This window comes from Apostichopus japonicus, chromosome 1 (assembly GCF_037975245.1).
Source record: "Apostichopus japonicus isolate 1M-3 chromosome 1, ASM3797524v1, whole genome shotgun sequence".
In the NCBI taxonomy this organism is placed as follows: Eukaryota; Metazoa; Echinodermata; class Holothuroidea; order Aspidochirotida; family Stichopodidae; genus Apostichopus; species Apostichopus japonicus.
The window spans coordinates 18,065,369-18,179,854 of NC_092561.1; the positions used below are offsets into that span (position 1 = coordinate 18,065,369).

General features: G+C 34.3%; 8 protein-coding genes and 1 long non-coding RNA gene across 17 annotated transcripts; 3 read left to right on the forward strand and 6 right to left on the reverse strand.

Moving 5' to 3' along the window:
• The first annotated feature begins 29,228 nt into the window (after window positions 1–29,228).
• Window positions 29,229–40,123, forward strand: LOC139965865 (acetylcholine receptor subunit beta-like). Of its 3 annotated transcripts, XM_071968653.1 has the most exons (9): window positions 29,229–29,474; window positions 30,102–31,910; window positions 32,760–32,908; window positions 33,438–33,482; window positions 34,772–34,881; window positions 35,828–35,944; window positions 37,543–38,287; window positions 38,819–38,875; window positions 39,388–39,507. In XM_071968653.1, exons 2-8 carry the CDS (start codon window positions 31,871–31,873, stop codon window positions 38,834–38,836), a joined length of 1,224 nt encoding a protein of 407 aa, XP_071824754.1. In that variant the 5' UTR covers window positions 29,229–29,474; window positions 30,102–31,870; the 3' UTR covers window positions 38,837–38,875; window positions 39,388–39,507. The 3 variants fall into 3 exon arrangements, with proteins under 3 accessions (XP_071824754.1, XP_071824735.1, XP_071824818.1); XM_071968634.1 differs by lacking the exon at window positions 38,819–38,875 and having other exon boundaries at window positions 39,388–40,123; XM_071968717.1 differs by lacking the exon at window positions 38,819–38,875 and having other exon boundaries at window positions 32,773–32,908; window positions 39,388–40,123.
• A 338-nt stretch (window positions 40,124–40,461) lies between these two features.
• Window positions 40,462–48,452, forward strand: LOC139966101 (neuronal acetylcholine receptor subunit beta-2-like). 2 transcript variants are annotated; one of them, XM_071968840.1, is made up of 7 exons: window positions 40,462–40,739; window positions 41,789–41,946; window positions 42,090–42,134; window positions 42,504–42,613; window positions 43,601–43,717; window positions 45,037–45,808; window positions 47,050–48,452. In XM_071968840.1, the coding sequence occupies exons 1-7, from the start codon at window positions 40,661–40,663 to the stop codon at window positions 47,179–47,181; spliced, it is 1,413 nt and encodes a 470-aa protein (XP_071824941.1). In that variant the 5' UTR covers window positions 40,462–40,660; the 3' UTR covers window positions 47,182–48,452. The 2 variants fall into 2 exon arrangements, with proteins under 2 accessions (XP_071824941.1, XP_071825023.1); XM_071968922.1 differs by having other exon boundaries at window positions 41,792–41,946.
• Window positions 48,453–53,053: 4,601 nt separating this feature from the next.
• On the reverse strand, window positions 53,054–59,473 carry LOC139966207 (acetylcholine receptor subunit delta-like). Its single transcript, XM_071969050.1, has 7 exons — window positions 59,149–59,473; window positions 58,305–58,462; window positions 57,893–57,937; window positions 57,323–57,432; window positions 56,913–57,029; window positions 55,495–56,238; window positions 53,054–54,497 (listed from the first exon to the last, which is right to left on the reverse strand). The coding sequence occupies exons 1-6, from the start codon at window positions 59,207–59,209 to the stop codon at window positions 56,073–56,075; spliced, it is 657 nt and encodes a 218-aa protein (XP_071825151.1). The 5' UTR covers window positions 59,210–59,473; the 3' UTR covers window positions 53,054–54,497; window positions 55,495–56,072.
• LOC139972095 (acetylcholine receptor subunit beta-type acr-2-like) lies at window positions 54,336–56,073 on the reverse strand. The gene is made up of 2 exons (XM_071979028.1): window positions 55,495–56,073; window positions 54,336–54,497 (listed from the first exon to the last, which is right to left on the reverse strand). Exons 1-2 carry the CDS (start codon window positions 56,071–56,073, stop codon window positions 54,336–54,338), a joined length of 741 nt encoding a protein of 246 aa, XP_071835129.1.
• A 2,608-nt stretch (window positions 59,474–62,081) lies between the features above and the next one.
• Window positions 62,082–68,234, reverse strand: LOC139966274 (acetylcholine receptor subunit delta-like). Of its 2 annotated transcripts, XM_071969160.1 has the most exons (7): window positions 68,081–68,234; window positions 67,069–67,226; window positions 66,646–66,690; window positions 66,228–66,337; window positions 65,305–65,421; window positions 64,125–64,854; window positions 62,082–63,579 (listed from the first exon to the last, which is right to left on the reverse strand). In XM_071969160.1, exons 1-7 carry the CDS (start codon window positions 68,139–68,141, stop codon window positions 63,424–63,426), a joined length of 1,377 nt encoding a protein of 458 aa, XP_071825261.1. In that variant the 5' UTR covers window positions 68,142–68,234; the 3' UTR covers window positions 62,082–63,423. The 2 variants fall into 2 exon arrangements, with proteins under 2 accessions (XP_071825261.1, XP_071825346.1); XM_071969245.1 differs by lacking the exon at window positions 67,069–67,226 and having other exon boundaries at window positions 68,081–68,212.
• Window positions 68,235–73,688: 5,454 nt separating this feature from the next.
• LOC139969708 (neuronal acetylcholine receptor subunit alpha-10-like) lies at window positions 73,689–82,132 on the reverse strand. The gene is made up of 7 exons (XM_071974890.1): window positions 81,665–82,132; window positions 80,743–80,897; window positions 80,365–80,409; window positions 78,491–78,600; window positions 78,044–78,160; window positions 76,264–77,005; window positions 73,689–75,164 (listed from the first exon to the last, which is right to left on the reverse strand). The coding sequence occupies exons 1-7, from the start codon at window positions 81,714–81,716 to the stop codon at window positions 75,015–75,017; spliced, it is 1,371 nt and encodes a 456-aa protein (XP_071830991.1). The 5' UTR covers window positions 81,717–82,132; the 3' UTR covers window positions 73,689–75,014.
• On the forward strand, window positions 78,885–96,517 carry LOC139969713 (uncharacterized). The gene is made up of 2 exons (XR_011793790.1): window positions 78,885–79,021; window positions 92,549–96,517. It is a non-coding gene; the product is annotated as an uncharacterized lncRNA (long non-coding RNA).
• Window positions 82,795–91,973, reverse strand: LOC139969705 (acetylcholine receptor subunit alpha-like 1). Of its 2 annotated transcripts, XM_071974874.1 has the most exons (7): window positions 91,520–91,973; window positions 91,190–91,335; window positions 90,087–90,131; window positions 88,986–89,095; window positions 88,285–88,401; window positions 87,271–87,991; window positions 82,795–85,921 (listed from the first exon to the last, which is right to left on the reverse strand). In XM_071974874.1, exons 1-7 carry the CDS (start codon window positions 91,599–91,601, stop codon window positions 85,739–85,741), a joined length of 1,404 nt encoding a protein of 467 aa, XP_071830975.1. In that variant the 5' UTR covers window positions 91,602–91,973; the 3' UTR covers window positions 82,795–85,738. The 2 variants fall into 2 exon arrangements, with proteins under 2 accessions (XP_071830975.1, XP_071830963.1); XM_071974862.1 differs by having other exon boundaries at window positions 91,190–91,565.
• LOC139969681 (uncharacterized) lies at window positions 95,016–113,806 on the reverse strand. 4 transcript variants are annotated; one of them, XM_071974824.1, is made up of 10 exons: window positions 107,047–108,454; window positions 104,605–104,946; window positions 103,930–104,058; window positions 102,449–102,559; window positions 102,154–102,270; window positions 101,552–101,662; window positions 100,952–101,059; window positions 99,741–99,854; window positions 99,142–99,387; window positions 95,016–98,628 (listed from the first exon to the last, which is right to left on the reverse strand). In XM_071974824.1, exons 1-10 carry the CDS (start codon window positions 107,141–107,143, stop codon window positions 98,312–98,314), a joined length of 1,692 nt encoding a protein of 563 aa, XP_071830925.1. In that variant the 5' UTR covers window positions 107,144–108,454; the 3' UTR covers window positions 95,016–98,311. The 4 variants fall into 4 exon arrangements, with proteins under 4 accessions (XP_071830925.1, XP_071830934.1, XP_071830951.1 ...); XM_071974842.1 differs by lacking the exons at window positions 95,016–98,628; window positions 99,142–99,387; window positions 99,741–99,854; ... (3 more) ...; window positions 102,449–102,559; window positions 103,930–104,058 and adding exons at window positions 109,874–110,125; window positions 110,991–111,104; window positions 111,372–111,479; ... (3 more) ...; window positions 112,979–113,320; window positions 113,565–113,806 and having other exon boundaries at window positions 104,807–104,946; window positions 107,047–108,785; XM_071974833.1 differs by lacking the exon at window positions 102,154–102,270.
• Between the last annotated feature and the right edge of the window lie 680 nt (window positions 113,807–114,486).

The following is a 114,486-nucleotide window of genomic DNA, read 5'->3' on the forward strand; positions in this document are numbered from 1 at the left end:
ATGTTCTTTGTACATCGTAAAGGAACTTTTGTGTATTTTGCCTTTTATAAATTGTATTTTTCTAATATAAAAAACTGCCATTTTGAAATGACTTGGTATTTCAAAACGTATTTTGCGATTCATCAATATTTATTTGTAAAATGCTTACATTCATTGAACGGGTTAATCCAGTTAATTCTTACGCAATTGGAAGAAAATAATCCAGAAAAGGACTGGACTAGAATTTATTCTTTTACTCGTAAAATTGCCTTAATATATCGTGTCTTGTGTGCTCCAGTATAGGATGACAGGCAACGGATATAAACGACACTGATATTACGTTTATTAAAATATCACACACGCAGCTTCATTCCCATGCCTCTGTGTCCTTGAATGCAGTCGCAATATTTGTAGTACTATTATTTTGTAAGTTTGTGAATGTGAGTAAGTCTGATAACTAGAACATGAGCTATTTCACACACTTCAATGCTTTTTGCGTATTGTCACTTTAAAATAGTTAATGTCCCAGTGAGCAATTTTGCTTTGCAAAGGCAGTAAAGAAGATAAAAATTTGGTTCGTGCCTTTTCGTCACATTCAGCTGGTGTATACCAATACAGTTGAAAGTGTGTTGTATGTTTATTCTACCTTTGTAAAATGGTAAATGCCACAATACGTCAGCCGCTTTTAAATGGTATTAAAAGGGTCATACATATCCCGTAATGGCACCAAATGACACAGGGAATGCACACTTATTGTGAAACTTATATCATGGCAGCTTCCATTCCCACGGTGACTAATATCTTGAACAGTCCATGCATTAATAACTTTGTTGAACTGTGCTTTATATTCATATTGACACTATTAGTGATACTAAATGTTTGATCAACAGAAAGCAAACATCTGAAATTTACTCACTGGGGTACAGCAATTTGAATTTTTTGGAACTGGTGATCCAAGCAAGGGATTTTGGTTTAAAGTTAACTGGTTATTAATCAATCGGAAAACTTGAAGACAAAAAGCGAACACAATAGTGGGGCACTGGAGTAAATAAGGTTATTTAGTAGTCTTTCAAACTGTGTCAACAACTAAGTAACGTGTCGTATACTCTATATTAAGTTTACAACAATGTACATATGTCTGTTTATACCATCAAATTTGTTATAAGGTATAGATTGACCGTTGCTTACATTGATTGACTGACTGACACGTGTCAACGGTCACTCAAAAAGATAATTGGCAGATCTGTTTCACACATTGTTTAAATCTAACATAATCTAAACCAGCAAACTTTCAAACTGACATATTCAGGAGGCAGCAACTTAAATATGAACTTGTACGCGAGTGTCCCGGATGTAGTAATATAGTAATCCCAATTGCAACCGGATTCTCTACAAAAATTGTATGCGTGTATGTTGAGTATCATGAGTCGAGCTCACAACATATAACAAGGATGTCATACTTGCTTAACGAAAGTGTACCATGTAAACTGACAATTTTTAACAAATAAAATCGAGAAGATCACTGCTACATTTTTTCTATGTAAATAAGTAATTGTGGCTGTCAAATCCTAAACTAACATCGTGGTTTTAAGCAGAGATTTGTTGATCGGAGAATATAAAATATATAATGATTAAGTTATTAACTTTGTTATTCATATCAGCATCGTGGTTAGGTCACGGTTACGTCATCAATAATTTCAGACAATATATTTTCACATACGATCTCTTTAATAGTGAAGTCTTCATGAACTGTTCAGGGGAACTGAATCGCAGACAAGCCTCTATCACATCTTACTACTTCTCTTCTAAGCTAGTTAACTTCTAACCTGAGTCTGTATGCAAGGTAATGCCAACCGAATAGTACCGACCATATATTTTGTCGTGGTTGACACCATAGGTTTATTCAGTACGCTGATGACTATAGGCGATTACTGCTGAAATTATATTAGCTAACTTGTAACCGAACTGTACAGGCCTCAAAACACCAACATAAAAACATTCATACCTGTTCAAGAACATAGTTAATATAAATTAATATCTTCATTTTATTTAAAATGTATGTCAGACTCTGGTTCTTCCAAACTCAGTGACATGTTGACCTAGTGGTAAGAATAGACATTTTTAAGGTTCTTCTACGTTAGAATATGTGTAATGTGATAAATATAGATAAAGATTCAGAATGAGGCATGAACTCAAAGAGATATTACTTGTTGTCTTGAAAGTGTTTCAACATTACCTTCAAGTTTTGACAAGAAAGAAAAATGTAAGAAGAAGTTTTTTCCTCTACCTTTTTAGTTAAAGGAAGTTGAAGTACAATGTGTACAGTTATCAAGATCTACACTAGACTGACTATTTAAATTTATATGATAAAGAAAAACAAAACAAAACAATTAATCACAAAAGGCGACCATTTGCTTTCGAACGAAATATGCCCTAGTAACTGAAGCAAACAGTATATATATTACAATCAACTACACGTGTTTGCATAAGAGCTGCTCTCTTTTGTTCGAATTTAACACAAAGGTTCCTAATATCAAACTTGTCAAGAGTCAAGAATAAATATCCATTTGCGTACCGATAGCATTTCACTATATAGGGAAATTTGTTCAAGTATGTCTATCGCACGACAGAGGTTTAAGGTTACAAATATGGACACGTATTCGTTGTACATACCAACAAAAATAGTACGTGAACGTTAAGCTTTAGTGCATGTTCAACGTGCGTCCTTTATTTATTCAGTTTGAGTCAGATTTGTTTTATATGGAACGCGAAAAGAGCAACAATCTTTAACAATGTCCTGCGAAAAGGGCAAACCTCGTTAACGTCCTGATTTGAGCCCAAGCCCCAAGTCCCAAGAGAGAGAACGTTAAAAGGGGCTGGTATATATTCCATGAGTACCAATTAAAGTTCCAGGAATTCCGTTATTCGTCAATTTTAACACTTAGTTAAACATAAAGACCTGATGAACTTGATTCATTGACTTCATTGGCTGTATTGAATGCAATGCAGTCTGCCGTTAATGTATAGGAAAGCTTGAAGAAAGGAAGCAAGCGAAATATTGGCGCACTGGAGTAAATGATGTGATTAAGTAGTCTTACGAAACTGTGTCTGTCAACGACTAAGCAGAGTTACATTTGTAATAACTTATGATTTGTAAATGTATTTTGGCTAGTATAGCACGAGAACACTGGCGGTCGTATTACGGTTAAGAAAATGTTTCTGGCAAAAGCAGCGTTATTTACTCTACAACAATGGTAACAACCTGAAATCTTTGTCAAAAGCTATAGTGAAAAATGATGTGAAAACATGGTCAAATTTCTATTTGTTGACAATTGGGACCAATTTTGTATTAAGAATGTTCATATTAACACAATGTTGACCTGTTGATAGCTTTACAAATTATTCGATCAGATAAGTCATGTATCATATTGTTCTCTTTGTATATATGGTTTAGGTCAATATTATGAACATTCTTGACGATTAAGTATGTTTCATGCTGGTCTTTATCGAAGAAAATAAACGTGAATAAGGATTTCTTTGTAAAATAACAAGTTACAAAATCATTTGTTTATTCCATCCACCATTTATTAAGTCTTCATATAACCAAGTTTGAAAATAATTACGCATTGCAAAAGTATTATATATATATATAAATTCGCTAAGATGTGAATACACTTTATATTACTGTTTGAAGGAGAATCAGAACAGCTTTTTTTACTTAAAGATATACAACGACTGGGGACGAGTTTCATATAACACATTTCTAATAGGCTTGATGCCTACTTGATTTTTTGTACATAACATATGTTAAGCATCGTCAACCATTTCATAAGTAGATTAAACGCTAAACTGAGGTAAAATAGCAACATGTTGGAGACTTAAATATTGTACAAAGTTTAATACACAATTAGGTAATCGTAACTCAAAGAAGAACACGAAAATACTTTAACCGAGCTTCGCTTTTACTTAATCAATAATAATGCCAATATAATATAAAACAGTACAAAACTAAAAATTTACATTTGAAAGGCATCGTTTAAAATGAAAAAGGCGAGCTATAAGACTACGTTAATACTCCCTAGGTGGCCTTGCTAACCACAACCACAAATACATTCCGTCAAAGCGCCTGTTATTAAGCGTGAGTGATATTAAATATTATGACATTTTCATTCCATATGCTCAACATTGACTTCTAAGTTTTCGAAGTTCTTACTGGAGGAGCCAATCGTCTTAGTAATTTCCATGCAAACATAAATTGCGAATAGAATGTTTAGATGAAGCCAAACGTTGTGAGTACTTTTAACTTTCAACGCTAATTGAATCTTCCAAACCCCTGCGTTCTAAAAGTTAGGATTGCGATACGCCGCATCAACAGGAATTTCCCATCGGTATTTCGATTATCTGTTCTGGTATTGAGCCGTGTTTGTAATCTCATAATCGATCACTTCCCCTTTTGCCATCGTGTCATCTGTCATCTCATATAAATCCAAATCATTCCGACCAGTCTCAGCTTTTTTCGCTTTGCTAGGTGGTGGACGAGGGCATCCCTTTGTATCTTTTACTTTTACCTTCCTTAAAAGTCGGCAGTATTTTGCAATTAAAATTACGAAAGCTGTGAGAAGAGCTAAGATAAAACATGTCAATGATATCAACACTATGAGGAAAACAGAGCTTCCTTGCTGATATTTGTCTTTAGCTAAAATTTCATGTGAATTGTAGAATGATACGTTGATGTCAACTGACAATGAACTCGTAGGAAATAAAGGTGTGCATTTGAAGATTCCTTCCGATGAAAAATTATTTATGATCAATTCATCTGTCTTCGTAGTCGTCGCGAACTGAATATCCCATCCGCTTATGGGAGATGGAGGTGGATTGCTTGGAGTGAAAGCCCAATCATAGAACTCAACTGGGGGATCAGCTTTGGCGAATGGACAACGCAGAGATAATTGTTTTCCTGAAATTGCCTGGATGTTTAATGTGGCATTCGGATCAAGCTTAGGAGGGCAGGTAAAGTTCTGAGGGAATAGTGACATGAGAGTATGTTCCGTGAAGATATCAGGGGTTTTGCATCTAGGAGCAAACGTTGCTTGAATGGCTTGTCTTATGGAAGAATTGGTTTCAGCTATCCACCTTAGATTACAATCACAAGCTATTGGGTTATCGTTCAAGTATATTCTTACACTGATGTTTGATTTTAAAAGAGCCAGTTCCTCTGTATACTCCATAGTTGTGATATTGTTGTTGTCAAAGTGAAGGAAATAGTGCAGTGAGGAACTCTCTAGCAAGTGACTGAAGCCTGTACTTGAAAGAGAACCAATATAATTATCTCTCAAATAGAGGGTAAATGTCCCACTGACATGCAAGTCAAATGCACCGGATGGTATGTAACTGATCTCATTGTTTTGCAAAGAAATAGTTAGCCTGTCGATTATATTGTGGACGATAATAGAACCTCTTGCTATATTCTTGATTCGATTGTTGTTGAGATATAAAGAGAAGGTACCCAATTCCTCTCCACCGCTTTCCGTTACAAAGAATCCTGACGGAAGCTCTTGTAGTGCATTATAGCCTAAGTGTACTGTCACTCTATAGCACTGGTTGGTTCTATATGTTCCTGATGAAGCAGTAATTGCATTATTGCGAAAGTCATTGTAACAATATTGATATTGAGCTGTTGAATTTGCAAAAAAGTCCCAGTTAATGACCTCAATTTTATTGTAGGAGAAGTCGATCGTACGTGGAGGATCAGTGCATGACAGTGCTGAGGTTAAATTGAGGTTCTGGCAGTTAAGGTAGGAACCGGAACAGCTACAAGGACCGTCACATAACTCACACTCTTGTGAGACAGTCTGCCTGAGATAAATCAGCAGTATCACGATGATTATGGCTTTCATTTTGAAAACGTTTTAAAAGTCCCGACAAATTTGCTGTTGAAAGGGGCTGGAATGTAATCTTCAGCACCAATTTAAGTTCCAGAAATCGTCAAATTTAACTTTTAATCCAGAAGAAGGTTTCCCTTAACATAACAACGCGATGAAATTGTTGAATCCGAAAAATTCCTTTGACTTCATTGGCTGTAGTTAATGAAGCCAATTTAATTGACGAAGTGCGAAATAATCCCACTGTCCATATAAAAGTCTAAACGGAATAACTGAGATAAATTCTTTGAAAAGGTATAAACACAATCATAATATTAGCATATAAACCTTTGTGTAGAAGTCCTTGTGTTGGCAGCATATCATATCAAACGCGTTTGTGGAATGAACTGTTCGACTTCCAGATTGTTATTTTAGTCTTAAATGATTTTCTTTAGCTTTTTTGCTTCAAGTCGTCATTTAAACTACGTCAAAAATGACAAAGACACTTTAGATCGTGCAAAAGGAGGTGAATTTCTAGCACGGTCTTCTCGTAGTCTATCCAAGCTTGCCACTTATCACAAGGTCATAGTTGAACAGAAATGCAATGATGCGTTACATTGAGATACTTTGGTTTGTCACCAAGCAAGATCAACAATATTATATAAGCATATGTTGCTGACATTTCTGCTGGGGCCCATCCACAATAAGCTAACATTAAATGACTCGAAAACACAAATCATTCATTTTCAATCTAAATTCTGCAATGTCGATGTGGCTTTTCCTTCTATGGATATATTGAATTGTACAATTCAATCATCTCTAGCCGCTAAACGTCTCGGTGTTATTCTCGATGAGAAGTTTCAAATTTATGCACATATCAGAAATTTATGTCGCAAGGCCTCTTTTAGAATATACAAAATTGGTAGAATCCGCAATTATTTGGACCAGTCATCACCCGAACGCTTAAATCATGTTTTTGTTTCTTCCCATCTTGACTGAAAGAACTTTCCTCCTTACGGTTTACCAATTCCCTACTCTAACCCTTCAACGTATTCAAAACTCTGCGGCCAGAAAACATCACATACATATCACCTCCTATCCTACGTCAATTACACTGGTTAAGTGTTCAAACACGCATTCAATTAAAATTCTCCTTATAACTTACCAAACGTATTGCGGTCTTAATCCGAAACATATCTCTGATCTCTGATCTAAGTTTACCAATATAAACTTACGCCCATCAAATAAACTTCTTCTAAAATCAGGACTTCTTTGTAAATCATCTTTTTACGGCGACAGGGCTTTACAACCGTAGCTCCAAAACCTTGGTTTTCTTTCAATAAACGCAACATACCCTCAATACCTACATTCAAATATAAACTCAAAACTTATTTATTTCATTACATTTTCGGTCTTATGTATTTGTGTGTATTTGTTCTTTGTACATCGTTTAGGAACTTTTGTGTATTTTGCCTTTTATAAATTGTATTTTTCTAATATAAACAAGGGCCATTTTGAAATGACTTGGTATTTCAAAACGTATTTTGCGATACATCAATATTTATTTTAAAAATGCTTATATTCATTGAACGAGTTAATACAGTTAATTCTTACGCAATTCGAAGAAAATAATCCAGAAAAGGACTGGACTAGAAGTTATTCTTTTACTCGTAAAATTGCCTTAATATATCCGGTGTTGTGTGCTCCAGTATAGGATGGCAGGCAACGGATATAAACGACACTGATAATACTTTTATTAAAATATCACACACGCAGCCACATGTCCATGCCTATGTGCCCTTGAATGCAGTCGCGATATTTATATTACTATTATTTTGTAAGTTTATAAATGTGATTAATTCTGAATTCTAGACCATGAGCTACTTCACATACTTCAATGTTCTGCTGTGTTGCGTTGAAATGGATGTGAGTGTCAGCTTTAGAAATCTATTACAATAACCTGTTCTTAAACTCTAACGTTCCAATCATTACTGGAATGAGTAGAAAGACATATTAAGTAGTTTGCGTATTGTCATTTTAGAATAGTTAGTGTCCCAGTGAGCAATATTGCTTTGCAAAGGCAGTAAAAGAAGATTAAAATGTGCTGGTGCCTTTTCGTCACATTCAGTGGGTAAATCGATACAGTTGAAAGTATGTTGTATGTTTATTCTACCTTTGTAAAATGATAAATGCCACAATACGTCAGCTGCCATTAAATGGGATTAAAAGTGCCATTTTTATCTCGCAAAGACACCAAATGACACAGGGAATGCACAATTGTTGTAAAACTTATATCATGGCAGCTTCCAATGCCAGAACGCTGATTAATATCTTGAACAGTTCATGCATTAAAAACTTTGTTGAACTGTGCTTTATATTCATATTGACACTTTTCGTGATACTGAATATTTGAACAACAGAAAGCAAACATCTTAAATTTACTCACTTGGGTACAGAAATTTGAATTGTTCTAAAACTGGTGGTTCATATTGACACTTTTCGTGATACTGAATGTTTGAACAACAGAAAGCAAACACCTTAAATTTACTCACTAGGGTACAGAAATTTGAACTGTTCTGAAACTGGTGATCTAGACAAGGGGTTTATGTTTAAAGTTAACTGGTTATTAATCTATAGGGACACTTATATAAACGACATATTGAGGCACTGGAGTATATGAAGTGATTTAGTAGTCTTTCAAAGCTGTGTCAACAACTAAGCAACGTGTTTTATACTTTATGTTAAGTTTACAACAATGACATCTGTCTGTTGTTACCCTCAGATATGTTATTAGGTAGAGATTAAACGTTGCTTACATTGCTTGACTGACTGACACGTGTCAACGGTCACTCAAAAAGATAATTGGCAGATCTGTTTCACACATTGTTTAAATCTAACATGATCTAAACCAAAATAAAATAAAACTGTTAGCAAACTGCTTATCCACTAGAGAGCCTGTGTAATAGAGTCTAAACCAGTAAACTTCAAACTGACATATTTAGGAGGCATCAACTCAAATATGAACTTCCACACGAGTGGTCCGGATAAAGTAATATAGTAATACCAATTGCAACCGGATTCTCTACAGAAATTGCATATATGTTGAGTTTCATGAGTCGAGCTCACAACTTATAACAAGAATGTCATACTTGCTTGACGAAAGTGTGTAGTGGAAACTGACAATTTTAAACAAACAAAATCGAGAAGGTTAATGCTACATTTTTTTCTATGTAAATTATGGATTGTGGCTGTCAAAACCCTAAACTAACATCGTGGTTTAAGTAGAGATTTGTTGATCGGAGAATAGAAAATATATAATGATTAAGTTATTAACTTTGTTATTCATATCAGCATCGTGGTTAGGTCACGGTTACGTCATCAATAATTTCAGACAATATATTTTCACATACGATCTCGTTAATAGTGAAGTCTTCATGAACTGTTCAGGGGAATTGAATCGCAGACAAGCCTCTATCACATCTTACTACTTCTCTTCTAAGCTAGTTAACTTCTAACCTGAGTCTGTATGCAAGGTAATGCCAACCGAATAGTACCGACCATATATTTTGTCGTGGTGACGCTATAGGTTTATTCTGTACGCTGATGACTATAGGCGATTACTGCTGAAATTATATTAGCTTGTAACCGAACTGTAACCGACTAAAAACACCAACATAAAAACATTCATACCTGTCCAAGAACATAGTTAATATAAATTAATATCTTCATTTTATTTAAAATGTATGTCAGACTGTAGTTCTTCCAAACTCAGTGACATGTTGACCTAGTGGTAAGAATAGACATTTTGAAGGTTCTTCTACGTTAGAATAAGTGTAATGTGATAAATATAGATAAAGATTCAAAATGAGGCATGAACTCAAAGAGATATTACTTGTTGTCTTGAAAGTGTCTCAACATTACCTTCAAGTTTTGACAAGAAAGAAAAATGTAAGAAGAAGTTTTTTCCTCTACCTTTTTCCTGATACTGAGTTGAGTTAAAGAAGCAAGTTAGAGGAAGTTAAAGTACAATGTGTACAGTTATCAAGATCTTCAATAGACTGACTATTTAAATTTATATGATAAAGAAAAACAAAACAATAAATCACAAAAGGCGACCATTTGCTTTCGAACGAAATATGACCTAGAGACAAGAGCAATCAAGAAAAACATACTTAACTTCGGTTGCCAACAGAAGCAAACAGTATATATATTACAACCAACTACGCGTGTTTGCATAAGAGCTGCTCTCTTTTGTTCGAATTTAACACAAAGGTTCCTAATATCAAACTTGCCAAGAGTCAAGAATAAATATCCATTTGCGTACCGATAGCATTTCACTATATAAGGAAACTTGTTCAAGTATGTCTTTCGCACGACAGAGGTTTACGATTACAAATATTGACACGTATTCGTTGTACATATCAACAAAAATAGTACGTGAACGTTAAGCTTTAGTGCTGTTCAACGTGCGTCCTTTATTTATTCAAATTGAGTCAGATTTGTTTTATATGGAACGCGAAAAAGCAAAAGCCTTTAACAATGTCCTGCGAAAAGGGCAAACTTCGTTAACGTCCTGATTTGGGCCCAAGTCCCAAGAAAGAGAACGTTAAATGGGGCTGGAAAATATTCCATGAGTACCAATTTATGTTCCAGGAAATCCGTTATTCGTCAAATTTAACACTTAATTAAACATAAAGACCTGATTAAACTTTATTAATTGACTTCATTGGCTGTTTTGAACGCAATGCAGTCTGCCGTAGTTTGCATGTGCGACGTACCCCACTGTCTTTATCAGAGTCTAAAGGGAATAACTGGGATAAATGCTTCGGTATAGATACAAACCATAATATTAGCATAGATGTCCTTGTATTGGCAGCATATCATGTAAATGTTTAAATAAGTCAACTGATATTGTTAACTAAACGGTATACATTGTGTCAAAAATATAGCACCATTGCAGAAGGCATTACCCACATATTGTGTAAGTTGCACCAAGGCAGCTTCAAATGCCATAACAGTTGTTAGTACCTTCATCAGTCTATACGTTGAAAACTGTGTTGAACTGACTTACACTTGCATATTTACACTCCCTATGATCCTGATAGTTGCAAAAGCAGAAATTAAACATATTATATTGAAGCACTGAGGTTAAGAAAGGTGCATGAGTCCTGGAAACTGGTGATCTAAACAAGATATATGGGCTTATACTAAACAGTTTATCAATGTATAGGAAGCTTGAACAAAGTAAGCAAGCAACATATATACTGGAGTAAATGATGCAGTTTAGAAGTCTTTCGAAAGAGAAATGACTAAGCAGAGTTTGTAATAACATATGATATGTAAATGTATTTTGGCTAGTCAAGCACGAGAACACCGGCGGTCGTACCACGGTTAAGAAAATGTTTCTGGCAAAAGCAGCGTAATAAACACTACTATAATGGCAACAACCTGATATCTGTGTCAAATCTAGAGGTAAAAGTTATGTGAAAACATAGTCAGATTTCTATGTGTTGACAATTGGGACCAATTTTGTCTTGAGAATGTTTCATATAAACACAATATTAACCCTGTTGATAGCTTTTGCAAATATTCGATCAGATAAGTCATGTGTCATATTGTTCCCTTTGTATTTATCGTTTATGTCAACATTGTGAACATTATTGACGTTTAAGATTGTTTTATGTTGGTCTTCATGGAAGAAAATAAACGTGTAGGAGGCACTATTCTGAGGAATTTACTGTCAAATAACAAATTACAAAAACATTTTGTATTTTCCCATCCACCGTTTATTAAGTCTCCATATAATCAAGTTTGAAAATGTTTACATATTGCAGAAATAATATACATTTAAATTCGCTAAGATGTGAATACAAGTTATATTACCATTTAAAGGAGCATTAGAATACCTTATAAAATTTACTTCTTTTTACTTATATGTGGCTATTCAATAATAAAAGCAACAGATATATCTTTTAATAATGTTGCAATGAAGATATGCAACCACTGGGAACGAGTTCCATATAACACATTTCTAATAGGCTTGATGCCTACTTGTTTTTTGTACATAGCATTTGCTAAGCATCGTCAACCATTGCATAAGTAGATTTAACGCAAAACTGAGGTAAAATAGCAAAATGCTGGAGATTTAAATATTGTACAAAGTTTAATACACAACTTGGTAATCGTAACTCAAAGAAGAACACGAAAATACTTTAACCGAGCTTCGCTCTTACTTAATCAATAATAATACCAATATAATATAGAACAGTACAATACTAAAAATGTACATTTGCAAGGCATCTTTTAAAATGAAGTAGGCGAGCTATAAAACTACGTTAATACTACCTAGGTGGCCTTGCAAACCACAACCACAAATAAATTCCATCAACGCGCCTGTTATTAAGCGTGAGTAATACTAAAGTCAGATATTATGACATTTTCATTCCATATGCTCAACATTGACTTCTAAGTTTTCGAAGTTCTTACTGGAGGAACTGATCGTCTTAGTCATTTCCATGCTAACATAAATTGCGAATAGAATGTTTAGATGGAGCCAAACGTTGTCAGTACTATTAACTTTCAACGCTATTTGAATCTTCTAAACACCTGCGTTCTAAAAGTTGGGATTGTCATACGCCGCATCAACAGGAATTTCCCCTCGGTATTTCGATGATCTGTTCTGGTATTGAGCCGTGTTTTTAATCTCATAATCGATCTCTCCCCCTTTTGCCATCGTGTCATCTGTCATCTCATATAAATCTATATCATTCCGACCAGTCTTAGCTTTTTTCGCTTTGCTAGGTGGTGGACGAGGGCATTCCTTTGTATCTTTTACTTTTACCTTCCTTAAAAGTCGGCAGTATTTTGCAATAACAATTACTAAAGCTGTGAGAAGAGCTAAGATAAAACATGTCAATGATATCAACACTATAAGGAAAACAGAGCTTTCTTGCTGATATTTTTCTTCAGTTGAAGTTTCGTGTGAATTGTCGAATGATACGTTGATGTCAACTGACACTGAACTCTTAGGAAAGAGAGGTGTGCATTTGAAGATTCCATCCAATGAAAAATTATTTATGATCAATTGATCTGTTTTCGTAGTCGTCGCGAACTGAATATCCCATCCGCTTATGGGACATGGAGGTGGATTGCTTGGAGTGAAAACCCAATCAAAAAACTCTACTTGGGGATCAGCTTTGATGAATGGACAACGCAGAGATAATTGTTTTCCTGAAATTGCCTGGATGTTTAATGTGGCATTCGAATCAAGCTTAGGAGGGCAGGTAAAGTTCTGAGGAAATAGTGACAGCAGATACTGTTCCTTGAAGATATCAGGGGTATTGCATCTAGGAGCAAACGTCAGTTCAGATGCTTGAATGGCTTGTCTTATGGAAGAATTTGTTTCAGCTATCCACCTTAAATTACAATCACAAACTATTGGGTTATTGTTAATGTATATTTTTACAGTTTTATTTGATTTTAAAAGAGCCAGTTCCTCTGTATACTCCATAGTTGTGATATTGTTGTGTTCAATGTCAAGATTCTTCAGTGAGGAAATCTCTAGCAAGTGTGTGAAGCCTATACTTGAAAGAGACAAGATGTAATTATAGCTTAGAACGAGAGTAAAGCTTCGACTGACACGGAAGTCAAATGAACCGGATGGTATGTAACTGATCTCATTGTATTTAAAATCAATATATAGCCAGTCGATTCTATTGCGGACGATAATAGAACCTCTTGCTATATTCCTGATTCGATTGTTGTCGACATAGAAATAAAAATCACTCAATTCCTCTCCGCCGCTGTCCGTTACAAAGAATCCTGAAGAAAGCTCTTGTAGTGCATTATAGCCTAAGTGTACTGTCACCCTATAGCACTGGTTGGTTCTATAGGTTCCTGTTAAAGCATTAATTGCATTAAAACGAAAGTCATTGTAACAATATTGATTTTGAGCTGTCGAATTTGCAAAAAGTTCCCAGTTAATGATCTCAAGTTTGTTGTCGGAAAAGTTTATCGACTTTGGAGGATCAGTGCATGATAGTGCTGAGGTTAGATTGAGGTTGTTGCAGTAAAGGTTGGAACCGTAACAGCGGCAAGGACCGTCACATAACTCACACTCTAGTGAGACAGTCTGCCTGAGATATATCAGCAGTATCACGATGGTTATGGCTTTCATTTTGAAAACGTATTAAAAGTCCCGACAAATTTGCTGTTGAAAGGGGCTGGTATGTAAATCTTCAGCACCAATTTAAGTTCCAGAAAACGATAATCGTCAAATTTAACTTTTAATCCAGAAGAAGGTTCCCCTTAACATAACAACACGATGAAATTGTTGAATTCGAAAAATTTCTTTGACTTCATTGGCTGTAGTAAATGCAGCCAATTTAATTGAAGAAGTGCGAAATAATCCCACTGTCCATATAAAAGTCTAAACGGAATAACTGAGATAAATGCTTTGAAAAGGTATAAAAACATTCATAATATTAGCATATAAGCCATTGTGTAGAAGCCCTTGCGTTGGCAGCATATCATATCAAACGCGTTTGTGGAATGAACTGTTCGACTTCCAGATTGTTGCTTTAGTCTTAAGTGATTTTCTTTAGCGTTGTTGCTTCAAGTTGTAATTTAAACTACGTCAAATATGACAAAGACACTTTAGATCGTGCAAAAGGAGGTGAATTTCTAGCACGGTCATCTCGTAGTCTATCCAAGCTTGCCACTTATCACAAGGTCATAGTTGAACAGAAATGCAATGATGCGTAACATTGAGATACTTCCTTCTTTGGTTTGGTTTGTCACCAAGCAAGATCAACAATATAATTTAAGCATATGTTGCTGACATTTCTGCCGGGGCCCATCCTCAATAAGCTAACATTAAATGACTGGAAAACACAAATCATTCATTTTCGATCTAAATTCTGCAATGTCGATGTGGCTTTTCCTTCTATGAATATATTTAAATTGTACAATTTAATCATCTCTAGCCGCTAAACGTCTCGGTTTTATTCTCGATGAGAAGTTTCAACTTTATGCACATATCAGAAATATATGACGCAAGACCTCTTTTAGAATATGCAAAATTGCTAGAATCCGCTAATAATTGAAACAGCTATCAACTGAACGCTTGAAATATGCTTTTGTTTCTTCCCATCTTGACTGAAAAAACCCTCTTCTTTATAATTAACCCAATTTCCAACTCCAACCCCTCTAACGTGTTTATAACTCTGCGGCCAGGGAGACGTCACATACATATTCACTCCTATCTTACGTCAATTACACTGTTTAGGTGTTCAAACACGCATTCATTAAAAAATTCTCCTTATAACTTGCAAAACGTATTGAGGTCTTGCTCCAAAATATATCTCTGATCTCTGATCTAATTCTACCAACGTAAACCTACGCCCATCAAATAAACTTCTTCTCAAATCAGGACCTCTATGTAAATCATCTTTGCATGGCGACAGCGCCTTAAAACCGTAGCTCCAAAACCGTGGTTTTCTTTTAATAATCGCAACATACCCTCAATATCTACATTCAAATAAAAACTCAAAATTTATTTATTTAATTACATTTTCGGTCTTGAGTATTTGTTCATATGTTCTTTGTACATCGTTTATGAACTTTTGTGTATATTGCCTTTTATAAAGTGTATTTTTCTTATACAAACAAGGGCCATTTTGAAATGACTTGGTATTCCAAACCGTATTTTGCGATTCATGAATATTTATTTTTAAAATGCTGATATTCATTGAACGAGTTAATTCAGTTAATTCTTTCGCAATTGGGGAAAAAATAATTCAGAACAGGATTGGACTAGAATTTATTCTTTTACATTAAAAATTGCCAAATATATCCTGTGTTGTGTGCTCCAGTATAGGATGGCAGGTAACGGATATAAACGACACTGATATTACGTGTCTTAAAATATTACATACGCAGTTACATTCCCATGCCTATGTGCCCTTGAATGCAGTCGCATTTTTTTTGTAAGTTTATGAATGTGATTAATTCTGATTTCTAGACCATGAACTACTTCACATACTTCAATGATTTGCTGTGTTGAGTTGAAATGAATATGAGATTCAGCATAAGAAATCTATCACAAAAACCTTTTTTAAACTTTAACGTTCCCATTATTACTGGAATGAGTAGAAAGACATATTAAGTACTTTGCGTATTGTCATTTTAGAAAAGTTAATGTCCCAGTGAGCAATATTGCTTTGCAAAGGCAGTAAAAAATGATTAATATGTGGTTTGTGCCTTTTCGTCACATTCAACGGACCGGTACAGTTGAAAGTGTGTTGTATGTTTTTTCTACCTTTGTAAAATGATAATTGCCACAATACATCAGCTGCTATTAAATGGTATTAAAAGTGCCATACATATCCCGCAAAGGAACCAAATTACACAGGGAATGCACAATTGTTGTGAAACTTATATCATGGCAGCTTCCATTGCCAGAACGGTGATTAATATCTTGAACAGTTCATGCATTAAAACCTTTTTGAATTGTGATTTATATTCATATTGACACTATTAGTGATACTGAATGTTTGATCAAAAGAGAGCAAACATCTGAAATTTACTCACTGGGGTACAGAAAATTGAATTGTTGGAACTAGTGATCCAGACAAGGGGTTTTATGTTTAAAGTTAACTGGTTATTATTCTATAGGTAAACTTAAAGAAAAAAAGCGAACGACATATTGAGGCACTGGAGTATATGAAGTGATTTAGTAGTCTTTCAAAACTGTGTCAACAACTGTCAACAACGTGTCTTATACTTTATGTTAAGTTTACAACAATGACATCTGTCTATTGTTACCCTCAGATATGTCATTGGGTAGAGATTGAACGTTGCCCACATTGATTGACTGACTGACACGTGTCAACAGTCACTCAAAATGATAATTTGCAGATCTGTTTCACACATTGTTTAAATCCAACATAATTTCAGCCAGCAAACTTTCAAACTGACATATTCATGGGGCAGCAACTCAAATATGAACTTCCACACGAGTGTCCCGGATGAAGTAATCTAGTTATCCTAATTGCAACCGGATGCTCTACAGAAATTAAATGCATATATGTTGAGTATCATGAGTCGAGCTCACAAATTATAACAAGAATGTCATACTTGCTTGAGAAAAGTGTACCGTGAAAACTGACAAATTTAAACAAATAAAATCGAGAAGATGAATGCTACATTTTTAATTCTTTTTCTATGTAAATAATGCAACTTATTGTGATTGTGGCTATCAAATCCTACACTAACATCTGGATTTTAACAGAGATTTGTTGATCGGAGAACAGAAAGTATGTAATGATTAAGTTATTAACTTTGTTACCCATATCAGCATCGCGGTTAGGTCACGGTTACGTCATCAATAATTTCAGGCAATATATTTTCACATTCGATCTCTTTAATCTTGAAGTCTTCATGAACTGTTCATGGGAATTGAATCAAAATCAAGCCCCTACCACATCTTACTACTTCTCGTTTTAAGCTAGTTTACTTCTGACCTAAGTCTGTATGCAAGACAATGCCAACCGAATAGTACCGACGATATATTGTGTCGTGATTGACACTATAGGTTCATTCAGTACGCTGATAACTATCTGCGATTACTGTTGCAATTATATTAGCTATCTTGAAACCGAACTGTACAGGCCTCAAAAAATCAACATAAAAACATTCATACCTGTTCAAGGACATAGTGAATACAAATTACTATCTTTAGGTAAATTAAAATGTATGTCAGACTCTGGTTCTTCCAAACTTAGTCACATTTTTGACCTAGTGGTAAGAAGTCGTCAAAGTTTTTACCAAGAATTATCCTTTTCAGAGACGACTTAACTTGTTTAAGCGATATTAAACGTGAAAAGTGATTAAATTATGGAGTGAATTCTCTAACAGTCAGGTAGAAACAACATTTGTTTTGCTAAAAAAACGAGCAAAATGTACCCGTTTACTTCTGCCACCAGGACACTCTGTTAGACTGTTTTATATCCAACTTCTCTTTTGTTGTAGTACTTCTGAAATAAAATATCGCCTTGATTACAATATTTAAATGACATTTTTTAGCCACGATTGCCAGTAACGTTCCATCGTATTATTAATAGGTTAACGTTTCCATTCTATTATAGTTACGCTTTCAGTTGGAATCGCTCTTCGATCTTGGTTCATAGACATTTTAAAGGTTCTTCTACGTTAGAATAAGTGTAAAGTGATAATTATAGATAAAGATTTGAATGGGACATGATCTCAAAGAGATATTACTTGTTGTCTTGAAAGTGTCTCAACATTACCTCCAAGTTTTGACAAGAAACAAAAATGTAAGAAGAAGTATTTTCCTCTACCTTTTTCCTAATACTGAGTTAAGTAAAGGAAGCAAGGTGAAGGAAGTTAAAGTACACTATGTACAGTAATCCTAATCTACAATAGACTGACTATTTTAATTTACATGATAAAGACAAACAAGACAAAACAATTAATCACAAAAAGGCGTTAATTTGCTTTCGAACGAAAAATGATCTAGTGACAAGAGCAATCAAGCATAACATACTAGACAGTGTTGACTCCGGTTGCCAACTGAAGCTAAACAGTATATGTATTACAATCAACTACACTTGTTTGCATTACAGCTGCCCTCTTTTGTTTGAATTTAACACCAAGGCTCCTGATATCAAACTTCTTTTTTTGCACAAGTGTCAAGAATAAATATCCATTTGCGTACCGATAGCATTTCACTATATAAGGAAACTTGTTCAAGCATGTCTATCGCACGACAGAGGTTTAAGGTTACAAATATGAACACGTATTCGTTGTGTATACCACCAACAATAGTACGTGAACTTTAAGCTATAATGCATTTTAAACGTGCGTCCTATATGTATTCAATTTGAGCCAGATTTGAGTCAGATTTGTTGTATATGGAACGCGAAAAGGGCAAAACTCGTTAACAACGTCCTGCGAAAAGGGCAAACTTCGTTAACGTTCTGATTTGAGCCCAAGAATGAGACCGTTTAAATGGCTGCTATATATTCCTTGAGTACCAATTTAGGTTTCAGGAAATCCGTTTGTCAAATTTAACACTTAATTAAACATAAAGATCTGATGAACTTGATTCCTTGACTTCACTTGGCTGTATTGAATGTAATGCAGTCTGCCGTAGTTTGCCTGTGCGACGTATCCCGCTGTCTTTATTATAGTCTAAAGGGAATAACTGGGATAAATGCTAAGGTATAGATACAAACCATAATATTTGCGTAGATGTCCTTGTATTGGCAGCATATCATATAAATGTTTAAATAAGTCAACTGATATTGTTAAGTAAACGGTATAAAAAGGGTTATAAATATCCCACCATTGCAGACGGGATTACCCACATATTGTGTATGTTGCGCCAATACAGCTTCAATTGCCATAACAGTTGTTGGTACCTCCAACAGTCGATACATTGAAAACTGTTTTGAACTGACTTATACTTGCATATTTACACTCCTTGTGATCCTGATAGTTTCAAAAGCAGAAATTAAACATATTATATTCAATCACTGAGGTAAAGAAAGGTGCATGCGTCCTGGAAACTGGTAATCCACACAAGGTATATGGGCTGATACTGAACTGTTTATTAATGTTTAAGAAGCTTGAAAAAAGGAAGCAAGCGACATATTAGCGCACTGGAGTAAATGATGTGATTTATTAGTCTTTCGAAACTGTGTCTGTCAACGACTAAGCAGAGTTACATTTGTAATAACTTATGATATGTAAATGTATTTTGGCTAGTATAGCACGAGAACACCGGCGGTCGTATTACGGTTAAGAAAATGTTTCTGGCAAAAACAGCGTTATTAACTCTACAACAATGGTAACAACCTGAAATCTTTGTCAAAAGCTATAGTGGAAAATGATGTGAAAACATGGTCAAATTTCTATTTCTCGACAATTTGGACCAATTTTGTCTTGAGAATGTTAATATTAACACAATATTGACCTGTTGATAGCTTTTCAAATTATTCGATCAGATAAGTCATGTATCAAATTGTTCTCTTTGTATATATCGTTTATGTTAATATTGTGAACATTATTGACGTTTAAGTTTGTTTTATGTTGGTCTTCATTGAAGAAAATAAACGTGTAGAAAGCACTATTCTGAGCAATTTACTGTCAAATAACAAATTAAAAAATCATTTGTTTATTCCGTTCCACCATTTATTAAGTCTCCGTATAATCAAATTTCAAAATAGTTACAAAATGCAGAAATTTTATATTTTTTTAGTTGCCAATATGTGAATATAAGTTTTAATAACTGAAGAAGTAAAATAGCTTATAAAATTTCCTTTTTTTCAGTTATATGTGGTTATTTAATAATAAAAGCAACAGATAATTCGTTTAATTATATTACAATGAAGATATACAACGTCTGGGAACGAGTTTCATATAACACATTTATAATAGGCTTGATGCCTACTTGTTTTTTGTACATAACATTTGTTAAGCAATGTCAACCATTGCATAAGTAGATTAAACGCAAAACTGAGGTAAAATAGCAAAATGTTGGAGATTCAAATATTGTACAAATTTTAATACACAACTTGGTATTCGTAACTCTAAGAAGAACACAAAAATATTTTAACCGAGCTTCACTGTTACTTAATCAATAATAATACCAATATAATATAGAACAGTACAAGACTAGAAATATACATTTGCAAGGCATCTTTTAAAATGAAGTAGGCGAGCTAAAAACTACATTAACACTCCCTAGGTTGCCTTGCTAACCACAACCACAAATACATTCCGTCAAAGCGCCTCTTATTAAGCGTGTGTAATATTAGATATTATGACCTTTTCATTCCATATGCTCAACATTGACTTCTAAGTTTTGACGTTGTGAGTACTATTTACGTTCAACGCTAGTTGAATCTTCTAGACCCCTGCGTTGTAAAAGTTGGGATTGCGATACGCCGCATCAACAGGAATTTCCCCTCGGTATTTCGATGATCTGTTCTGGTATTGAGCCGTGTTTGTAATCTCATAATCGATCACTCCCCCTTTTGCCATCGTGTCATCTGTCATCTCATATAAATCCATATCATTCCGACCAGTCTCTGCCTTTTTCGCTTTGCTAGGTGGTGGACGAGGGCATCCCTTTGTATTTTTGACTTTTACCTTCCTTAAAAGTCGGCAGTAATTTGCAATAACAATTACTAAAGCTGTGAGAAGAGCTAAGATAAAACATGTCAATGATATCAACACTATGAGGAAAACAGAGCTTTCTTGCTGATATTTTTCATCAATTGAAGTTTCATGTGAATTGTCGAATGATACGTTGATGTCAACTGACACTGAACTCTTAGGAAAGAGAGGTGTGCATTTGAAGATTCCATCCGATGAAAAATTATTTACGATCAACTCATCTGTTTTCGTAGTCGTCGCAAACTGTGGATCCCATCCGCTTATGGGAGATGGAGGTGGATTGCTTGGAGTGAAAACCCAATCATAGAACTCAACTGGGGGATCAGCTTTGTCGAATGGACAACGAAGAGATAATTGTTTTCCTGAAATTGCCTGGATGTTCAATGTGGCATTCGGATCAAGCATAGGAGGGCAGGTAAAGTTCTGAGGAAATAGTGACAGCAGATAACGTTCCTTGAAGATATCAGGGGTTTTGCATATAGGAGCATACCTCTGCCCAGTTGCTTGAATGGCTTGTCTTATGGAAGAGTTTGTTTCAGCTATCCACCTTAGATTACAGTCACAAACTATTGGGTTATCGTTCATGTATATTCTTACAGTTAAGTTTGATTTTGAAAGAGTCAGTTCCTCTTTATACTCCATAGTTGTGATATTGTTGTTGTCAAAGTAAAGATAATAGAGCGGTGAGGAAATATCTAGCAAGTGACTGAATCCTGTACTTGAAAGAGACACGATGTAATTATATCCGAGATCGAGAGAAAATCTTTGACTGGCATGCAAGTCAAATGCACCGGATGGTATGTAACTGATCTCATTGTATTGCAAATTAATATATAGATATTTGATTATATTGTGGACGATAATAGAACCTCTTGCTATATCCCTGATTCGATTGTTGTTGAAATAGAAATAGAAATAACTCAATTCCTCTCCGCCGCTGTCCGTTACAAAGAATCCTGACGGAAGCTCTTGTAGTACATTATATTCTAAGCGTACTGTCACTCTATAGCACTGGTTGGATCTATAGGTTCCTGTTGAAGCAGTAATTGCATTATTACGAAAGTCATTGTAACAATATTGATTTTGAGCTGTCGAATTTGCAAAAAGGTCCCAGTTAATGACCTCAAGTTTGTTGTCGGAAAAGTCTATCCACTTTGGGGGATCAGTGCATGACAGTGCTGAGGTTAAGTTGAGGTTGTCGCAGTAAAGGTTGGAACCGGAACAGCGACAAGGACCGTCGCATAATTCACACTCTTGTGAGACAGTCTGCCTGAGATATATCAACAGTATCACGATGATTATGGCTTTCATTTTGAAAACGTTTCAAAAGTCCCCAAAAAAAGCAGTTGAAATGGGTTGGTATGTATTTTTCAGCGCCAAGTTAGGTTCCAGGAAAACGTTTATGGTCAAACTTACTTTTAATCCAGAAGAAGGTTCCCCTTAACATAACAACGCGAAGAATTTGTTGAATCCGATAAATTCTTGTGACTTCTTTGGCTGTAGTTAATGCAATTCAATTGACATAGTTTGCAAAATATTCCACCTGTCTCTATAGAAGTCCAAAAAGAATAACTGAGATAAATGCTTTGAACAGGCATCAAGTCGTCATTTAAACTATGTCAAATATGACAGAGACACTTAAGATCGTGCGAAAGGATGTACAGGTTTTGTAAACATATTTGAATTTCTAGCACGGCCTTTCTACACCTCCACACCTTCATGGAAATATGCACATTAAAGTGCCTCTACAGGAACGCACAATACTTAGTTGAACTGACTCCTGACAATGAATGGCTTGTGCACAATAAAATCAAACGATGAAAGCTGTAACTAGTATACAACAACAAAATTATTGTCAAATTCTGAAGGGCGAAGTTTGCCTTAGACTGGTTACTATATAGTTACACCTAGTTGCATTTAAACAACACCCTTTGTGTTCATTGAAAACTATACATGCAAGAATGCTTCCAGACTTTGATATGGGCTATTAGCCAAGCATATCACAATAAATTTAGAAACCACAATTGACTATTTTAGCATGAAAATCTCTGTAATGGAATTGTTGCTAACAAAGTACTTGCGTTGATTGTTATGACTTTTTTGGTTTTCAAACAAATTCAATCATCTGTGCAAAGGATTGGAATTTGGGTTCTTTCGAGAAGTAGTTGTGGTTTTTGAAAAGAAAGAAAGATATTCATTCCAAAAATGGTTATGTTTTTTATAGGCCTAGCTGTGAGTGGGTGTACTTTGGTTGTGTTTACCCCATTAAGTAGGAGGAAGCAACTTAAAGGTTTTGTGTCCCTGCCTAAAAGTAAGGCCGCTCACTAAGGCCGAAAGACATGGCCCGCGAAGCATAACGTTACGGTACTCACCTACAAGGCTAAATTAATACATTGTCGTATTACTTGCGTACGGCTCTCGTGCAAGGCGCTCCATTTTAAAACTCCCAAGTGTTTGGAAATCTATAACAAATATAATAGTCCCTGGGCATATATTCAGTAACTTTAGTGCACACTATGTGCGAAGTACCACGTCAGGCAACTCCAGTAGTTTTTGTTTCGCTATGAGAGAACCTACAGCTCCCAACAAGTTGAGCAACGAAACAGTTTTTGGTACAACAAAGGCATGCTTCATTTTGCCTTATATTAAACTACAACTCATGCAATCAAGTTGAAGTTTCCACACAATAAGTTGCAAGGCTATTGATACCATGAACATGTTATGCATGTAGAGGTCAATTGAGGTCACTGGAACCATTGCAGTAACCATAAGGTCTCACTACCATACACTTCCTCCTCTAAAAGTGTTGTTTTTTACTGATTTATCATCGCAAAGATTGGTCACTTACTCTCCGCCAAGTGTGGAATCATATCTCAAAGCCAATCATTGCTGAAGTCTTCAACTTTTTATTAGAGGAATTTTCTCAGTTAAATTAAAGTGCTTGTTTCTTCGAAATTTCAAAACAAAAAAGCGTATGCCAGTCCTAAAATGAAGGGAAAAATATTGCCCAAATAAGGACAGTGGAGATCTAAAAAGAATATATTCCTTATACAATTTCTTTGCAATGAGTTTATTCAAAGGACTTTGCAAATATACATTTTGATGGATAACATTTCAGTGGGAAGTACAAGGACGGTAACACATATAAAGGTTACGAATAGCAACAGTCCGATGCTATTGAAAGGGTTGCTTTCCCATCAGAGGAAAGTTTCAACTTTATAATGGAAAAAAATGACAACAAAATTTGAGAGTTGCAGGCCCAAGACATACTCATCCTCAGATGTTTTATTATAGTCCCAGACTGTTTAGATTCTCTTTTGCGTGCAAAGACCGAATGAATTAGAATATGGACAGTTTGCACATATCGAAAAAACAAAATAAGTTTGCTGTTATATTCAAGACATAACGGAATAATGTTTATATGAACGGCCCGTCTAAATTAGCTTTCCGAAAATCAAGAGTCGTATGGATCTAAACGGAATGCTACAACTTCACGATAACTTGAGTAGTTCTAAAAAAAAGAAGATTTATTTAGGTAACCGATGAAGACAACAAATACTGTATTAACCTATTTTTGTATTGTATTGTACAAATATTCCAATGTAATGACGTTGTAGAGTAAAAGCCATAAAAAAGAGAGACGATATTCACGTATGTGCATATTATATTGGTTGGTTCTGTAAAAACGCAGTTGGACTAACAAGAAGCGAAAATTTTCTGTAGAACTTACTGCATGTGTGTTACTTTTTTGAAATCGATACTTGTCTCACCTTCTAATTAAAAATATTGAGTCGGATAGAATCGATTCCGAATGAACGGAAACCAATCTTGTTTCCTAACAAATAAATGGATACCTGACAAGCATACAATTATGGTGCTAGTGTGGTGGAAAATAATTAAATACATGTATGTCGCAATGTCACTTTACTTGAAGAACATTCCCCAAGAGAGGTGTAGAATTTATTTGATGTGGTGGACGCCTGTCCTGCTCCGAAGTTTGTTCGTTGGAAACTCGTTTCTCGTTCATGTGCATGTAAGAGTCAACATTTACAGATGGAACTGTATATCATTTTGTTGTTTACCTTCATACCAGGTGAGTAGTTATATTCTACCGTAATTATATTATATTTGATGAAGTCAAGTCGAATATTATCAATAGTCGAATAGTATCAATATCCAGTAGGATAGGGACATGTTTGGCATTTTTTTAATAAGTTATACAGAGACACAAATAGTAATAGTCCAAGTAACACAAAAAAGAAAAGCAAAACAGAAGAAAGAAATGATAAAAAAAACTGTTACAGATGAGAAGTAGAATTACAAAGAATTATACTCCGTTCTTTAATACATTGCTTTCAAATCTTATTAAGAACACAATAATGGTGAGTGTGTATTGTTTGAAGGCATTAAAGAGGCACAGCGGAAAAAAATGTTTTATATGTAGGCAGAAATTTCGGAGGCCAATGGCCAGTGACTATGATTTGAGTGGCAAACCGAAAATTCTCCTCAAAACGATCCGGAAGAGTAAACTCTTCGGGTGTTATGACAGAAAATATCAGTAGTTTGAATGTTCTGCCATAAAAAAAAAGCCACTTTATGACTAGTACTTTGTCATTTTTTCAACAAGTAGGACTTTCTAATTCAATTTACTTTATTCCACAACAAAAGGACAACTCGTGTTTTATATCTTAAACACATTTTCTTATATTACAGCTATTTCAGGGAGAAATCCAATCAATGCAGAGGGGAGAATTCGTAGATATTTATTAGATCAACCAGGATTTTCTTCTCATGACAGACCAGTGCTTAGTTCTAACGATACAGTGCAGGTCCAATTGGACGTTAGGTTGTATGCATTGTGTGATGTTGTAAGTTGATCTTGATGTCAGTGCGTATGTTTCTGTATACTTTTTTTCTGATTTGCATGATCGTGATGGTTATAAATGTTGCTCAAAGCTTTCAAATTGATATCCATTGGTTTTCATATTATGGTTTCATATTTTCGTTTTATATGGTTTCATATTTTGGATATTTTGTACGGCTATCGTATTATGCCTATAATGGTCTTTCTAAAATGTTCACCGTCGACACATAATCATCCAGAATTTGAACTATATGAATTAAGGTACCTTTCAGTTTCTTATATGGCACATTCAATTGAGGTGTGTAGTACTTTGTAGACAAGAACGTTTTAGTTCACGTGTATCTATGTTTTCCGGTATAGAAGCAGCTATTACAAACATGGTACATTGTATAGGCTGTATCGGCGCTTGTCATCATTTGAAATTTTCGAAGTGAGCAGTTTCTAGATTTGCCATGACATTTAAGATACACAATATATATATGATATATAAAACAAGCGACTTAATTGAGTAAATATTCATCTGGTTAATATGCTGTGCACTCAAACTTGAATATACCGTTGGTAAATAGTATTAGATCTGACGAACACAACATCAATGCTTCTCTGACGAACACAACATCAATGCTTCTTATAAAACAACTGAAAGCTACAGTTGTTCGTATTATAACATCTTTTAAACTGATTAAGTTTATAAATCAAACAAATATGAAAGTCAATAAGAAATTCCTACGGAAATTTGTTATTAAATATTCCAGAGTATCGGATTCTAACGTAAAGTAACAGAGTTTCCTCAAGTACATGAAAGGTGAACAAATCTAGTCGCTACCCCCCCCCCCTTCTCTCTTTCAACAAGATTAACAAAATAGGAAATTAGCAACTATTTAGCAAGGCAGCGGTACATTAGTTTGATGTTTAGTATGTCGTGTGAAATAAATAGTACTATTGTTGCATTTCATTTCGCAGAATGAGAAAGATCAAGTTATCAGCGTGGCTGTGTGGACGGACTTGGTAAGACAGGAAATGTTATTTTTTTTTACTACGTACTACTTTGCTTATTCAGTTGTGCCAGTCATACTCCATTCTATCAAATATATTCGTCTCTTGAGATGTTTCATGCACTTACATACTATACACACATTTAGATATATTTATTTGTTCTGTTTCAGACGTGGAGAGACCAGCGACTGGTTTGGGATCACAATAGTTTTGAGGGCGTTACGTACATTCATGTGCCTTTTGAAGAAATATGGACACCGAGAATAGTTTTGTCAAATTCGTTAGTCTTAAAATTCCGTTCTATCAATTGTACTAATTAAGATGAATTTTGACTTGTGATTATGATCATCGACACAAGTCTAAGTTTTGCGGCAAACATATGAGGGTGGGGTTGAATAGCATGAGAACTAAATGAAGAGGATAAACACACGCATACAGTAGTAAACTATGAAATTACGTTATTGAAATCAAGCCTATCATCCTGAAACTAAAAAAAAAATTCCTAAGGTATGTAGAAAGAATCAATGCAGTGAATACACACACTCCACACACACACACATAAAAAATAAAAGAAAACAACGTAAACTAAGAGGAAAATAAGTTAAATAACCCAAACCAAAAATTGAAAACAAAAGAAGACCAAATTTGTAACACACACTGGTCTTTACAGTACTAGTAACACATCATCGATAATAATATGCGCTGAGCTGTATGTTTAAGACAAACCACGAGAGTACATGTCCAGCAATGAGAATGATCACTGTCAATTACATGTTAGAAACGCATCGGGTATATTTTACATGTCTTTTTTAAGACGTAACATAGAAATATAAGTTAAAATAATTCTATTAACTTTCTATGATATACATAATTCTATCTACTCTGATACAGACTGAGTTTGGGGTCTCTCGAGTTGGTGTCACCAGGCCGTGGTTTCATAACGCTGACATCAGATGGTATAGTCTCTCTCTCCGCGCCATTCATTCAATCAACTAAATGTCAAATGAAGTAAGTGTTTTTTTTTTGTAATAGATACGAACTATAAATTAGACTACAAAAATTTAAGTCTTTAAACTGAACAGTTGAGAACAAACTTTATTTTTCGGTATTAACGAAAATTAAATGATTAAACTTCGGCAATGCATGTTTAACAACCACAAGGAGAGTCGCGTTTAATAAAGAACAGACATAAATCTTTGGCAGCAAAATTGTACTAGTAGGTAAAATGTCGGTATATGCTAATTTGCTGGTTTTATACAGTTATTACGTGTGTAAAGATATGTTTCATCAATCATATAAACGCTAGCGGAGTTTGTTTTTGTCTTAATGGAGAGATCAGAGAGTGTTTAAGTCACCACAATGGGTGTGTAAACTCCTTAATAAAGAAAACATAACAAGGCATGTACAAATTCAACAGTTTCGTATAACTTTATGCCACACTGATTCGTTAATATTATGGCACTCGTGTGATTGTAATTTATCTAGCCGTGACTGAGTATCCCAGTGAAGGTTATTTCAAACGAAACACAAACTCGTTACTAACGCCAATACAGTTAATCTACAAGTTTTAAATGATCTATAATATATATTTATCTCGAAAATTCAAAGTGCCCTACTCATTTATTTTTCAAGTAATTAGCCGCATTTTTACATGAATTAAAAAGTTCTCCCTGCAAAATAATTTTCTATTGGAAGACGCTTTCTAATCTGCACTGTCTGATATCATTGTTGTTTGAACGGCCTGCATGGGATAAACATTATAGTATGCATACTAGTCTTCATATTAAAATAAATATTTCTCTTTGTCGTATCTTCACTTGCAGCGTCCGCTACTTCCCTTACGATACTCAACGTTGTCGTTTCCATTATGTACCCTTTGAAGATCAATCCAGGCTGAATTTTAGTATGTCGAGAAATGAACCTTATAAAGATTTTGTGAGCACTGAATGGGAGCTTGTGGAAATAACAAAGTACGAAATCGTCATTGGGAACGTGTCAGGAAGTTATTACCCATATGGTATTTTTGAAGTTGTTATCAGACGAGATCCTCATTATTACATAACTGCCCTAGTCATCCCGTCTACATTTCTCTGCCTCTTGTCCTTTGTGGTATTTTTGGCTCCTCCTGATAGCGGCGAGAGGGTATCTTTGGGTGTATCTATGGTTCTTGGCCTCACAGTATTCCAGCTGCTAGTGTCCGATACACTCCCAACAGCAAGCAAACAACCACCTATTCTCAATGGGTACCTTTCAAGTACATTCTTTCTTGCCTCATGGTCGTGCCATTCTCTTTGTTTAACGTCAACATTGCACACGGAGATATCAAACTAACAAATATATTGAAATATCCAGTAATACGTAGAATGCTGCTGGAAGTTCTACCGAGTCTTTTCTTTGTACCAAACTACCTGGACAGGATTAATGTTAGAATGACGCATCAAAAGAAACCACAGGAAGATAAAATAGATGAAGGAATTATGACGAAAGCACCTGTTGTTAAGACGTCCCTTTCGGGGAAAGTTGAACCGGAAGACAAATTCTACGTAGGCGAGAAACTAACCATGTCGGAGAAGGTATGTGTATCGTTCGTCTGTAAATGTACAAGAAATTTACGTAATGGTTATATTGTTGAACAATGAATAAGATATCTCTGATATCTCGAGACTTTGTCCTCTCTTTTACAAGTTAACATTCAACAACATCTCTATCAGCGATTGAAAGGGTAAAATACACTGTTAATTTATTTGGAAAGAAATTTATCAACTGTTTCAGGACAAATATACCGCTAAATTCCGCCTTAAGTGTACTTTTCAGCAATCATCTTTGATAAGAGCAAGTTTAACAAATTTAAAGCAATAATGATGATGATGATGATGATGATGATGATGATGATGATGATGATGATGATGATGATGATGATGATGATGATGATGATGATGATGATGATGATGATGATGATGATGATGATGATGATGATGATGATGATGATGATGATGATGATGATGATGATGATAATGATAATGATGATGGTGATTAATTTTCACGACGCTTAAACGACCACAAATGCGGGAGAAACCCACAAAGACTTACGCTTTACAACTTACGCTGTAATTGTCTGAGCGTAAAATAATTTCTTCGTTTGAATGTGGGTTTCTGCCTAATCGTTTACGATCGTTTATTTTGATTGATTTCCTATGCAGGTAAAACTTGCATCTCGCACACTTGGTTTGGTAATGGACAGGATTTTCCTGCTCTGCTTTTTAATCGCTTTTGGTGTTGTACTTGTTGTCACATTGGCAGAGTTCGCATCACTGTATGGAGATGACTAATCTATGTGTATAACTTGTTATTGAACTTATTTGATTTTGATGTTGTACTTGATAAAAAAAAAATGGAATTTTGGTGTTCGCCCCGGAACAACACAAATTATTAACAGTTTTTTTTAAAGTAAGTAAAGTCTCCAACAATGTGTTTAATGGAAAAGCAGAACAGATGACATCAAAGACATAATTTTGGAGACAAAATTGTGAATATAATCTCACATTGAAATGAAGTTGAAGAATGTATTCCTGGGCGATATAGCGTACATCCAAAGTTGCTAATGTAGTAGGTAAAAGCCTTTGGAGTTACTATTGGAAGTATTTTCAAGATTGATGATAATATTGCACCACGGCAGTGCATTGTAGTGATGTGGGATACAACGGTCTCGTTTCTTCAGGAAAATTAATTCACGTTATATTTTCATTGTTCTTTACTTATACAATTGATGAATCCTACAAGGAAGTGAAGTCATGTTTGTATTGTAATAAACTCCTTTAATCATAGTTTACCAACACACAATAACTTCCTTCCACACAATTGAATATTTTAAATGTAATATAATTATTTTTAAATTTTACTTTTACTGGTTGAAAACGGAACAAATGAGCAAAAGTCATTCGCGTTGTTTACATACAAGATGTTTTTTCTAAATGAATTCACCGAGATAGATTGAACAACATGCTATATGGTGTATCTCAGTACAGGGGAAAGGAATTGGACTTAAATACTTAGTTGTACAAGCTAATGGCATTGCACAGCAATCTGAAGTAATACATTTAGCAACACATTAAATATTTTATTGATGCAACTTGAGGGCAGTACAAGTAACGCGAGTCATTATTTTATTGTGATCAACTGTTCTAACCACAATTTAACTACATCAACAATATTTTCCCTTGACAAAATCGCTTTGAACAAGAGTTATAAAAGTTATAATTCTACTGTAAAAGAAACAAACTAAATCACTTGGTGTGTGTTAGTTAACCATTAGGTCACATGTTATTGAAGAATCGGCTTATTGATCATAACTTGAATAAACTATGATCTTTATATCTCAGCACAGGAAGCTATCACCCCATGATTTGTCCTTTTTTTGCTTCTAGCAATCAGAGTCCATTTAAACGTCGGCTATTGTAAATTAATAATCTAAACTACTAAAAGCCCATCAATATATCAGTCAAAATAACCACTGTACGCTATTTTCATAACAATTCACACGAACAAGTTTTTAAAGGTTGGGTTTTTTTAATAAAGTAGCGGATTTAATGGATAGAGAAGTGGTGTTTCAAAAGACAAGAGGGATTTTAAGGAGCAAAAAAATAAGTTAAACAATTGTTATTAACGAGAGAGCCGATCGATATCTGAAAATGGTTAAGCAACCATTTAATTATCTGGTTGGCTACATGATATGTTTACCACAGGAAATTACCACCCAACTGTGTTTGCTTATTTTAAGTGAGAAGGTCCCTATTGGAATTATGTTTCCCATTTAGTAGCAATATATAATTCGTCCGCCAAACTTAGATTTCAGTTTATTCTAACAGAAGAGAACAGTTTGTGAAAGAGTCATCTTTTCAAATTACCTTCATTTACTGGTGACATCTACCGCTTGTCGACTTCCATTTGTTTTTAACTTCATCTGTGGGCTATGAAGTTGTACGTTATCTTACTCATTATCGCCGCACCTCGTGAGTTTATTACATATATTCATATATTCACAGATATAATACGAGGCAGTTAACACATTAAAGAAATTAAAATGGAAGCCCAGGGCGGGAACGACTGACAAGGAACAAAGTCTTGGCAGTTATTTTCCTGCTTTTTAAATCAGTCATTACTTTTAGAATACTTGTATTTATTTAGTAACTAACTAGTTTTTTGAACTGAGATAGAATGGTGTTCCTGTTAAGAAAAAGCATTGTTTATATTTATGAGGGTCATTCTTAATGCCACCAAGCATTTGTAAACCTTCCAAACGAATCAAAATATTGGGTTTGGTTGGTATCATCATCTCTGAAAATGTTATTATCGGGTGATTGCACTTCTTGGATATCATTAACAATTGGTTACATTTTAGAAAGAATAGTCTTGTCTTTGAAATGAAAAAAAAAACAATTGTTTATATTACAATACAATATTAATTGCTGAATCGTTACAATTTGCAAAACTTATGTATCTCAGTTATATCTGTTGCTGTGAGAATTTATTACAGTTTTAAATATGTTAGAAAGGTATTTCATCGTTGAAATTCATAATTTTACACATCTTTCCGCATTTTATGATATATATTAGATATATATATATGTATATATGTATATATATATATATATATATTATATATAAATATGTATATATATTAGATATATATGTATATATATATATATTAATATATATATATATAAATATATATATATAAATATATATATATATATATAAATATATATATATATATATATATATATATATATATATATATATGTATGTATTTGATGCGTAATTGTCACAAATGTTATTGCTTAAAATCTTACACCTAAAAGAAGCTTTTTCTAGAAAAAATGCAGAGGGAAGGATTCGAGAACATGTCTTTAACCAGCCGGGATATTCTCCCAGAGAAAGACCAGTCCTAAATGCCAGCGATCCTGTCGATGTAAAATTAGAGGTGCTAATTTACGCCATGGTAGATTTGGTGAGTAATCAAAACAATATTTAAACTTAAAAAAAAAAACTGTTTATGTCTTCACTTTATTTCTCTTTTTCCAGGTGTACAAATATTAAGACATGAATGAGTTATAATAAATAATGTTATGCTTTACCTCTATGCTGACTGATTGAAATGCTAGATTTATTTGAAAAATAAGCTAGTTATCAATAATTTATAAAGTATAATATAATATGTCAATTAATTGGAAATCAAATTACAGGTTTTATTTTGTAAATCATTTGTTGCAAACCATTGAAATTCAAAATAATAAATGGTAGATGTTTATTATTTTTTTACCAAACATTTATGAAATATTTGAAAATCAGTTATTTTTTATATGTGATAGCGTTTTTTTCAATTGCTTTTTAAATTTTAACAGTTTAAAAATACTTTTATGAATTTAATTATTTAAAATCATTTGAAATCCAGGTATAAATAGTAACGCTGTTATTTTTCGTTTTTATTACTTTTGTGAAATTCAGTTTATGGTGTTATTACATTGTTTTACTTACAGAACGAAAAGGATCAGACGGTAACCACAGCCTCCTGGATAACGTTGGTAAAGTTTTGTCACATGCTAATTACAATAAAAATTAATTATAAAAAAGTACATACTAAAATTAATTACGATACTACGTCACGCTTCCTATAAAATGAAAAACTAATCTACAAACCGTTTCAAGGAACTCGACGTAAGGCCTTGGTATAGATTTACCAGTCTTTGATTGATATCTCATCAGAACCTTTAACTTCCGGTAATTACAGACATTTACCGTGAATCGATCACAAATAACGAAGTACTTCATCAACTTAGCATCTCAATAAGTTAGACTTTCCACAGTCCTTGATAAACATAATAGTCGAGCTTTATCAGGAATGAAATTTCATAAAATACGTTAGTCTAATTATAAGTCTGACATGTACGTGCAAAATGAATACGAATTGTTTTGTATTGTATAATATGATCCATTGAACACACTTAGCGCTTTAATTCGGCCTATAATAATTCCTTAAATGGAAGGTTTTAATGTCAAGTGCATACGACTGTGCATATGTGCAAATTTAATTCATTTAATGAATATTAAATTTATTTCCATTTAATCAAAATATGTTTACTTATCTTGAAATTAATATCTAAGCAGAAAGGAAAAACATAGTAATGATATTGTGTTTACTTAATTTATTTCTTTTTTTCTTTTTTTTTTCTTTAAAGGACAATAATATAGTCGGCAGGTTTTGGTGATCGAAAAATTCGATTCATTTCATGAAAGTTAATTTTAATTAAATGATCATAATGAAAGTTGAATTAACAGCTGATAAAGAGAGACTATTACTGTCATTTAATTCACTCTGAAGTACTGTAGCCTTTTGTCACCCGTATTTGTTTTTTAAGAACGAGGAAATATTTCAAAGTGCCAAATGGATATTTAATTTTCAATTGTTACACGCATGCAAATGGTTACGATAAATTCATTTTTCTTCTAATGTTGGGAGAAGCAGACCATTAAAATGATGTGACAGTATCTCTAAAAACATTTTAATAATAAACGCACACTGGTAGTAAGGTACAGAATGCCTAAATGTATATACAAAATGAAAGTAAGCTATCATAATAATTCATTTTTAGAAAAGAAAAAACAAACATGCAGCAATTTCTTTTATTCGTAAAAGGAGTTGTGTATACGCCTTGTAATAGATACACATTAAAAAAGTAATAAGTGTCAACCAAGAACATTTACCTGCAGCTGTCCAGTATGCCATTTTCAATTTTTTATTTAAGGGGAGGAGGCTGTAAGATTCAGACTATTCCCCCCTGCGTACAATCATGTATTTATCTCATGTCTATAGACTTGGCGAGACGAACGACTAACTTGGGATCCCAATGAATTCGAAGGCTCTGACAACGTTGTTGTATACTTCGATGAAATTTGGACACCATCTATAGTTCTCACACATGCGTAAGTAACTCAAACAAATATGTATTTTAAAGACATTTACAGAAATGAATGAAATCATTGTGAGGTTACTAGTGGGATTACTAGTTACTAGTCAATTTCTAAGTTTGGAATTTCGAATTTGATTTTAGAGATTAGCACAAGAAACTCGAAGAAGTATATGATCGTTAATACCTCAGTTGACTCGCTGACATGTGGAATAAATTGCCCTACAATCATTTGTTTCTACCGATGGCGTAGAAAATCAATTCACATCATAATAAGGATAAAGCATTTGAGCGACATAGGCGTAGGAGGTGGTCTGCTGGGGGGGGGGGGGGGGGGCTACAGCCCCCAACCAAGATTTTTGGTGAAAATTCGGGCAATATGCTGAGAATTTTTTGGTCACCTACTGAAAGAAGACAAATTTGCAGTGTGTTTTCAATTTTTTGTGTGAAAATTCGGCCAATATGCTGAGAATTTTTCGGGCACCTACTGAAAGAAGAGTAATTTGCAATGTGTTTTTCAATAGTTAAACTGATATTGTTATTATCGTTATTATTGTAACGACTTCCCCAATAATTAAAACCAATATGGAAGGGTAATAACACGGAAAATATAACCAAAATTCTTCGCGCGCTCCGCGCGCGTTCAACATCTTATTGTGCATATCATATAGTATTCATCGGTTAGTGGCACGTGATGCAATAACCGATGAATGCCTATATGATATGCACATTAACTTGTTGAACGCGCGCGGAGCGCGCGAAAAATTTGGTTAAATTTTTCGGGCAAGTCGTTACAGCCCCCCCCCCCCCCCAAATCAAATTAGGCTCCTACGCCTATGATGAGCGATCTCATCACAAGGAAAATGGTTTTTGTTCTATGTTGACATAAAGATAACTTTCAGTGGAAAATTATATAATTTGACGCCTCGTATTGAAAATGTTACTTTTCATTTAATTCACAGTATGGTATTGGACGGAATGCAGGTAGTCGCGGCGGACAGGGGTACCATCAAATTGTATTACGATGGTTCAGTGGATTTAGGAGGTCCTTATGTTCAAACTACACAATGCCAAATGATGTAAGAAATATATCTATTTATGAACTCGGTGATTTAAATTGGTCATCATGTACATGTGGTATGACTCTGCGGGTTGTTCACCCTCACTTAGTTCCATTACTGACTTGTTTTTAACTGAATATGACATATAGATAGCAAATAATGGCTTAATATTGATGTGCACATAATTATTTATCTTTGAAAGCTAACCTTTTGCCCTTAAGGCAAACAAAACATTTAAGAGCATATAAGAACAAATGCAGCAATGGCTCTTGTTCATGCTATGGACCATCGTTCAAAGAGTGCATATTGACGGTATTGATGGTAATATCATATCAATAAAACAGTGTAATAATAAAGAGATAATCAGCCTTCGTTAATCATATTATAATCATTTGCTCATCAACTTCTTGTCAACTGTTACCGCCAAGTATTTTAATCATTTGACGGTAGAAGGGACGTAAGATAAGTAAACATGTTAGTACAATGGTAAGAACAAGTACTTAAACAATAGGTTTTATTTTTGACTAGCACCGCGTACTCCATTCCGTTTGGTCTGCTAACTGCTCTTGTTTACAGAATTATAATAAGTTTAAAAATGTCGAGTCGTTCAATTGTATAGTCACAGCCTCGCCTTACCTGTACAACAGAGACTCTTTCCCCCCACCCGATACTCATACCCGAAAGCTGGTGCAGCAACTACAGTTTATGTCCCACAACCGTGCTTCAGTTATAACAATGTTGTTTTCGTAACACGGTAAGGTGGCACTGTAAAAACTGATAACTTGTTCCCATGTTAGACAAAGAACCGCGTGACTGCACAAGAAGTCTATGAATATGATAATGCCTACGGGAGGAAGTAAAGGATGTACGTTATCGCTTGATTTCATGCCAAACCCCTCTTTAAATTTCGCCAATTTGTCATGCCGAGAATGAAGAGACTGAGACAAAACAAATAGATACTACTTCATTTTAGAATCGCGTATTAAAGAACTCACTCTAAATGGTTGGTACAGCAACTACTGTCCATGTCCCACAACCATGCATCGGTAGTTACTGCTTTGTGTTCATAACACGATAACATGCGTTACAGGACATTTACAGTATACTTACTGTACCAGCTTGAGTATCGGCTACCTTTTCTTGTAAACCACGGGCGTTACTGACACAACCTAGGTTGAAACTTGTTCAAAAATTGACCTAACCCTAACCCACCTTACAAAGACGGGCAAGAGAAGTACATTGTCATGATTGTATGGTTCTGTACTTCAAAATAACAAATTTCTTAAGACTGTCAAAATCTAACGCACAGTGGGGCTTTCATTGGGTTAATTGGTAAAAACCTTTAACATGCTAATTAACGAAGCAAAGTTAACAGCTGCAGCCAATATTGGAAACAATGGACACCATGTACAAAATATAACTTGTATTCACTCCGCTATTTCAAGATGGCAATAATGCTTAAATTTAAACATACTTGAATAATGCAAAACGTTTGGATGTAAAAATCACTAATCTACAGTTTGTTTTTCCAATTTAGTTACATAAAACTGATAAAACTTGTATTAAATTTTGCTTCCCGATCTACTACACATTTTATCTTTGTCTTTTGATTTCAGAATCTACTATTTTCCTTTCGATACTCAGACATGTTTATTAAGTTTCAGCCCTGAGAATCAGTCTACAAAAGATATGAATTTTACAGCGACTACGTCACCTCAGCCGTCAAATATTGTGAGCAACCAATGGGAGCTTTTATCATTTAGCGCGGCCAATTATCAAGTTGATGTGGAATCTCATGAAACTTTGCAAACTTATCAAGGTGCTGTCTTCTTCTTCACTTTGAAACGAGATCCAAACTATTACATCACAACAATCGTGATTCCATCTACCTTACTGTGTCTGATGTCGTTTGCGACGTTTTTAGCACCGCCTGACAGCGGTGAAAGGATCGGACTTGGTGTATCAATGGTCCTAGGTCTCACTGTGTTTCAACTACTGGTCACCAATATACTACCAACTGCGAGCAAAAACGGTCCACTTATTTCTTCATATCTTACAAATACCTTCGTCCTTTCGTGTCTCGCCGTACCTTTCTCTTTGTTCAACATAATAATCGCATATGGAGACAGCAAAATTTCAGTTCTGAAGCGACCGAGATTTAGGAAACTCTTACTAGAGACTTTACCCAGATTACTCTTCTTGACAACGTACAGGGAAAGGGTTGAAGAAGAATTTGGTATTGTGAGCAAGGATAGCGACATAGTAACCATGGCAACGGTGGAAGAATTACCTACCAATAAGGTACAACCCATGCAAACAATTCCAGCTACAATATCTGAAACACTGAGTTACCTGGAAAAGGTAAATATTTTAGTAGGGGGTCACGTAAGGGTGGTGTGGTATGGAGTTTCTTCTTTGATAAAACAATATATTGCTCAATAGTCAGGAGTTGGTCCCTAAAATATCGTCTATGAGGAATGGGGTGTGGTTACAAAACAGTAAAAACAAAATAGCACAAAAAAGCGTTATAAATAAAATTGATAGTCAATTTATACCTTAGAATATTCCACAGATCAATACAAACACATGCATTCACTGCAACGACATCAGGACTATACCGGCCTTTAAAATATCCTAATAGCTTACCTGTCCTGACCCATGATTTTATTAAATGATAGAAATGAACACATAATAAATAAATATCTGACTATTGTAATCAAGTATGACCCAATTTGATTCATACACAGCAATATATAAATTACTGAAACAGTAAGACAGTTACTTTTGACCTAAAAACTTCATTACCATGCACACCATCCTACCCACAAATTTAAAACAATTTAAAACGGATTTACGTATGTAAGAAAACCTTTATTTCGTTTTTAGATACAGATTCTTTTTACAGAATGAAACAGAACCAAATATTTTGCACAAAAGAACCAATATAAAGTAGGTAATAATGTAGTACAAAGAAGGACATTAGATAATTTGAAACCATTCTTTTACAAAGTCTTGAATGTAATTCAAATTAAGATTGTGTTTGACGTCATGCTTTCATATTCTGTGATGTCAATCACATGAACAACTACTGTTGTGTTGCACTTTTGTGTTGATTTGTGACTGATTTGTGGCAATTATTGCAGTTCCGCTAGATGATAACGATATTTTTAGTGATAATTAAACGAAAGAAATAAAACTAAAAGAAAGTTCAATTCAATTCAAATTGTATAGTATCTAATAAACAAAGTATATTTTTACAAAATCAAATTCAAAATTCAAATTTATTAATTTATAAAGCGTTAAATCTGTAAAATACATTCTAAAACGCTGTACAATAGTAAAACTACATATGAATATAATGATCCAATAATTTTCTATCAGCTTTATATTGCTTTTGTGAGAAAACAATGAAAGAAATACTAAACAAAAAATAGTCATTTCATTTCATATTTCTTTTGCAGAGAAAACTCGAAGCTCGGATAGTGGGATTGGTGATGGACAGACTGGTATTACTCTGTTTTCTAATTGCTTACATGATCATTGTCATTATTGTCGTCTTGAAGTTTCGCTCATTAAATGACATGATTATGGTTGAAATTACAAAATAAAACTTTATTGATTGTAAGGATGGTGTATGTAAGCAAAATACCGTAGTTTTGTGGTATAGTACAATTTAGTATCATAATGTGTCCTTATATAAGATATTCATGTTTCTATCTAATTAATTTAAACTTAAATACTATCATTCGTTTGGACATATGATGTTCAAATGCAACAGGTTACAAAAGCATCTCGGCACAAATAGGTTTCTGTTTATCGTTCTGGTCGAATTGTTCTTCCCCTTGTCATGCAACGCTTCTTTAAATTTGGCACCACCGATGTTCTAAATTCCTACGTGCAAAGTTTTTGTTTGTATTGGTTTGCGCATTTAGCTACAGTGTGACGATTATCTTAAGTCGTGGCTTTCATTTCAAATTTTAAGTTTCGGACTGACCAACATATACTTGCAATAGTAAAGGATGCATCTGTAGCGTCTCGATGTAATATTTTCCCAGGTTTCCTCCGTAATTTCCTCCATTTTTTGTAACTAAAATCTCTTAAATTTGCACATATTTTCATATTCATCTCTGGATACATGCTTCTTTAATTTTATTGGAAATATATTTGTTTTAGCAGACAGGTAAATTTAAATACCTTAACTTATAATGTTGCTCATATAGTAGTCTTTATCTTGCGTTGTCACTGTCTCCTTAAAATGGTATTGATTCCGCGAGTAATACAGGGTGAATACAAATCACGATTTCAATCATCGCATTAATTCCACCCCACCCAATCCTATTGCATCATTATACATCATATATCTTATCACCCCACCTTACCCATTGACACACCACAAAAAAAATCTTTTCAGTATGCTTTTAAGAAACATACTTTTAAATTGATCCATTCAAATGTGTCTGATACTGCAGATTATGTCTGCCGTTACAGGAAATGACTGCATGTTTGTGGACAGTCGCAGCGAAAGTGACTGGCTTATATATTACCAAAAGGAACTAATTCAATAAGTAAAGGCTATTAATGCTAGCCTCAGATGTTTGTTCGATGTTCGACGATTTGCTATGTAAACGATGTTAATGTGTTTGAAAGGAAGGGGTGGTGACTCTAAGTATAGATTCGGCCTGATATTTTGGAAGCTTGAAATGGTAAGTTATTTATGTCTCAATTCAACGTGGAATGGGTTGGAGTGGATGTTCCTCTGTGAAAGCGAAGATGACGTTGACGAAACTAATGATGTGTTTAGTCTTGATACCAGGTAAATTCAACTTATAGTTATATATAGTTATATAGATATAGTTTGTTTATATAATATTTTTCAGTTAGTGTTGAAACATATGAAAATTAGGTTCCTTCTTTAGTCGTACGGTAACAGGTTCGATATTTAAACAAGTTATGTTTTCTTGAATTGTTGGTAACTATGACTTCTGATCGATAAATACAAAAGAAATAAATATAAATGGAAAATTTCGAAAATATGATGTTATAGTTAATGCAAACAATTTTTCAACATTATTTATTAATTAATTATAAGCAGTCAATAATGATGATATCCATATCGATTTAATTATCAAATCAATTTTCGTATATTTTAACTGGTCCGTTTTATCAGATACTTAAGCTGTGTCATGTATGTATGTGAAACAACATTTTCTGTTATTTGCCTAACAGAACGTAATATATGACATTACGTCATAGATACTTTTAGCACGCATAGGCTTTCATTTTTTGTTGAACAGAATTTTATGCAGATTGGTTTTGTTTGTCGAGATGTATACATTTGAGGAGGGGAGAGGGCAACACAACATTTCGTAAATTACGTTACATCATATAGTTAGCAACAGTTCTTGACTAAACAATGTAACGCATATCACTGATGATTGATATGAGAAATATTAGTCTTAGATTTTGTTAAAGTATAATATTATCGCGAAGTGTCTGACAAAAGCCTATAGTTGTTTAATGTCGAAACATATTATTGTACGGAAATGATGTGATTTACAATAGTGTGATGTTATGAAATATTGTATTGAATTTAATTGTTGAAGTCAAAATGCGACATTTAGTACACCTCGTTTACTACGGGAGCAGATTTTCACTTAAATGTTAACTTGTAACTTCTTACCTCCTTCTTACAGCCATATACCCGCAGCACATGTTTGTATACAAAACGTAAAATGTTGTTTAATTGCAGCAATTGTGCTTTTTTCTTCTTTCTTTTGTTTGTAACGATCTGTGCAAGTTATAGTAACATTAAATTAGGCAAATCAGAATGATACTGTACAGTCCTCTGATCTATTTTCAAAGCAGCTGCTTTTGCAAGGAATCCGAAATCTGCCGAAGGAAGGATTCGTGATTATATCTTGAATCAACCAGACTATTCTCCGAGAGAACGACCTGTCCTCAATTCCAACCTTTCTGTGAATGTAAATATACAAGTGCAGATTTACGGCATGCTAGATTTGGTAAGTTAAAAAAAACAACAGAGCAATGAACTTGAAGTGATAAAGTGTATTCACTCTGAAGAGATATAAACATTCATTGGTGTTTTTAAGAATATATATATAGCTAAGAAACAAATGTTGATATTTTGTTTTTCTTGTTTTAGAATGAAAAGGACCAAACAGTTACAATTGCATCTTGGACACAGCTGGTATGTTTCGTTTTATGTCAACTGAATTAATTTTTCAGCGATTTGCATACAAATGCACCCAGAATGTTTTATACGCTTGTTCTTATCATTCATTATCGTTCCGTTTATTGAAAATTTCATTAATATTAACAATTAACCAATCAATACAATAATAATAACACTGGAAGTAAATCGAGAAGTGCATTTAAATAAGTTATATGAAAATATCCATAAACCACTTTACGTTTCACTTATCCACTCGATTATCTGCGCATTCTACAAAACAAGAAATAGATTTTGAGCTATTTACGTTTATATTATTTTCCTATGATAACATATGGTTACAATTAACGTGTGTGATTAATATTTAACACGTCTTATTGATTCCAGTCTTGGCGAGATGAACGATTGACGTGGAACCCAAATGACTTTGAAGGCGTTTTGTGCGTTGTTGTGTATTTTGATGAAATTTGGACTCCACGAATATTACTCTCTAACGCGTAAGTAAAAAAAATAAGTATTGACTGGCAAGTTGAAGTTTACGGAATAAAAACGTTTACTCTATGAATCTACACCGAGCAGCGCGTTTTCAATGACGGGGAGTGTTGATAAGGGTGTGGGTAAGAAGGGATGATGCAATCCCCGCACTTATTATATAGTATATTATTTATATATTGATTTTTATATATTATTTAAACTGCGTAAGTGATCTAGTAATTCTTTATTCTACTAAATAACATTAAAACTGTCATTTTCATAATGATTTTAAGTAACATCTTCATTACGGAGATTTCTAGCACCGTCTCCTTACTTTGAAACGTCCCTTCACTGGTAAGATTGACATTTGCAGAGATGTTTAACATAATCGTTAAGCTAATATTGATATAACGTATCCTAAACTTTTATATTTCATATGGATTTCTTTTAAAGTAGAAAGGCAAAGTATATGTTATATATCCATATTGTTACGTTAGTTATGATGGATAACTCACTCATTCTTTGCTGGATTAATAGAGTAAGTATGCGACAAACAAAGGTTTTTGATCCTCCAAACACCGTGAAGAAATTAAGAGAGGTTCGTATACAATCAATGTCATATAGCAATGTATAATTTGAAACCTGAAGTGTTTGGCATCAGTTCTTATGATGCACGTTTTGAATATAATAAATACGAAAATCCAAAACAGTAACAAAAAAACTTTAGCCTCCACCGGGATTCGAACCCCTGCCACCCGTTTTACATGCGGAGACTCTAACCAGCTGGGCCACGGACTTGTGATAATGTAATATGTGTTGGTGATATTCACAAACGATCGACCTACTGCTTTTCTATATGTATATCTTGTATATCTTGCATTTTTGATATATGTGGTCTAGACTTGCTATATGGCATTGTGTGACATATATGATTATTTGAGATAAGCCGAAAATACAATGATGTTATTCAGCGCGCTTGTAATGATGGCTGTATTCCAATCACTACACAGAATGAGCTTTGAAGGTTTGCAAGTGGTATCTGCCAACAGGGGTACAATCCTACTTTATTGCGACGGGACTGTCTTCCTTGGAACATCCTTTGTACAATGTACGCAATGTGCAATGAAGTAAGGAAACACTTTTTTCCGTATACATAAAATGTAGCACACTGTTAAAGTTCTCTCTAACTAACTTGCATTATTACCCAATGAATCATTTATAAATTAACGGATATTGCAATATATATAGCATTTCAGGTTCAATGTTGTAAGTATACCGTGGTTACAGATATCGATCATTAGTTGTTACTATTCAATCATACACTACAATGAAAACATCGGTATATGAAATTTGACCAGCTAAGGTAGTACGTTACATAATGAAGTTGACGCAAATCATTTTCAAATTTTCAAGTTTGCTCTTCGTTTGCGATTAGTAATTAATTATAGATCAAACGAAAATGTAATTATATGTTGACAAAAGAAAAAAGAATCCACGAAACACAAGGAAAATGTATCTTACTTTAAAATTTCAAATTGTCATCTTATTTGAAAGTAATTTCGAAATTAAAACTAAAGTCAATCAGTTGCGTTTATTTCCCTAGTCGAACACATCTAGATATGAAGAATGGTCCACGTAACCTTTATTTATGTTCAGTTCAGCCGATACTCATAGTTAGTACAGTAACTACTGGTGACACATGTAACAAATATTGCTGTGTTAAGAACACAAAGTATTAATTACTGATACACAGTTGTGGTACACGAACAGTAGTAACATGTGTTACAGGCGGCACCAGTAGTTGCTGTACTACTTATTCGTTTGAAGTAAAAGAGGTACGGTACCGCTTGATTACACACCTCACTTTAAATTAAGACAATTCGTCATGCCGAGGATGAAAATGCCGGGTCATTGCGTCGCACTTAACTCGACAATACCTTAAAACAAAAAATGGCAATATGTGTCCCATTGACAAGTTACGTGCTATGACTAACTCAACAATTCAACAGTTCAACAAAAATGTATTTTTGAGAATTCACGTTACACTAAACATCCTAATTGATTACAATTCGACTGTCCAATCAGAACCACCATTTAAAATTTACAACATAGACCTGTAGGTTTTTTAATCGCGTATTAAAGAACTAGCACTCAATGGTTGGTACATCAGTTACTGTTCATGTCCCACAACCGTGCAACAGGAATTACTACTTTGTGTTCGTAAAATGTGTAACAGGACATGAACAGTAGTTACGGTACCAGCCATGAGTATAGATAGGGTGGTCAGTTACAACAGGTCATACAAGTAAGGGTAACTTTGTCATTCCAAATACACATATTAACGATGAAACATTTGACAAGGAATGCTAAGATTCAATATTTAATACACCATTTGGAGTCATGTAATTATATCAGCATACTTTTTATTTTGGTGTATTTATTTCAGGTTTCGGAATTTCCCATTCGATACTCAGAGTTGCCAATTAGTTTTCAGTCCGGAGAACCAATCAAAACAACAAATCAACTTTACTGCCTCTGACCCGCGGATGCCGTCATCCATTGTAAGCAATGAATGGGATTTTGTGGGGTTTTCAAGCTACAATAATGAACATATCAATACGTTTGTGGAAAGTGATGAATCAAGTTATATAAGCACCTTTGGCATCTTCAGCTTTCAACTGAAGAGAGATCCAAACTATTACATCACAACAATTGTGATTCCATCTACCTTACTGTGTCTGATGTCGTATGCGACGTTTTTAGCACCTCCTGACAGCGGTGAAAGGATCGGACTTGGTGTATCAATGGTCCTAGGTCTCACTGTGTTTCAACTACTGGTCACCAATATACTACCAACTGCGAGCAAAAACGGTCCAATTATTTCAACTTATCTCTCAAATACCTTCGTCCTTTCGTGTCTCGCCGTACCTTTCTCTTTGTTCAACATCACCATCGCATACGGAGACAGCAAAATGACAATTTTGAAACATGGAAGAATTAGAATGTTCCTGTTGGAGTTGTTACCCAGAGTAATGTGCCTACCAAGTTACCAGGAGAGGTTTGACGGTGAAAGAAATGACAACGCAAGAAGTCAGATTGTTAAAAAAGAAGGAGAAATGGTAACCATCTCACCAGTAGAAGTTATATCTAAAAATAAACTACAGCCTTGGAGTTCACCTGCAGTTACCGAAGCGGAAAGTCTTAGTACTTTGGAAAAGGTAAATATGTATGCAACATTACCGTTAATCACAACTTTGACAGACCTATCCAGTATTGTTTCAACTAAGATTACATTTATTAATCGATTTATACAAAATATGTTCGTTAAACCTTCTTTTAATATTTTTTTTTCAAAATTTAGACTCGACATGTTTATTCCTACATTATTTCGGGCTTCCCGAACCAACCACTTGTTTAACTAAATTCAAACCTGCAATATTAGATCAACCAGTTTGTAGACAATACAAATGATCTGCATTTAAAATGTTGATATTACATTTTGATTTAACATTTTGGGGTTTAAAACAAAATATAGTGAAATGAAAAATTATGATTATACGTAATATATGCAAAAATAAGTTAACCAAAGAGTATATAGAACAAGTAATGAACCTTTAAAATATTTAGGCATTTCTTGTTAAATCTACTCTTCCACAACGAGGAAGCTTAAAATACCTATTTGCGTTTTGTCGCCGTTTCCCCACCCTTTTGACATGTCCATCGAGTAATTAAGGAAATTTACAGATAATGAGTAAACAGTGTCTTCCAGCAAATTCCTCAATTAAAATTTATCGCAGGCAGTTCCCAAAACCCACTAGTTTGAATTCAACCAACAAGTGAATAGCTAACAAGTTTATTTATGACCCTTGCTTAAAATAGATTCATTCACAGCAATCTCAGAAAGTTGCGTTGATATCACAGCCATACAAAATATACACAAATAAATCATGGTGTCGTAGTACATATTGGTGTACAATGTTGCTATAGGAACGCCGGCAAAGTAACAATTATTTACCACATTATTCAATGACGTTCATAAAATTGACATATTCATATTATACACGGGCTTTTTTGCGATCCTGACAGAAAATATATTCGAGAAAAACAACGTTCAAAGTTGTAGATTTTCGACTTTTATTCCACAATTTGAAGTTAAATTTGAATAGACAAGCTAGTTTTGTATATCGTTATGGGATCGCGAGGTCAGCGAGGTTGAGAAAATCATAAAAAAAACGAAAATGCTGCTTTAACGAACACAACATCGAAGAGATTATATTGAAAAGTAACTATTCGTTAATTTTGTATTAAGTATCGAATGTAGGTAATATGGAGATTCAAAGTTCATGAAAGGGGTAATGGTATTACAAATGCCTTTAAATTTCCTTAAATTAGGAAACCGTTAAAATAGGAAATGTTTACTAAATTTGATTCGTGCCTATTTTAATGTTCTTTTACTCAGAGAAAGCTTGAAGCTCGCACGCTGGGTTTGGTGATGGACAGACTGGTATTACTGTGTTTCCTTGTGGCTTATACTATTATTGTTATCAACACCTTTGCAAGATTTTACCATTCTCCAGAAGAAGTAGCTTGAGCGTTCATTTGAAATAATCGTGCTTTCTTTACAATTACGTGGTTTAGCTTTTATGATTCCGAAAAAAAACCAGGTTTATTTTTGAGAACGACAAAGAAGATGAAAGAGAGGATTACATGAGATTGCCATTAACTTTATTGTCTACAGACAACATTCAGCATATGGCCGTACGTGTTTCTATATAAATCTTGCTGCTTGTGATTGCAATTGTAACTTTCATATACATTTCAGTTATAAATCAAAATAAAATGAAGTCGTTCGATGTACACTTAGTTTTATTTCCTTATTTTCATTGCTTTAGTTTAGATTAATTGGGTTTTTTCTTGTATGTTGTTTAAGGTTAAGCTGAGTTCTCACCAAGCATAGTGATAGTTCAAAGGTCGCCATTTGTCGTTAAGCCTTTTTTTAAGCTTCTCATTGATACAGCCATCAACCAGTTTGATACGGAGCCCTAAATTTAACACCATTTACCTTCATATATTCTTGACATTAAGGTAAATTCCGCAGTCGGTGAACATAGTTACAAGAACAAATGATTTATTTGTTATTCAATCATTTCTTTATTTCGTTAATATTCATACATAATTGTCCAACCTATTCATGACTGCTTTTCGCCTACTTCAAATTTAAATGCATGCAAGACGTTTTTTGCTTAAATTCCTCCAAACTTGCAAAGTTAAAGTTTTGTCCATTTCATGGTAAGTAATTCTATATACTTTAAATATGTCAAATATGTCAATTTTTGATATAACCTCTTCTTAAATGGCAAAAAATATTAATCATAAAAGCCGTCTAAATTCTTATTATTAAACTGGTTATTTTTGTTGTTGTAATTATCATAATTTAAGATTAATAATTAATGTAACAAATCCTATTTTACCAACATCCATGTGTATTCGTTGTTTAAAACATGACAATATGGATAGTTATTAATACAGCAGCATAATGCATACGATTGTGAATGAAGAAAAGTTGACTTAATTTCAAATGATGTAATCAGTAATCAAAATAAAATGTGGTCTTGAATTTAGTTAGAATTGAGTAACTTGTTGTAATACTTAACAAAACGTATACTAAATGATAAGATTAGCCCCCACCCCATCGTTTTAGGTTTGTATCTGTCTTTAAATGCCGCATTATGTATTTCATTTCATGAAGACAGTCTAAGCAGTGCAATCATTTCGCTAACAATGGCTATATAATCATGATGGTGTTTTTATGTTCGTAAAAATGTTGGGACATTTGTAGAGTTCGAGCAAATAAAAAAGCTTAATGTGAAAATGTTCTTACCGTCTCTCTGTCTACTTTTCTCGTTCTCAAAATACTCCATCCTGCTGCAAGACCATGTATTTGACATCTTCGTTCGTAACATTTAGCTATGTACTGTGCTGTGGCCGAGTGGATAAAGGCGGGGGCATCGGGAGGTTCCGGGTTCGATACCCCGGCCGGGTCATAGAAAGGTGGGTTTTTCATCCAAGAGGAATCTACGGTTTCCCCATCTGAAATGACTTTCTAAATTAAAAAGATTCCAAATTTGAGCTTAAATGTTGAACTGGAAGCCACCCGACGTGTAAGGTTTAATCCATAAGCCCTTGCGGGTTTCTCCCACAGTTGTGGTCGCTAAAGCGTCGTTAAAAATAACTGCTGATTATTATTATTATGATCTGTGTTGCGCCAAAATAGGTCAGATGTTTGACAACATGTATATTGTCATGGTTTTGTTATTATTTATTATCTATAGGTGACAAGAAAGTCCGGAAAGATGGTCAGCGGTTTGATAGAGTTTATAATGAAATGCATTATAACGGGACTTTTACTAATATTGTCTTGGGTTTGAGAAAGAATGTTCAACTTGTTAGTTCATTTTCAATGAGCAATACATTAACATGACTTTTACAGCTTAAAACATTAATCTACTATCTATCTATATATCTATCTATCTATTTATCTATCTATCCATCCATTCATTCATCCATTCATCCATCCATCCATCAATCCATCCATCCATCCATCCATCCATCGATCCATCCATCCATCCATCCATCCATCCATCAATCCATCCATCCATCCATCCATCAATCCATCCATCCATCCTTCCATCCTTCCATCCATCCATCTATCTTTCTGGTTTAGAAAATATTAATACTTATATGTAGCTGTCATGGAACTCTATTTTTCATTGAATTTTTCGATCATCATGGTTTTTATTTCCCTTTAATCAGAACACTCAACTTTAGAGGTATAAAAGTATGTATGGATAGTTATATTCCTCATTTGATAACAAAAAGAATGTCACTTATAATTTTGATTATTTTCTATGACATGTAAAGATCTTATGCAGAGCAAAATAACACATAATTACAATGACGTGCAAACATTAATGACTTTAAAATCAATTCCATTGCAGTTACTTGACAACCAGGACAATTAGCAATTTGCTTTTACTCACGTCATTTCCAAGAAAACGTACTTTCAGTCTTAAAGTGGGTGATGATCAATACATACAATTTAGGATGACGTCAATCTTAGCCGGGATCCATTATTTCAGGGTTTCTCAAGAACCACTTTGTTTGCTAAGCTTTTTTGCTAACAATGTACTAATTGAATGAAACTGGCTCTCTAATTAAAAGGTAATGTCTGAATATTCATAAGAGGGTAGGGAAATGAAACGCAGAAGGGAGCATACGTGATTACATATTAACTCATCGGAACCTTCACCTAAGCGACAGACCGGTACTCCATGCCAACAGATCTGTTGACGTGATATACATGTTTCCTCTTTTCTTAAACTTCTGATACTTTTGGAACAATTGATTCAATGCAGAACGAGAAGGACCAAACACTTACCACTGCCTCTTGGTTGACTTTGGTAAGCTATCTTGATATTGCTGTGTTTGTAGCAAGTATAGTAGAACCCGCAACTGTCATGGTTTGTATGAAAACGTCCGGTGTAGTATAACTGTATTATTTGAATGCATTGCTTAGTATTTGAATAACAACGGTACTTTTATGGACAGCTTGTAATTTGTTGGAAAATTTGAACAATTCTGGAATATTTTGCTTAAGACTAGTTCTTACAAATATTGTATTATATGGTATTACAATATATTATGTAACCATTATCACGTTTCACTTTACTTTATTAAGGAAACCCAAATTTTAAATGAATTATTATAATACATAATATTTATCGTGAATTTAATACAAACTATTTTCTCTTTAGTAAATACTACCTGTAGTAGTATACTACCTGTTAAATTACCTTTTAAATATTTGTTTAAACTTTGGTTGGTAGCTGTTTCATTTTTGTTTGTTTTAATACTCTTTTATGACTATGTAAAATGTATGGTACACACACACACATACATATATATATATATATATATATATATATATATATATTATATGCTTGTTTTAATATTAATTTCACATGTAACTAGCTACCATTATTAATAGCTATCATTACTTTGTAATTGTTTCTCCTTCATACAATGACATTACGAGTAACGTGATCAAAGACATTTGTTGTAGAATGCTCAAGGTATTCTGAACAAAACTCCACCATTTTTCCATTAGCCTATTTCATAATTCATAAGCGATTCAAAATATCCAATTAGCAGGAAGCAAGGTTTGCAAACCACTATTGAGCCTTTCAACTAGTAGTAGTAAATAAAGAAGGGTAAATATGTTATCAATCTCCGTAGTATAGAACCGCACATACAATACGTGGGATATAACCACAGTATAGGTAAGCAGCACACTAGTCTTTATGCGCAGACAACATTGCGTGCATGCTAAACTCAAAGATGGACAGCTATGACCAAAGTTGCCCACCCCACAAAAGTAAGAGGGAAGCGAGAGCAACGTTATAAGTGAGAATCGGAAAGGAAATTGTCACATGGCAATCGTTAAAGCTGGCGAAAGGTTTTAGTTCTGACGTACACGTAGCAACTGTACTTCCTGTCAGATTCGTAGCTAGGGTTAGGTTAATTTTGTGTCTGACCCTCTCTCTGACCTCGGCAGTGAATATTTATTGCTCACTAAACAGCGGAGCTAATGAGTTTGCAAGATTTGAACCACTTATGCCGTTACACTTGAGTTTTTGATAATTTCAATGGAAGTCAGTCATATTAACGACTTGATCAGGCATTAACGGTAATGTGTCATTGATTCACGTCAATTCAGTAATGGCTTGTACGTCCAAAATAAACCCTGATGCCAACTTTATATAGTTTTATACCATACATGTTGCGATTAGTGCAGATAAAGTATCCAACCCATACAGATTTAGTTGAACCCTTCAATCATTTATTAACCACCGTTTACGAGCATTGTTATTCCTTATGATATAATATGATAAGATATGATATGATATGATATGATACGATACGATAAGATAAGATACGATATGATATCATAGAATACCATATGATATCATATACTATTATATTTATCATATCATATATTATCATTGGATATCATATATTGTCATGTCATATCATATAAATAATGTAACATATATACTATAATATATATTCTTATTTGTTAGTACTGATGCATTGGATGTTGTTAAAGAGGATCGGGGTACCATAATGCCCATGTAAACGAAAAGCTCGTTTTGGGGACATGGGTCATACAGTCCTTCCAGTGTCATATGATGTAAGTGTTTTAGGGACATCGGTTATACAGTCCACTTGTCATTTGGCATATGCTACTTGGCCTTATGAACGTCTATTTATAAATATGAAATTCAACACAGTTTGAATGATTCCAACAATATTGCAGTTACTCAAATCACTTTAAAAAATCTGGCAATTGGGGAAACAGTTTTCGAATTGATTTATATCTATTAATTATTGCATTCTCTCTTTTCGTGAAGTTAAATGAGTTTGCGATTAAGCGATATGCTTGGCAATTATATACACATCAGTGTTTATTTGGGTACGTCCATGGTTGTTAGATATTGAAACATACTGGGTAAGGTAATTGTTATATTGATCAAGATCTGCTTGTTAATTGATAGAGTTAATGATGCATGTAATAGCTATCTATAATTTTTAATTTGCCTTAATATGTAGACATGCTCTATTAACCACTCTTAGGCTGTAGGTCAGAAAGTGATTACTGCTAACCTGATCCATATTCACGATCAATATGCCCCTCTCCAAACATAACACTTTTGTTATTAATTTTTTAATTGCATTATTGCACAGACATTTATCCAAAGTGTTTGCATAATACCATATATTCTGTTGTAATATTGGTAAACATAATTACTAAGTTGTAATATCCGTTACTTTGACATACCTTAAACATCTCAGAGATTAAGATATCTTTGCCTTTGTTGGTATATAGTCTAAATTAGATATTTTTATTGTTCATTTTCATTCAGGATTCGATATTTTCCCTTTGACACCCAAATCTGCGATTATCGTTTTATGCGGAAAACCAAGAGGTTGACAAACTAAACCTCACATCTTCAGAAGTATCATATCCCTCTACCCTACTAAGTACTGAATAAGAATATATAAACACAACGATTTTGAACAAACTCTATCCATTTGAGAATTATCTAGACGATGAAGATGCACTTAAAGTTTCATTCGCTACTGTTCATGTTATCCTCAAAAGGGATCCACGCTACTACATCACTACTCTTATTATTCCATCAACTTTTCTTTGTCTCATGTCATTTGCCACGTTCCTGGCTCCTCCTGAAAGCGGAGAACGAATATCTCTTGGGGTTTCTATGGTTCTTGGTCTGACAGTATTTCAGTTATTGGTTGCCAATACACTCCCGACAGCCAGCAAAAATCCACCAATCATAAGTTAATACCTTACAACGACTTTCATCATGTCGTGTCTGGCTGTTCCCTTTTCTTTGTGCAATATAAACATCGCTTACAAAGCAGTGTTCAATACAATAAATAAAATGCAGTCATGTCTAACCAGACATTTTATTCCGAAATTCAAAATCCGTTGTTTTTGTTTGAAGACCGACGATAGTGTCACTTTGATATATACCTGGTGCTGTTTTGTTTTTTTCCATGTCATCCTGATGTATGGTAACTGGTCCACTTCTGTTTATATTGAACAAAAACGATATCTGAACAGAAAATTCGAGTAGACATGTAAATATTGTTCTCCTATTCTATACCACTTTTTTTTAATTAATTATGTTTTATTAATGTGATCAAAGTCATGTTGTCTGACTTAATGTTAACATTGCCATTCACAACATGTGAGTAGTACAGATACTTGTAGAAGAATCTCAGAAAGTACAGGATCTTCAATTTGAAAAGAGAACGTTTAATTATTACACACATTGAAATATGACCAACAATAGAACATTCCACGTAATATATTAATATATGTACAGAAAGAATAAAACCAAAATCCAGAAATCATGCAATTGAACGATGTTCAAGCTAAACTGCTTCGTCATAGGTTCATCACCAAAAATAATTACTTGTGATTTGATAGCATCCGAGCAGATAGGCTCTCAGCAACATACAACACGGTTTTACCTTGTTAACGAGTTCACATGAGATTGCAAGGTGCAATTTGATTGATTTCCTTGTTCGTTTTCGAGAAACTGACGGAATTGGATTGCCATATCGTATCTTCAGTTTACAAAATTTACTGTGTCATAACAATCATAATATAGAAACGATTTAAAATTACAATCTCGCTCTATGGTAGTTTTCTGTTTTCGATCTTTATAAATATAACATATGAACAGTTAATAAAAACTCAATATTCTTTTCAATAAGAAAACCAGAAATGTTTACATTTTTAAATAAAGCATTACCAGCTTAACCAAGTCAGCTTATATTAACTATGTTGCTTTTATAGTCGGATGGTTCCATTTACTATCTTTGTTTACAAAAACAAAGACATTTTACTCTGATTTCTACAACATCATAAAGACACTTTTGTACCCATTTCAAATTGGTTTGCACTGAACAGGGTAAAAGATGATGTAAAAGTGCAACACAAAACATTTAAGAATTAAAACCCGTAGTAAAGAATCAAACAAAAATGCATAATCACGGAAATAACGCCGACGTACCGTTACTGTTAATTGACTTTTGTTTTTAATGTATTATTCCGATTCTATTGTAACCTTATTGTGACGCTTAGTCGTGAAACTTTTACATCATTTTGTCGAAAGATTGACAAATGTCACTCTGAGCTCCTGAATTTCCGCTGAAATCGATTAAGGTTTTAATAACGAGGACAGCAAATACAGTGATGAAAACTAGACTTACGAGTCGGTCCATTACCAGGGCAACAGTTCTAGCTTGAATCTTTGCCTGGTGATAAAAAATAAATAACATATTTTAGTTGACGAAAGCAGTAATCGAATGAAATTTGTAAAATGAAATAAAAGCGATGGATGGACCAAATTTGACCTGTTTGATGAGATATGAATTTTTGTGCAATTTTTGGTAATCTACCCTAATTATTTTCGTTGCAACAGAATTTCAAATAAAGAACAAAATAGTGACCAAATCTTGAATTACGAGCCAAAAGTCGATGATGTTATAAAGTAAATATTGTTCTGTATTTTAAAGCAAACATATATTTGAAGACACGCCATGGTATCCACCTCCCCCCCCCCCTTCACTCACTTGGCAAAATAGAGGAAGAAATAATAGTGTTCCCTATAAAACCGTAATCCTCCTGTAAAATTTAATAATGTTCATATTACATTTTCGTTTTAAGCAAAGAGTTTCAAGATTCATGTACTTAAAAAAAATGTGTTTTTTTTTTTAAGTTTGGTGATAAGCTGTGAATCACTCTATGTTAAAGGTGATCAGGATAACATGGGTAGTGTCAACAGACGCTAGATTAGGATTGCAATCAGAGAAACTTAATCCAGACAGAGAATGGGTGTGAACTATGGATGTAACGGAGACTATGAAGAGACTAAAGACGGAGCTCTTTGTAATCTGATCTTCGAACCACACGCCGATTCCGAATGAAAAGAATAGTTTGTTTCAAAATCAAGGCATAGCAGGGAAATGTACTACTTTATGCAATATCTTTAGTCTTTTTTTATAGTTCAGTTAGAGATCCTATTCTTGTTTACGTCTGTATTCGAGCTAAATTTGGTTCATGTTGGCTTATGTCTTATTTAAGAATCCAAAAATCAGTTACCATGTAACAGTTTAATTATCAAGGATCGTAAAAGAGTTCTTACAAATATGTAGACACACAATTGAGACTTACACAACCTTAACTTTCAGTAGCGTCACTGATCTTAAATTCCTCACGTGATTTTGCGGCAGATTAAAAACAAATACTTACCTTTTCAGCTTTACTAATATGTTTCCCCTCGCTCTCTAATGAAATTTGTTTGGCTGAATCCAACTTTGGACCAATTCCATTAATGCTTGATGACCGCAACTCCGTTTGTGCAGTTTCCTCCATAAGAGTGCGTATTCTCTCACTATAAGAGGGAACCACCGTCATACGAGGTAGATATTCTAGAAATAACTTTCTCGAAAAGGTATACTTCAAAACAAGGATACTTCTATCACCATAAGCGATATTGATATTCAGCAAAGAAGCTGGTACAGCAAGACACGCTAAAACGAAGGTGGAGATGAGATATGAACTCAGTATTGGCCGCTCGTTTGTGCTGGGTAGGATATCAGCAACGAGAAGTTGAAAGACGGTTAGGCCAAGAACCATCGATACACCCAATGAGATTCTCTCTCCACTATCAGGGGGAGCAATGAACGTCGCAAACGCCATGATACAGAGGAGAGTTGATGGTAACATCAGTGTTAGGATGTAATTTTCTGGATTACGTTCCAGAATGAGGCACACTGCCGCTATTTTTATATTTACCAGGGGTAAATGGTTGGCAAAATCAGGTTTCATTATGGTATAATTGTGGCTGGTAAGGTTGGAGAATTTCCAATCTGCAATTCAAGTGATGCCAAGACTGGTGACGTCTTTGTGGTTAAGATAAGTTTTTCTGAGTGTTGATTTTGAGGGAAGAAGAAAAATGGGCAAACTTGTGTATCGAATGGAAAATAGTAGATGCTGCAAAAAAGGGAAGAAAAGTAGAAAAAAACAGACTTTTAAATTAGTTATTAAGAATCTTATGCACGCTTCACAAAGAAATACATCTCGTATGCTGCTTATAATATACGCTACCTAAGTAAACTTCAGTGGTACGAATGGGCGCTTCTTAACTATCCCGACACTTACATGAGGTACGATACGGACTGGTACAAAGTTAGAAAAAAGATAAAGACATTTTACATACAAACAAATGCCGCCAGTTATGTTCTGAAACGGCATAGGATGTTATTTCTGACCATTAGTGGTACAATGGTATAGATTCAGTGTGCACAGTGCTGCCAGGGGAATTTATAGTTGGGTCCAGGAAGCGAAAACCGTAAAAGTAATGCATTTCTAAGATTGTTAGCATATTATTATTATTATTGCAGGTGAATATCCAGTTATCTCCTGTCTCCTGTTGTGATAGCTGATGACCAAATGAATGCATACTACGTTCCTCATGATGATTATGAAGAAAATTTGACGCATTAGCTATAACGAATTTAATTAGGCAGTTTTATAATATACTATATAACAAAAAAACTCGATCAAAAGGAAAGTGAGCCTTTTGCGTTAACTCAAGTGCAGAGGCATTGAACGTATTCTTGTAAAATATACAATTTCTTTACTTTAAAATTACAGAGGTAACTTACAGAATTGGACACTGCGTTGATAGTACAAGAGGCGTTCCAAGGCTGACAGAACCATCCGATGTCAACAAAATAGATCCTCGTTCTGGAGATATGATGCTCAAGGAGTCGATATCCAAACTGTAGACATAAATAATTAGTTGAACATGATAACTTACTTTCACATTAAAACATTTTATAATTTCATAATTACGTTATAATGTAAATAGTTACTTTATATTTATTGCTATTGTCATCTTATGGTAAATATCACCGGCTGATTACATTTAATAGTTTCATGTCTCCGGATCTTTGTTTGACAGCTTATTATTTATTTGTTTTTGTATGATGTGGTTTGAGTAACTATAGATTTTACTGATTACGTATACCTAACTTATGGGCCAATAGGCAGAATGCAATTTCAAATTACTCACGCATTGCTGATGAATAGCTTTGGAGTCCATATTTCATCAATAAATATGACTACTACATCTTCACCACCAAACTCAGATGTATTCCAAGAGAGGCGCTCATCAGTCCATCTCTACAGAAAGACCAAGTACAACTTTGAACAGACGACATGAATGTTTCATATATATACATATGCGTTCATGTAACATTATACTTACACAGACGTTCTTTGTAATATAAGACTAAATTAAGATATTTTATGTATGGAAATGAATGTTTTCTTATCTCTACAAATAGAATTGTATACATATTTTGCAAAGGAAACAACATGGATCGCAAACTGGTTGAACAAATATAAATCGAGTATAAAAGCAATGATACGGTAAAGTCGTCGACACCTAATTCGTCCCAATATCAATAAAATACAAATGTACTACAACATTGTTATAATATTGCGATGGTTGAGGCGTTTAGAAAAATTGCAGGTAATGACAAATACTGCTGAACTGTTTGCACATAGGTGGATGCATATATGATCATTTTTGGAAAACTGTAAATTAAAAGGGAATGGTTTGAAGGTTTGATTCGCTTACCATATTCAACCATGATGCAGTTGTTATAACTTGATCGCGTTCATTCTGATAAAAAGATAACGAAACAATGGCAAAATTTAAATGAATTTACTTAAGTTATTAATATACAAAGGTATTTTCATGCAGTAAATAAAGCATAAAATATTTATGTTTCATGCGTGAGACGCTTTTTCTACTTTTATCATCAAATAGTACACACTTTGCAATGGTACCAAAGTAGTTAATCTAATGGAAGTAAGATACTTTCAAGGACGTCATCGATTTGTTTGTAGGTATTTATGGATATAAATTACTTTTGTATTGTATTTACACAAACAATGAAACAAATACACGATCTATATGAACATGTGCTCGTCATTAGAATTTATTCAAGTTACAAAACTTCAACAATAATTCTAGTTTATCCTCTTACCAAGTCCAGCATGGCATAAAATTGCAACATAATTTCAACATGGACAGATTCATCGGAGTCAAGAACGGGCCTCTCCCTTGCTGAGAAGTTGGCCTGATTGAGTAGGTAATCTCGAATTCGAGCCTCATTACTCAGTGGATACCTGGCCTCTGCTACATCTGAAGGTTACGAAATGTGACAAAGATGTGATGCGACTTTTGCAGACTTTGCATGAGGCTGGGTTTGAACAAACAAATCAGAAGTAAAATGATTTAATAAAAGAACGTGCATATATTGGGCCATTTGTTCACACTTCAAAACGTATAGATTGACAATTTGACTATTTTCATAACTGTGCGTTGGTCCTATATATCTTGTGTTCGTTGGATCTGATGTGATACTACAATTATATCATTGTAAAGTTAATGAGAAAAGGGTGGCATGTGCTTTATTCAGTCGCAGACTACACAAAGGCTTTGTAGAACATTCGATAGTCCACGGATAGCTCACTGATGTCCACATGAGCCACACTAGGGTTCTCACCGGACGGTTCAAGTAGAACAGAGAAGGTTCTACAGAGGACACATAAATCTCACGGTGGGAAAAACGAAAAATTTGAGCAATCAATGTTGAAACTGATCAATACGTTCAATGTGTTCCTTAATGTCACTGACCTGTGAGCAAGGTATTCATTATTAACTTCACTGTGACTTCCATTGAGAAAATTAAAATTACTATTACGAAAGTATTAACATTTAATATAATATTATAACTGACTTGTGTTCTTGTAAGGAAATTGCAAATGCACAGTCTTTATTCTAAGAACGGTCACCAAATTCTAATAACAATAAAAATGTAGTCTTACCTTTGTTGAAAGCTAAAATAGTCACCACCACAAGCAGTAAATAACGCAAGAAATACTTCATGGTTGTTGGGAAGAGAGTTTTAAATTAAAAACTAACTGTGACTCTCAGAAAAGATATTATCTTTCCTTGCGTTCTCGCTGATGTAAAGTTAATGAAATTTTCAACCGGAACTTACGCTTTCCTTGTTCCAATAACCATCTTCCTATCTTGATATTATACAACCAATGGTCTGCAAACAAGACGTCTTAAATGTTGCGATTCCATCAATTTAACAACCTACTTACATTATTCAACTTTGGTTGAATCTCATTAGTAAGCTTGGAATATGTTACTAGCTGCAAAATCAATCGATCTAGGAATCTAAGAAGTCGCCATCATCCACGTGTTATTTTGGTATACTGAATATTATGTGCTAGGTTTGTTGAGAACCAATTAAATATTCATTATAAATACACCATCGAGAAACGGACGTTTTAAATTAGAAGATTACTTCAAGAGATTCCGTTTTTAAAATTTATGTTGCCGTTATTATAATCATACTTCATTAGAACTATTATTAATAGTTTAACGCTTGACGTAACACTCTAGTTTGTTTACATTTGTTGGGCTAATGGTACAGGCATGACTCATGGCCTGCTAGGCGCTGTCCTTTAAAATTGCTACTGGTCACCCATTAATTTTAGTAGACTTAAGATTTTCTGTCATTATTTCACTTTTCGATTTTCCGGTTCGCTGGCAGTGTCCATTCCTGAAAATCAGGTTAAATGACCCAAAAGCTAATTTATTTTTCATTTTATCATGTACTCTACTTGAAGTAATAGCTGCAGAGTAAACCTGTTTTTTGGTATTTAAAGAAAAAGAGATCATTTAAACTTGCAAGACTAAATCGGTGCATTGCTTCTTCACTGTTAAATCAACATAATTAATTTCTTACAAAAAGAGAATATTGTCTTTAGACGAATTGTTCTTGACAACAGACAACAGTTCCTCTAGTTATGTAATGAAATGTAATGAAACGAGTAGCTAAGTGGCAACTTGCAACTCGTTAGGTTAAGTAATTGCATTCGTCGTTTCTGAAAAAAATTATGACGTAATAAATCATCACGCATATCAAATGTTCATCACATTTGGAATGATACGAATTTTTGCCTAAAATACCGCTACAATCGATACATTAAAATTTATTTAAATCAGTTTTAAGAAAATTAAACAACGAATGTTTTACATGTATGATCGGAAATCCCGGATTTTCGCGAAAATCAACTATCGTTTTCACGAAAGAGTACTGTAAATGCAATAATGCATGCTTTGCATATCAGTCGGTCCATGGTCAGATCAACCGCTCTGGCTTCTATCTCTCTCCGGTGATGAAGATAAGGAGAAGTGGAATTTAATGTAAAGCGAACGAGGAGTACTAAAAATACATGCAAACCAAATAATTAAAAGCACTCAATATCAATAACGAATATTGGCCACAAATTTGTGCTTAGGATATTAGCAACGAGAAGTTGAAAACGGTAAGACCAAGACCCATCGATACACTCAATGAGATTCTCTCTCCACTACCAAGGGGAGCAATGACGACAAACGTTAAAATACAGAAAAGAGTTGATGGTATCACAAGTGTTTGGATGAAGTATGCTGGATTACGGTCCAAAAAGATGCATACCATCGCTGATGTTACATTTGCGAGCGGCAAATTTAACAGGTATTGGCAAAGTTTTGTTAAGGGTCGTATGGCCGGAGAGATCCCACTCAGCATTTCCAAGAGTGGAAGGAGATATTGGAGCTTTTGTAGATAAAACAAATTTTGTAGAGTGTTGATTTTAAGGAAAGAAAAGTAATGGGCACACTTGGGTGTCGAGTGGAAAATAGTGAATTATGTTAAAAAACAAGGCAATATTTAGCCTCTGAAGAAGATCCTGCTAGGATCGAAACGTCGGGCCCTCTTACGTTTACACATTCTCTAACAAAGGCTCTAAAGTGGATAAGCAGTTTGGAAAAAGTTTTGATTTATTTTTAACTTAATCTGGAGTAATAATACCTCTACGTCTCACTCAATATGGAATGACGATAGATATTTTCAAATAACTTGATATGTTGTAAAGATACCTTTACATCTCACTGAATATGCCTTAGACACCCTCGATTCTACAAACACTGGCATTGAAACCGTACTGAAAACAGGAAGAATGTACTCTATCACAATCATAGAACAAACTTCAGTCCACTAAATATAGTAAAGTTTCTCCCAAGATTGGAGATATTTAGAATCAACTAAGGAGTAGATATTTAACAGATCAAAATTTTCAAATTTAAGCTATGAGTAGGCTTATCATATATTGAAATAAATCATATGGATTTCTACCAGCTATTGGGCTATTCAACTAACAATTCAATCAGTGTCGTAGTGCAAGGTATTTTTGGTAGGGTTACCTTAAGTATCATATGTGATATTTTGACCAGGGAAATAACATTTAAGTACAGGCAATAAACTAATAGCTAAGACCAGCCATAAATAAATATGGATATACAGATTTACCTCAAACTCTCCTCCTGATGTGTTGCTATGGAAGCATTCCCATAGAAGTGTAGTTTTGCCGTAAAATAATCATTACGTTTGTTATAATTTAACTTCAATTAACCTCATTTACTGATTAGTAATACATGTCGTTAATTTAATAGTCCCTTGAATTTTGCGCACTTGTTTGGATTTAATTGTCACTTCTATATCACTATTTAATTGTTCCTTTTGGTTCACAAGAAAAGGAATGTGCCATTATTCAACAAATAATTGTATGACCTGTTCCTTGATGGTGCAGAACTTTAACTGTCTGTCTATTAGAAATATAGACTACATTTGAAATTATGAACATTCTCTGGTTCTTATTATATATAATCAATATTATATTTGGTTCGAATAAATAAAACGTTGGTGTTGTAACGACCTTCAAACTACATGATTAAATATACACGTTATTTAAAAGGACACCGGGGTCATCAGTTGCGGTGAAACCATCCATCTTCTTCAGAAGCTGCATGTCAGTCAGCGTCTGAAGTTCCTGCTAGGATCGAAACATCAGGCCCACTTACTTTTACACATTCTCTTAAACGGGCTCTTTAGTTAATAAGCAGTTTGCCCCAGTTTTTGTTTTGTTTTTAACTTTAACATTTGGTACCAAAGACTTTACGCGATTACAGACAACTAAAGAAGTTGATGAACAAAGTGTATAACAGATTGAATATTTATATATACGAGACATTGACGTAGTTACACAACCTATGTTTCTGTAATGATTGTGTAAAATCAATAAATCATAACCAAGTAACATAATTATTAGTCAAAACATTGCAACGCTTACTAATAATGTGGTATATAAAATTATTTACTCATTTACTTAATATGTAAAACGGGAAACAGTGAGCAAGTAATGATATAGTAGGGAGAAATCAAAATTTATAACGTAAATTAAAGGAAAGAGGTTAAACTAAAAGCTCACAGAACACAACTATATTACTTTTAGTGAGACATATTATACTTGTGAAATTTTGATCATTTTTCTTGGTGTCATCTTTTCTGATCTGAAACTCACTCTTGATACTAATATAAAGAGTTTGTGTAAGTTATGACATAAGATTAATGATTCCATCTATATCTCTGCTACATAATTGATGACAAATTTTACTTTAAAAATATTGAAATATCACAACTCATTCACTCGGTAGCAAGAAACAATTTAGTTTATTAAGATTGTAACTTCAAGGCACAAAGACATTTTATACAGAAAATGAAAACCTACCTGAACTATTTCAATTCGTCTTATATATTTAAGCTTGTTATACCGGTATGTTGGATAAATTGGCATTTTCTAAATATTTTATTGACGTATTTATTAATAATGTTTCTCCCGCATAAAGACAAACATTTTACTAATTGTTGATGTTATTGTACCGAGAATTACACAGCGGTAAAGCAACATAGAATACAGTTTTTTACATGCCAATATTAATTCACGTTAGAATTATCCTTTTAAATATGGAGTTATACAGTAACTTCTTGCCACTTTTAATTTCATATACACAACTAATAACATCACATTGAACACTATTATAACGCAAGGAATCGATTTTTGCCATCAATACAATCAAAGTATATTTACATTGATCTTAAAAATTCTTACTAGATGCCTCCGTTATTGCTACCATTATTTTTTTAGTTTTTATTGAGATATTGATGCTGAAAGTTAATACAAGTGTGGCAATAGTTGAACAAATCACACCACGCCCGATTCACAGATATCATTCGGGAGTCCTTGGTTTCCGGTGAAATCGATGATAGTTTTGATGACAAGAACCAAAAATGCAATGCTAAAAATTGTTCCAATCAACCGATCCATTACCAGAGCAACGGTTCTGGCCTCAATTTTTGTCTGGTGATGATTAAAACGAGAATTTATTATCAGTAAAAATAGCGAATAAAATAAAAAATATGAAGAATTAGATTCATAGATAATTGTTTCTCGAAAAGCTGAGAACATATTCAAGTTTAAGTCACATCAGTGGAACAATATGACTAAAGGTTATTTTTGCTTTCATAATATAGCTTTAACATAATACTTGAGCTATTTTTAAGACAAGTTGAGGATTCAATAGTAGATAGCTGATCAGATTGGACAAAGTAAAGTAGCTTTGTGATAGTGAGGAACAACAACGTCACTCATGAATGACAAAGGTTAATACCTGCGATTAAGGTAACCTGTCGTAGCCACATAAAAGTATGTGCCAACGAATAATCAGGCTGATACAAGGTTATGTGTAATGTGCAGCTATTAAATGAATTGATGAATCGTAAGACACTGCAATATAAAGGTAATGTTATACTTGTCTCATAGGCTAATTTGCGTCTTTTAATTAACATCACAAGCTTCCATAATTCAGCAATTTCCACGATAAATGTAAAGAGAATAGCTCATACCTTCTCCGATCGGCTGACAAGTTTCTCTAGGCTAGCAAATGAAACGCCTTCATCATTTCCATTAGGGCTTGACACCGCTAAATTCGTTGGTGCAATTTCGTCATGGATGGTGCGAATCCTGTCACTGTAAGTGGGAACCGATGTCAATCGAGGTAGATAGTCTAAGAATAATTTCCTCGACCAACGATACTTTAAGGCCAGAATCGCACTATCCCCGTAAGCAATGTTGATATTAACCAATGAGAAAGGTACAGTAGCACAGGCTAATACGAAAGTGAAGGTAAGGTATGCACTCAATATTGGTGATTGCTCGTTTGTTGCCGGTAAGATATCAGCCACTAGAAGCTGAAATACGGTAAGGCCAAGAACCATCGATACACTCAAGGAGATTCTCTCTCCACTATCAGGTGGAGCAACAAAAGTCACAAATGCCATGATGCAAAGGAGGGTCGAAGGTACCATAAGCGTTCTGATGTAGTAAGCTGGGTTACGTTCCAAAATGAGACAAATTACCGGTACACTCACATTGGCAAGAGGAAGGTTCGTTGCGAAGTCAGGTATTTGGAACGTATGGTTATGGCTCGTTATGTTGAGAAACGTCCAATCAGTGCTTTGAAGGGGTTCAAATGAAGGTAACAACTTGCTATTATAAATCATTTTTTCAGTGTGTTGATTTTGAGGGAAGAAGACGAATTGGCAAGCTTGGGTGTCGAACGGAAAGTAGTAAATGCTGTGAAATAAGAAGAACGAATATGTTATCAAATATAAGTAAAACAATTGGCAAATGTACTAAATACCACCATTTTGATAAGTGGAATTACTATTATGATAGAGTGACTCAGCTGGAGTGATTTTCATAGCTGCATGTTGGAACGTTATTGATTTGCTAAAAGTCCAATTATTGCTAGTAATTAGAGTAATAACTAGAGGTATAGTAACAAATTTTTAACATAAGTTTATAGTTAAGCGTTTCTTTGTATTTGAAATGCGATAGTAGTAATTCAAGCTAATATTTTTTTCTTTGGCATTTAAATCTGCCAGTTTCTCTCTTTCACTCTAATGTGTATAATACGTTTCACGTATCAAACGGCTTTGTACAAATATTATAGAGCAACATAGGCCGGTACAGCCTCAATAAGACCAATGCGGAAATAAAAATAAACTCATAAGCATAACTTACTTAATCGGACACTGTGTTGCCACTACAAGAGGAGTCCCAAGGCTAACGGAACCATCCGAGGTTAACAAAATTGATCCTCTTTCTGGAGAAATGATGCTCAGGGAATCAATATCGAGTCTGCAAATACAAATTCAAATTGAATAAACCTTGCATATTCACATTTAACCTTTATAACTTTATCAGTATTGTGCAGTATGACTGCAGTATACTAATCAAATACTCATTGAAATTTTGTCGTTCAATTCTTGGTTTTTGATAAATGAATAGTAGAAGTAATAACATAACTAATATGAAATTACGAGATAAAACTTTTTTAAACGGGGTAAAAAGCGGGTTTTAGTTTCGAGACAAAAGTTACTTTTTCAAGGAAATTGTTCTAAAAGTAAGTTTTTAGATAAACAGTCGAAGTTTGGAGGTGCAATGTTTGCATAATGTATTTCCCATTTGGCACACGGTAGCTTCTACTAAAGTAAATTGTTTTCTGGAAGATTCGCAAAAGGCCTGTGATGTCCCCTCCCCCGATTTTGTATAGCTTCTTACGACAATGAACTAATTTGCTTCCAAGGCGATGAAGGGGAGGGAGGGATAGAACGAGGGACATTTTAAACTTAGTTTTGTATTCTTTTTATTAATAATAATAAGCAAATATTTATAGAGCGCTTTATGCAAAGGCCTCAAAGCGCTTAATTGCATTAAGCTTTCATGGAGTGTTTTGTATCGGAATGTTTGCTCTTCCAATCCTGCAAACAGATCGACTCCCCTCGACCATATGCCCCCTCCCCCTTTTATGGTAATATCCATTAGGCGAGTGCCAATGCCTGTATATGGGAAGCACGTCTGTACTATGAATTCAGTCTCACATTTTGACTTTAACATTTCACAGGGAAAGATAACCCTTCATTTGAACGGTCTACAATACTCACACATTAGTGATGAAAACATTTGGTATCCATATTTCGTCCATAAAAATAATCACTATATCTTCACCGCCAAACTCAGATGCATTCCAGGAAAGTCGTTCGTCTGTCCATCTCTAAGCAGTAAAAAAAAATACTGTTAAACAAACGACGAGAATAGTTACTTACTACGGGCACAGCCAAATATTGAACTATATCTCATTGAGAATACGTACCATTGGGTTTAATATAGACATGTTGGCCAAAACATGGCCACAGTGCCTTGTAGAACATAATTGTAATGTAACCGAAATAAAATATACGGAGTTGGAATTTAAGAGATATCTCAAATACTGAAAGTAGAGAAGTGAAAAATAGCACAGCTTGTTACATGTTGCTGATATTTCCACCAGACACCAAAATATATCAAACGATTCTCAATTACCATCGTCAACCATGATGCAGTCGTTATAACTTGATCTCGTTCATTCTGTAAAATGAAGATAAAACAAATCCTTGAAACAATAAAACAATCAAATATTTGAAACAATGGTAAAATTTTACACCGAAAATTTCCCTATGTAAAGAAAAAATATAACAAAACAATGTTAAAAAGTGTTGAGAGCGTGTACATGTCATTCGGCAACATGATAATCTTTTCATAATAGTAAGGATTTAAATCATATATATATATATATATATATATATATATATATATATATATATATATTTTGTAGCGTAAGAAATCAATATAAACAAGATGCTCTTCGCCATTAAAGACAGTTTTCATCCCGAAGAGAGTCAACTAAAACGTGAAAATACAATTATAGGTGTGATCTTCACGTAAATGATTTATATTTGTGCTCACCAGGTCTAGCATTGCATAAAATTGCATCATCATTATTACATGAACAGGGTCATCGGAGTCAAGAACAGGCCTCTCCCTTGCTGAGAAGTTGCCCTGGTTGAGTAGGTAATCTCGAATTCGAGCCTCATTACTCATTGGATATCTGGCCTCTGCTACATCTGAAGGTAGCGAAATGTGACAATGATGTGATTCGACCATTGCAAACTTTGCATAAGGCTGGGTTTGAACAAACTAATCGGAATTAAAATTATTTATCCAAAGAACGCATAAATGTAGGGTCACTTGTTTTACCCTACGAAACATATAGATTTACGATTTGCGTGCTATTTTTATAAATTTGTTGTGGAATTGTGGAAGAAAGGCAAATGAGAAATGCATATATCACGGATTTATGTCTGACAAAAAGGTATTGCAATGATTTCAGAACGAAGCAGTGCTTTAGAATACCTATAAATCCACGCCTCATTACATGAGATGGTGATATAGTCACGCCTCAAATTACATTCGGTAATGATAGATTCGCCTCATTACACGAGGTGGTGATATATTCTAGCCTCATTTAACATGAGGTAGTGACATATCTACTCCTCATTTTACATGAGGTAGTGATGATACTTTCACATTTGACATCCACAGATAAAGCCCCTCTCTTTACCTATAGTTATTACAACCAAGCACTTGATATAGAGTGATGGTTTTAATTCATATACAGTGATACAGTGATGATGGATTCACATATCACATTATGTTGAGTGATGATATCTTAATGCCTGACTTAACATTAGGTTGAAGATACATTCACAGAGTGATTAGTCCGTTTTCATTGAAAATTGTCAATTTTATTAGTGAATGTTATGCATTCACTTAATATAAAAAAATTTATACTAATGGAGAAACGTACCAAACTGACTCTGGTTCTAAGTAAACGAGCAACCGAAAACTGCGGTTGTCTTTCAATGTCTTATCTTTTAACGTTAGTTTTAACGATAACAAAACGGTAGTAAAGCCTTACCTTGATTTAAAACAAAGATGATAGCAACCGCGCACAGCAAATAACATGAGAAATACTTCATAGCTACTTAGAAGTAAACTTCAATATCAATTATGGTGTCAAGCCTTTGAATTACAGAGATTCCGCTCTGACAATGCCTACTGATGTGCATTGGTGAAAGGTTTTATCGGAAGTAGTTTTGCTGCCGCAATATTCATACCTAATCAAGCAAACTAGGCATTCACTTTCCATTTTTTCATCAATTTAATAATATATTTTCATTTTTCAAACTTGATGAACTTTACAGAAGATTTTCTGCAAACAATGAGTCAGCTTTCTCTCTCTCGCCTGCATGCAATTGTCACAAGACGGTCCAATGTAAACTGTTTTATTATAAGAAATAAATCATTTTCGTTTTCAATTTCGACGAGTTTTGATAAAATAGAAAATAACTGTTTGATGAGAGATCAGTAAATACTTCCCATTAACACATTTTAGCTTTTTCAGGGTACAAATTCTCGATTTTAAATTCAAAGAGAAGTTGTGTAAGGTGTATCGGAGACAAACTGCAGTCTTTCGATATCAGTAACACTATTCACATACAACATATGGTTAGGCCTATATAATAACGGAGTCGTATTTACAAATTTACCTCCCTACATTTATCCACTATGCAACCTCAGTTAACAATACTGAGAGTAACTTAAACCAAATAGTTATGATGGTCATCACATAGTTACTTGTCATTACATCATTTCTTCATGTTGGTGCTAAGAATCAACCATACCAGGTACCACAACAGCGTATCATTAGACGGTGAGTTTCTGGTAACAGCAAGGTGCTTATAAACATGTTATTTGTCACATTTGTACAGGGACGTTAAGTTCAAAAGGGATAGATTATTTGGCAAACTTTGCCAGTTTTGTCGTATTTTATGATAAATACAACTGGTTTTAACAGCGTCTGTTTGAAAATGCTCTGCAACTAATTGTACGTGATTCGTAAAGTTTTTACAAATATAGTCAAATATTTGCGCAAACTGAATTCGTTTGTATCAATTTTAAAGGTGGCCGTGTTAGAATATGCTTTCAACAGGATTTTGAAGATTTCTGAAGAAACATCAGGTACTATTATAGTCTATTTTACCAGAAATAACCTCGCATGGAATTCGACGGCGTACCCGTACTCCAGTATATTTTCGTGTACTCATATTATACTTGCAGTTATTGTACTCAGTGGAAATGTCAATAAACCACTCCTCGAATGTGTACTTGCTGTATACCTGTACTCGGAACGCTGAACTCGTACTTACAGGTTTGTTTTCAGACTGAAAGTATGGTAGATGGTTAACACCGGTGTTGGACTAATATTTCTCGCTAAAATATCAATCGTGTTAAAAAATTTTAAATTGTCATAATTGTGAAAGAAAGTTATTTCTTACAATAATCTTTATGACGTCATGATCATTGTAATAGTTTACTGTTGCTGCGTCATGTATGATTAGAATCATAATACTCGGCCTTTCATCGATCAATGTATTCATTATCACGATCACTTCATTCCATTATGTGTGAACGCTTGGATTCTCATTATAACTTGTTTGCATCATCTCCAACTAAAATGTAATTTAGCAGGCATCATTTCCGGTCCGATGTAATTAACTGTCATTTTTTTTTTATTGAAATCGCAAAACACGGTAAGATCGTAAACAAATAAATCAGTTCACTGTAGCTACACCAAGGCCCAACCAAAGCTAACATCAATTGGATCTCATAGACGAAAAAGATATACACTACTTTCGTTCAGCTACATGAGCCTTCCGAGCCATTACGTGATTTCTTTTATCAGCATGCAAACCGACCTTTATCTACTTTCTAGTAACTTATAATTTGCGTAATAAATAACAGACAATTCAACCGAAATGACCATGCAAACAATTTTACGGAAATAAGACGCCATATAATGGCTAAGAAGAAAAAAACAGCACAAAATTGTAAACGCAGGCTTCATTTTAATAATGCCAATAAAATCCTCATTTCAAACCTACCTTGTTTGACTTAGCTAAGTTGGTCACCAGTATATGCATCACATACCACTATTAAATATACTTCATGGTTTGGCGATGAGAATTAATTACTAAGTGAGACTTTCAACAACGGATATGAGTCTTTGACACCAAATCGCCTATGTAATTTTAAATATGCACCCGATACACACAGAGAACACAGTTACCTCTGTTAAATTTTAAAGTTTTGTACCACAGTTAATACTGGACCGTGATATAAATCGGTAGCATGTGCTATTAAGATTATAGTAAGAACTGAGGATATGTGTAATTCCAACAAATCAAGTTGTTGGGATTTGTTGGGATTACACATATCTTCAGTTCTGACTGTAATCCTAATAGCACATGCTACCGATTTTTCAGATTTTTCAGCACGATCCAGTATTTACTGTGGTACAAAACTTTAAGTTTTACAGAAGTTACTGTAATTTCTGTGTGAATCGGCTGAAATATGACATCTAAAATTTGCCGTTCTCATAATCTTCATGACTTCTTCATAAATGAAAGTTCTGTTTGAAAACGTGATATTTATATATATATTTATTTGTTTAAATTTTCATCAATTTTGTAGTCTGATTTCATAATGCTCTCGTGAAGGTACGCAAAGTAATTTCGAGCAGTCTGTTGGAAGCGTTGCCCTAAGCATCTGTGGAGAAGCCCACTGTCAGTCAAAACACCAAGAAACCTTACTTGTCTGGCATTTCAACAGAACTATGTCGTCATATCAGAGAAGCAAGTATTCGTAAAGATAAGCTAAGGATGGCAATTGCAGATAAGGTCTGTGAGGAAGCAGCCGAAATAATGCACAAAAGAATATAAGAATAGTATAAGAGGAGTACTATGAGAAAGAAGGAAGGAAATTAAAGTTTGTTTTTTTGTATAACACTTGCAAAACTTGCCCTCAGGGTGGGCGGACTTTTTTCTTTTTCTTTTTTTTTGGGGTGGGGGAGGGGGAAGGAGGGTGGGGGGAACAGCTTCCTCTCAGTCTTATCGGCTATATTATGAATAGTAGCATGTAGTATTGTCAGTCTCTGAGTATAGGGCTCAGGGTGATTGTGATCGTTAACAAAGTAGGTAGATAATGCTTTAAGAAAAAATATCATATTTTTAAGTTTTAATAAAATTTAACGATGCATTTGCTTCTTAAAAAAGAACACATTAAATATTGGGCGCATGTTGCTGTTAGCATAGTTATGATCTGCTGCATAGACCCCAACTATAGCACGCTATCATGCAAAAGTTTCTTGAGGTTATGTATCGAACTGCCTTGGTCGTAAAATGACCTCTTTTTACCAATTAGTCTGCACCACCTGCCACACGACACTTGCACCGTGCATGTTAAGAAGCGATAATTACACATTAATTATATAATTATACGTTCAATAGTTATGTCGCATGTCTTTTGTCGACCCTTGGTTTCGAATCGGGTGATTTCTATGACGTACTACGTTGTAGGTTAAGGACAAGCATTTTCATACATGAAAGGAAATCATTTGGAGGGAATATTTCATAATACATAAAACGATACAATATTTTTGTTAGGTGTAAAGATCTACACTGTTGTTAATATGTTGTAATCAAACAAAATATGTGCACATTGAGCTTGCTTTTGTTTTGTTTTTTTGCTTTGTATTGCCATGTAATGTCAATTTCTTATTCTTGAGAAAACGAGAAAGAACAAATATTTATACCTAAAGTGAGGGAAGATGAATTGTAAAGCACATTTCACGAATGAGCGATAAGGCATCAGGATTTTAATACTTATTTCTAACTTTCAATTTCTTCATGTAGTATATTTAATTTGAGTTTCACATTGTGATAGCATGATACCTTCTTATCATGTGATTGGAGTAACTTAATCTGAACCTAATTAATTTTAATTTTCACATGAATGGAGTAAGATGGGCAATGCATATGATCATTCAAAACATAACATTCAATATTTTTCCATTTTTTTCTCAAAGCATTAAACTTCTCTTTTTCCACTCTCTTAATACGAACCTGCCAACAATGGCACACATCTAAGACAAAATCCTGATTGAGTTGTATACAATTATTACAAATATCACATGTTATGATCAGAACATTAATTCGACTGAACATTTAGCTGGTCTAAAGTCTACGTAAAAAGACACGTTTACATCATACTACTGCATAAATATGCCTTAAAGATTACTAAGATGCAATGAGGCTAATGTGTTTAAATATCGCGTTAATTTATTAGCTAGCTGATGTCGTACGTGAAAAAATTGACCACTCAGTCTTATTTGTAAGCAGACATGAACTTCCATTCATGAACTCGTTACAACTATTACTATAAATGCATAATGTCATAAATACCAGTTGCTGTTATCACTGCGTACATGAACCATATCCAAAGTATAAGATCCGTTAAGATGCTCATTGTTTTACAGTTTATGTACTGTGTGGAGTGTTAGGAGTGTTAGCTCAGTGGTTAACGCCGGTACCTTCCAATCATAAGGTCCCCGGTTCGAGTCACTCCAAGATCAATGTATGTCGTCCAGTTACAGAGTTGTTGACAATTGACAATTCATAATCATGGACGCTAAATATGAATGTAAGAGACTGACTTCGGTCAGCTTGCGGCTTTGATAAGCCAATGAGGCTTCTTCGCGAGTTCCTGCTTGCAGGAGGATCTAAAATACATACATACATACTGTGCTGGTATTTTACAATGCGACGCAATGAACCGAACGAAGGCCATTCTAAAACTGAAACAATTTTTGGGCCACACAACTTAACTCTCGATCGATAGCAGAAGAATATATCTTTTAAAACCTGACGAGGACAATTACCTTGTCATTAATTTTAGTACTATCGAAAGTGGTTACCATCACATTTAAAGAACAACAGAGTCTGTTTTATGTAAGAGATAATTTAAAAATGATTGATTATTACGTCTGCAGAGGCAGACTTACATTACATATATACTGTCGTATATCTGTACTATTGGTATTGTAATGGCATAGCACCAACCCCTATACGTTAAGAATGAGAACAGTTAATTAAAGAATTGGAGCACTCAATATAATAAAAGCAATATGCGTAAAGAGGACACGATATTAATGAACTGTTACTATATCAACACGACGTAGAATTTCAATCATCAATAAACTGTTTTTCTTTTTCTTGTTGAGATTTTCGTCACGTGAATAAATTAAATAATGGTTTCTGCTAAATGTATTTTACCGGTAGATGAGGATTTAAATACGTGAGGAGTTCATATATTCGCCTTAGAAAAAGATTAACAACCAAGTTTTGTAGATCATTGGTTTAGAAGCTTACAGATTTAACGTAATGACAACGCCCTTAGTGTCGTATTTCAAAGCTGCAAGAAGGACATTTCGTCCTTATAAAGCAACGTTATTTACAGTAAAAGTGTGTCGCTTCATTTAACTCCTCCTACAATTTTGTTTTCAGTAACTGATTTTTTTTTTGAATATCCGTGTCCAACTGCTTGGGGTGGTTGTATGAAGTGATAAAATGACTGGAAAACTTTCATGCAATCTAAGGTTTCAAGATAGCATTTGCATTTTGAAGCTGAACCGATTATATTCACAAGATCACTGACTGGAACCCTGATATGTCTTTAAATAAACAGATTTATCTTCAACATTGTACCTTTGTCTCATAATGTATCAACTTTGAGAAGTCATGTTATGCCCTGTAGGTCTAGTTTATATTCATTTCTCTTTGAATTATCATTTGATGGCAAAAAGAGTGTCGTTGTAAATGGACGATTGTTTTCGAATTTTTGAAATCTTACATACTACTTTAAAAAGAATATCTTTTAAGAAATTAATGCAGTGCACCCATTATATTTTAGGGATTTAAATTATGTTTACAATCATTAATGTCCAGGTAATGTGTACGGAAACCATAGAGATATAACGGTGACAACAGTATAGTTTAATTTGGCATATCATCAAACATTAAAGTTAATTTTGGAATATTGGTTGTGGATCTTGAATTTTCATATCTCGAAAGGTTACAATTGAAGCTACAGATATAAAGTTTATTTGTTGGATATAATTAATTGAAAGACAGATCTTCCCTCCCAAGTCATGAAAAGTACAATATTTCCAATAAAAATAAGAAAGAAACCAAACATTGTAACACGAAATAAAAAGTGGCTTATCAAATTTTTATACTTTTTTCCAATTTCTCTCTCTCTCAAATAATTCATTGGCAAATAATACGGACATGTAACAAATAACATCGACAGAAAAATAATTTAAAAAAAACCCAGTTATCTTATCTTTATGTCGTATAGCTGTGAATTTCATATGTGACGAGTGAACGGCGTATAGCCGTTGAGAGGAGCATAAAATAACACAAGATTGTGGTAGGAAATTTTATTTCTATTATTTATATGTCAAGTTTAAATAATATTAGCTACCAATTTTCATCAAGCAATATAAGTAAACACAGTCCGTTTCTTGGGCCACTAGAAGTGCATTCAATTTACTGAAGCAGTCTGTAATTATGATATGGATGTTTCTCGCCAAAAGATCAATTTGCCGATACGTGCCGCATGGAAGTAACTACTGATAGTTAAATTGCAACATTTTGAATTGAATTGAATTGAATTGAACATTCAACTGACATAGAAGGCCAATGTTACGTTTCAGTAAATCAACTTGTATGGTTATGTGTGTACAGGCTCATGTAAACGACATATTTATATCATATTATAACATGCTCATATGCAGATATGGCTTGATTTTCCCATATAAAACTCAATTATATACAGAGCTCTTTACACCTTATACCAAACATAAATCGTAGGCATATGTTGAGGTTACAGTGAAGACAAAAGGATAGCGTACGACCAAGCACGCTAGGTGAAAAGTTTAGTTATTCTACTGTCTATTCTTGTTTACAATAATCAGACAATATTTCAGGATTCCCGTTGAATTTGACCAATATCACGGTGAGCAAGATGAAGAAGCCTACGAGAAACACAGCGAACATAATCCTGTCTGATACCAGAGCAACAATGCGAGCCTCCAGTTTAATCTGCGGAAATGATAATAACATAGATACGTCATTGAACTGGCCCTTATGTGAGGATGTAGTAGACAGAAATAACAACGGATTTTGTGTTTCACCAATGGTCTGGTGGCACCATGTATTTAAACATGAAATTAGATATAATTGGTAAAATCAAGAGGGCAGTGGGTAAGACTCAAGAGAAACCCCCTGACACACTCCAAGTGTCAACAATGTGATTGTCCAAGTGCATCACATGTTCATTTATTACTTAGAACTCAAACTTTCGATAAACTATTCGTGCTTGTTGATTCGTCTTGAAATATATAGTGTACACGCTAACTGAGCTATTCCCAGCTGGCTATATTTCGTAACACACAAGGACCCTTTGTTCGAGCCGGAAATGACTCATGGCTACTTGCCATGGAACGCACAGATTCCCTCACACTTACATGTTTAACTTGTAATACTTCAACAAGCGAGGTATTATTTTGCTTATTGTCCAAAGCAAAAACATCCATATTACCTCCTTAATTTCAACATTAAGCACTCTTTATTTAGTAATAGCATAGAATGGAATGGAATGGAATATACATTACCTTTCCACAAATGAAAGTTATTAAATTGGCAATACTTGTATGATATTGCATTCTCACCGTTTTACCTCCAATTCATTCGTCCCAAGAGTATTAAACGGATGCAAAAAACACATGTTGAAATGTTCAAATTGTTTGATCATTACTTCAATGTTTGAAATCGATAAATGAAGCAAATATGTTATTTTAATGTAGGATAGCACATAAATATAATATAAATGCCAATCATAAGATGTGTTTTAAGGTGCAACGTAAGTCACATAACATAACAACCTATAGCGTCATTTCTCAAACAAGATTAATAATCACACACTCATAGATTCGCCATATATCAATATGTGCATACGGAGATCTAGAGAACAGGGCTGGATTCCTAATTTGTTTTAAATTCAAATACTCCATTGAATAATGATTTTAAATTTAAAATAATTTTTTTCTTTAGTAACCAATCAAAGGAGTTGAAATAAATTTAGATAACCTTAACAGTTTTGCAAACAAATTTTAAACAATTCAACTACTTATTACCATACCTGTTCAACTGGGCTGATGTAAACATGTGAGTCATCCGTGGGTAGTATATGCGGAGTACTGCCATCTTTGACTTTAGGATCTTCAAGCTCTTTTCTGTGTCTTGAATTCTCATTTTGCACATTTCCAACTCTCTCACTGTATGATAGAACTCCAACGGCTTTCGGCAGATATTGCAAGAACAACTTACGCAAAGTTGGGTATTTGAGGAACATGAGCCGTCTATCACCATAAGCAATATAAATATTCAATACAGATATCGGCATGGCCAAACAGGTCAAGCCAAAATTGAGAGACAGATAAAGACTGAGAATGGGTGACTGGTCACCGTAAGGTGGTAAAATATCGGCCACAAGCAGCTGAAATACGGTTAAGCCAAGTACCATTGACACCCCAAGAGAAATTCTTTCTCCGCTATCAGGGGGCGCTAGAAATGCCACAAAGGAAATGATGCAGAGTAGGGATGAAGGTACCATCAACGTTTTCACATAGTAAGACGGTTCTCGTTGTAAGAACAGACAGAATACTCCCACGCTCGTGTTTGCAATAGGGATAGATGGTGAAAAGTCCCGAAACGCCAATGTCCAATTATGAGCTGTGATATTGGTTATTGACCACTGAAGACTAGAAATGTCGGACACATCGCGAGCCGGTAAAGTACTAAGATATAAAATGTCCGCGTACTGATTTGATGGCAAAAACCTGAAAGCGCAAACTTGTGTATCGAATGGAAAGTACTGAACCCTGAGATGGAAAGATAAGAAGAAAAACATACAGGAAGCGTGAGTTTTTGCAATATTTTTTTCTAGATGTCGATGATACTTGTAAGACAAGAAAGAGATTGGAGTTATTGGATTCGGATAACAGGAAACAAAAATTTACGTGAATAGTTGTATTTTTGTATTATGTACATTTATTTTTACAAACATAAACATGATATAGTGCAGTATCACATCGTCTGATGCAACTGATAGTACGCTGTCCGAAGCACCTTCCAACGCTACGTCATCTGCAACGTTCTCTAGAAATATCAACACTGTGACAAATGTAGTATTACTTTGTGGACGAAGTTTAATGTCAAGAAGATCTTGTTGAACCAGAATTCAATTGTAATTCAATTACTGCTTCCTTTAACGCAACAAATCTGAGCCAGTTTGTTACAATATAGTTTACAGAAGTAACAGCGTAATTAATATTAAATATTCCAGTGGCGTAGGAAGGTACTTTTGAATGGAGGGGGGGAGGCTGAAGACTGATGGCCGGCCTGGGGGAGGGGTCTAAGGGAGGGGGTGTCCCCCTCCCCTTTGGATTCTTTTTGCATTTCCAGGTGGCCTCAGATGCAATTTGGTGCAATATAGCACACTTCAACTCTCACTCCATTTTGTAAAGAATTTTGCATTTTCACCTGGCCTTAAATGCAATTTGGTGCTCCAAATAAGATTTTTTTCTCATTTGGAAATGAAAAAGGGGTTTTCTGACTTGCGGAGCGGGGGGGGAAGTATCATTCCGCCCCCCATATTTTTCACTGGGGGATGGCGCCCCCCAGCCCCCCGGTTCCTACGCCCTTAAAATATCCTAAACTATAGGAGCCTGAAATATCGCGTGTGCGAATTCTAATCTCAAAACGTACCGCTTCCGGTGAGCGGTTAGCTGCTCCCCGACCAAACTGTCAGGTAACAGTAGGAGTAACGAAGATTTCTGTGCCAAGAAATACAGTATCATGAGCCTAAGCTTATAAAACCTTTTCAAATTAAAAGTAAAATTGATTAAGAAGAATCTTACTTGAGTGGGCACAGCGTAGACATTATGAGAGGAGTTCCCAAGCTGACGATACCATTTGAATCTAATAGAACCCCTCCTCTCTCTGGTGAGATGATGTTTAATGATTGAGAATCTAATCTACCAACAAGAAAGATCAAATATATTTAGACGCATATGAACACTTTTCTAACCGACATAGAATTACAAGACTGTTTGTATTAATTACAGTTTTCTCTTCCCATCAGCAGGACAGGTGCAAATCTCCTTCATTTTTTTTTTCGCTTAGTATAGAGGTCAAGTTTGTGAAAGGTACGACTTACCGTATACATATATAAGAATCTTGAAATCAACTTTCGTTACTAGAAAACATAACTGCAGACGGTAGGTCTAACAACGTTCCTTACATAAGTTCAATATTACAACAACATTAATTGTTAGATTTCTTCAAGTATTGATTGTTTAACTTACGTATTGCTTAAAAATATCATCGGTGTCCAGATCTCATTAATGGAGATTGGCATGACAGTTATATTTCCAAAGTCTTGTGGAATCCAAGAAAGTCTTTCGTCGCGCCATCTCTGAAAAGAATACGATTTAAAGCAGAAATGACAATACGTGTTGAATGAATTACTTTGACGAATATTTATATCAAAGTTGCAATCCGATTTCCGGAACCTTTGAATGAATTTCTAAGCGCTAAAATTCACCTTTGAAAATAGGAATTGGCTGGCCACTCACAACTAGAGCCCAGCTCATTAACCTTTGTACCCGTGACGTGTTTTCGGTTCGCGTTAGTTACTACAAGCTGCAACACACGATGTATCACACGCGCAAAGGAAAGATGAATGTTGACCTCTGGAGAATTTGATATGCAACCGCAACAATTTGAGCCAAAAGAAAATGATTATTAACTAGTATGTATAGTCTTCCGATAAAGATGTATCAGACAATTATTTAACACCAGCAATACCGGGACGACTTGGGAACACGACGTGGTAGGTATGTTGTTTTCTTGTTTGTGCGACATGTGTAGTACAACTAGGCCTAGTACTAATGCGTACCACAATGCGGATGACTAAGCTAGGCCGTTTCTTACGTGGCTGCTTAAGGAAGATATATTTTGTTAAATATGTTGACCTAGCAAGCTTTATTAAGCTTTATTTTGTAAGTTTATTTACCTATGATATGCAAAGATAATTACTGAGCATTCAATATATTTTTATTGACAAATAATTGACTGGGTTGGTGGTAAACACAAAGTAACTGATAGCCTAGCCAGCTAGGCCATAGCCGCAGGGAATTATCAGAACATATCGTCGAATACTATGTAGGCTCGAAGTTTGTCCTCATCACCGCGTCCAAAACTGAGATTTTGGAGAGAAACAGAATCCTAAATTCCGACCATGATTGTTACCTCGACTTGTTGTATTACTACATCCAATGCTGCACAATACGGCTTTGTTTAGTGGTACAACAATAAGCTATGGTGAAGTATCAAACAAAACTAAAGTCTCAGAATCAATAATGGTTTTCGTACTAATAATAGAAAGGCTCGCGGTTGAAAAGAAGCTGAACAGCGATGCGACTCGAAATGAGGTCACGGGTCAATTTCTGCATACGAACCGGAAGTACTCTTAATTCGCTGTCACGAAATAACGATAAAATCAGCAAAATAACGTTAAGAATGGAAGGTGTGTGTTCTGTTATAACCTAATATACACTTTATTAGTAAACAAAATGTCATTTCTGCTTTAAACAGTTGATAGGAATCGATAATGATAATAGCAAATTATGTTTAGATGTAGAGATTGTATGATTTTACAAGATTTCGCAATTATTCCTCCAGATGCAAATATCGAACTTTTTGCTATCGTTTACTACATTATTGACGAAAGTATACGTAAACAAATAATTTTAAGAGTACTTTTTTTAACATAATCCCTTATCTAAGCCACAAGTTCATACCTATTCTTCATCAAGTCCAATCACATATGTTGACTTTTTAGATTACAGTTTCTAGTATAGTTAATAGTTACAATATATGCATCTGTTTGATTCTGTGACTTAAGCCTGTAACTATAACTTTCAGTTTACATTTATTCAGTAATCTATCAGTAGCCATTATTTCATTTTGTTTATAAGAAGAGTAGTATACTTAATATTACTGCATATAGTAATTTTTTTTTTCAATATGAAGAATATTTCACTGAATGCAACACAATTTGTAAAAGTACAATTGTAAGCCATTAAATTTCTTCAATCCATGCATTTAATTTTATTCATATCTGAGAAAAGACACATGCGTGTCTAGCTAGTAAATATATTTGGAATAACATCCTCACCATATAAATCCATCCTGATGTGGTGATAACTTGATCTCTTTCGTTCTGTGTAAGAAATTTAAGATGGTAACAATGATGATTTCTACCTTGATAGTTCGAAAACCACAATGCTCGAAATTTCGTTTAAAAATTAGACAGAATGGTACAAGAAATAATTAGGTCAGTTGATAACGTATTTAAAGTAAAAAAAGGTACCGTATTGTTTTAACAGAAGACTGATACATCCATTTATGTTATCGAAATATCAATCATTATTCAGTATGCTGGATAATACCAACGAGCAATATTTCCCTTCTATGAAATGATTTGAAATAAAATTGTAAATTAAGGCGGATAATCCTTGAGATTGTCTTGATTGTGATTTAATGATAAGCTTACCAAATCTAACATCGAAAATATCTGCAACGCTATCGTTACGTGTACTGTAGAAGCTGCTCCAGTGATAGGTCTTTCCATTGACGAATAATTGGCATGCTTTAGCAAGTATTCTCTTATTTGTCCTTCGTAACTCCTGGGGTATTTCGCCCTTATTTCTGTAAATAACAAATATACACAGTTTTCCTTGCATCTTGCTAAACTACCTAACACCATTTAACTTTGTTGAAGAACGTATGGTATCAAAGTTAAACTTTGTTTGTATAATTTAAACAGTGCAATCATGGTGACATACTACAGATAAAATGTTGTGAGATGCTCCATGCTATAATAATTAGAGGATTACTTGGACAGATACAGATTGTCGGCTTTAAACACCCGGAATACCAACTCAATATTATCTGTGCGTTTAATTATACGAGTGGTTATGGAATTTGCTTCAGCCTGACTGGTTGTGCTAGAAAACCAAGTTTCTTTGAACCGACATCGAACCAGGACACGCTTCATTGTTATAACTTTTATGTCTTACAAACTTTATCAACATTTACCATTATTTACGACTGATTACCGATTTATCATTAAAACATTACGTTCTAATGCTACGTTACAACATGAAAGTAAATATTGAAAGAAAACATTATTAGACAGAAACGAAAATATTACTATCAACCAAAATTTCAAGTTGTTTGGTTCATGTTTAAGATCACTATCAACGTGTATATTTTGCATAACGTTATCCCTAAGAGTGTGTTTAAATATCTATATGCGTTGAGCACCATTGAAGAGCTAGAATGCTCATGGAGTATCGTTTACTTATCTTAACATGTAGACTTATGGAACCTTTACTAGAATCATAAACAGACCAGTCCAAATCCTCATGCAGATAAACATGAAATGAAGTCAAACGTAAAAGACACTTGCTGACCTCCAAACAGGCAATGTTGTATCACCAAAAGAAGCCACATATGGACATTCATGTTGAGGTAATGTAGCACAGCCACCTGTCCTTTGTAACAGTGCAATGTGTCCAATATGAAATATCACTTTCTGCCGTTATGAGACAACCAAAAAAGCGATCCGTTAATTTAACACAGAACCTTCGTAAGTTCAGAGTAAGATTAAATTGATGTTTAAAAAGCCAATCGGTTTTAAATGGATATTTTCTTAATTAAGCGATAGTACGGTGTCATTATTAAATGCAGCGAATATCGGATTTCATTAAATGCACGTTCGATAGTGCTCGGGTATATTCATGCCACGGTTTTTTTTTTTTTTTTTAACACGAAAGAAATAGTCAAGCGTACTGCTGGCATTGTTCTGTTGAAGGACGTGTTTTATTGGTCGAAACAAACCACTTAACTGATGTCAAGCTAGGTACTTAACAACGGCAAGGTCCTTTTTTTGAAAATCACTGCATGACAAATACATTCTTTAACAAATATATTTTAAGAAGTTTCTCGGTAGATGAATGTAGATGGAAACGGAGGTTGAGAACAACGATATTGATTTAGTGAACGAAAATGTCGTTGTGTGGAGAATTAAAGCTAGTGATAGGTAATATAGAAACTATTTGAAGTAAAGGTACTTTTATTTCCAATATGACGTGCAAATATGAAATAATTTATACATCGATTTTTACATGCATGGTTGAAACCGAGAAAGAGAAAAAGAACTGTAAGTGTCAGTCATTTTAGAAAATATTATCATGTAATCAATTTGCGAAACATTGATTTTGTATGCTACACTGTACACAAAGGTATTCTACGATAGAAAACTTAACAGAACACTAAAATGTACCAGTCATGGAACGCGTAAAGATGTTCAAATGATTTTTTTAACACTTGATGTTATACACAGATTATGTATGTCAGTAGCAAAACGGCCACCCATTCATGTTTTAACACAGATGCATATAAATGCGCAATATATTCAAGTCGAAAACGCTATTATAAGCAACTGTACAATTCGGTTCGGGTGAAACGGCAAATGTTCTCTTTGGGAACATAGGTGACTAAACAGGAGAATACTAGTGAAAAGATGAAAGAACACTGGATATTCAGTTTTTGAACACTAATGTTTATTGTAAAAAAAAAACCATTACATGTCCAGTGTGAGAACACTAAAACGCGTCAATGCAAGTGAAACAAATATTTAACGCTAAATTGTCTTTAAAGATTTGAATATTAACACGACTGTTAAATTATGACGACTCAACGTTGAAGCTTTGGACCATTTTAGTATGTTTGGCCTGAAATATGTTGTGATTCCCAGGCCTAGTATTAAGTGACAACAGCGCAAATCAATACAATTAATGTAAGCATAACACTGGTATTATAATTGCAAAAGATTTTCATTTACCACAGGAATCAAGGAACTTAACGACGGATAGATCTTTTCTGATTTTAGACGCCCAATGTTATAAGATGGTGCCAAAATAACTCCTTTTTGTGTTACCGAAACATGTTGTTTTCCCCATTATATCACTATTTTCTGAAATAAAATTGTTGAATACCATATCTGAATTGAAATTGGAAGCAACATTTACATAAAGTAAAATTGATGTATCCTTAAATAGAAAAAAGAAGTGGGTTTGCTAAAACAAAATATTTGGAAAACCTGGGCTTTTGGTGACTTTCCCATAACATTGTTGGCTTCATTCCATATCACATTTGCTGATGGGAGTTATGCATTCTTCTCAGATCTATTTCTACAGAGTAAGCCCTGTTTATGGCTGCTCTCATAGGTGACTCTTTGAATATAATATATATATATATATATATGTATATAATAATAATTTAAATTTGATGCTGCTTTGACATACGTATAGGCCTACCTTGCGGACAGTGGAAATCTGTACCGAGTAGTGACTATCTTGTACTTGTACGATCGAATTACATCTATGTGCATTTATGCGATACGCGTGAAGTTGTGAAAGACGTTGCGAGACATTTCCCAGCCGGTTCAAACCGGTACAGCCGACTCAAAGCCTATATGTTGGCCCTAAAGACAGTACAGTATGTGTTCTTAAGTTATTAAGATGCGCAAAATAGAACACATCCATGTGCATATATGCGATACGCTTGAAGTTGTGAAAGACGTTCCGAGACATGTCCCAGCCGGTTCAAACCGGTACAGCCGGCTCAAAGCCTATATGTTGGCCCTAAAGACAGTACACTATGTGTTCTTAAGTTATTAAGATGCGCAAAGTAGAACACATCTATGTGCATATATGCGATACGCGTGAAGTTGTGAAAGACGTTGCGAGACATGTCCCAGCCGGTTCAAACCGGTACAGCCGGCTCAAAGCCTATATGTTGGCCCTAAAGACAGTACAGTATGTGTTCTTAAGTTATTAAGATGCGCAAAATAGAAAACATCCATGTGCATATATGCGATACGCGTGAAGTTGTGAACGACGTTGTGAGACATGTCCCAGCCGGTTCAAACCGGTATAGCTGGCTCAAAGCCTATATATTTTGGCACTAAAATTGACAGTATGTGTCCTTGAGTTATTAAGATGCGCAAAAAGAGAACACATAATATTTTTGTCAATCGGTTGATATGAACATCGAGGGCTTCATAAATTCAGGTTGTTATACTATGTGTTCAGGAATTAGCATACTATGTGTTCATATCACATCACTACCTGTTCAAGGAAGGGCACCCTGTGTTGATCAAGTTATATCGTTTCCATCGACTCCAGATTCTCCTTAAACACCTGTGTTATAATAAGAAACGTCTTACGCGTCTTAAGGGAACTCATAGAACACATTCAGACGCGTCATGCGTAGGAATTGTTTACAGTGTAGAATTAAAACAATTAAAGACGATGGTAATAATGAAGTGAACTCACGTAACAACACAATAATGATTTAACAGTAAACAGTAATACACCACGTCAATCGAATAGCAAATTCATGTATTTGAGTACAAATCACTGACGATGCTGTGATATATAAACGCCATTAATGTTCATACACTAATAACGGAATGCAACTATATATTCGGTTACACATCAAGTACCTCTAAGACTATTATCAATTAAATAATGACGGATACACAAATATAAGGAAAAACAAGAAGTTTGTGAAACTTGTAAGTTGTTCCAATATTTTCTTTTCAAAGTTATTTAATGTTATTTGACCAAAATATTTGCATCTGAAAAAATACCCAATCAGTGATTATGAAAGTGAAAGTGTTTGAACAGTTTTTGAATTAAGGTAAGAAAACAATAAGTATCATGAACATGTAGGCGCATATGCTGTACTTGTTATGAGTGGAAATTAAGGAGTAGATGCATTAGCAAAAGACTTGAACGTCGATTAAATTGACGAACATAGAAACAATATTTGAAAAATATTACAGATATGTTACCTACGGTGCCTTTGGTGGTAAACCTTTGCGTAGTTACAATTCATCACGGTCCCTTTTGTATTTGTAATCTATAGTTTACATAGCTTACTAAGTAGCATTGACATTGTTAATCGATTATGGAACGTCTTCTCCCAACTTTAGTATCAATAAGAAACAAAGCACACGAAATAGTCGTTCTTATAAGCAATGTTTAGTACGCGTGACAGTTCAATGATATGATGTAAATTAATGGATAGATATCCTAGAGGATGTAGAGGTTCGGTAAGGAATATGACATTTGCAAGCAGAAAAGATGTATAACACATATTTTGCGAGAACATATCAAGCTATTTTAATGAAAAGTTTCTGAAAATTAAGCATTCCCAAACTTTGGAATAACTCAAAACATAATGTAATGTTCAATATAACTCGAATATTTATATGTTTTTTATGAAACAGCTTTAAGTGATTGATTTGTCGTCTTTACATCCAACAATTGAAACTAGTCTCGCAAAACTTAAAGTGATTCGCTGGTGTTTCATCTTTTCTTGCGCTAAAAGGGGGAAGATTCTCTGCAACGTTTGTACATATTACGTTCCTTCACATAGAGAAGACAGAAGCAAACTTCACTTTCAAGCTAACATTCTCAGAGATTTTTTGCCGGCGGTTCTTCAATCTGAAATGTTTCTTCGCACAAAATTTGGGCTGGGCCATCGTTTCCATTGAAATCAACAATAACTTGTATCACAAGGAGGAGAAAAACGGAGAAGAAAATAATGGACGCAATCCTGTCGAGCACAAGAGCGACGGTGCGAGCTTCTATTTTAGTCTGAAAAGAAAAGAAGTAATTAAAGGAGGACTATAAAATTATATTATAATGAGATTCTTTTGTGATGTCATCGCATTAACTATTATAATGCACTCAATTGTCTTCATTTCTATAATTGGATCTAAACATATCCTTTTATTTTGTCTGCAACTAGAATTGATAGTTACGGTAGTAGTTACCTCTCTAACATTTTTGATCATAATGTAATTGTTTGTAATCACGTGATAAGCTTGCTGTTCAGTTTGGGCCTAATTTCTGAACAATTGGGCACAAATAATGAAATTGTCATTTAATGAGTGAAATCGAATAATCAGTTTCTATAATTTCGAACAATAATGTTAACTTTATAATACTATACTGAGATTCTTGTAAATCAATACAAATGTCACAAAGCACAAGCCATGACTGGTGGCTTGAACTGTGTGAATAACAAAAGCAATTTGCTAGAAATTGGCACTGATGATGGCCTAAGTATGGATATGAGGAAAAAGGAAACCGAAACATGATTTGCTTTGAGTGTGCTACTAGTTACGAATGAGGAGTAATTCCTTCCAAGCAGATAAAGTAAACTATTCATTCATTGGAAGATGAGCTTTTAAATCACACCGGGGTAGTGGTGGAAGGGGAGATGGGGGGTGCTAGTTTATAAATATATTACGTTGTTTTGCCGTTATGGAAGGTCAATTCTTTTTCTTTTCGTTTGATTTTCTATCGTATTATTTACGCTGAAAGAATATGCATTGCCGTTTAAGTCCACTACCATTTCATGTTAAAACCGTCGCCATCTTGTCAAAACCATGGAAATTAAAAAGTCAGTAGGGGAATAAGAAACATACAATAAGATAGCATTTCTACAATAATGCCATTTGTAGACCCTTTGAGCTTTCTCTAATAGTATATGAAGGAACGTTGAAAACATGATATACAAACTTGCTTGCATTGTAGAGTGCTGTATCTTAACTTTACTTATCCAGCCCAATTCGCAATAGGAATCATAGGTTGGACATGACGTTGAAAGGTTTAAAAAATGCAGAAAATAAAATAAAACATTATTGTGTCAAACATGAAATGCATTTGGCAAATATTTTACTAACGTTGAGTTCAACGAAATAAATAAAAATAGCCTTTGCCTTTGAAGAAGATCCTGTTAGGATCGAAACGTCAGGTCAACTTACTTTTACACATTGAATTAAACGATTAGTAATGTGTTAATAAAAATTTGGTTTTTCCCCTACCCTCTTGCATATCTTAGTCAGAAAGAAAATTTACCGTAACTGTTACATTATAACTTGTCTGGATCAAACTGGAAAAAAAGAACATTCAAATAAAGAATTACTTCCCAAACAAACCTTTTCAGTCGTGTCTAAGTGACCATCCAAACTCTCTGATGTCTTGGTCTCCATGTCGCTGTTTTCAAGTTGATTCCTCCTCTTATTTGGCTTGTTCAAACAGTTTATCCTTTCACTATAGGACGGAACACCAAGAATCCGTGGTAAATATTCAATCAACAGTCGTCTCATGAACAAACACTTTAGAACAGTGAGTCTCTTATCACCATAAGCGATGTTAATATTCGACAATGATATCGGTACCGTACTGGAAGCAAGGACAAAATTAACTGTGAGATAATAACTAAGAATTGGAGAACCTTCGAGAGTTGTTGGCAAAATATCCGCTACAAGAAGTTGGAAAACGGTCAGACCAAGAACCATAGATACGCTCAACGATATCCTTTCACCACTATCTGGGGGAGCAAAGAATGTTAGAAAAGACAAAATACAAAGAAGTGTAGACGGTATTAATAGTACCCTGATATAGTATGATGGATCTCGCTCAAGGTGCAAACAGAACACAGCCATACTCAAATTTCCACTATGAATATTTGGAGTAAAATCTGGGATGATTAGTTCTCCATCATAATTGGTAAGATTTGTAATTGTCCAGTCAAGGCTGCTGTAGGTGCCGAGTAGTCCTTGCGATCGTGTTAGTATCTTGACGAGGTCATTATGTTGGTTAGTGGGCAGAAAGTGGTATCGACATACTTGTTTATCGTAAGGAAAGTAGTGAATTCTGAAACCAAACAATAAATATCGATACAAAATAAGGAATAGCTAAGAAAGAAAAAAGTATAGTGTAGTCAGAGATATCAAGAGAAATGGTGGCATTGAAAAGATTGATATTTCTGTATATTTCAGGTAATCAACTAAATAGTTAATACTGGAATATATATGACGTGTCCATGCGTTGCACTTTGTTTCGGTGGAAGGACGGGGGAGGGGGTGTTGGATTCAACAAACAATTTCTCACTGTATTCATTTTGTTTCATAAACTTTCATAAATATCGACGTGCTCAAATATCTTACGAGAGAGGACACTGTGTAGACAAGACGGCTGGGGTTCCCATAGTAGCCACTCCATCCGAATCTAACAATATCATTCCTCTCTCTGGTGAGACGATAGACAAAGAATCACTATCCAATCTGTTGAGTAAAAGCAAATAATTTATACTTAATATTATAGTTTAACTATAAAAAATAGAACTTCAGTATGGAAGTGGAAATATAACCATAATACATTTCATTGCTAATAAGCTTAAGAGGAGGTAAACTAATATTTAGTTTTTCTTGAAGTTGACAAAATTTTGTCACACTCTGTCCTTGTAATTATATGCAATTGTCAACGACACAGCAGCCACCAGCGTGTATTAAATATTTAGCTTTGTTTGTTCCTTCGTCGTGTTCGTTTAATAATTCCAACAACAATTGTTGATGACTTTATGTATTGCTAATAAACTAATACAAACTAAACGTAATTTAGGTAAAAATTTGAAATTCCCAGTGACCTCTTCTGCAGAGAAAAGTTCCAGTTGAGAACGCAAGTTGGTTTACTGTTTCCATAGAATCCATTCCTTTATATATTTGTCCTTCCAAAATGTTTTCTTAACTTTCTTTACATAATATTATTTATATAAGCATATGATTGACTTAACTATCTTACTCCACCCCACACGCTCATTTCAACCCTGATTGGACTCTTATTAAATGTTAGTTTATATGTCATTTACGCGTTAGTGATGAAGATGCTCGGAGTCCATATTTCTTCCACGTACACTGGCACGACTGTCACATCTCCAAACTCAGACGCATTCCAAGAAAGACGCAAGTCCTTCCATTGCTGGTTATAAGAAAATGGAAGAAATATTAGCAACTTTAGTAGACAGGTGAATGAAAATAAGTACTACTGTCTCGGTTATTTTTACTGAGGTAATGTCCCCCATTTAAATAACGGTAATGCACGCTAAGACACAAAGAATTCTATACAATTGTATTATACTGTAACACTATAACGCTATCACCCTGTAACACAATACCACTGTATCACTTTACTGTAACCATGGCGCTATCCCAGTTTATAGCTCCATGCTGTAACACTCTGTTTTCTGTTTCTGTTTTCAATCTCAATGAGAAATGTTAATATCTGCAAACAAACATTACTGAATATATATGATGGGATATGATGGAAGGTTCCGAAACTTGATAAAGATATTCACAGTTTTAAATCATAGTAAACATTTAAAAAATATATGTATAATTAGATATACTGATCAATGATGCCTCTGAAGAAGATCCTGCTAGGATCGAAACGTCAGGCCAACTTACTTTTACATGTTACAAATCTAGATTACTAAATCAGAGGTTTCTGGAAGATGATTCGATGTGGTTGAGAGTGGGGATGGGGCACATTTTATGAGCGTCACGGGGGCTTGTGAGTTAAAGTGGAGCTAACTACAAAATTACATCACAACTACAACTCAAAATGGATCCGCACGGTACACTCTGGACCACTAATTAATTAGTTAGAGTAAACATTTGAATATTTATATGTTTCATCTTCAAGAAGAAGACCACTTTTCATAACAAACTCTCCTTTTAGATATTAATGTTCTGGAATTTGTCAAAAAAGGGCAGTTTTGGAAATATTGTTTTCGACTTTTACTGAAGAGAGGGAACAATTTTAGAATCTGGAAAGAAATTTACTTTTCATTAACATAGTCGCGCATTTGATATTTGTGAAAAGGGGTATAACATAACTCTAACAAAACTGGAGGAGGCATAAAATAGTGAGTGAGATATCTACCGAGACCAATTTCAATTATAAATCTCACCAGAGAAATCCAGACTGCTGTTGTAAGCACTTGGTCATGCTCATTCTGAAAGGAGAGTATAACGTTTCTATTATAACGTTTATATTTTATTAAAAAGTGAACATCAAATGGATCGGCGCTTAACTATTACATGAATCAAACTGAAGATGATCTATTGAAAACGCTTATTATAGCTTGCGAACACGCCGGATGGGCTTGTATACAAATCTTCAAAAATTTGCTCTACAAAATTTCTTCATAAATAATTACGAAGAAGATTTTTCTTTACCGTAATGATCTGCAGTCATATAATGCAGCTTGTCCAGTTTCGCGGAACTAGATTCTGGTTAATTTTTTGGCGAGTGATCAATGTCTACAAGTTACCAATAACATAGCGTTGTGCATGACATCAATCTCACGAGCGACATGAAATGTTTTGACCAATCAACGTACCGCAAACCGAACACGATGTACCAACTGACGAAAAATTGCTATATGTACATTTTCCCTGTGTTATGCGGCAAATCACTCATAGGCCGTAGGCCTTTAGAACTACATATCACTTAAACTTTTGTTTTCCAGAGAGGAAACTATTGCAAATAATTGAACCAAAATAGAGACCTTGCGGTTCTGTAATGGGAAAGTTGGGTCAACACATTTTACGTACTATGGCTTATACATGATCCCTGACAATATGTAGTTAATTAGTTTATAGTTTATTGTATGATCTTGCTATCAGGGATTAAGAGTAAGGGATTAAAAAAGATAATAAAAGCACATTGAATAATTATATTGATCAATTACACTGTACTTTAGTTGCACCATTATAACTCGACTTCTATTGAAATATCTTTATCGAGTGTCTCCAATATGACAACTTCCAGATATTTTGATAAGTTTTGCTGAGTTTTACTCTCATTTGATCAGACTTATAATATCTCTGTAGAGATTATTTTCTACGGTATGTAAGTAACAAGGGATTAACTACTGATTCAAATTAAAAAATGTGGAAACGTGTTATAAAGTTATGTAATCTTTGTGTTAATTACCTTAACTACAGTTTAGACCAGATTTTAATATAAGATGTTGCCTAAAATTTCGAAAATGGAATAAAACTGACTTACCAGATCTATCATCGCATGTATATGCATCTTCATATCAACTTGTACAGTATCACTGGCATTAATAACTGGTCTTTCTCTAGACGAATAGTTGGCATTATTAAGTAATCTGTCTCGAATTTCACCCTCAAAACTTTTAGGAACCATTCCTGACAGATAAAAAAACGGAAATAAATAAATATATTTATATTTTTTCAGGTTTGGACACTGTATTATAGTCCTAAAGAAGTAATAGAGATGCATATATATATATATATACTTCAAGCGCTAGATCACAAATATTTGTGATAGAGATTGTTAAGATAAAAATTTAGCATACTTATAAATATATACCTGTCACAGTGGTAAGCGTCATGAACACAATTAACCAGACACGACAATCCATTTGGAAAGGTGAATTATATTTAAACTCCATGTTATTCGATATGCAGGAAATTGATAACTATATATGTATATAAAATCTTTCCACGATAACTAATAACAAATTTCCTGCGTGGTTTTCTCGGTATAGCCTCGTATACTATCAATATTCTGTACGGTAAAACGCAGTGCACGAAAACACAAGTATCTTCCTCCTCACCCGCCTTATCTCTCAATGTATATCTACCTTCTGGCTGACGTTGTGAAATACACCGGTAATCTTTTACAATTACAATTCAATCTTGGCCATCCCTTCTGATTTTAATATCAGTGAGATTACAGCCGTATTCATGTAATATATTTAAAATATAAATCTCCTCGTGACTGTGAACGTTATTAGTGAACGTTTTATATTATCAAATAGTGATTTTTATATTGTTTCTTGTTTTTTCTTCTTCTAACGACGAGTTGATATTTTAGCCGACGAAGCGTATATTAATTTATTAAAAGAACTCAAGCAAAGAGGCAATGCTTTCATTTCTTACGAGCAGTTGAAAGACTCATTTAGTAATTGCACTATACTGTTCATTTAATTACGATGCATCATGGTTTCTGTATGTACCTTTCCTTACTTGTGAATGGTTTTTGACCTTATTGTATTCAAACATGTTCGAATTGACACAAGAATTTTACCAATAAAGATACCAAGCGTGGTAGAAAAAAAATATATATATAAAAAATATTAAAGTGGAAGATATGATGCATTAGTACACTTGATAAACGCACTGCATACGAAACAGCTCGTTAAATCAGTCATTTAAAGGCTTATTTAGCAAGATAAAGAAGAAAAAAATTACAAAGGAAGGTGAATGACGGTTTCGTCATTGGTAAAATCTCTGTTATTTGATGTAGTTATTAATTTTGTGGTATTATTAGTTAAACTATATAAAAGCTGAATAATATATTACTGTTAATCTTCATATTTTTTTGTTTTACTTTTAGATTGGGACCACGAATTAACGTAAAGAAGAGTTGACTTGCAAAGAGAAGAAAACCATATGTTTATTTATGATAAAATATACAAATTTCAAAAACATGAATCGAAGTTTATAATCGATCTGTTAGTATTTATTAGTACCGTCTTGATTTGACGAAAATAAGAGTAGATCACGCTGTGACAAAGCCAAAGCAAAAACGCAAATTAATATATCATGATAGAATATATACTAATATATTTTTATTACTACTTTAGGTATTTTATCGTCCACAGTTTGAAAATGGTTGCTCTTAGCTATACACGTACGAATGAGACGGTTATTTTGAGCGAGTAGAATGACATTTGAACCTGTTTAATCGAGGGATATTAAATCTTCATTTGTTCCACTGGGAGTAAACACCTAAGCTATAGCCCACCCGGTGACTGCCTCCCCCCACCCCTCGACGGCACAGTCCATCATATTGCATTAAGCCAAGAACATAAGGCATATATTGACACAAACATTACTAAACCAAACCTTTTCTTTCTTCTTTTTAATATTTATGAATAATTAAAATCCATCCTGGTTGTTGTGCTTCTTGCGATTAACGATGGATTATATTATCTGCATCACGATGTTATTGCGACTAATTTTAAATTACTATTTTATTTATTAATTAACGACATGAAATCTGATTAGGATCTGGTAATAAGAATCAAGTTAATCTTCATATTATTTATTTCTATCTTCTTCTTTTTGTATTATTTAAGGCCCATCAATTTTATCGATAAACAATCAACCATGCTATAACCGTTTCATCGTTAATATTGTTACTTTTGAATCCATATGAGTTGTTTGAAAAATAAAATCATATCCCAACTAACTCTGGTGCAATGTCAGTTTAGTGATTCATGGTTCCTACAGTGTAAGTCGACGACTACGAAAGGAATATCAGAAGAGAGATATGGCACGGTACGGAATTATTCCAATAATACATTTTCAGTTGGAAATTGTAAACTGGAGGAATAAAACGAAATGAAGAAATTGCGAAGAAAAAAGTTTGGACCTCTACAATTATTAAAAATGTATTTTTGTTCATATTTTCAGTGGTAGATGACAGATTTCCTTTGAGTTCCGAGAGAAGAAATTCGTGACTTTTTTTATTAAACCAAACGAAGTTTTCATCAAGAAGCGTCCTCTATCTATGCATCCCGATCAATTGAAGCTACTTTCTAAAGAAAGTATAGCCAGAAATATAATTTTGATACTAGTGATCTAATGAAGGCATTCAATTACTGCATGTAATTACAAAAATCAGCAACGTTACATAACATTATGTATATTGGGGCTCCATATGATAAAAAAAGAAACTGGGATTTTACCCAAAAAGAGTCATTGAGAGGACGAGAGTAAAGAATGGATTTTGTAAATTTGGGAACTAATGTTCGTTTATTTACTTCCCCATCAGTATCTTTACCTAGAAATTTACATCAGACCCATTTCCTATCACTGACAGATTTTAAATCAGCAAAGCGATTCGACGGTCAATAGTATAAATGGTCGATTGGAAATGTCAGTGAAGCGAGGGATGTTCCATTGCAGAGGAGGCTCTACCATCAACAAAACCCCCTTGTTTTGCATACGCAGTAATGACTAAGGTAAACCTTTGATATAAACCAGGAATTAACATGACTTTTATTCTATAGGTAATTGATCGAATTCCAGAAACAAAGCAATTACAATTACTTAGAGCAAGAACCGCAAACTCCAAGTCTACGTTTACCATGATATTCATTTGTGTCTAAAGATTATTGAATATTCATGATCTTTTTTAACATGTTTGGAGAAGAACCCACCAAGAACACAGTGTTCCAATCTATGTTCGATGTCACACCACAATAAGAACTTATTCGCAAGATCATTGCCTCAAACGTTTCTTTTGGTTATATTAAGAATGAATTGAGTGTTGACTTTGCAATTAATACCATCCCATCTTTAAGTATTGGATGCTTGAGAAAGTGCTCCATTGGATAGAGTAGCATTAAAACTTATTGATTACCAAAAAAGGAATAACTCAAACGTTTACCTGTAACAAACAGGGTAATTACAAGAAGCACAGAACAATTCACTCGACGACAGCACGTCATTTGGCAAACATTTTCCCTCTCAGAATAATTGACTTCACTATTTACTTCAGACAATTGTCATCATAACCGTTTAATGAATTATCCTACAGTATATTATTCTTGCGAGCGTTTGAACTATCGTGCGTATACGAAGTTTCAAATCTGATGAAAAGATGCAAAATTGCCAGCAGGGACGTATTAAGATTAATATGCCAAAATTAAACCATTACATTTATGATTTTTTTGAACATCATGTACCACACTTTCTCTCTCTATGAAGATCTTGAACACATACAATTGTTTTTATAATTGAGACAAAAGCCGCTATAATTGATACATGGAAATATTTCATTATGATACGATATGTATATTTCTTCTGTGTTTATATGACTTTATTGCACCAAAACACTTAAAATAAGAATGGAAATTTAGGATATAAATTTTGACATCATCATATGACAACACTAGTTAAGATTGACACTTTGTATGTACGTAACACTTCCAAGCTGGCACTGTTTCCTTTCATGGATTATATATTAATAATATTCTCATTAACGTTCGGCTTTCTCAAACACTAATATTACGATAATTAACGAAGGAGGGATGTGAATATAATATTAATCCTGTCAATAGGAAAGAAATAATCAACACAGTGACAATAGAAAACAAAGTCATAAATCAACGAACAGATTAGTAAAGTGATTTATTTAAATGGCCTCATATATATATATATATATATATATATATATATATATATATATATATATATACATATATATATATATATATATATATATATATATATGTATATATATACTCCTTTTCTAAAGTTCGATAAAAGTAAATCTATGTGTTACTTTGACATGTTTAACCAAATTACCCAGTGAAACTCCCTTTATAATGCGTTAGAGAAATAATGTTTCACATTGTAGCTGGAACTGATCAACAAGCTAGGAAAGTTTGGCGACGATTAACAAGGAAGATCTGTAATCGTATGAAATGTTTTTTGGCTCCATCTGTCTATAATTATGCAAATATTAATGAAAGATAAATGTAAATATGTTTGCTTTAAATTGATTATCTTGTGGTAAGGCATAGTTAAAATGATGCAAGAAGCTAAGAACACAGAGACTTACAACTAACAAGAGCATCCCATCATTTTATTGAACACTCTTTTGCTGTTTATTAAATCCCATGTTTTCAATGACTACTCTATTGCTTGGATTTGGAAGTTAACTCGAAATAATCCATGACTGGGTGGAACTAGGAGACAAACAATTAGAGAACCGAGCCATATGATTATCACATTACACTGTTTTAAATAGTGTAAAAGTTATTCTGAACAGTGACCATATCATCACATCACTAGCTAATGTAACGCTCAGTCTATGCCATTTCAACTTGGAAGACATTCATTAGGAATATTACAGAAATATCCGAATAATCACGAAAAGTATCCTGCCACACACGTCCCCAGCACCGGCCACATGCAGCACCGGTAAATGATTGAATTTGAGAGTGGAAAACCATATAAACCAAATTAATTAAGATATTACCATAACTAATTAATAAAACTTATAACAAAACCTATTAAACACAACGCTTGCGTTTACCTCGACAGTCTTCCATTAATCTCGAATCTTAGTGATATCCTAAAGAAGTTTATAAGTTTAACCTAGGCTACTGTGCAAAATAGTATTCGATGTCACAACAGAGTAAAAAACATATTTTGCAAGCAGAATGCCGTGACGTTTCTTTGGTTACATGCAACAAGAATTAAGTGTTGAATTTGTAATTAACTGTCTTCCAAGAAGTGGATGTTCTATTGGATACAATAGAACTCAAACAATATTGATAGCTAACGAAAGCTAAAAAAATAAATAAAACGTTTACCTGTGTTATGCAATGTACACACTATTGAACCAAGGACCATTTACGCAACGACGGCACTTTTATTGGTAGCCAATGTCCCAGCACAGAGTAAAGGACTTCGCTATTTACTTAAGACGAGTGACAAAATTATAGAAAAAAAATGCTATTGTACTTTCGTGCAGATTCGAACGAAGTTTGTAGAATGTTTAATATGTAGATGAATTTCAGAGGGGATTTATGTCACCAAATCATTGTCATTGGTGGAATTGTCAACATTATTTACTTCCCTTTAACTTCCCCGTAACTTCCCTTTTCCGTCTCAATTATGGTGGGAATGTGTGTTGTTGGCAATTATAAAGAAGAACGATTGCTGATATTTCCCATTCAATGAGTATTTCATGGTCAAGTGTGATAAATGGCATCATTTTGCAAGGTCGTGTTTAGCTTCTGGACGTCAGATCACGTTTTAACGTTACTAACATCATATCAGGTTGCTAGATTAAGAAATTATTAAAAATAAAATAACATATGGTAATATGGTAAATAATAATTCTTTTTATTTTCACCGTTATCTTTTCCTGTCGATAGTTCATGCCCCACCCCCAAAAAACGACCTTATAGTCATTCGAAAAATGTTGTCCGTAGCTGCTAGACCTGCATCTTCATGTCGTGAAGATGTCCTTCATTAGTACAGATGAATTCATTATAATTGGCATGTTGTTCTTAAGATCGCTATGACTCTGGAGTTGAAATTATTACCGCAAATCACTTTGCATTTTTTCAATAACATAAGATATAGAAATATATGTTCCAGCAAACACTGCAAATATATACCAATGAAAAGTCACATTAGCACATAACATTTAACTGATTATATGCCAGCTCTTATTAAAAGCTTTAAACTGTAAAAAAATCGACAATTTGCATTTACTTAACACATCCAAGCTAGCGGCGTGACCTTGTGGTGTGTTTTATATGATCACATAAGGACATTACATTCGGCTTTCGCAAGCAATAAAGTTTGTATTACAAACATAGTTTTGCGATAATTAAGGGACGGATGTTATGTTATCGGATCCCGTCAATAGAATGGAAATGACCAACAAAGTTGTCAAAGGATTACTAATTAAATACATCAAGAGACGCACTTGTTAACTGATTGATTTTAATGAGCCATTAAAAGCTTTAATGTGCATAAAATGGTGATCTATTATAGGTTAGTATATTGATTAGTACGTTTAAAGTTAGTTTCAATTTGCGAAAATTCTCCCTGTTTGCTTGTCATATTTGAATTGTAATGGTGAATTCTGAAAGTCTGCACACATACATTGATTAACTTTAGTCAGCAAGGTAATATATTACATCACTCCCGGTGACCACTGAGGTTATTGCATTGTCATTCTCTGAATACCTGGGTAACATGCGGTTTTACTCTAAAATGGATATTCTAACAAGGATATAAGAGAGAGTTGGACCACTGACACAACAGCTATGTTCAGCTCTAAATTGCTTCCCAGTTATGGAATTGTACCGTATTTTAATGATTGCGTATATTAGTATGTGAAGTGTTTGGCTTTCTTGTGAAATGTTCTGCGCCTTTAACTACAGCTTATATATGTATATATGATATCTGAAGCTTAATTAGTATCATCTGAATAGTATCATTAGAATTAGTATCCATAGAACAAACTACTACCCAAGATATATGTAATAGTTGTACTCGTGGAGTTAATCTAGAAATCAAGCAACCACGATTCCAAATATAACCCCCACCCACTTGTCTGGCTCTATTATTTTATTTCTAAATATTCAGGACTCTGTTTTAAGTTCTTATCGCACTCAGCAGTTGCAGTTTCTTCATTCACTGTGATAGTTGTCGTATATTGCGTTGGGTCGTAGTTATTGCTGTCGAATTCCGATTTGTTTACGATGTTTATGGTTCTTCGGATCGATGGAAGGGGTCGATTTACATTATTACTAGAATTAGATAATCCTTCGGATGATGGTAAGCCCTCTCTAAAACGCAACATCAATCCAATAACAACAACTGTAATTGTTACCAGTACACATCCAGTAAGAGAAAGCCCAAGTTCTAATGGCCTTGACGCTGTTTGAAAGAAAAATGGCCAAAGAGCTGATTTAATCAAATTTATCCAAAATAGTAAAGATATTAGAGAACTAATGGTTATTCGATATTTTCATTTTAATCTATCCAACGAAATAAAATAAAAAGAAAAATACGCAAAGAACTCTACAAGATTTCGTTGTTTTGTAGCTATTAATGTTGATGTACCAGTCGATTTAGAGACGGAAAATGCACTAGACCATAAGAAATATATTCTGTACACTATACTTGTTTAACGTTTAGCCTAGTAGTTTTGATAGGTGAATACCATAACTAATTTGTTAAATGACTGAACGTGAGGAGACAATTCGTCTCGTTTGTCAAGTGTCTTATACATTTTATATTTACTTATGTTTGATAAATATCACCACAAGTAAGCATGTTTATGATATTTGATTACAGCAATGAAAGACATGATTAAGACAAAAGCAAAAAAAAAACTAATTATCCAATTGCCAATCGTTGTTACTTACTCTTATTGCTCATCATACTTACATTTGGCAACTGTAACTCGAAAATCACATGAACGTCTTTGTTGACCAAAAGTATTATTGCAGGAACATGAAACATGTAACATTTGGTGGTCTTTGCAAATTGTGGAAGGATGTGGCAAACATTGAGAAGCGAACGATCCAATTGTGGAATCCTTACAGGTTGGCGGCTCCCAAATACCTGGTGCAATCTTGTCAAATTTACAATCACGATCAGGGTTCACAGAAATATCGTTAGGACAGATTGGACCTGTAAGATATAAATCTCTCTTAGAATTTATTGCAACCTTCATGTAGAAAAGTTTTGGACTATTTTAATTGCAATTTGGTATCAAATAATGCCCACATTAATATAAAAAAACAGCTAAAAAACTTTAAGAAATAAAACGGTAACAGGAAATATGTAAACATCAGATTTTAATGCATATTCCACTCGATCGCACTATAAGGTGTGATTTGGTCATTTGTTGACGAAGTGATTCGACTCACTCTTACTAACAGTGATATCATAACATGATATAAGGAACATGACATAAACTTAGAAAGGACTGTTTATAGAAAAAAAATGGTTATTTTGAATTGGAATAACGGCAAGTTACTTACCGCATAGGAATGGTGTTTCGTCTTCTCCACGAGGGCAGTCACTAAATTGGTCGCACTGGTAATGACGTGGGACACACGATCCATCGTCACACAAGATATCACTTTCTGTACATTCTGTAAACAGATCAGTATTGTTACTATCACTTTGTGTATAAAAAAAATCCTCTATAGCATCTTATTATATCAAGTTGTGTTGACACATGAATGGAGGAAATATTGAACACTAGTTCAGAAACATTTGAATATCGGCTCTGTAACAACAATTTCATACAAACAGAACTAAACCTAACTTTCAAGAATTCTGTTGTTTATTGGAACAAATTACGTTAGTTTGATGCAAATGTGGTAAAAGTGTATAACGTAGAAAATATAGAGTTCGGAAATGTAAGCAATAACATTGTGGCGTAATTTATGTACGAGTTTATGTACAATGAACATGAACGAAATATCTGGTCATGTAAGAACTCCCCCATGGTAATGACGTGGGACACACGATCCATCGTCACACAAGATATCACTTTCTGTACATTCTGTAAACAGATCAGTATTGTTACTATCACTTTGAGTATAAAAAAAAAATCCTCTATAGCATCTTATTATATCAAGTTGTGTTGACACATGAATGGAGGAAATATTGAACACTAGTTCAGAAACATTTGAATATCGGCTCTGTAACAACAATTTCATACAAACAGAACTAAACCTAACTTTCAAGAATTCTGTTGTTTATTGGAACAAATTACGTTAGTTTGATGCAAATGTGGTAAAAGTGGATAACGTAGAAAATATAGAGTTCGGAAATGTAAGCAATAACAGTGTGGCGTAATTTATGTACGAGTTTATGTACAATGAACATGAACGCAATATCTGGTCATGTAAGAACTCCCCCATCGTGCCACCATCTTATTTTAAATTCTGTCGGTGTTAGAAAGTTTTTTTGTTGTGTTTTGGGTATGGCAACTGTCCACACCAACCCAGATTTGCAGACGTTTTGACCAATAAACTTAATATATTGTTTGACTCACATATTTATATATGCTTGGTCATGTTCATTGAAAGAGGTAGAGCACTGGTTGTCACATGCAAGGTTGAGAATTGAAATCATTATGTCCACCAGTTTGTGAGAATGTTGCGTCTTAAATGGTGAACATATTACGTTATGTTACAACAGTATGGGTATTAAGGGCTAACATATAATCCAGTTCAGTTACCACAAGTTTGGTGTTCATCTTCCCCGTCAGAACAGTCTTCTATACCATTGCACTCATACTCGTTATTGATACAAGTACCATCATTGCATTGGAATCCGGTTAGGCATGCTGTAAAGAAGCATAGTGAGGTAATGTAGAAGTAATCATATAGTATCACATATATATTCTGTTGTAATTCAATTTTTAACTGAAACGCTCATTGAATGACCACCCAAGCCGAAAAGGTGTGAGCTTATATTTGTTCTTAACGTGTAGCATATTATGCATTTATATGCCAGGGTGTTATAACACACTAACACGTGTTATGTTATGGGAGTATGCGAGAGCTAGATATGTCAAAGATACAATACAGTAAATCGTAGTGGTATTATATATATATATTTATTTTTTTTATATATAATATAAAATATTTCTATATTTTATATTTTTTATATTTTTTTATATTTTTATATTTTTTTAACACAAGCCGCAATAAAATGTGCCTCTAGCATAACACGTGTTATCATGTTATAACATAGATGCATATAAATGCGCAATATATTCAAGTCGAAAACGCTATTATAAGCAACTGTACAATTCGGTTCGGGTGGAATGACTCACCGCACAGTTCGTGTTCATCTTTTCCGAATGGACAATCTCTGAAACCATCACACTCCCATGAACTGTCGATGCATGAGGAGTCCAAGCAAGTAAATTGTCCACCACAGTCGTCTGTAAACGTAAAGTGAGCAGAATACAATAACACTTATTATTATATATGATAAACGATATTGAAGTTTTATCTTCTCTTTTTATAAAAGACTCGGTCATGACGATGTACGTATAATACATGTAGATTATCAAATTTGAAATATGTATGTCATAAATATGAGATACAGCTTTACAGTGTCGACATTCGAAGAAATGATGAGAAGTGAATATTTTGATATATTGAGCGTCCAATACCAATGTTCGTGTATGTCTAAGTGTATATGTTGATGAAAACGTTACATAAAGTGAGACAATGTTTTCAATATAAATGAAACATAGGGACAGTGATTAAAGAAACTAACCAATCCGTTATGATGCAAAGTTAGATGAAATTGGCATCTCAGCCCTTTGACGAATTTTCGGCCTTTTTAACTACTACCGACCTAATAATATGACTTATGTAAAACATAAAATGACTATTTATCTAAGTATTTTGTTGACTAATTACTTACTTGAGCACCCCTTATGTTCGTCATCAAGAAAAATGCAATCTGCAGAGCCGTCGCATTCAAACGACGCTGGTATGCAAGATCCAGCGAGACATCTAAACCACAATGGAGGTGTGCATGCTGTAAAGAGGCAACGTAATTCGATAACGTGATCATGTTCTGCCTACCGCTTTAACATACATCGACGACCAACCTCATTTAACAACTTTATTTCTTACATAATTTATCATAACATTCGTCTCCTGTAGATGATAGTTCACCTCTAGTAAAACAAACAAAGATCATGTTTTTATCTTACAGCAGTTTTGGTGTTCATCTTCCCCATCAAGACAATCGTTCTCATCATCGCATTCCCATATTGCTGGTATACAACGGCCATCGTCACATTGAAAGGACTCTTCACCACAAGCTGAAACAGAAAAATGAGTCACTTCTAGATGTTGCCAATAATTAATTAAATAAATAATTAAAGAAACTAAGATGGAAAGATCTCAGTGAATGTTATACCCGTCTTTTCTTTGATTCATTTAGTAGGTTTACAAAAGTACTTTTTAAGAAAAAGTCGCCCAGGAAAGAATCTGGGCACGAAAACCAAACTACCGAACGACTGATCCGCTCTCAACCCCAGTCCCCTTCCCCTTGCATCGGGACTGTGACTGTGTGATCATCGTCGGGTGTGCATCACCATTCCTCTCGAAAGGGAACAAATACTACGCATGACCATAGCCAAAAGGCCGAGAAGCGATTTACAAAGGTAGTCTTCAACTTATATAGACAACGCATGCCATTTGGTGGAGTATATAAGAATAGGAAGAAGTAATAACAACTTTATTACCACCAAATAGTGAACTTCCGATATTTTCCTTAATGTTAACTGTCATGTCGGATCTAATTACTCTCATGGTCGATGAGGTTTGGTGACATTCAAAGTCACATTAACGGCAGATAAAGTCAGAGTTAGCATACTATTGGTTATATTATAGTTTTTTATTCTTCTGATATCTTTGATTAAGTCGATATTGTCCTCGTATGTAAATGAAATTGTATCTGTAAATTAAATATGCCCTCAAAATTAAAATAGACCAAATCACTTATGTATGTTCTTCAGATTTGTGATTTTCAATATAATTGGATCGTATTACATGTTGCAGATTCTATAACGGATATAGTTTAGACATCGAAACAACATATCGACAATTTGGTCATATAAAACAGCACCATAGATGTAACAGTGGATAAGAATATTTCCAAGTGGCTGATAAATCAGGTGTTTGTTATGTTGAGTTTAATCACAGGTACAATAAATTCCATGGCGTATAAACAACAGTACCATATTATATACTGACTTTAAACACTTATAGAATTACCTTCAATACTAAGGTGAAACACTGATGCCACACACTAAAGTTGAAACAAGGTATCATGTACATACTTTACTGATTGTCAGAAATAGTACGTCATGCTGCACTGGGTTTAAATTGCATCACTTAGATAACCTACGTTGACACACTGATATCACATACTTTACTGAGTTTTACTATAAAATATATCTTACTATACTACATCATGCATACTTCATGCACCTAAAAACACAGTGGCTTTATAACTGAGCCTCAAACAGAGAGTTAACACGAACGTATAAGTGCATGTTTTTGAATATTTACAGAATATCTCAGAACCTTTTTAATACTGGTATATACGTTATGCCAAGAGGTATGATCAATAAATTGTATTTGAAACTCATATCAGATTAGGTAAAACAAGTTTAATAAAAAGTACGTATTTCACAAGCTGTCCGATGAGGATCGTCCGCATCGTTGCCACAGTTCGGCTCGAGGTCACATTCAGATTCTCTGGAAAGGCACACTCCATTGCCACAGTTAAAGTAATCACCAAGACAGAGAAAATCTGGGGAGAAATATTTCAACTTTAATCTCAAATGTAAGAGATAACCTATGGTCTTCTAGGGCTAAAAAATAACGATTGCAACAAACCCATTAGTTCAAATGAACAATATTATTTTTAAAAATGTGATCCCAGTTTGTTGAATAAATTTATACAAAGCGTTATGCTGTCATATTTTAGCAATAATTTTGCATGTATTTTAGTTCACACGCGGAATAAGTGTGGCTAACGTTCAAATTTGGCCGGCTAGGTTTTCACCACCTAAGAATGCTATCGGAATAACATTGTTAAACCCTTCATAAAGTTAGCGTGTATACTTTTGAAATATAACACTGTATTTCAACATGTCAATATAGGCAATGTTATGTAGACATTTCTCATAGGTTCACCTCCATATAATACAGCTTTTCTATGGTTATACGAAAGTAGGTACATCTTTAAGTGTTAATGTCTGTGGATGAGATGTCTGTGGATGTCTATGAAATGAATTCTTGTCCGAACAAGGCTTAAAAGCATTTAAAGTAGCTAAATTTTTCTATGTAGAATTACCATTTTGAGATAGAGAGCTTATTTCTACTCTACCAAGAAATCCTGTCCGGTTGACAGAGAAGTCGGTAGCAAATTTGACGACTATATCGTTATCTTCAGAATGCACTGATGGGGTGTCAATCGTTGGTCCACCAGACCATGTGAGCAACGCTGGGGAGTCAATTTCTTCTTCCACAGTTATATAGTCATAATGTTCTTCAGTGTCAAGGTAATCGAATGTAACAAGCAAACGGAAACGTCTGGCGGTGATGAATGTCCAAATGTACCGTATATCGTTTGGGTAGACATTCGGAAAATTTGGTGAAGAAAAGTTAGCACCTTTTAATCCAACAAATACATCCTCTGAAAGTCGAAATGAATATTTTTAACACAAAAGAGAAAGTACTTTGAAAGTACAATGTTTGTAATAGCAGTAACATATAGCAGTTTAGATATTTAATTCAATATGTATGGATGTTTTCTGATATAAGGACTGAATTTTCAAAACGAACTACACAGTGCAGTCGTTTTCAGTAAACTAATTGAAGAAACTAAGTTGTAACTGGCATATTCATTTAAGAAAAACCTATCCTAAAGTTATAAAATGCTAAAAAGAGCAAATTCAACATACCTATCGCTGTGTTTTTTATAAAGTTTCAAACTTTTTGTACTTACCTTGTATAGTATCCTAAAAGGGTCAACCTTTTCTCATTGGGAAATATGTTTATGTTGCTTCTTGCGTTAAATATTCAATGAGGGCATATACTATGCAGTGAGGGCATGGTATTAATGACACTTTGAGATCTCCCGTGATCCCACGCGATGGGCAAACCATGAATATATTTTCAAGAATGCGATTATAATGTTTAACTTTCAGCTAATGTTATTGAAGAATTTGTCGTAAGTTCTGTTTACGAATAAATATAAATTGAAGAAAATTTTAGCCGTGATATTAATGATGTTAGTCAAATTGCAATCGCTGTTTTGATACACACTTTTAATATCCAATGTGACTTTATAAGTGCTGTTGTAAGACGGTAGCTTCCGGATTTAGTGAAATCCTTTCGCTTGCATTATAACATTAAAGCAGCTATTGTTGAGCCATCCTGTCAATCAATAAACATATCAGGATGAAATAATTGAAAAGTAACCGTAAATAAGGTTGAATAGGAAAGTGAAATATGAATGGTTAAGAGAGGTTTTTGTTTCTCATACAGGTAACATTTTTATTATCGTATTTACTCGTCAAGAAAAGATTTCAATAAAAGTCATTGTCCATTCAGAAGATACAAACTAACGATAAAGTATCCACATTACGAAACCAAATTGATATACCTTTTATGACAAAGACCTCATATAGAAGTTTTGTAATACCAAAATGTCTGCTGCCCAATACCCCGTATATGCAACATATCTAGTTTATGCCATATTACGTTGAATTCCTTGGTTTAATCGGTCCAGAGTATATTCCAGTTGCATAGTATTTATTACGTAAGATAAATGTTGAAGACATTTCATTCGAAACAAGAGTTCAAACAGGGGACTATGTGCGTCAAGAAAGATGGCATTATCGGAATTGATTAAGACAATATCATTAGATGCATGTTAAACAAATGTACAAAAGGATCAGTTCCCACCTGCACTTGAAGAACTTCATCATCTAATCAAATAAAACTCACTATATATACATAGTGTATTCATTCATGAAATTATCACTAGTATGATTGTTAATAAAGAGATGCGACTAATTAAATTTACAAGTTTCAAAAATCATTTTCTTCAACTTATAGCATAAATTTAAAAAATATTTATTAAAAAAACACGCTTTTTTGACAATTAGTATTCTTTTTCTATGGAAAATCATTACCTCAATATGTCCAGTATTATACATTATTTTGTACTAGACGAACTTTTTAAGTGACAAAATAACAAAAAAATAGACAATTTTTCCCGGAAGATTATGTTTAATTTATCTTTTCATCAACACTACATTAACTATATTTTAACTATATTTTATCATTTCCGTAGCATTTTTCGACACATCCGTATTAAATTACTGCATTGTTAGCAATATTCAATTTAACTTGTCCAAAGGAAAGAGCAACGCGAGTGAAAGTGTAATAACAAGTCCCTAATGATCAATGAAATGATTACTATTTTGCCTGATAATAAGGTATATTACTGTAAAACTTTATATGCTTTCGGCATACAGTGAAATGATTACTATTTTGGCTGATAATAAGGTATATTACTGTAAAACTTCAGATGCTTTCGGCATACAGTGCCATATAATAACTGTTTATGTGATAAATTGAATAATTATAAGATAACTTAAACTGTACTCAGTTGCAATATTTTCTTAGAAATATTCAACATGGAAAAAATGTCACTTTGCTAAAGGGAACTGCATGTGTAAGTCACAATGAGTCCTTAAATTAAAACTTACAATGTAATATTACTTACCAATGTAGGTTTCAGCTTCTGCTATATTGATACACATAGTAAATAGGCATACCATGGACACGAACGCACTTGTAAGTAATGATGTAATTTTCGCCATGACTAACACTCTCAGTACCGAGGATATTTGTATTTAATATGCTGAGGAAAAATCTTGTGAACAACAATCACCTGCCAGCTTATCATTAAACAACGATTCCAAACATATCCTTGTGAATTACGGTTGAGCTGAGTATCACGTCACTCAATTCGTCTTTCATGTACGTGTACAAAGACACTTGTAAAGTATTTCATCTCTTATATGAAATTGATACGAGTTGTTCGGATTTTAATGTTGTAATTTAATATGTTCATTATGACAAGAATCAAAGAAAAGGACAAAGATATTTCATTTCACTAAAGGGGAAGTCATTTTCCTGACACTTTAAAGCATGTAATGTCATATTTTCATTATAACAAGAACCAAGAAAAATACAAGATATTTCATTTCAACAAAGGGGAAGTTCCTTTTTTTGACGATTAAAGCATGTTAAATTTTGCCCTAGGGCCTATATGAACGTGAAAAATTAACAAGCGCATTTGTTAGACTTTTAACTTGGAGAAGAATTTATAATGACTACATAACTAATCATGCAGTAAGTAAACTTTGACAAATTCACAAGCAAGTAGTCTTGTTGACCATGTGAACTTACTCGAAATAATATTGCTCAAAGCGTTCAACTGCCCTAGTTTTATGAATGCTTACATGAACTGTAAAAGACGTCCAACGGTGAAATGAACCTAGTACCTAATATAAATTGCAGTCAACGTAATACAAAGCTAGTTCATACGAGCAGCTTCATATACTTGGCAATGTCATTTAGAATGAGGAAGGCAAGTGACTGTGTGATATTTATCATATAGCTGATACTGTCATAATGGCACAATGGGGTCTCTTTAACGATTAACGAAGTATTTCTTTCATTGCTGCAGCAAGTAGCATAAATGAATGACATCTATAATGTACTACAGCATTATTTACATGCATCTCAAAGACACTGACACTTTTACATTTATCCATAAATACATGTCATTTGTCACTGTTCTTTATGATTTCAAAATCTGAGAACTACAAATGCCAACCGTATACTGATTCAAAGAAATTGGAACGTAGGGTAAAAACGAACATTGTACCATTCTCGGCCTGAACGTCCCCTTTAGTTATATTTTTTTTTTGATGAAGAAATATATATTATATCAAAGTGCTGTTCGTAACTAGTTACTATGTATGAAATGTTGAAAAACCTGTTTCCATGATTTCTGTGTAATAAAGTTAATGAACAAAAATGATTTTTCTACAGCCAAATATAACACAGTGGTTGAAACAAGTTTTGTTTTACTGATGGCAGACTTTGCCACTAACAATTTGTCCTATAGTGTTTATTGGATCTCCAAGTAAGTATCAAGGTTCTGTGTGTTCCTTTCAGAGGCGACATAAATACACGGTTCATAGGGTGGAGTTTTGAAACTTTCTGTTGGATTGTACGTTTTATTATCAAATGCTGATGTAATCGATGGCCCTTTGCCTGCAAACATCCTTATCGAAGGAAGTGGACGGCTCCGATTTGGCTTAACGTCATCACTATTTACATGCTCGTTGTCGGTGGGTGTGGCTTTCCTAAACCACAAACCCAATCCAATTACAACAATTACAATTAAAACGATAGCAGTTGTAATCACTCCGCCAACCAGTGAAGGTGATACTGTCAAGGGAAAAACATGATCGTGATAAGATTTAACAAAATGATAAATAACATGCCATTCACTATAATGATTTTGTGTATGTTAAGTTACACTTCAAACAATGCTACTCCCAAGCCCCATGTCAGTATATCGTTTTCCTATCACTAGAGATATGGTTGATGGAATGTACCATGCTTTGTTTATCTCAATCCTCACTTACTTAACAAAGCGTATAACAGTGGTGTCATGAAATCTAAAGTGAAACACTTTCCTCTAATCTTCTCTGTCTTTGTCGTGTTGTTTTAATCTTCAAGTTTAATACGCCCGGTTGGAATTTCATCAACATGCAACTGCTGCTCCTGCTGCTGTTTTGCCATAGTCCTCAAAGAACCGTCGGCATTCTCTTCTTGTGTATATACAAGAGAATTATAGACTAATAATCCGCTGGGACGTCACTCCGCCACGGATGCAGCTGGCCGGAACATGCTATCATGTACAACCGCCCTATACTACACGTACACCTACTGCTGGTGCTGCTGCATACCATCAATACCGTAGAAACCTTAGAACATGCAACTAACTTTCTTTTAAAACATACTAATTTCCCCTGCATGGAGGAATGATGCAAATATTATAAGTAAAGATAGAAATATTTACAGTACATTATGTATTCTACTGTTGCCAGATGCATTCACGAATTTGGAAAATGTATACCTTCGCCACACGAAATGCTTTGAAGATGAAGTATTGATTTAATGGTAAGGAAATGTCCAGAAATGTTGTTAGGCAATCAACTTCATCCGCCAGAAGACATGGCGATGTCGTCCGTCGAGGAGACGTTAACATTATATGCACTGGTTTTACACCCAGCTTGAGGTTCATTCATACCTTACTGCTTTCCGTTTGACCCTACCCAAAACAGATACTTGACGATAAGGTGAAGACAAACGTGTGTGACAATAAATGTAAAAGCTCAATTAACTCACGCTTTTGATGAAACCGCCTGTGAAGTGGATATTTTTCTTTGTTTATCCATGTGACTTTTATCTCAATAATGCGCATCACATCCTTTAATTCTTTTACTTCATTGATACAGCTTTAAACGCACCTTTACTCTCTGTGTCTACGCGGAATTCGCATCTTCGTATATTTTCCCCATACGTATAAGGACAGATGCAAGTAACATGTGTCGTGACTTGGTCTTGACAAATAGAAGAAGGATGAGGTAAGCATTCGGAAGGGTATGTACCAATCGCAGGTTCCGTGCACATTGGAGGTTTCCAGATTCCTGGTGCAATCGCACCATCAAATCGACAATCAAGCTCGTAATTTGCGACAATATCACCAGCACAGATGGGGCCTGTACCAGGTGTTACATGAATGATAAAAAAAAACAAAATGCATAAGTATATATATATATAATATATAGTTAGTATAGATAGCATATCACACCTAATAACGGCGTAGAAATACTTCCTTAACATCGTTGTTGCCATTTTAGTTAGATTACAGTTGAAACAATGATGTATTATTTCTCCTTATTTTAACTGCTTATTTAAGCTCTATTCAAGTGAAAGAGATACATATCATATTTCCCTGAAGATATTACTTAATTATGACCCCGAAATGAGTCAACCGATGAACGGACGAAGTAGTGTTATCTAAATATTGTAAAACGAAAGTCCTGTATCGCCTTCGAGCAAATCACCCTAAAGACCATAGACATATCAAGAGTTATATCTCTGTAAATTCAAGACATTAACTGCTATTAAAACGGCTTTCTACGCTTTTGTTGTATCAATATAGTCAGCTACAAAATTCAATGTCAGTGGGAGGATGAGTTACAATAACATCGTGAAAACTCGTGGCGGAGGTTCATGACCAATTAAAAGATGTAGAACTGATTCGATGGACCCATTATAAAAATTGTAGATATTATTCCTTTAAATGGTACGCTTATTTTCACATTTGTCAAGGCCTTTTTGCTTAGGAATAGTTTAACTGTTGACAGATAAGAACTGAATACATCTCGTTTGAGATTTAGAAAAAGAAAGATAGTTATAAGTTCTACGACCAAACATAAAGCAACTCACTTCCGGGTACATATAACTCACATCGTTATTTATTTAATTGCATTCTAGATGAAATCCACTACAAGGTGATCACAAGATCGTTTTCCTATAGCCTACTGAATCTATCACATGAGCATAATTTTGTTAACACACCGCATAAAAGCTCTGTTTCGTCTTCACCATTGCGACAGTCATCTTCGCCATCACACTGCCAAGTACTTGAGATGCAAGACCCGTCATCACAGGTAAATTCTGTTTCCGTGCATGCTGAAGACACATATTATATTAGTTGCATGAATGAAAGTAGGACATGTCATATTTTGAGAAATTAGTTATTAACATATTTAATCAAATAGGAAATTATTGGTGCATAATGAAATGAATGGTGAAATGAATAATTCAAAAAGAAAAGGTTCACATGATTATTATAAAAGAACAATGTGTACTCTAGATAGGCCTATTATAGTTTAACTCAGTGTTCAAGAAATTTGATAATTCTAAATTCACAAAGAAAAGCAGTGTTAATTTATTTACGACAAGAAAGGGGTTCATCTTCTCCATTGGTACAGTCCATTTGTCCATCACATTCGTACTCTGGTGGGATACAAAGGCCATCACTGCACTGGAACCCAATGAGACACTCTGTGAGAATAAAATGTGACAAAAGTTGGAAGGAATGCTTAAAGAAAGTGTATGCACATTCTACCCCATAAAATTACTAATGCAATTGGGCTCTTATACTTACCGCAATCATATTCATCTTCCCGTTGGAAGCAATCAGGAGAGCCGTCACACACCCATGAAAGTGGTACACATGACGAATCTAGACACCGAAATTGACCATCGCAGTCGCCTTTATTGGAATAACAATAACAATGACAATGACAATGATAATAACAATGACAATAACAATGACAATGAAAATGACAATACAATGACAATGACAATGGCAGTGACAGAGACAATGACAATGACGAATACAAAGACAATGACAGTGACAAACACAATGGCAATGGCCATGGCAATGACAATGACAATGACAGAGACAATGACAATGACAACGACAACGACCGTGACCATTACCGTCACCATCACTATCCCCATAGCCATAATCATACTCACAATCACAGCCTCAACCACAACCATAACCATAATCATAATAATAATAATGTTTGATCTTATATGATCTTAAAAGGAATGAATGAATGAATTGAATTATATCGACTTACTGTTACATGTCTTAGGTTCATCGTCACCATAAAGACAATCTTCTATACCATCGCATTCTGATGACTCTGATATGCAGGATCCATCCAGGCATCTAAAACTAAATGGTGGTGTACAAGCTGTACAAAGAATAATATGTCAATTTTGTAAAATTGCAATTCAAATTGAATTGCGTCATATTATGGGATTTAACCAAGTGTCAATCTTATATAAAACGTGTTTAAAATTACAACAGCGGTATGCAACATAACGAAAGCAGAACTATTTAGGACAACTTACCCAATAAATCACAGGCTCTCCGGGAAGGGTCGTCCTCCGCGTTTCCACAGTTCTGCTCCGAGTCACATTCACTATCTTTGGGAATGCACACACCATTTCCACAGTCGAAGTTGTTGTCTGCACAGACAAAGTCTGTAATATGAAAAATAATATCTTGATGGATATAGCAAGATTGATTAAATCATCTAAGTGAGAAATTTATCACTTTATTGGATTTTTTTTATAATTTTCTTGAAAAAGGCCCAAAGGTGGAACAAAACATATTTGAAGTAAACTCCAAGTATTGATTAATGACAAAGGTAGTGTTTTAAAAATAATGTATGATTATCAGTTAGCTGCTAAATTTGAAGTCGTTTTTAGTAATATCATAATGTCTTCTTTTCAACGTCGGATGTTTCAGAAGTAAACCTAGCCAACGGATTGTTGTTCCCCTGCTTTGTTTTGTTATGTTTTGTGTTCGATTAAGTTAAGTTGTACGGTGTACACTTCGTGTGGGTTCTCCCTGGTCTCTTACTGTATGCACACTGTATATTTATATGTACTGAAAATACGTGACCGGAATATAGTTGTTGAAACTGAATTTATATTTATTAGAAAAATAACTTAATATAGATAGTTTACACCGAAAAATGTACCTGTTTGAAAAAGAGAGCTTATTTCCACTCTGCCGAAAAATCCTTCACTATTGACGGAGTAATCGGTAGAAAATTTGACCACGATATCGTTATTTTGCGAATGAATGGTAGGTGTACCATTCGTTGGTCCACCCGACCATTTAAGCAGTAGAGATTCAGTCTGTTCCTCTTCAACATTAATGAAGTCATAGTCTTGTTCAGTGTTAATGAAATCGAAGGTTATAAGTAAACGGAAATTTCTGGAAGTGGAAAATGTCCAAACACATCTCAGGTTTTCTGGGTAGGCGTCAGGAAAGCTCGGTGAAGAAAAATTAGCACCATTCAACCCCACAAAAACATTCTCTGCAAAAAAAAATGATATATTTACATACATTACTGAGTACAAAAAAAGCAACGTAGCTAACGTAAGATTTAGCCGAAGACACGTTGTGAGTGACAGAATATGTCCCATGCATACAAATCAATTCTTAAAGCAGTATTGAAATTAGGAGAACAAGAGTATAATATCATACGAACAAGCCGGGAATGAAAATGTGTTACGTGCACACATATGTAATTTGATATAATTACGGATCAGTGTCCTTACCACGACAGGTCTCCGCGCGAGAAATATTCACAAATGCAGCAAATAATAACAGCAGAAGCGCTCTGTCCGGTGAAATCATAATTGATGTAGTGAAGGTCTTACTTGATGCTAAATTTTCTTTTTAGTATTTGCGTTTACAAAAAAAAAAAACGGTTGTCTATATAATCGATAACGTACAGTCCACTATTATAGATACCGTGTTGTACAATTTTAGTTCCGCTTTCCCTCTAACTGTCAAACGACTCAATGGGCAATGTAAATTGTTTCAACGATAACGTTATCTATATTTCCTTTATTAAGGAACTTTCGTTTTAATTTGATTTGTCCCACATTATTCACGTGTCATTTTAATGAATAGTTCGTACTGTCCTCGGAATTAGTGAAACCTGCAAGTTGGCAAGTTGCTCTCCCTGATTTTATGATTGTTCATATGGGGTAATAATAATTTCATTTTACCCCCCCCCCCCCCCCGGAAATGAACAATGCAAATAGAAAATGAAAGCATTTTCCTTGAAAGGCTAGGAAGACTTGACGTTATCACCATTTGTACCACGGGGAAACTAGTTTCAATTTAGCGTTTTCGTTAGGTTATTGATAGATGAAATATCCACAAGTTGAAGAAAAGAAAGACGTTGTGTTGTCACCGAGGTGAGCACTGTCAACAAAATAGGTTAACTTTGCTTTATTTTTTGCACCCCATTGTGGTGGTCTGTGATTGAATATAGTCAGTGGCGGACTGGCCACACGGGCATTTGGGCAATGCCCGGTGGGCCGGTGGGCTGGGGAGCCTGGTAAAAATTACAGCCCATTCTCACAGTAGTTAATAAAATACAGACGGGCTATGTAGAAACATATTTTTAACTCTGGGAATCAGCTCATGAAATCACCATTTCAGTTATTCTGTTAGTTCGTAACAAAATAA

Coding starts and splice junctions, on each gene's coding strand:
- LOC139965865 (XM_071968634.1), top strand. CDS start 31,871: ATGAAGTTGTACGTTATCTTACTCATTATCGCCGCACCTC. Junction 34,882..35,827: donor TCTATAGTTCTCACACATGC/GTAAGTAACTCA, acceptor TTTAATTCACAG/TATGGTATTGGACGGAATGC. Junction 35,945..37,542: donor ACTACACAATGCCAAATGAT/GTAAGAAATATA, acceptor TTTTGATTTCAG/AATCTACTATTTTCCTTTCG.
- LOC139966101 (XM_071968840.1), top strand. CDS start 40,661: ATGGGTTGGAGTGGATGTTCCTCTGTGAAAGCGAAGATGACGTTGACG. Junction 42,135..42,503: donor TTGCATCTTGGACACAGCTG/GTATGTTTCGTT, acceptor TATTGATTCCAG/TCTTGGCGAGATGAACGATT. Junction 43,718..45,036: donor TGTACGCAATGTGCAATGAA/GTAAGGAAACAC, acceptor TATTTATTTCAG/GTTTCGGAATTTCCCATTCG.
- LOC139972095 (XM_071979028.1), bottom strand. CDS start 56,073: ATGAAACCTGATTTTGCCAACCATTTACCCCTGGTAAATATAAAAATA. Junction 54,498..55,494: donor ATATTAGTAAAGCTGAAAAG/GTAAGTATTTGT, acceptor TTTTATCACCAG/GCAAAGATTCAAGCTAGAAC.
- LOC139966207 (XM_071969050.1), bottom strand. CDS start 59,209: ATGAAGTATTTCTTGCGTTATTTACTGCTTGTGGTGGTGACTATTTTA. Junction 58,463..59,148: donor TATTTTAGCTTTCAACAAAG/GTAAGACTACAT, acceptor CGTAACCTTCAG/ATGTAGCAGAGGCCAGGTAT. Junction 57,433..57,892: donor CTGCATCATGGTTGAATATG/GTAAGCGAATCA, acceptor GTCTTTCTGTAG/AGATGGACTGATGAGCGCCT.
- LOC139966274 (XM_071969160.1), bottom strand. CDS start 68,141: ATGAAGTATTTCTCATGTTATTTGCTGTGCGCGGTTGCTATCATCTTT. Junction 66,691..67,068: donor TTTATGCAATGCTAGACCTG/GTGAGCACAAAT, acceptor TTCATTTTACAG/AATGAACGAGATCAAGTTAT. Junction 64,855..65,304: donor GCAACACAGTGTCCGATTAA/GTAAGTTATGCT, acceptor CTTATTTCACAG/CATTTACTACTTTCCGTTCG.
- LOC139969708 (XM_071974890.1), bottom strand. CDS start 81,716: ATGAATGTCCATATGTGGCTTCTTTTGGTGATACAACATTGCCTGTTT. Junction 80,898..81,664: donor ACAACATTGCCTGTTTGGAG/GTCAGCAAGTGT, acceptor TGTTATTTACAG/AAATAAGGGCGAAATACCCC. Junction 78,161..78,490: donor ATGATATTTTTAAGCAATAC/GTAAGTTAAACA, acceptor TCTTGTTGGTAG/ATTAGATTCTCAATCATTAA.
- LOC139969705 (XM_071974862.1), bottom strand. CDS start 91,429: ATGCATCTCTATTACTTCTTTAGGACTATAATACAGTGTCCAAACCTG. Junction 90,132..91,189: donor TACATGCGATGATAGATCTG/GTAAGTCAGTTT, acceptor CTCTCCTTTCAG/AATGAGCATGACCAAGTGCT. Junction 89,096..90,086: donor CAGCAGTCTGGATTTCTCTG/GTGAGATTTATA, acceptor TCTTATAACCAG/CAATGGAAGGACTTGCGTCT.
- LOC139969681 (XM_071974824.1), bottom strand. CDS start 107,143: ATGGCGAAAATTACATCATTACTTACAAGTGCGTTCGTGTCCATGGTA. Junction 104,059..104,604: donor AAGCTCTCTATCTCAAAATG/GTAATTCTACAT, acceptor ATTTCTCCCCAG/ATTTTCTCTGTCTTGGTGAT. Junction 99,388..99,740: donor CGAAACACCATTCCTATGCG/GTAAGTAACTTG, acceptor TATATCTTACAG/GTCCAATCTGTCCTAACGAT.